A 144,179-nucleotide genomic window follows, 5' to 3' on the forward strand; every position below is an offset into this window, starting at 1 on the left:
TGTAGCATCATGGAAACCTTGTCTCGTGGCAATAGATAGAATGCTAATTAATTATTTCTCGCTTCAAATGGCACCATAAAAATGTTTTCACGCTCCATTAAACGGTTTGACTATTAACATAATCTGAGTCACTGCACGCATATTCATGACAACCACGAAATATCACATATTTATACCTATTTAATTTCTCTACGCACAAAAGAGTTCCAACGTAAAAAATGCAATTTAACTTTATTTTGTTTAACTGAGGTAGGAGAAAAAGCATCTACCATAGCCGGTAAACCTCGTTTCCACAAAACACCCTACGCTCGGGTAAGGATGAACATATCTTACACTCTCGGCCATGAAAGATACTTATAATCTTACATCATTCTTGAAAAGCTACAAAGTGACCTGAAAGAGTGAGTAAGTGAGTGAGTGAGTGAGTGAGTGAGTGAGTGAGTGAGTGAGTGAGTGTGTGAGTGAGTGAGTGAGTGAGTGAGTGAGTGAGTGAGTGAGTGAGTGAGTGAGTGAGTGAGTGAGTGAGTGAGTGAGTGAGTGAGTGAGTGAGTGAGTGAGTGAGTGAGTGAGTGAGTGAGTGAGTGAGTGAGTGAGTGAGTGAGTGAGTGAGCGAGTGAGAATGAATGAATGAATGAATGAATGAATGAATGAATGAATGAATGAATGAATGAATGAATGAATGAATGAATGAATGAATGAATGAATGAATGAATGAATGAATGAATGAATGAATGAATGAATCTGCGGACTGAAAAAGTAACTGTAGTAAATTCTGGAAAATCACGGCTAGATAGGAATATCTGGGTCAAAAACAAAAACTATACCTTATATATATATATATAACAATCTATATATATAGATTGTTGGTTTAGCCTTATTTATTTTCAGCGCAATTGTGAAGACAGCTTAGAGCTTATATGAATAGCTTTCGAGTCCGTTTTCTGTGCAAAAATCAAGTACGGTGTCCTTTAAGAAAAACCGTGAGAAGGTACCCCTGTTGTGGATCGAACTCACAACCTCTTGGGTAAGAGACGGACACCTTAACCATTAGACCCCCGGTATAGAGATTGTTTCAAAAGCATTGTGCATTGTAATAAGAACTATCCTTGGAACCCACACATGTAAAACATTAAAGGTTTGTTTGGCAAGAATGGTATAGATTTATAACTGAAAATAGAGTTAATTTTTAAACCATTCAATTGTTGCTATAATAAGAAAAAAATGGTAATGTTAGAAATTACAATATATCAAAGTCAAGAAATTTAAATGAATTGGCGGCTGTGTATTGTATCGAACTCATATGATAATAAGATATTTGAGCATTTTTGAACATTTTTTGTCCTACTGGAGTTGGCAGAAACAAACTGGATCACGTATGTAATATAAAATAGTATTCATAATAAATTCATCCGAAACGTTAATCTGCTACAAAGTAACACAGGTTCTCGTTGCAGTCAACTTTATATGCAATCATTTATTCCTCTTCCCTATCGTCATAACATGGATGGCAGAATCATACAGGAGTGTTTATATTTAAAGATGCTGCAAACTCATCCGATACAGAGTCACTTGCTTTAAGTTTGATGCTTGTTGATTCAGCCATACTAGTATCATAATATTTAATTTTCTCATTAAATATATGTATAATATCACCTGTTTTCGTGATGTACGAATACAAGGTTAAGAGTACAAATGTAAAATGGTACCAAATGCCATCCTGGGACAAGGAGTTTACTGGTGATTTCAACTTGATATGATTTGACGTACAAAGTGGTTTAATCGTGAAAATGAAATTTTGAATAAAACTTTAACATATGCTGAGTGCTTTACGTACGATGTAATTTAATTTTATTTGAACACCTTATGTTCGATCATAATCTTCAAATCATGTCTTCCTTCATTAACTGAATAACTGTAAATTGACTTAAAAAGCTCACTTTCTTAATTAATGCGGGCGACTAGCGAGTTCTTGGTAGCAAAAATTAAAGATTGATAACAACTAATGACTGAAGAACTCTTCAGTTTTCTTCAGAGTTTTCCAATTAATTACAGATATCTTTTATTATTAGAACTTATGTAGATTTCATATTTCAAAAACAAAAAGAAAACGTTTAAATATATATATTTTTTTTTATTTTGACATGTTTGAAACGTAAATAATGGTGCATTACAAATATGAAAAACAATTAAGTTTTTGTTGTATTACTGACATGTTGTAAACATGTCTTCCACGCCTTTAGGAGATTTCAGGAGATTTGAACTGTCACAGGCTGGAGAACACCTGTTTAATCCATGGTCGTTCCCTGTTTTCTGACTGTATATAAATATATGGCTAGAGCTGCTGTATATATCTGAGCATACATATCCTATCACTCTAATTCTATGGACTTAAACAAAAGAGTTGTTATGTTGAAAAAGGTAATACTCGATAGATATGGCCAAAATTGAATTTACTGCAATATTTTGTATGTCTATGCTTTGCATAATTGTTTATGATTATTGCCACTAAAGAATATACATTTCAGTTGTGTTCCTATTCTCTGTATGGATGAATCAACAAAGGAAAGATGTACTCTTACTCCCAAATAAGATTTACTTCAATTATTAACATTGTTTTAATGTTCCAAAAAGGATGAAGAAATGTTGAAAACAATGGTTCTTATGAAGGATACCGAGTTTAATTTGAAAGAAATGAGCACAAAACACTGCATTTCTACATCATGAGACTATAGTAGACCATGCACATTAAATATTTTAGCATTCACTAGTCATTTAATACTTTTTGCGCTTTCTGCTATTAAATACACGGTAACAATTATGTTATCAGTAATTAATATTTTCCATAAATGCATTATTTAGTATAGTTAATGGTTTATCAGTCTTAATGGGGGTTTGTTTTAAATGGGTATGTATTGATTTTGAATAAGAGTGTCACTTTAATGAACTACTTTAAAGAAATAAAACGACGGAAATCAATTCGATTGTGGACCTTTACCCTTTAATATGGGCTTGAAGTCCAGGCCAGCTGGACATTTAGTTCGCCTACGGTGTATGCTTGAAAGGGGATACTTCCTTTCCTTGCCGGAGATATAGCCGAGGTACATGTCAATTTTTAGATCGTCACATTCCATAAATAGATAGTTGTGAAACGGTCCGCTGTAGGCGGATGTGCGTTCATAATATTCCGTATAAAACGGAAGTACGTTCGTAGTACGGTATGCTAACTTGGTAATATGCAAATTAGCAAAGCCCGGGATCTGTAAGAATAGAGAAGTTAGTGTATATAAAAAACAGTGGACCCCTTCACGGTCGAGCATGCTTTTCCCTGAAGGGATCTGTTGGTGTTAGTTTCCTTTCGCCTGAAAGCTCTGCATTCTGGTGTTTGTTGGTTTCACGGTCGCACGTTACAGTTGGACTGTGCATTAAACATAGCTCAACACTTGATCGGTTAATAATAAACGAAATATCGACTTCATATGTTCGTATGGAATTAATAGCTGTAAATATGTATAATTAATCATTTAATATTGTTTTTGTGTTGCCGATGCCATATAGCTGAATATTCTGAACGATCCGCATTATGACCCATAACACACAAAAATAGTACACAACTTAAGAGTAAACTGTCTTAATCTTTGAGTCACAGTGCTGAATTGTACTATTTCATTTATTGAATGATTGAGTGAAAGAAAATTGAAAAAAAGAACTCGCCTTTTTAATGGATTAGACACCACAATGTATAATTGCTAAAAAAAGAAAATTGACGAAAAAACTACATAAAATTTCTATTTTTGTGTACAACGCAATTGATATTTCTTAAGATGCTTTACATCGCTTTCGACACATGCATCTTTCGCAGTTTTTGCTAATTTTTCCAATTCGAAATTTACTGAGTTCGTCTACCATGTACTTACCAGTAAGTTTTAAAAATAGCGTAGGTATATTTATATGCACTCATCAATTGACTTTCACAGGCTATATGTACACATGGGCCAGGGGAAGAACGGACATTGCAAGGAAACGGAATAATGTTGCGAAACAACATAGACACAGAGCCCAACAGATCAACATCGATAATAAAATTGATCAATGGACACTTTTGAAAGAGGTAAACTCTGCTGAAAATTAATGCGAGTTTCTAAAATGCGTATTGACTATTTAGTGTGTAAAACGATCACATGACTTGCAAGGTGTTCGAGTAAAAAAAACATTCAATGACCCATTCAATGCCTTTTTAAACTGAAAAAAAAATGATGAACAACCTGCCCAGCATTTATTGGTGTGTGACATCATGCGGTAATATTTTAGTAATTCACTATCGTGTTATGGAAATGTATCCAAACTGCAGCATTGTGTGAGAATGTTTGATTTTTAAATTAATCTATCCTATTTGTTTCATTCATAAACGATTTTTTTCATGCTGTTAGTGGCCGCGGCTTTGAGATAATATCATTTTTATCTAATATCTATCATTCAAATCTAAAATTATGGTTTTTAGAAATGGTGTGCCTTTAAGGCAGTATGAACATTGGACATACAATAGGTGATAGAATAGAAGTGGTCTCCTTTTACAAATACCTTGGGGCATATTTTACACCGAAGTTATCATGGTCGATGACGAAGGACACATTGGCGAAGCAGGCAACAAAAGCTTTAATGAGCATCATTTCATGTCAGAAGCACTTCGGATTTTTATACCAAAACAGGCATTTAAGCTCTTTGATAGCATGATATTGCCAATTTTGTGTTATTCTGCAGAAATTTGGGGGTTCCAATACGCAGAGAATATCGAACGTGTTCATTTTAAGTTTTGTAAACATGTGTGTGGACTTTATAAAAAGGTGTCAAACTTCTTTGCACTGAGCGAAAGTGGACGATTACTCATTTCAATTACTTATAACCTTAGATGCATATCGTATTGGGAAAATCTTGTTCAAATGCCTCCAAACAGATATCCAAGACAGATGTACCTTCTGTTACGATCTCAAGACTCGAACGGCAGAACAAATTGGGCCTCCCACGTAAAAAGACTGTTGTTTGAAAATGGGTTTGGATATGCATGGCTGGCAAATAACATTGTGGATACGAAATCGTTCTTACAAACATTCAAAACCCGGATTAAAGACTGTGCGTTACAAAAACTTAACACACAAATAGACAATTCGCCGAAGGCATTTTACTACCGTGAATTCAAAACGCTTTTAAATGTCGAACGTTATTTGTTTGTTGATATGCCAAGTATGTATAAACGATGTTTCTCCAATTTTCGCTGTTTCTGGGCATCAACTTATGATTGAAAAAGGGCGTCATATGGATATCAGCTGTGAATATAGATATTACATTAAACATTCGTATTCGAATTCGTAAAAATAAATATTCTTGTTTTTAATTTTCTTCTGTGCGCAATTATTATTTTTATGTGATAGATGTGTCACAGGGTGAGAAAAGTGTGCAGCCAGACCGGGGCTCAAACCCGGGAGCCCTCGCTATCAGGGCGAGTGCTCTACCGACTGAGCTACCGGACCGCTTACACACCTCACCACATGTATAGGTATCGGTACCGTGACATACTTCCCCGCAAACTGGAAATTCGTCCTCGAATTTGAGGAACACCAGTGCTAAGGAATGCACATAATTAACACTGAGAGCGCATTATGCTGCCAAACAGTGCTGCCACGGCCCCACGTTGGGCGCCAAATGTCACAGGGTGAGAAATGTGTGCAGCCAGACCGGGGCTCGAACCCGGGACCCCTCGCTATCAGGGCGAGTGCTCTACCGACTGAGCTACCGGACCGCTTACACACCTCACCACATGTGTAGGTATCGGTACCGTGACAGATGTTTTTAATTTTCTGTTTGTTATTTATTCTAATTATGCATTCTTTTACTTTTTCAAATGCAAAGTATTTAAGTTGAAATGAGTAGCACAACTCGATTTTTGATCATGCATTTGATACTTTTCAATATATGTTCACTTACCTGGTGCAAATATGGTGTGTATCTCTTTTTACTGATTGCATTATTATTCTTGAGATCTATATGTATATACTATAATTATATGAGGCATCACCAAATAGTATAATGTATAATTGTTAATATTTGGGTATACATGTATATTAAATAAACTGTCAACTGCAGCAGAACTGCTTGTTTTATAAAACAAAAAATGAGGTGAAATACTTCCAAATTGTATTTAAATTACGACAAACGTTTCCCTTTCACTACTAGTATGTTTCAATTAGTAATGAAGTAAACTTAATATATAACGCGTCCGGCAATGATACTTCGAGCCGTTGAGACAGCGTCTCAGTTCATATCAGCGTTCGTTAGGGGAGATCACTTCGTCATGATGAGATTGATTAAACTAAAGAAATAAGATTTAGTGGCGTGTAACCGTATGCTCATTGGTATAGGTTTCTGTAACTCATGTAAACAATATGGCGGAAAGAGATTGATTTCACATTCCATTCGGAAAATCTTTGAATACTGAAGTTTCCCTTGAAATAACCCTTTTAAAATCAATCATTTTCATCTCATCTTGAATAGTTTGTTTTGTTATATCGCGTAAGTCATTTGTTTTGTTATGTTTAGTTCCATTTATGAAAAACAACAGGAGAGCCAGAATGTTTGTCACTGACAGTGTCTGCACAATAATTCTAAAAAAGAAATAAATATATGTAGTATTAAAATGTGAACCTGATACCGGTAGCTTCAAGATCTTCCCAATAAAACAACAATTATGAACTTGTTTTGCATACATGTATACATGCAATGGGTCTAGAAACATTTTGCTTTGAAAACTAGGGGATTTCAAGCTTCAACAGGGGATTTTCATTGATTGCTATTATTCGCTTTAACGTATACATTTTTGTATGTGTTTTCTACTTTTAATTGTATCTTACAGATTTTGAAATCCACCACAATGCCAGCAGACCAAAAGCTTTACGGCCTTCCAGGGCCTCAGAACAGTGCTGTCCTCATGGACATTATCTCGAAACTAAAGCAGGACCTCCACCAAAGTCGTTTGGAAAACAGCAAGCTTGTGGATCAGCTCAACTGCCTCATAGCTCTTGTGAAAAGGTATGCTTATTGTCTGTTTCAGTATGTGGTACTTCCTTTAAATAAACATGTATTGTTCTTTCATATAATTCATTTGTGTTTACACATCTCTAGTAGGCTCTACAGACAAAAATATATTGATTAAGCTGTTGTTGTTTCTGAAATTGTAAAGATAAGGTCTGGTGCATAGACATATTTTCAATATATAAGGCATGATATGCTACAGTAAATGTGTACATAGTTTATATAATTAGATAAATCTTCATGTTAATTAAAGCCTGCTTTTCGAAGAAACGTCGTTAAGGTTGTAATTATACAGTATGGTATACTGTATGCTGTATCATATTTTTATATTGATCTTCAAATCTCTGAGCCCCCACAATGGCTCTGCCCTTGAACACCCGGCGGAAAAGTGGCGACAACTTTTCAGAACCCAGAGGGAACCCTGTCATTCTCATTGAAATCATATGCAGTATAGTGTCATGAAGCCATTATTGTGAATCTGATTTTATTGAGATTGATTTGTGTTTTCCTGGGCTGATGTTTCTCAATACCTTTTTTTTATAAATGCATTATTACATGAGATTTGGTATGTTTTTTACAGAGCCTGGGGTGGTGAACAGTCAGCAATTATTCACCTGGCCAACATTGTTGGTGAGTCACCAAATATTTGTTAGATTATACTACTTTCTTTTAGCTCGATTGTGAAGAAAGCTGATAGCTTAAAGAATCACTCTTGAGTCCATTTCCAGGGTGTAAATTTTGAGTGGCCTTGAGGAAGTACCCCTGGCAGGGATTGAACCCACAACCTCTTGGGAGAGAGGTGGACACCTATACCACTAGACCACTCTCGGCCCCTGTATATTTCGTGCAAACCATAACAAAAAATATTCAGAAAAGACTTGTTGAAATTTTATTTCACATTTCAAAGTAAAGCTTAACTATTAATGTAATTACAGTTTTGTGCCTTCATTAATAATTATTTCAAATATGCATGTTCATTTTTTTTCAGGAATGGAAGCGCCAAACTTCAGTGTTTCTGACTTTAACAGAAACACACCAATACCAGATAAGGTAACACATGTTACTCTTACATGTCAGTCTAATGTATTGTTTGAAAAGTATTATGATAATGAAATTAATAAGGTCATTTCCATGTTTACCAAATATATCTGAAGTGATTATTTTTAGCTCTGGTTTTCGAAGAAGACATTTAGGGCTATTCGATTTAAACATATAACCCATGGGGGGGAAGGCACTTTTAAATTATGCTACCCCCCTACAGAAGCAAATTTACCCTTGTTGGGTCCAAATTATTGGAAAGACACCCACCTCTATACTATTTAAATAATTGCCTTCCCCCCGGGGGGTATAATTGTTTTACTGGAATAGCCCTGAGGAATAGTCAAAGCCTTAGTGTTGGCATTGGTGTCAGCATCAGTATGCATAATCTTTAAAAATGCACTCTTACTCCCAACTTAGATTTACCACAATTAATACAATTGTTTTGATATACCAAAAAGGATGAATAAATGTAGAAAATGATGTTTCTTATGAAGGAAACAGAGTTTAATTTAAAAGAAAAGTGCCGAAAACATAATATATCTACCTTATGAAACTATAGTAGATCACAGTTAAATCTTCTAGCATTCACCAATCATTAAATATTTTTGTGTTTTCAGGTATTTAAAACACGGTTACATTCTTGTTATCAGTAATTAGTATTTTCAATAAATGTATTCTTTAGGAAGTAGTTAAAGATGCATCACTGAAAATTTATTAAAATAAGTCTGCTTTCAAATTTTTACAATGGCATGTTTTTGATTGCCAGACTCGTGCAGTCCAGAACTGGGAACGATTTGCCGTGAGGTTATTGGAACGAGATTACCAAGCAATACGACATGAAATTGCTGAACGACAGAAATTTCATATACAGGTCGGTACCTTGATTGTATAGTGATAAGATTTCTACTTAGGCATTTTAACTAATAAACCTGTTTGTTCCGGTTTCCCAGCCAACCCTATAAAAAAAAATCACCGGACACTAGTTAAATTGCCATCAGAAGTTGTTGTTGTTTTTTTAAGCAAATTATTGTTTTTGGCTCAGATTATTTTAAATATATTTGTTTAAATTGACTGAATTCATGCACATATATTTGTTGTGTACCATTTTTTCCCCTTAATTACTGCAAAAGGTTAAGGTTATTTATAAGTATAATGTACATATAATTCAACAGTTATGAAAACACATTTACATTTAAATGAGTATGGAAACTAAATGATGTAGTTCATGGACACTATAAATGAAAATTAGAAACTCATGGAAACAATTTATGGAAATTAAAGAAAGTAATTTTAACTAATTTATGGAAACTTTAAATGGAACCTTGAGAATGTAATTTTATGGACACTATATTTGGAAACTTTGGAAACTTAGAAATGTAAATTCATGGAAATGATACATAGAAACTAAAGAATATAATTCATGGAAACTAATTTATTTTAAACTGAGGAATGTGATTCATAGAAGCTATAAATGAACACTAAAGAAAATAAAATTCATGGAAACAATAAATGGAAACTTAAGAATGTGATTAATGGAAGCTTTTGATTGAATTTTCCCCCATTTAAATATAGCAGGAACAGGCTCTATAGCAAGAATACATTTACCTGTTTAGTTAAATGGCACCAAAATTGATTTAACATCTATTACTTATTCCTCGATTAGTTTTTAGCATTTCTGTTCTTTTTGTTTGTGTGTGTTTTTTTTTTAAATAAGTACAGGTATTGTCATAGACTTGAGTCATAAATTGACCTCAATATTGCCTATTACACTTTTACATTGGCCACAAGGCACAGTTCAAAAAACTGTTAAAGACATTTACAGAAAATTTGGTTAACATTATGTTGCAAGAGAAAATAGGCATATGTGATACCCTATCCGAAAACCAAAACTGTGATTGTGTAGTTATGCTGGTTTTACTGAAAAACTATATGTGCATTGGCATTCCCTCTGCGGCACTCTTGTACTCTATCAGTCTAGACTTTAAGCTAAAGAGTTGTGGAAGGGTGCTGCACCCTGTTTTTTTGGGGGAAGACCTCTTCTGCCCTCATAGAGATCAACATGTGCACCCATCTACCCTCATATCATTCAATACTGAAGACTGTCAAATATTTCTGTTAATTGATTAAATCTTATAATATAGTTATAAATACTTAAAAAACTTTACATATATATGGCAGTTGACACCAAATATTACTTCATTTCAATATTGTTCTTAACATTTTTGGTAAAACTCAAAATGTTCCAGTTTTTCACAGCCCAGATAAATGTGCCCATTTCTCCCTTACCACCCTGCCCCTCTTCTGCAGCAATCGGGTCCTTTTTAAAACCTTGCTAAAACCCCTAATTATCCATTGTCACTATTCAGCGACGAGAGATGTACATAGCAGATGTTCTTGAAGATCACAAGCATGAGATGGGGAAATTCCAGCTCCACAAGAAAAGCACCCCACAGCTGGAGGATGTTGACAAGCAGTTTATTCGTTGCTACAGCGCCAAGGTATGGAAAAGAGACATAGTTTTATCAATCTCCTACGCAGTGATCTCCCCTGACAAGCAGAATAGATCTCTGCCAACATGACCCATTCTCATTCACCAGAGGTTTGATGATATAGCAGCATCACTCTGGTGTACAAGAATGCAATAAGCGAGTAAAGCTGGATTTCATCTAGTATATTAACCTACTTTTTTAAATGTTTTTTCTTCTCTTTTTTTGGTAGTTTTTATCAAATTGAAATTTATTCAAGGTGCATGGAGGTAAAAAAAATAATTAAAATTAAAGATAATTTTATTTACAATCTTTAATGATATGCATACTCATGTGCATATAATATTTTAAGTATCTGTGGTCATGTGATTTGCATGGTGGCTGTGATAACTGTACTGTAAGGGAAGTTGCACTTTGTAGAGTTCGTAATAGGCCTGTGTGTTTTCAGAAAAAGAGTTATATTTCTAGTCCTGGTGTTGGCAACACAACTGTTGTTGTTGTCTATGTCCTGGTTCAATAACTTTAAACATTTTTTTTTTAAGATATTCATAAAATGTTGGTTTGACAGTCATGTTTACAAAATGATGTACATTCTATTCCACTTTAAGTGGTAATCTTGTTATAAATAGTTCTTCTGTACTTTCAACATTACTTTGATTCAATTTACAGTAAATCATAAATATTGTTACACCATTTGTCGTATCCTATAGAAGGAAAAGGGAAGTCAGTCACATTCATATATGTTAAGGCATAGATTAAGATGGTGCTCAATAGTTTCTTCCCTTTATTATTTACATAGAAATTCTAATACTTTGTTTTTGTTTATTATAATATATATCAATACTTTATTTTTGAGCTTGATATATTTTCGAAGATCTGTGAATTATAGTTTATTTTCGACTCTGATATAGTTTTTTAATGCTTCTTAACTCTCAGGCTTAAAGGGTTTTAGTGTATAATGACTGAGATAAATAACTTATTTACACCTTTACAAAGACCTTAAAATCATTGTTTCGGATTTTCAGACACAGGGGGACAGGCGTGTAAAGTCTGCAGGGCACAGGAGGGGTGGACAGAGGGGTCAGCTGTACAGAGCTGCAGATATGATAGAGCGGGCAGGGGTCACTGTGGATGACCTTCTGGGTCAAACACAGGGACCGACAGACACTGACCAGGTGACATACTAGTAGTTCAAATTAGTATATACTAATTTATTTGAGCTAGATTGTGAGGAAAGCTGATAACTTATAGAATCACTCTCCAGGTGGTTTCCTGGGCAGAAACCAGTACTCGTGTCCATTTTGAGAGGCTGTGAGAAAGTACCCCTAGTGGGGATCGAACCCACAATCACTTGGGTGAGAGACGGACTCGTATACCAAGGTCAAATTGAGGTACCAGCACAAGGTTTACATAACACTATATGAATTTTTATTTTTATTTTCGTTCCAGGTATTTAATGGCCTACACAAGATGGGTGACAATGAAAGATTGCTGTACCGACCCAGGGAACACTTTGATGACCCAAACAGATACAAACAGGTAATGAGGCTGACCTTAAAAATGTATTTGTTTGCAGTGACCAGACAAATTTATAATAAATGATCAAACATTCTTACAAAAAATACTGATTGAGTATTGAAATAATTATTCAAGGCATTTGGATCTTATGTTGGATCATAAGTCATAACACAGTCATAAAAAAATTCTCAAGCTAAAACCGAATGATTGGAAACAAACAGGTACAAATTGGTAATGAGGTCATCATTAAAGATGTATTTGTTTTCAGTGACCAGACACCAAATATGACCAAACTCAATTTTTTTTTAACCCCTTTAGTTGTCAAATATTTATTCATAACATTTCCATTTTATGTTGGATCTAAAGTAATAACAGTCATAAAACTATTTTCAACCTACAAACCAAATAGAAACGTGATTTAACTTCATCCCACCAAAATTCACAAAATTTCAGGGCAACCTTTTTGACCCCAATGTGATCTTCAGTCCTGAGATGATGGGGAACAAGAAGCGACCCTCAAGCGCTTCTGAGTCCAGTATTGGAGGGGGTTATGGGGTCAGGACAGGGAGCAGGGCACGATCAGGTTCTGCAGGTAGGGTTTATGGACTGCTTTTTATTCAAAATTATATAAGGCATCTGTGTTATATGAGCAATAATCTTTATATCATATTTAAAATCCAGTTCATAAAAAAAAAAATTGTGTATTTCAAATATATATTTAGAGAAAGATTTTTAATTCATTGAAAAAGAATGTTTGTTATATTCGGTTTTGATTGACCACTCCTGTAATATCTATCACATGTATATATAATAAGACAAAAGAAAGGATTCATACCATAGCAAAATTGTCAGCTAGGATGAAGAATTGAAGTCATTACATTGGGTAAATAATAATTAATTTTTATTCATATGGAAAGATACACGATACAAGAATCTTTATTCAAAGTCGGGTATATGATAACAAGGAACATAAGCTGAATGAGCTATTTTCGCACATGAATAACAAACATGCATAACATAATAAGAAATAATAATGAGCAAGTGTGGGCAGATCTTCAAATAACAGTTCTCTGTGCATTGTATGTATGTCTGAAGAAATGAGGCTATGTTACAAACAGTCTCAAGTCTGAGCTCACCCTCCAGTGGCAAAACTGCAAATCTTCATTTCACTGCAACCGTATTTCTGCTTGAGTTTTGGTGATAAAATTTGCTGACTTCTATCACTATTCAAAATTTTACAATTATTTAAAAAAATAATTGTAAAATGAATGGAATAAATTATTCTTTGTTCTTTAATTAAATTGCTTTTCTGTGACTGAGTCTATATTTGGACCTGAGACTGTTCATAATCATCGCCCAAGGTGCTCCCACTGTGTTGAATTCATTATGAGACTTACATACATGTATATAACATGTCCTGAATGTTTGACAGTTAAGCAGGCCCAACTAAGTAAGTCAGATGAAACAAGTGCATGACAATCTCTAGCTCTTAATGATTGCACATACATTAAGCCTAATTAAATGTATTGTCATGGCTATTGATAATGCTTTGACTTAATTAGTAGTATTCATGATATTTTAATATATTGATATATTTTAAAGCATGCATTACACTGTTAAAGCTGCACTCTCACAGATTGACTGTTTTGACAACTTTTTTATTTTTGTCTTGGAATAAACCAATCTTTGTGTAAATATCCAGCACGCAGTAAAATAAGACTGGTAAAAAAATATCAGATTGCAGTCTTAAATATTTACATTCAAAAATAGAAGAAAAGTTTTGTGGCTAAAAGTTCTACAAATGCATAAAGAAAAAGGAGTTTTGAGGCATAGAACATCAATTTTCAAACCAAAGTATGTAAAAATTGAGATCTGATTCTTTGTCAACAGTCTTATATCACTGGTTCTCAGATGTTTATGCAAAAAGTGGCTCATTCTTAGACAATTTTTTTTTTAAAAGGTTGTCAAAGAAGTCCATCTGTAAGAGTGCAGCTTTAATGTTATTAATAAAAACTAGACTTACTTGAATATCAAAATTAACACTTAAGAACAAAAACTACTCATTTTATACAAAATCAATAGTAAAAGCTGTGGATAAGAGCTATGTTTTAAATTACATGTTTTAACAAGATAAACGTATAATTTGACAGCAGATGTTTCGAGATCTTACTTCAGTCTATCCAAGTCAGATATTTTTAACAGTGCAACATAATTTATTGTTGAAATCATCTTAATAAGAAAAACATATTACTAAAATTTGGAGCATAATATTTCTATGATTTGTTTGATTTCATAATCTTGATAAGTGTACATTTGCTACATGGTGTTTAATAGTACTATTAAGTTACTTTCCAACAATTTACAAGACTTGTAACCTTTTCAGTGTTTCTGACAGAGGAAAAACCCAACAGACCGTTAAAGTACGAAACCACAAGGCCCATCTCAGGGAAACGTCGCCCATTAAGCGGTAACCCTGCAACAAGGGGAAGAATAAAGTCTGCACCAGCCCGTCGAGCCGTTCCTCCAACAGTAGTCCGCAAGGACCTTCATAGCAAATCTGCACATGACTTTGGAGATGATGGATCTACGGAACAGAATGATGAGTTGCAAGATATTGGTCGTAGAAATTCTACTGAGTATAATATAAGTGAAAATGACTTTGATTTAAGATCTGATGGCGTAGAATCGCAGTCTGAAGTGGTCGAAGATAAGCCACCAATGGCTGTTAGGGTTAAGAAGGGCCACCCTATGGACAAGTTTGTTGAAGATCTAAGAATGGTGTCTGAAATGGAAGAAACATTTAAGAAAACTGCTCTCCAGTTGCAGAAGAAACTTGGTCTAGAAACAAGTGGATTTGTGTAGTTATGTTTCATGTTACATATTTAACATTTTGTTATAGAATATTATGTCCAATACTTATAGTAAAAATCATACCAGTAATATTAGGCCGATTGTTCAGAACTTATTTAAATTTACTTTCAAATTTTTACTGATATGGAAGTTAAATGGATACACTTCTGATATACTGTATTTCTAAGTTTTGAAACAACTGTTTCAGCTGTACTTGATTATATTTGAATATGTGAGCACATTATTAAATATTTTACATTTAAAAGTTAATAATGATGTCCCTAATCACGTTGATAACTTTAACATAGTTCTGAACAATCCAGCCATTATTCGACTTGTGTTGGAAAGTGTTGAACAAAAGCCAAATCAAATTATAGAATTGTACACAAAAATGGAAAATAAGGCCTAGTAGCGAATGGATTCGCCTACAAAGGTGAAAGTGCTAAAAGACTTTTCATAAAATTATCATAAACTCATACTCATTTTCTGAATTTTGAAAGTGCCAAAACAAGTTTTTAAGCTGAATCATAAAAAATTAGCTAGTTAATCTTTACATGCAAGATGCAATTAAATACTTGTGGTCTAAACGAGTGGTTGGATCTACAAAGAATCTTGTTTTCAAAAAAAATGAATATTACGAAAAGGTATTGTAATTACATCCATGTTGTTGATGTCAGCATTGTACGAGAACGTCCACTTAAGCTGTAACGCAAAAACTATGGAAGGATTTCATACAAAACTCATTTGTTAACAGGGACAAAATGCATGTATGAAGACCATGTTATGATAAAACTGGCTTTGAAACTGGTTGAGTTATGCCTTTTGATCGACTTTGAGAGACAGAAGAGCTTTGACTGCATTTTACCTCATGAATGACAGATAGAAAACGAAAGAGCATTGATGGAAGTTATGCCCCTTGTTCAACCGATAAAAACGGAAGAGCATGGCTGAGTTATGTCCCTCTATTGCCTGAGAAAAACTAAAGAGCATTGACTGAGTTACGCCCCTTGTTAAACTAAGAGAAACAGAAGAGCATTGGCGGAGTTATGCCCCTTGTTCAATCGAAAGAAACGGACAAGAATTGGCGAAGTTTTGCCCCTTTTTCAACTGAGAGAAACGGAAGAGCATTAGCGAAGTTACGCCCCTTGTTTAATTAAGAGAAAAAGAGCATTGGCTGAGTTATGCCCATTGTTCAACTGAGAGAAACGGACAGGCATTGGCGGAGTTATGCCCCTTGTCCAACTGAGAGGAACAGAAGACCATTGGCTGAGTTATTCCCCTTGTTCAACTGAGAGGAACGGAAGAGCATTGGCGGAGTTATGCCCTTGTTCAACTGAGATGAACGGAAGACCATTGGCTGAGTTATGCCCCTTGTTCAACTGAGAGAATCAGAAGAGCATTGGCGGAGTTACGCCCCTTCTTTAACTGCGAGAAACGGAAAGACATTGGAGTATACGTGTGATGCTCTTTTACATCTACCAAAAGACCTTCTTATATCGGTCTGTCTGGAATTCAGAGGCGTTCGATATCGTGATTACAAGTCATAAAAATACATTGATGATGATGCAGAATATACAGGTATATTGATTGATCAGTATCAGGCTGGTACATCTATTTACAGTATAAATTATGAATGGGGAAATACTTTGTAATGGTTTTAATCCTTTATTAGGAATTTATTTAAAGGCCTAGTTTAAGCCTTCTATAAGTGCCCCCCCCCCCCCAAAAAAAAGGGTACAGTACACAACCTCTGTTTATTGATTTTAATCTACTTGCCTTGATCCCTCTTAATGTTAGATCTCCGATCTGATTATCCTGCGGTGCAGTTTTTTCATAGAATTTGCCCCTTAATGGCCCTGAGCCAATAAACGAATACATAGGAAATTGGCCCCTACTGTGACACCAGTACAATTAGCAGGAGATGCACAGCAGGGGATTATCATGCCAAACATTCTTTAAACTAGGCCTTTAAGGAGCAGTTGCTTTATCTGTTTAACACTTTAGCTTTTGTTATTATTAAATCTTATCTCTGTCAAACGTACAATATTTTGAAGTTTGTCCTTGTCATGTTTTATCTACATTGTCATGTCTTATCTCTGTAAATTGCTTGAAATTGGCGAACCATTGAAATGCATTTATTGTATTGAAAGATACTTAGATTAAATATGCTTATTTTTGTACTTAGTTTTTGATGCTATCTTTAGTTATAAATTACCATACTGACATGTAACTGCTCATTGGTGTAAACGCTTTTGCGATTATGATTTTACAAACAGGATATCCAGGGGCGTAGCCAGGCTTTACTGAATGTTACACACACGAAAGGGGGAGGGTGGGTGGAAGAGGGAACTTCCCTGTAGCCGGTGGGGGGCTCGGGGCCTCACCAGGGGAAAAATGGAAACTGGAATTAACATCGATATTTGGAGGGATTTATAGGTTTGAGGCCGCCGACTTTGTAGTTAATAAGTGATTGATTTAGGCTCAGTAAGCTATCTAGCACAGAGAAACAATGCTTACTTTAGCTGATCTTCCTTTTATTCTGATATCAATTTTTAGCTTAGCCCTCAACTTTGCCGCCATATTTGGCCATATTTTTTTTATTTAAAATTGATGTTACGTACATGTGTAAGTGCGTAACGCTGGCTACGCCCCTGATATCACATTCAAGGCGGTTAAGTACGAGCTTTATTTACCTTGTTTACTGAATATGATATAGACCGGCTTTAGAAAATTAGTTAAATAGATTTTGTATTGAATGTAATATCATGTTATCTTCTCTTTTTATGCGGGATGGAGATATTAAAGATACGATAGAGTTATATGTGACGTCATCAGCCACGTGTTTGTCCTGATAGTGGAGATAATAGCTAAAAAATCATTTTTACCTAAAGCGTTTTATTTTAATAGTTGGAAATCGTTTGTTTGTTCAAAGCTTTTTAAAACGATCTACACATTGTGATCTTACAGTTGTTATTTAATTCAGATCTTTTGCAAGGATCGAACTCAATAGTTTTCGATAGCATTACTGCCTTCAAAGGACTCATTTTTTGCTGATATTGTTGCATTCATAAACTACTTTAAAGCAGCACTCTCACAGATTGAAAGTTTTGATAACTTTTTTAAATTTTTGTTTGGAACTAGCCAATTTTTGCGAAAATCCATGGAAACCAGTTATAAAAGACTGCTGACAAAATAATGGATCGCAGATTTTTATATTTAAGTTCGAAAATTGATGTTTTATGCATTTTTCTAAAACCGTTAGTAAGGGTTAAAGCCATAAATCACTAATTTTCGACGGAAATATGAAAATCTGCGATCTGATCTTTTGTCAGCAATCTTTTATCATTGGTTTACAGATATTTACGCAAAAAAAATGCCCTTTCCAAGACAAAAAAAATAAGTTTATATCTGTACACGCATCATAGAACCCATCTTTTTCTGATGACGGCACAGTTATTAAAAAAACTTTAAGTCATCATACAGAAAGCTAGTCAAAAACATGACTGTGACTTTATGATTATAAAATTGAAAACAACAATGACTTTTGAATTCTCATAATTCGTCTGCAGTTTTTAGGAGACCAAATTATGCACTGCTGCTAAATGCTTATTTTATTGATTTTTTTAACATAAAAAGTGTCTTAAATTCATGTTTAGGATAACATCAATGAAATCGGCTTATTTTAATGTCAGTCTCTGCCGAAAGCGTTGAATGAATCATTTATCAGGATATGTCGTATTATGCAAAGATGAAGAAATTTTAACTTGTAGTAATACTATTTCCATTAGACTAGACTATGTTCTAAAGCGGTTTTAAATTGTATGTGCGAATTTCAATGCATTAGGCAAATTAACTTGAAGATGAAATTGAAATTATTGACAAGAGTTTGACAGAAGTGTTATGTCCTTTTATGGATGTAAATTTGCAGTTTTTTTCTTCCGACCAATTAAAGATTTAAATTTATAAAATTGATATTTGATGTAAAATGTTTTCACGGACAATTTAAGTTGTTCAACAGCAAGTAGGACGGCTTTGAAAAAGAAATCTTATATTTACATTTTGGCGCATTTTATATTACATCATTTGAATAGATAGCTGTTGCTAGGAAACATGCATTGAACGCTAATTTTAATCAAATTGATATATACTATTTGGTTGATACTTATTTGTCTATAGATTGCATTGTATAAGCTTATTTTACTCCATGCGGGTGATTTATAGAAATTTAGCAATTTAATAAAAATGATATTTTCACTATTTTGAAAATAAAGCCCTTCTGCTTTCCAATCAAACATCAGCGCCCATAGAACTGTGACACATTATCCATGACGTCATTTCCGAAATGACGTTACTTCCGCAGACAGTTAGGTGCGTTTTTCTGATTGAATGTTGTTAAATGTCTTATAATACCACTTTTGTGCATATGATAAAAAATAACAATTGTTTATTTCAGTGTATGATCGCAAAATATTTCCCCTCGTGAACACGATAAGCGCCACTCGTGAAATATAGGTTTTGGTGTACACTGGTTAAAATTAATTATGATCTTACACTGAAGGAAACAATTGTCCTCTGTATACATGTTATACATGTTCTGGATTATATTAGTAGAATGTTGAAATAGTTTGCTCTATATTTATACTAGTCAGTAACATTAGTAGATTATTGATATATTTCAATTTAGTTTATGTGAACGTCGTAAATATCTTTTATATTATTAGAGTTTAAGATATCTTTTATTAGAGTTTAAGATATCTTTTATTGGAGTTTAAGATATTGTTTATTTGAATTTTAGTGTACATTGTAGAATTTAAATATTCATTCAGAATAAATTGAAAATGAATTTATGTTTATAGTTACTTAGATTTTAACTTTGGAAAAAAGAACACTTTTACATGTGAACAAAATATAAATGACAAAAAAACATACCTTAAAACTGAGAAGTCACGTGCATGTTTATTATAATACGATTTTAAAACTTGGGTTTAAAAGTAAACCAAACATGACTATCCTTACTGCTCAAACATTAAACATTTTTAAGTTTTCACCATGTCCTGAGATATTTTAAAGTTCGTACATAAAAGGGGATTTCATTCCTGGACCAGAGAAATTACAGGCAAAACCTGTCTTCAATCAAACTCGCAGAACTTTTTAAGTGTAAATTATAAAACTGAATGGTTTATTCAGGAAATCAAGCATATATGCGCTTGCTAATTAAATGTATTAGCTACAAATCAGAATCCGTCTTTAGATCCCAGTGGCGGAATCATGAGCGTAAACACTAATAGTCCAGGTTTACAGTCCGTTTTATATTAACATAACAATTACCCATGATATTTTGATACAATGATGAACATTTTATAGACTATAGGTTTAAAGCTGCGCTCTCACAGATTGACCGTTTTTACAACCTTTTTTTATTTTTTTGTGTCTTGGAAAGATTTTTGCGTAAATATCTGCAAACCAGTGATAAAAGACTGCTGACTAAAGATCAGATCGCAGATGTTCATATTTCCATTCCAAAATTAATGTTTTATGATGTGTGTGAAGTTGGCTCAGCCATCGGCAATCGACAATCGACATTGGATATTATATAGCAAATCTTCAATGTCGAGCTGCAATGTCGAGCTGGACAGAATTCTAGCTCGACATTTGATATTATATAGGAAATATTCAATGTCGACCTGCAACGTCGAGCTGGACGGAATTCTAGCTCGACATTCGATATTATATTGGAAATGTTCAATGTCGTGATGAATTGTCGAGCTGGACGGAATTCTAGCTCGACATTCGATATTATAGAGCAAATCTTCAATGTCGAGCTGCGATGTCGAGCTGGACGGAATTCTAGCTCGACATTCGATATTATAGAGCAAATCTTCAATGTCGAGCTGCGATGTCGAGCTGGACGGAATTCTAGCTCGACATTCGATATTATATAGCAAATCTTCTATGTCGAGCTGCAATGTCGAGCTGGACGGAATTCTAGCTCGACATTCGATATTATATAGCAAATCTTCAATGTCGAGCTGCAATGTCGAGCTGGACAAAATTTTAACTCGACATTCGATATAATATAGCAGAGGTTCAATGGCGACCTAGAACGTCGAGCTGGACGGAATTCTAGCTCGACATTCGATATTATATTGGAAATATTCAATGTCGTGATGAATGGTCGAGCTGGACGGAATTCTAGCTCGACATTCGATATTATATGTAGCAAATATTCAATATCGCGCTGGACGGAATTCTAGCTCGACATTCGATGTCATATAGGGAATATTAAATGTCGAACTGGAATGACGAGCTGGACGCAATTCTATCTCGACATTCGATAAAATATAGAGAATTTTCAATGTCGAGCTGGAATTGCGAGCTGGACGGAATTTCCACATGACATATGATATAAAGGTGGTCGAGTTGCAGTTAAGGTTTCCACCTTCCACCCAAGAGGTTGTGGGTTCGAGCCCCACCAGGATGATATCGGTCTGGTGGTAAATGTACGCCTTCCACCCAAGAGGTTGTTGGTACAAGCCCCACCAGAATGATAGTGGTCTGATGGTTAAGATGTACGCCTTCCACCCAAGAGGTTGTGAGTACGAGCCCCACCAGGATGATTGCGGTCTGGTGGTTAAGGTGTACGCCTTCCACCCAAGAGGTTGTGAGTACGAGCCCCAACAGGATTATTGCGGTCTGGTGGTTAAGATGTACGCCTTCCACCAAAGAGGTTGTGGGTACGAGCCCCACCAGGATGATTGTGGTCTGGTGGTTAAGGTGTACGCCTTCCACTCAAGAGGTTGTGGGTACGAGCCCCACCAGGATGATAGTGGTCTGGTGGTTGAGATGTACGCCTTCCACCCAAGAGGTTGTGGGTACGAGCCCCACCAGGATGATTGCGGTCTGGTGGTTAAGGTGTACACCTTCCACTCAAGAGGTTGTGGGTACGAGCCCCACCAGGATGATAGTGGTCTGGTGGTTGAGATGTACGCCTTCCACCCAAGAGGTTGTGGGTACGAGCCCAACCAGGATGATAGTGGTCTGGTGGTTAAGGTGTACGCCTTCCACTCAAGAGGTTGTGGGTACGAGCCCCACCAGGATGATTGCGGTCTTGTGGTTAAGATGTACGCCTTCCACCCAATAGGTTGTGGGTACGAGTCCCACCAGGATGATAGTGGTCTGGTGGTTGAGATGTACGCCTTCCACCCAAGAGGTTGTGGGTTCGAGCCCCACCAGGATGATAGTGGTCTGGTGGTTGAGATGTACGCCTTCCACCCAAGAGAATGTGGGTACGAGCCCCACCAGGATGATAGTGGTCTGGTGGTTGAGATGTACGCCTTCCACCCAAGAGAATGTGGGTACGAGCCCCACCAGGATGATAGTGGTCTGGTGGTTGAGATGTACGCCTTCCACCCAAGAGGTTGTGGGTTCGAGCCCCACCAGGATGATAGTGTTCTGGTGGTTGAGATGTACGCCTTCCACCCAAGAGATTGTGGGTTCGAGCCCCACCAGGATGATTGCGGTCTGGTGGTTAAGATGTACGCCTTCCACCCAAGAGATTGTGGGTACGAGCCCAACCAGGATGATAGTGTTCTGGTGGTTGAGATGTACACCTTCCACCCAAGAGATTGTGGGTACGAGCCCCACCAGGATGATAGTGTTCTGGTGGTTGAGATGTACGCCTTCCACCCAAGAGATTGTGGGTACGAGCCCAACCAGGATGATAGTGTTCTGGTGGTTGAGATGTACGCCTTCCACCCAAGAGAATGTGGGTTCGAGCCCCACCAGGATGATAGTGGTCTGGTGGTTGAGATGTACGCCTTCCACCCAAGAGAATGTGGGTACGAGCCCCACCAGGATGATAGTGGTCTGGTGGTTGAGATGTACGCCTTCCACCCAAGAGGTTGTGGGTTCGAGCCCCACCAGGATGATAGTGGTCTGGTGGTTGAGATGTACGCCTTCCACCCAAGAGATTGTGGGTTCGAGCCCCACCAGGATGATTGCGGTCTGGTGGTTGAGATGTACGCCTTCCACACAAGAGATTGTGGGTACGAGCCCAACCAGGATGATAGTGTTCTGTTGGTTGAGATGTACGCCTTCCACCCAAGAGTTTGTGGGTACGAGCCCAACCAGGATGATAGTGTTCTTGTGGTTGAGATGTACGCCTTCCACCCAAGAGATTGTGGGTACGAGCCCAACCAGGATGATAGTGGTCTGGTGGTTGAGATGTGAAAATGTCGCACGAAAACTCGCTCATGTGTGAAAAATGCGTTGAAGTGAAGAACTAGATTTATCACAGCTTGCTTCATTTGGCATGAAACGAACTGGTTAATATATGCCTGAATATTTATTTATTCAGTGCTTAAAGTCTTTAGTTAAATGCGAGGCATTGAAACGAAATATACCTGTAATCTATTTCAACAAACACATTTTTAAAAGTACTATTTTAGAACAAGACTTTGAAATGCATTTTTGACATACATAAATGTATATAAACACAATATGATTAATAAACTTATAAGGCATCTCACGTCGTGTGAGAATGAGTTTAATTCTAAACATGTACCCAATGTTTAGGGCTTGGAATTGGATACATAAATAGCTCAGACATTCTCTTCAATATTGAAAAGATTGAAATTGATACCTTACCTTTAAAGCTGCACTTTCACAGATTGACCGTTTTGACAACTTTTATTTTGTGTCTTGGAATGAGCCAATGTTTGCGTAAATGCCTGGAAACCAGTGAAACAAGATTGCTGACAAAAGATCAGATCTCAGTTTTTTATATGTACGTATGAGAGTTGATGTGTTATGGCTAAAAGAATTTCTTACGCTTTAAGAAACGAAAATGAATTTCGGCAGTTTCCCAAACAATTGAGATATCTCCTATTGTGAGTTATTTTACATGAATGAGTTGAAGGCACTGATACCAAAATCAGCTGATTCTGAGACAAAAAGCTTAAAAAAGCAAAGCTGTCAACATAGGAGAGTGCAGCCTTAAATCAAAACTTAGCAGATATCTTGTCTTTTTTTCACTTTTTGTTGACGCGATGCGTCGCCTGAACTGCGCGGGTCCATCTGTAACGGGTCCTTTGCATAAGCTCCAGAGGAAAGCGATCTGACACACATATTGCTAACGAAAGGTTAATCAGATCAGAAGGCCCATGTTTAACAAACTCGATCGATCTAGTCCCTTTATTTGCAAATGCCACAAGTTAAGGTCCATCTCAAAAGGGTTATTCTTCATTAAAAGTGTCGGGTGGTTGGCTTACAATGTCGCTGTTCAAAATTGATCATGTCCTCCAAAGGTCATCCTTTTGAAGAATAACAACTGCAAATATATTCGACACGCTAATGTGAAAATGTCCACGGTTCACTAAAATTGAGGATACACAACAATCTTTGGAGCGAGCAATCACATTCGCTACCCATTCGATTCAATCGTGACTGCAAGCGAAGTCATTTGAACTGAAATTGGATATATAAACCCTCTTTAAACTTGAGTATATAATTATTTAACTGCGTATGTGAATATATAACACTGATGAGACGCAGAACTGTGAGGTGTTAGAAACTTGCAACGTGCAATTTTCGGATAACTTTACTGGTAAGTGAATTCTGAAACTGGTTATTTTAACGGCTTAAGCCATTTTGTTTCTTAGCATTTTTAGATAGATGATAATCATATGATATCCAGTTTGCAAATGTTATATTTTAGCGAACTACGTCGTTAAGAAAAATGGCATCCGTATATATTACGAAATACCTTCTATGTATGCAGATGTGCTCCTAATTAGCTTAAAAGATAAATGTATACATGTATGTACGCTAAACGAAGCAAGGTAAACAAACATTTTAAATTGAAAAAATAACGATGACAAAGATTAGACAAAGATACATGTATATTATTAATATATCATCTTCGTAGATTGCTTTATGTTTTGCACAGTAAAATGTATAAAATACTGGATTTCGAGAGTTGTTTTGAACAGTAAAATGTATAAATCACTGGATTTCAAAATGTTTCACACAGTAAAACATATAAAATACTAGATGCTAGATGTTTTGCACAGCAATATGTATGGCGTACTGAATCATATGTTAACTTTTTTATATTTCATAACTGTTCTATATATACCTTAAGGGCCCAATTGTTTTCCTCGTTTTCAAAAGAACCGGTTCAGGGTGAAATCGATACGGCATTTAATGTAGAACAAACTAGTGCAGTCATTGATCAATACGTTTAAAGCTGCACTCTCACAGATATACCGTTTTTAAAACTTTTTTATTTATTGTTTTGGAAAGAGCAACTGTTTTGAATAAATATCTTCAAACCAATGATAAAAGGTTGCTGACAAAAGATCAGATCGCAGATTTTCATATTTCCGTTCGAGAATTAATGTTTTATGGCTTAAACAGTTACTAACGATTTAAGAAAAAATGTATAAAACATCAATTTTTAAACTTCAATATAAGAATCTGCGATCTGATATTTGTTAGCAGTTTTAAATAACTCGTTTCCAAGCATTTTCGCAGAAATAGGCTCGTTCGAAGACAAAAAAAAAAATATAAAAAAAATGTCAAAACGTTCAATCTGTGAGAGTGCAGCTTTAAACTGTATACGAATACGTGTGATGAATCAATGTTTGGACAAAAAGATTATAAGTATATACCATGGCCGAGAGTGTAAGATAGGTTCATTCTCCCACCTCAGATAAGTAGATCCAAAAATTTAACCATGCTAGATATTCTTATCTTGCCCAGCAAAAAATACATTTTTACTTAATTTTGTTTAACTGAGGTGGGAGAAAAAGCATCTACCATAGCCGCTCGTAAGTAAAAATGCATTTTTTTGCTGGAACTCTTTTGTGCTTAGTGAAAATAATTGCGTATGGATATGCGATAGCACGCGGTTGTCATGGATATGCGCGCAGTGATCCAGTTAATGTTAATAGTCAAATCGGTCTTTTTAAATAAGAGAGAATGAAGCATTATTTCTTGAATGGTGCGTGAAAACTGTTTTATGTTGACATTTGAAGCGAGAAATAGTTAATTAGCGTTCTAAATATTACCATAAGACAAGATTTCGTTGATGCTACTGACGACAGTCTTCAACAAGGGAGGTTATTTACAATGCGGTGACCATAAAAAAAGAGTTCCATACGGGCATTTTATATTCGCCCGTTGGCAAGATAAGAATATCTAGCATGGTTAAATTATTGGATCTACTTATCTGAGGTGGGAGAAAATGTGGTATTGCATACCGGACGTGTGTTTCCGGTCATGTGACTAGTGCTGGAAAAACCCATCTTACATACCCCTTGTAAGATGAGTCACGCGCATCAACGCGCCACTTCTAATTTCATTATTGTGTGGTTTTTGAGAAATATATTATGCCATTTCAAGACAGCGCAATCAAATATATATGTTTGCAAGACTTAATTAAAACTGAAAATTCGCTCACAGACAAGAAATTGTTTGACAGCAAATAAGACTGTGTAGATTGTTTAAAAAAGTTCGTCATGGCTGCGACCATATTGAAAACGTTTCGCCATAAAGCGACTATTAAAATTGAACACAATTGTGTGTGACTACGCTCCCCCCCCCCCCCCCCTCCCGGGAATAACGGGGATTTTGACTTTCGGTCCAGCCAATCGCAGGTAAATTCCTCGCTCTGCGGGGACAAACTGCTGGTAAAATCCACACCAAATGCTTCCGCAACCCGGGGACATCCTCAGGTAAGGCCTATTATAATATACATAATTAAAGCATACGTTTTGTGTCTGTGTTTTTTTATATCATGCGAGAACACTCCGCGAAAAATTTGGCAAAAGGGCGCACGCGTGCGTGCATTCACACGTGAAAAGAACAACATTTCATAGATTCATATTTGGTTAAATGCGAGGTATATATGTGAAATGAGATCTCTTCCAACAAAACAAGTTTCAAAAGTTCAAGCATTTAAGAACCATATTTTGACATACATTTGTGGCATATATAAATACACTGTCTGAATATGATTATTAAACCATTGTGGCCGGTGTTCTCAAACCGAGTGAATATGAACATAATTCTACAGATATATTCAATGGCTTTAAATTTGATACATTTATACTTTATATCTAAGACAGTCTCTTCGATAGTGAATACATTCAAATTGTGACTTTACTTTTAAAGGTGTTGACGCAAATGCATTTTGTTTTCGATTTGTATGCATTATTTATTATTTTTAACTCATTGACTTTAAGGATCGAAGCAAAAAAGCGTATGATTTTTGTACAGATAAAAATATTAGTCTACAAAAAATATGTGTTTTTTTAATTAATACATTGGCGTAGCCAAAAATCCCCAAGTTAAAAAGCGCCAAAATATCGTTACATTAGTTTTTATTTTGATTATTTAAGCTAAACGAGTTAACATAAAAATGTGTTTTACCTATGAAAATATATATTTGGTGTCAACTTATTTTGTATCCTTTTAAATAATAGCTGAGCATATAATTATCTAGTCCCTTGTCAATTTTGAAGGACGCGACTTGTCGCCTAAATTGCACGGTTCCATCTGTAATGGATCCCTTTAACAAGCTTCCTTGGACCGCGATTTAACAAACTCGATCAATCTAGTCCCCTTATTTGCAAATGCCGCAAAGGTCCATCTCAAAAAGGGGTCATTGTTCATCAATAGTGTCGGATGGCTTGCTTACAAAGTCGCTGACTTTGGTCGTGTCGTTAACAGGTCATCCTTTTGAAAAAAAATCAACTGCAAATATATTCGTCACGCTCGTGTGAAAAGATACAAGGTTCAATGAAATCTAGGATAAACAAGGTTCTTTGGAGCGAGCAATCATGACCTGTCGGTGTCATTCGCTACCCACCATTAAGGCATTCATTCGATTCGATCGTGACTGCAAACGAAGTCATTGTAACTGAAATGTGATATTTATATATACCCTCTTTTTAAGGCTGTGTATATATATTAAACTGTTTATGTAAATAGAACACAATAGTGAGACTCATATCGTGAGGTGTTAGTAACTTGCAACGTGCAATTTTCGGATAACTTTACTGGTAAGTGAATTCTGAAACTGGTTATTATAACAGCTGAAGCCATTTCGTTTTTAGCCTTTTTCGTTGGATGGTAGTTATGTGATATCTTGTTAACAAGTCTTATATTTAAACTAACTACGTCGTTAATGAAAATGGCATTCTTGATATTACGACATAAGTTTTCGATAAATGCAGGTGTGCTCTTGCTTAGCTTATATGATAAATTTATGCAGTAACAATGTGATATAGCAAATATTTAATGATGAATATAATAACGATGTCAATGGATTATCAAAGATACATGTGTAAACTGAATGCATTATTCTTGTTGATTGCTATATGTTTTACACAGCAATAAGTATAAAACACTGACATTTGGGAGATACTTTGCATAGAAAAAATGTTTTGCATAGAAAAATGTATAAAATACTCGATTTCGAGAAATACTTTGCACAGCAAAATGTATAAAAATACTCGATTTCGAGAAATACTTTGCACAGCAAAATGTATTAAATACTCGATTTCGAGAAATACTTTGCACAGCAAAATGTATAAAAATACTCGATTTCGAGAGAAGTTTTGGATGTCAAAACGTATTAATTACTGAATTGTTAGATGTTTTACAAAGCAAAATGCATGACCTACTGGATCAAATGTTTACTTTTCAATATTTGTATACCTGAAGGGCTATATCGTTACATGTTTTCTTTATTTTCAAAAGAACCGGCCTAACTATTTTTATAGTGGACCAAATCGATACGGCATTAAAAGTAGAACAAACAAGTTCAATTATTGATACGTCTCATCTGTATAACAATGCGTTGTTGAAACAATGTTTGTACAAAACATTAGTGTGGTAATGTTATACCACTGACATACAGACATCTTCATTATATTCAAGGATACGTAATAAACATTTGCATAAAATCCCTGAAACTGACGCCATCTTATACTCTTTGACAGAAGTCAATATCGGCTGTTTATAGATATGTTCTATAATACATGGAATCAAGATCGATACAGATTATTCACCTGAAGCGCATTCAGTCTCCTAATACTCATTATTGACAACAGTTTCCTGATACAATGTGATAAATTCAATATTTCTGACTTCCGCCTGAATAGCGCTCATATGCGAGGCGGATAAATTTCACTTCGCTAAATGTGACTTCATTTTCCGGTTTTTATAACTAGATCTTTTTGTTTACATATTAAGCAACTCTAAGAACACAAACTACGGCAAAACAATATCGATAATGTAAAAGTAGATCAGATCATAGGCGGCAGTATCTGAAAGTGATGTTAAATTTGCATTCGGAACTCCTCGGCCATTTTATATCGAAAACAACCTCGGATGTATATGGACGGTTTACATTGTCCGAAATCTTCATACTTTAACTATGCTGCAAGTAGATTGCGTAGTAATTTCAATTTAGCAGTTACATATGATGACTTAACTCTTGGGCGTCTTGGTGTTTGCAGCGCTAGACTTCACTGGCAATCAATTCATACTTAGAAATACAAATACACGTTAAAACACTACACTTAATACATACTATGATTCACAAATTTACGAACTACTTATACTGATGTACCTGCATACATCCGGGTTGTTTTTGATAGAAAATGGCCGAGGAGTTTTCAACATATCGAACTGATACTGCCACCTTTGGACCCGAGTAGTTTGTCTTTTTTCTGTAGTTATATTTTATTACAATTGTGTTTGACCAATCCAACTGCACTGGATATTCAACCATTTATGTACAGATTCTAGAAGAGGTCTTAGACACATTTTTGAATGGATCGATTGATCTTCCATCTGGTTGATTTGTAGAATTTGTTTATGAGAGTGTGAGATTGTTTCTGCACTTTTAATTTATTCACTACAAATGTGTTTGGCATTATTGTGTCTGACATTACAAATGTGTCTGACATTATAACACTCGTGCCTGACATTACATCTGTGTCTGACATTACAACACTCGTATCTGACATTACATCTGTGTCTGAAATTACAACAATTGTGCCTGACATTACAGCTGTGTCTGACATAACAACACTTGTATCTGACATTACATCTGTGTATGACATTACAACAATGGTGCCTGACATAACATCTGTGTCTGACATAACAACAATAGTGTCTGACATTTCAACCATTGTACCACTCATTACAAATGTGTCTGACATAACAACCATTGTGTCTGACATAATCATTGCGTCTGACGTGTTCAATAGTCCTGTTTCCATCATAAAACATGTATATTGTATCGAAAACCTCTTTCATGTTGTTGATTACACTAGCGCGGTAAGAAAGGGCGCGCCTTTAACCGCACTTGCTTGTTCACATACGATTTCCAGTTTTGTATAGAACTATACCTAGCACAGACTATCGCTCGACACCATAATTCATGATCACGGACATCTTTTTTTGTTGCACGAGCGTCATTTGAATAATTGATATATTCGGTATCCCGTGAACATAGAGAACCGCAATTGCGTGTTTGCAATTATTTTTTTTATGTTTCTCACGTAAGCTGTTAAAGACAGATGGATAAGTTCAAAATTAAGCTCCGATTTTTTGGGGCATTAATCAGACATTCTAAGTGCAATACACTAAGGTTCTAAGGGTATGTCCTTTCTCCTTTCTACCTGTTTCCCAAAATGAGTACATCTCCCTATTTGTTAAACAAACTACAAACGATTTTGATTTTTAATTTTCATGATATCTTTTCGTTCTCTACCGTATAAGAGCAATATTTGAAAACATTGAAATGTGCTTTACTGTCTTTAAGAAAAATAATATGTTTACGGAAAATATATGAATAAGGAATATATATATATATATTATTTTTTTTATAATATATAACATTCCGACGGTGCACTTTTTTGTTATAGTTGTTTTTACCTGATGAAGACTTCTGAAGGACGAAAACGCGTTATGGAAGTGGGCGGGGGGGGGGAACTTCCTTTCGGACATTTATCAGGGGGTGGATCGAAAGTTTGGTGTTAGGGGGGGGGGGGGGGGCGGGGTAACATCTTGATTTGCGCATATTTATTTGAATTAAAGTGTTGGCAAGAGGGTCGGGGGGGGGAACTCGGCGGGGACTCCTCCAAGAGATTCTTAACAATTTCTAGTGCAAATTGATGCATTTTTAGCGTATTTTGTTACCTTTGTCCGCCTATATTGAAATAAAATATAAACTTGGTCGATTTAAGGATGGGCTTGCGCAGGGTGCCCCCCCCCCAATACTCCTGGATTCTCTAGTGTTAATATACTAGTACGTATATTTGGTAATTCTATGGGCTTTCGGGTTTATAAATGTAATATGTCTATGGCATTTTTATCCAGTTCAGTTTTCTGCATGTAGAGTATTCGCCTAGTACATTAACTTCTTATCGACTTGTAAATTGATTAGTCAAGTGCCTTTTTAGTCGAATGTCAAAGATGAAAAGTCATTTTGCTATGTTTTAAAGAACATCATCAAGCGACTGTAAGGTAACAAACAGCATGTATTAATGCACCGGTCAATTGTAACCACGTCCCCCTCCAGGTCCGGGGAATAGCGGGGACATTGACTTTCGGTCTAGCCAACCCCGGGTAAAATCCCCGCCCTGTGGGGGCGAACTGATGGTAAAATCTCCGCCAAATGCCCCGCACCCCAGGGACCCATAGGTAAGGCCCATTCCCAGCTATTTTCAGCGCGAAGACGAAACCACCGCAATCACCCGGCACTCCGGGCCACCTGGAAGATAAAAACACGGCCCATTTCCCCGGCTAACCCCGGTAAACTCCTGGACCTTGGGGGCGTGGTTACAATTGACTGGTGCATAAGAGCTTGTCATCCAAAATAAAGATGTTGTCATCGCCAACCAGGAACTTAAATCCTGAAAAAAGCTTTGTTAAAATACATTGTGCAGTTTAAAGAGGAAATGATTACATTGCAGCTTTAGAATTGCATAAAAAATCACATGTTGAGAATTGGACAAGACGTTTGTAAAAACCTTACAAATCCAATAATAACTTCCGTCTCGAGTTCATGTTGACAAATATTTTTTTCCGTGTTTTGTTAAATGATCTACATGTATACCGGTAGTTGTAGAATCGGGAATTTCCGCGTCGTTTTTCATCAGATTAAGAAAATACAATTTTTAGAATTCCTGATTGGGAATCTGAATTTAAACACACTCTATGACATTTGGGACATATCTGAAAAACAAAACATTCGCCGAAATTAAAACACCTAGGTTAGAAGTGCACATACAAAGCGGATTGTCTTTTTAATCTTAAAGCTGCACTCTCACAGATTGACCGTTTTGACTCTTGGTTTTTATTGTTGTCTTGAAACGAGCCAATTTTTGCGTTAATGTTTGGAAACTGCAGTGATACAAGACTGCTGACTAAATATCATATCGCATTGTTACATATTATGTTCGAAAATTAATGTTTTATGGCTAAAAGCGTCGTTAACGCTTTAAGAATAATGAAATGTTCGTTGTGACTTATCTTATATGACTGAATTGAAGATTGATGTCCAAAACAGCTGATTCTGAGACAAAAAATAAAAAAAAGGGAAAAAACTGTCAATCTGTGAGAGAGCAGCTTTAAGAAAAAAACACGATAGTTTAATGCATTTGCTTTAGCATATGATCAAACGCCCAAATTATATGTGTGTCATTTAAATACAAACATCTCAAATGATGGTTCCATTTACCTCGTACCATATGACGCTATTGTTCGTTTTACATCATTTATAAATTTATGAAATTAATCTGCTGAAAACTTCATGCGCCTATTTATCAAATAAATAACAGGGTAAAAAAGGGTCATCATACTAACATCTTATTTCACAAAGTATAAAAGGAGCCTCCGACCAAATTGTAACAGTTTTATATACAAGTAAATATTATAAGTTACGGGGTTAGTAGAAGCTCGAACCCGACTATGGTTTCCTGCGCCTAGTATATCCCATATCGGATCACCTACTAGCCCCGTAACGTATTTTTCACGTCACCAACCTGTTAACATGTTTAAATGTTTCATTTATTCATGGGAATCGAAAGATAGACGACATTTTGGTACGATAAAAAAAAATGGTGACCCAATGTGGAATAATATGGGGTCACCACGTGACCAGTCCTAGACCAATGGCATTGCGTCATTTATGTTGGTGGCGTGATATACTTTCTATCGAAAAACAACAAACAGAAGCTGGCTATTCAATTGAACAACATTTATGGTTAGCGTCCGCGGACGGATAGGTTTTGGGCTTCTCGATCGATTTTTTTTATTATAAGAACAGAATAGAACAGATAATTTATTAAGACTTGTACAAAGTACATCATCTTCTTAACCATATACATATAATAATTGAACATGGTGAGAACACAGGTAATACAATAATGAGTAAATTAGAATACAGATGTATGGACATATTCAAATTAGGTGAGGATGAACAAAAATATAACAAAAGACGGTCTTGCCGAATATTTTTATATTTCCTTCGACCGAAATTCCGACTACAGAACACATGATGCTTCATACGTTGTACTAGTATTCTTGGCATTTGATATCAGAAAAAGATGCATTCTGTGTGATGACCATGATCAACACACTTAAATACAAGAATCATTTGAACTCATTTTGCAGTGGAAATCTATATAATGGCCTAGAATGAACTAAGAAGCTCTGGTGTCTATATACGGACAAGACAGAAATATTATTTGATGTACAATTATTGTAAAAATAACTATTTTGAAAAAAGAATCTATTTCCCTGCTATGTCATGTTCTGTTGCTTGTAAAGGATAATTTATATCTAAGAAAGCTTTTACAATGACACCAGTTCTATTAAGTAATTCTTACTGATTCCATAACCCGAGGTTTTGAAAACATACACTCAAGCTTATGTATACGTTCTATCTCGATGATAGTGGATGATGTTACGTTTTTGTACCGTGTTGGCAATGACAACGTTCAATAACGAGCGTGTGATAAAAGTGAACAGCGTTGTAATTTATCCGCACTCAAATTATTGAACGGCTAGGCTTTGCCTTCTTTAAACCCATCCGATATTGGAGTTAATATATGAACGAAAACAAAGGAAGCACTCTCAACCATGCTACAATATTGCTTAATAATAAAAAACGACTTTGATTGTTGAAATCCATCATTGATTTCTTCAGAATAAACGAACGAACATTTTAGAAAAAGAATATACATGTAGTAATGATGACTTCGAGATTCGTATGAAAACACATTAAGTTTGAATTGAGACTATTAATATGTATGTCTCTAAATATGTCGTTAAAAACGCAGATATATTTAGACAAAAAGGGGAATATATTTCATGGATGGTTTGTCATAATGGAGCTGTACTTTATTTTCAAACTTGTATTTACATGCTTTATTTGATATAATGGCTGGATGTAAGAGCATAACAATGATTAATATTTGATATTTGGTAAATTTTAAATCATTCAACTTTCAAAGGATTATCGTGCCTCAATAAAATACAAAAAAATACGACACATGGATGATATAAAACATATTGCGGATCTTCAACGAATCATAAATGTGCATATTTAAAAAGATTCTGTATACCATGCTAGGCCTCACCAATTCATGGTTATTTTCCCTTCAAAGTGTGCGTGACTAACAGGAAATACTCAAAGAAGCATTTATTTTATATAACTTTTTAAGTCTTCCGGAACTTGTCGGGGGAATATGATAGCAAGTGTTTACAAGTATGCGTGCGTTTAATACTTAGTGATTCATTGCTCAAATACAGGAGCGGGTGCATATGTTTAAAAACAAATTATTTTCTGAAAGAAAAGTGCGGTAAATCCCACGAACGAAGACAGTCAATAAGACGGGATGACGGAAAAAAAACACTAAAACTAATAGACAGACAATAAGACGGACAGACGGGCACAATGACTAAAACTAAAAGACAGACATTAAGATGGACAGACGGACATATTGACTAAAACTAAAATACAGACAATAAGACGGACACACGCACACAATTATCTAACCTAAAAGACAGACAATAAGACGGACGAGACAGACATATTTTTTTCTTAAATTAAACATAATTTTCAACATATTTAACGCATTTTAAATGCTAACGAAATGCAGAAACGCTATTAGTTATACAATACAATAAAGTTAAATTATATTTTAATGCATGTAATTATAATGCAAAAGAACCCGGAGAAAACTGATCAGGCGAAACTAAGTTGGTAAAGAATCAAAGCCAGCAAGTGACCTGTTTATGAAAACATGGTAAAAAGAATATGACTTGTATAGATTACACCAAAGTACACTTCTATTCATATTATTAATAGATATGCTGAAACGAAAACTTCTAGGCCGGAAATCCGCATGTGGGTTTTTCCAATATTTACGTCACGTGACACCGGTACAAACAAAGTTAATCGATAGCGCCAAATTTAAACGCTGTTTTAATCAAAACAATCGTAATTTAAGAGTAAATAAACAAAAAAAATGGTTACTAAACGCTGCAGTTGGTGAACTTGCAAAAGCGGCAGTCGGTATAAAGACAAGCCACACCTGAAAGACGTTTTATTTAGGTAATTTCCTAAACCAACAAAGAGCCACGACCGTTGTAAACAGTGGATAAAAACTTGTGGCGGTTGTATTTGTACCCGGCATCACGTGACAAAATTATTGGAAAAAAAACCAAGTGAGTCATTTCCGGGTCACGACTAGTTGACTTTGTTTGTACCGGTGTCACGTGACGTGAATATTGGAAAAACCCACATGCGGATTTCCGGGCTTGAAGTAAAGAAACCGCTGCAAAAGTATTGCAAAATGAAAACGAGGCTTGGATTGCAAATGGTTACATACGACCATTACAGTGTGGCCAATATAGGTTAAATGGGAACAATATAGGTTCACGTTATATATTCTATTAATGTGGTCACAAACTTCCACGTTAAAAAGACGGCAAAATATCGCCAATATGTTTTAGTTTGTACACAAATCATGTTATTTTGTTGGTTTTGATCATTTAAAGTAAAGTTAATGCATTCAATTAAAAAAAATGGCATCAACTTATATTTATTTATTTTTGTCTTGGAATGAGCCAATTTTGGCGCATATGTCTGAAAATCAGTTATGTTAATCTTCCGACAAAATATCAGATCGCATTTTATGATATTTACGTTTAAAAAAACCAGGTTGCATGGCTTAAAGCGTAATATAAACGCTTTAGAAAGTAGAAATATTTGGCAGATTTATAAATAAATTGAGATCTGTTATATTGTGATACATCTTGAAGGTTTTGACGTCATAATGAGCTGATTCAGAGACAGTTGTTTTAAAAAATGTCAAACAGGTCCATCTTTGAGAATGCAGCTTTAAGGTTCCACTCGTAGCATACATATTTTTCAACCCATTTAGAGCGAGTTCATACACTTGCATTAACAATACATGTACTAAATTCAAGATCATTGAACCAAGAGGTTCAACGCCAGAAAGGTAATTTAACAACGTTTTGATCAAATTGAAGATACAATTTGAAAGGTCATTTTTAATGGTTCGCTACATAAACAATGGGACGCTATAACAGGTAATATAAGCTTGGCTGTTAGATGTTTATCTTTTATAGAAGTAAGAAAACAGCAAATGAAAATTAACTAAGTTTACTAAAGAAATTATATAATGTATTGTCAGTTAATTTAAATTTACACAGAGCTTAAAGCAGCACTCTCACAGAAATACTATTTTTACAACTGTTTTTATTTTTTGTCTTGGAATGAGCAAATTTTAGCATAAATATCTGCAAACCAATGATATATGATTGCTGACAATAAATCAGATCGTAGAATTTTTCCGTTTGAAAATTAATGTTTTATGGCTTAAACCGTTACTAACGGTTAAAGAAAAATGCATAAAACATCAATTTTTGAACTTAAATATAAAAATCTGCGATCTGATTTTTTGTCAGCAGTCTTATATAACTGGATTCCATGGATTTTCGCAAAAATTGCCTCGTTCCAAGACAAAAATATAAAAAAGTTGTCAAAACGTTCAATCTGTGAGAGTGCAGCTTTATTAGCCATGCCATAACATGCCATGCTCTTGACTACGTTCGATTAGAAAAACTGGATATTAACAGTTTAAATTCTATACCGTTTCAGATTTAATGTAAATTTTACGACATCTTATTAAAGCACTTCTTTCATTACCCATCATAATGTAGAGTATTTAGCTGCTCTCGTACATAAAAAGCGGATGACCACCTTGCCTTATATAACACCAAGGGGTTGAAATCCGATAGGTCGATATGTACTTTCGACAAAAAATAAGCAAGTCTGAGTTTTCAAGCAAACGGCGATGTTTACCTACATTGTCACTTAAGCCACACTAATGCATCTTTAGGGAATTTTGTTTAACATTTGAATATTCACATTCGGAGCTCCTCGGCCATTTTCTTCAAAAACAACCTCGGTTGTAGTGGACGGCTTACATACTCAAAACGTGGTACGTTTAAGTCCGCTGCAAATAGGTCGCGTAGTAATCTTATTTAGCAGTTAAACTTTATGACTTAACTCTTGGGAATCTTAATTATTTTTGCAATAAAACACTTCACTGGCAATCAATTTAAACTGAGATCAATAAATACAACTTTTAAACACTACATTTAATTAAAGATATTCTTCAAAAATTTACGAACTACTTCAACTGATGTACCGGCATACACCCGAGGTTGTTTTCGATAAAATGACCGAGGAGTTCCGAATGGAATATTCATTGTGTTCACTTAACGCCACAAGTCGACTGATTCATACCAATGTAAAATATATTCTTCATCTGTAACTCCACAAAACTTAACACTTCATAAGAAAAAAAACACAAAAGTGACACATTATTTAATTTATCCAATACCTTTCTCTTATTACACTTAAAGTGTTTCATGAAATACTTATTCAGATCGATCTGTCAACAAAGTTTCGCCATTTTAGCACTATCTAGCAGGTGCCCGTTAACTTTCCGCTCAATATACTTAGCGCTGGAATCTGTCATTCTTGGCTAGGAAAACAACAAGTGGACGCGCCGAGTCGCCAAATCAAAAATCATCACTCTGAAACGGCTGTTTATATGGACTACGTTGCCACATGTGTAAACATTTGAACTTGTTAAATGTAATATTTTAATATGTTTCACGAGTTGACTTTTAAGTAATTGCAAGATTTTCATACTCGCCCCCCCTCTCTCCCCCCCCCCCCTTATTTAATTGACTTAAAAAAATGTTGAACTGGTGTCTGTATTTGCGAAACGTTCGGTACTGTCCGGAAACGGCGTTTATTAATATCAGCCGGCGTTGATGAAAACATTCGCATGTAAAAAAGGTTAACTGTTGCTATGATGTTTGTGGTTTGTCTAGAAACACATGCATATGGTCCATTATGCATAAGAAAGATGGCCGAGGTGTTCCGAATGAAGTTACCCAATGAATGCCAACGATTAAAACACCTCGAAATAATCGGCTGTTCTGTTCTTTTCTGTTATATATATTCTGATGTGTGCATTCAGTTTGGTTGTGAGAATTGCAAAGCAGAGCAAGAATCAATGATACAATAATACAAGTTAAGGTCATTGAAGCATTATATATACCGTCCATCATTGCCTTCAGCAATACGCATAGACTGATTGAGATCAATTGGAAAAAGAGTTCAAAAATTAGGCTCACATAACAACATTAGTTCGTTCAAACTTCAATTTAAGTTACGCAAATGTACCCTGGATGGTATCGCTTTGATGCATATAATTAAAGTCATCAGACCGAACGTTTATCATCTAAAACGGTGTTTCTTAAATTTCTTAACCAAACTGAAAATCTAATTTAAATGACCACTGTGAAGGATGCGGTTAAGTCAACAATGGTGTTACAGATTGATGTCTGAACCGAAATCAAAATAGATTTATATAGAAGATTATTTGATTCAATTTAAATTTATCTGAAATTGACGCCTACTATTTCCTAAATAAGAGCTTGTATACGTAAATGTCAATCTTTAAACATGTTGTTTATTTCTTCGTCAAGAAGGTAGCAAAGTAAATGAAATGCTTAAAGATACACGTTTACTCCCAAATAAAATTTACCACAATTAATACAATTGTTTTAATATACCAAAAAGGATAAAAAAAATGTCGACGACATAATAAACATGTGACGACTATAATCTGTCCTTTAACGGTAAAATAGTGTTTATACTTTCATGTATGTACATATGAATAAGGGTTTTTATTGTTAATTACGGTATGTTTATATCTATATTCTGAAGCATGGCAGTTCCGTGATAAGTACCTTTTCATGTATTAATGCTTCCAGGTATATAACGGTATCTCTAGTTTTACTTCACCACACTATAAGAAAGTAAGTTTGTTGTATTAAAAAAAAATACCAAAAAAACAACACTATTTCATAACAAGAGTATCAAGAGTTTATTGGCGAATCGGCATGTTTGCCTTTGGTCATTTACAAACTAACTACTTGTGGCCATGACACAAAAGAATATTGATTTATAAAGCAATTATGTGATAAGATTACATATATATTTACAAAAGCAATATCCTAATGATATATACGAAAATATAACCAATAGAAGCAGCTAAACTTCTAGCTTTTCTTGTCTTAATTTCATAGCACTTAGTTTTGTTAAAATAAATCCCTCTTTACTGACATCAAATATTTAAATTTAGCCATATTTGGCCAATTAAATTTAATATGATATTTTTTCTAAGATCTGAATAGGCTGTACAACGAAGTAGAAAATGGTGTTCAGACTCCACAGTGTCATGTGAACAGAGTTTACATTTTATGTTTTCTCTGTTAATATTTGTATACCAGTCTCTATTTCCAGTAAATGAGATGACAGTCTAAATCTTGATAATTCTTTTCGGTGTTTATCATTTTTGACACACGTTAAATATTCTTCAAATATTTTTTTTTAAATCTACAATAGTATTCCATTTTTGGTTGGGATGTTAAATTACCATACCACGTTTGAACAAATTGATCCCGTACTCTTTGGGTTAACAAAGGAAAATAATTGTAATCTGTATTAAAATCAACTAACAAGTAACCATTACCCATTCTGTTTAACAAATCAGACATAGCTGAGTGCCATATTTTTTACAACCAGGACGTATGTTATTATTATGATAAATGTTGGATTGTTTTGTTAACACATGGTGCATTAATGAATTCGGTTTCATATTAATTTTTATTCAATATTTTAATGCCCTTTCATTACATATAACTGACAATGGAAACCGTCCTAGTTCACCTAAAAAACAAAGTTTGTATGTTTAACCAATTGGATGTCGAACTGATATAAATGCAATCAGCCTCAAATACCCGCGGGGAACCATTTAAGACCGAATTTCAACAAATGAAACAAATGAAATTCGATGTACCGTTGAAATGATTTTTACTTTTTACGAGCGATATCGGCATCTTAAGTGCAATGTAATTATGTTATCCGATCTAAAAAAATCAATTGATGTCAGGGTAACAATGCTCTTTCATTGTTCATGTAAACCATGTAAACAGCCGAGTTGCTGTGTGGAAAATGCTTATGCACCAGTCAATTGTAACCACGCTCCACCCCCACCCCCAGATCCGGGGGTATACCGAGGATAGCGGGGGAAATGGGCCGTGTTTGCACCTGCCAGGTGGCCCCGCAGTGCTGAGTGAATGCGATGGTTTTGTCTTCGCGCCAAAAATAACGGGGAATGTGCCTTACCTAGGGTCTCTTGGGTGCGGGGGGCATTTGGCGGTGATTTTACCAGCAGTTTACCCGAGCTTGGCTGGCCCGGAAGTCAAAGTCCTTGCTATTTCCCGGTCCCGGGGACCGTCGTTACAATTGACTGGTGCATTAGATACACCTACCAAATGTACACAATTACTGTTAAAAAGGTTCACAAACAATATTGATGTTTAATATTAATGCTTAAACATGTGAACTTTAAATGTACCTTTCAGAGCAAGTCCTTTTCAACTGCCTGGTACTGATCATTACGCTTTTTGTGTGATTTCAAATACCTTTCTTGTAATATGACGACCTTAACGTAATTTGAGCTTATATAAAAATGTTCAAAAATTAGAGCAGACACGTTTTATACTTCATAATATTTAAAAATAAACACCACGATGTGACTTTTTGTGGATTACAATTTATAACGTTTATCGTCATTAAAGTCGATGACATTATAAAGTATTTTATGGCGTTGAAGTTTAATATGCAATCCTATTCAAAACTGTTCGTTATTAACAGAACAGAACAGAGCAGATATTTTATACACTGTCTACGGATTCATATATTTTTTATACATACATTACTTTTTTAGATGCATACATTGCTTTTATAAAATGGTATTTTAGTCACCTGTAATACATGTGTATGCATAGGGTATCATAAAGAAAAAACATCACATACTTTAAACATACCTAGGTATAATTCATAACATCATTTCAGCATGGCTAATCTGGATTCAAAGATCTTGTTCATGCCTTTCAGAACCATGTCTTATCCTGAATAAAATCGCATGGACATGTTTAAACATAGCTTTTAATATTATGTTTTGCTTGTCAAAAATGCAGCAACGTAACTGGAATGCTCAAAGTGACACACTTATTCAAAATCAATACATACATACGTGTATAACAAACATCAATTTTGAGTGATACACCTTAAACTACTTACTAAAAAATAATGCATTTATAGAAAATATTGATTACTGATAACAAGATCGTAAACGTGTATTTAATAGCAGAAAGCTCAAAAATATTAAATAATTGGTAAATGCTAAAATATTTACTGTGGTCTACCATAGTCTCATAAAGTAGAAATACCGTGTTTTATACTTATTTCTTTTGCCAGGGTTTCAATGAATGCTCTTAAAGTATATGTTTTAAATATACGTTTCTCTAGAACAACACAAAAATGAATTTCTTGACGTTATTAATAAATGAACACTGAAAGAAATCTCTGAAAGGAACCAGTTTCAATATATTGGTAGTTTCGAAAATACGGTACTGGTGAATATAGGATTTGTGATATGGATGACATGCAGCAATGCAGTCTTACTCAAAACTGTTCGATATTAACTGAACAGAACATAACAGAACAGAACAGCACAGACATTTTATACATCGTCTACATATACATTTTTTTCATTTATGTATCATGGTAACGTGTATATACAACATGTAATGGTAAATGGTTAATATATATTTGCTGAGCCTGTTATAATATGTCATACGGAAGTTTCACATTTTAAAATAACATACTCGTTGCAACAAAAATTCGAGGCTGAACTTAAAATTTATCTTTAAACATTTATTTCTTATAACAAGAGCTGATATATTATTGAATATTTTGCAACTAAAGGTAAATCTAGAATGCATTTTTGTCGCTAACAATTTGCTGGATCGAAATTAGATACAAGGGTGACATATTAATTTACCATGAAGTATTGCAGGTTGGACTTTCGTGATAAGTGATTTTTGTGTGATAAAACGTCAAGGATGAGCTTCGGGAAAAATAACATCATGACTTTATCATTAGATTTACCTCATCACTCTGTCATATAGGATTTCTTTACAAAAAAATGTGTTTTTAGCAAATGACAATTCAATTGACATCGATGTAATCAGCCTCAAATACCCGTGGGGAACCATCAAAGGCCAAATTTCAGCGAATGTTTCAACTTAAATACGATGTGAACGTGAAATAATTTATACTAAAGTACAATATATCTCGATATCTTAAGTGCAATGAATAATCTCAGTCGTTCTTTTTTATTATGTTTTTATCAGGGTAATTTAAATGAATCTTACTCAGCACAATTGGCTTACACAAATACAGTCGAACCCCGTAAGCTCGAACTCCTAGGGACTGGCAAAAATACCTCGAGCCTCCGAAAATTCGAGCTCAGCGGGAATGCTAACCTTCAGAATAAAGCAATCGGTTTTTTACTTCCAGTTCGAGCCAACGAGAGATTCGAGCCAAGCGAGTTCGAGCGAACGGGGTAAGACTATATAAGCTCTTACGATTGCAAATGGTGCAAGAGTTGGTTCAGACTCTAGATATCAAAAGTATTGTAAGAGTGAATCATTTTTGCAGCAACCAATTAAACCTATCACATATTTCAATCATTTTACAATTAACATTTAATTTACTATTTTTATCCAGTGATATGTGTTTTACCATTTGTATCAGTCGGGATATATAAGAAAAGGTTGGGGGGGGGGTATTGGTTCGAGCCCTACACTCGGTATATACTTTGTGTTCAATTAATTAGCAACTATAGGAAACCCATTTGGTAGTTTCACGAGTGGCTACAATAATTGGTATGGAAAGGGAGTGGGGGGGGGGGGGCAAAACCACGAATAGACTGCCATACACCCGTTTACAAATCCAACGGACGTGAAAATAAATGGTCTTTGTATGTGAATTGCACATTATCAAGGCAAGTCTGTCAAATCTTAATCTCCCCACATAAAAAAAACTTCGCTGTCTCAACAAATGGCAGAACTATTCATACACAATTTTCGATAACAGCAAAGCAATAACTCCTTTACCTGTTTATTTGATTATCAACGCATGGTGAACAACAGAAAAGTTTCGAGAAATATGTAAAAACGCACACTGAAAACATGATCTAGAATGTCTTACATGTAAAAGCCTTTAGTTTTGTAATAACTATTAGGCCCCATTTTTTTATTTATTCTGGAAAAGATATATGATATTTTACTTGTTGTTGTTTTTACCCAAAAATGTGAACATCTTGAAAATTATGCTAGCATTTTCATTTTTGAATTCTTCCAAAATATCTTTTAGGTTAAGAAGCCTTAAAATCAAGTTTTTTACTTGTATCATCAAAAATGAAACAACAACTGGCAGAAAACTTATTTGAACAATATCTAGTAAATCTAAGCCTGAAGTCGATCAATTTATAAGAGCGTTGCCCAACGCTTTACGGTGAAACAGAGCTTTATCTCCCGTACTGTTATATTGTTTAAATAATATAATGAAAACTACAGCGACAAGCCAGGTAGTTGAAAATTCAAATATAAACCCTGTTTAGGAACACAAAGCAATGAAATACGTGTTAACAATATAGAACATAGAACATTATTTTAATATATATATATTTATCATTTTAACAAGCATCTTGTTTACATTATACATTATTTAACCAAATGTTTGTTTTTTGATATCTGACCCTATAAAACGTGAGCGGGTCCCTTTAATACTGCTTTCATGAACATCAAGGTTTCAAAAACTCTTCTTCAATAAAATATCTGAGTTACCTATACGCGGTATATTAAATGGTTCACAAAATAGAATGATACCTTAAATTGATGTTAAAGATATGCCTAATTTAAAGCAGTACTTTTTAGTGCAAATCTTGTATCATGGTTTATCGAACAGGCTTGTATAACCCTCCCGGGCTTTTGTGATTTCCAATATCTAACCCTTGCGTAATTTTAACTTACATAAATCTGTTCCCAATAATGCGCCCATAAAATGCATTGGACATACTATAATCAAAATACATGTTTAGAAATAACCTTTGTTAAAGCGATAATAAAACACGCAAGCAAAAATGCGACAAATCCTTAAATGTTAGCATGATGGAACATTCACTTAAAGTTAAACATATCATAGATTAAAACATGTTATACAATTAACATTAATGTTTTTTTTTTCAGTTATATGATTCTTCAGGATATTTGTTTAACGAGCGTAATATCTGAATGTTCCTTACCTTTGTTAAGATAAATAGTAAGAGAGTGAATTTAAGTGATACTCGTATTTATAATCAATATAACAAACAACTTTTGAGTTGTAAAACTACTAAATAATGCATTTATGGAATAATAGTTCAATGCATGTAATTATAATGCAGAGGAACCCGAAGGGAACAGACCAGGCGGAACTAATTTGGTAAAGAAACAAAGCCAGCAAGTGCCCTTTTTATGAAAATATGGTAAAAAGAATATGCATTGAATACACCAAAGTACACTTCTATTCATATTATTAATACATATGCTGAAATGATTATAAACCGCTTCAAAAATATTGCAAAATGAAAACGAGGCTTAGAATGGTTACATACTACCATAATGTTGTGGCCGAGTCGAGTTTGCAAATATAGATTACTTGATATGGTGCAAACATACATGTATACACATTTGAATTTTAATCTGAAAGCTTGATGTGCCCACAAAATAAGTCCCTTCTAAGAAGCTTCAATGAAAGGGGTACAATATAGGTTCATGTATTATATTCTATTGAAGTGGCCACTAATTTCCACACGTTAAAAGGCGCCCAAGTATTGCAAATATTTTTTAATCAGTGAACACAGATTATATTATTGTTTTTGTCTTGATTATTTACAGTGAATGAACTAAATATAATAAGGCAATCAAATTTTAAAAAATGGCATCAACTTATATTGTGCACCTTTAAAGCTGCATTCTCACATATCAACCTTTTTGACAACTTATTTATTTTTTGTCTGTGAATGAGCATTTTATCGCGCATGTGTCGGGAAAACAATGATATAAAACTGCTGACAAAATATCAGATCGCATTTTATGATATTTACGTTGAAAAAACAGGTTGCATGGCTTAAAGCGTAATATAAACGCTTTAGAAAGTAGAAATATTTGGCAGATTTATAAATAAATTGAGATCTATTATATTGTGATACATCTTGAAGGTTTTGACGTCATAATGAGCTGATTCAGAGACAGTTGTTTTAAAAAATGCCAAACAGGTCAATCTTTGAGAATGCAGCTTTAAGGTCCGACTCGTAGAATACATATTGTTCAACCCACTTAGTGTAGGGTCGTGCACTTGCGTTAACAATACATGAACTCAATATCAAGATCATTAAACCAAAAAAGTTCAACGACAGAAAGGTCATTTAACATTGTATTGATCAAATTGAAGATACAATTTGAAAGGTCATTGTTAATGGTTCGCTACATAAACAATGGTACGCTATAACAGGTAATATAAGCTTGGTTGTTAAATGTTCATCTTTTATAGAAGAAAAAAAAAGCAAATGAAAATTAATTAAGTTTACTAAAGAAATTAGATAACGTCTTGTCAGTTAATTTAAATTTACACAGAGCTTAATAGCTTAAATTGTTGCCATGCTCTTGAGTACGTTCGCTAAGAAAAAAAAACACTGGATATTAACAGTTTAAATTCTATACCATTTCAGATTTTATGTTCATTTTACGACATCTTAAGCATTTCTTTCATTACCCGCCATAATAAAGATCATTTGGCTGCTCTCGTACATAAAAAGCGCCTGATCTTGCCTTATATAACACAAGGGGTTGAAATCCAATATGTCGATATGTACTTTCGGTAAAAATCTGAGTTCTGAAGCAAAGGGCAATGTCTACATACGCTGTCACATTTGCAAACATTTGAAACTAACAACTTTTTAAAAGTTATATTTTAATATGTTACATTTTGTGACAACTAATCAATTGCTAGATTATATATACATCCAAGGTTGTTTTCGAAGAAATATGGCCGAGGTGTTTCGAATGACTTTACCCAATGAATGCCAACTATTAAAGTGACACCCTTATTCAAAATCAATACCAACACATTTAAAACAAACATACATTTTGAGTGATAAGCCTTGAACTACTTACTGAATAATGCATTTATGAAAAATATTAAAGACTACTAACAAAATTGTAACCGTGTATTCAATAGCTGAAAACGCAAAAATATTAAATGATTGGTGAGTGCTAAAACATTTTACTGTTATCTTCTATCGTCTCATTAGGTAGAAATACCGCATTTTCTGCACCTTTCTTTCAAAATAGACACATTATCCTTCATAAAAAACATGATTTTCGACATTTATTCGTTGTTTTGTTTTATTAAAACAATTTTATTAATTGAGGAAAATGTTGTTTGGGAATAAGAGTGCATCTTTAAAACACCTTGAAATAATCGGCTGTTCGGTTCTTTTCTGTTATATATACATGTGTATTCTGGTATGTGTGATCAATTTTGTTGTGATAATTGCAAAGCAGAGCAAGAATCAATGATATAGTAATAGAATTTAAAGTCATTGGAGCAATGTAGATATGGTACATTATTGCTTTAAGCAATAAGCATAGACTGATTGAGATCAATTGGAAAAAGAGTTCGAAAATTAGGCTCACATAACAACATTAGTTCGTTCAAACTTCAATTTAAGTAATGCAAATGTACCCTGGATGGTATGGCTTTGATGTATATAATTAAAGTCATCGGACCGAACGTTTATCATCTAAAACGGGGTTTCTTAAATTTCTTAACCAAACTGAAAATCTAATTTAGATGACCATTGTGAAGGGTTCGGTCAAACGGGTAAGTGAGCAATGGTGTTACAGATTGATGTCTAACACCGAAATCAAAATAAATGTATATGGAACGTTATTTTATTCAATTAAAATTTATCTGAAATTGACGCCTTCTATTTCCTAATTGAAAACGTGTACACGGAAACGTCAAGTTTTAAACATGTTGTTTTTCTTCGTCATGAGGGTAGCAAAGTAAATGAAATGCTTAAAGATGCACTCTTACTCTCAAATGAGATTTTCCACAATTAATAAAGTTGTCTTAATATACCCAAAAGGATGAATAAATGTCGAAAATAATGGTTCTCTACAATGAAAACATACACATGTATAACAGACATATTTTTTTTATGGACAAACCTTTAAATTTTTACTTAATAATGCATTTAATAGCTGAAAACGCACACATCTTAACTGGCTGGTGAGTACTTAAAATATCCTTCACATTAAAGAATCATTGTTTGTATTACAGACATTTATTCATCATTTCCAGTAAATTAAATTAATTGTACTAGTTGTGGTTCATCTTATTTGGGAGTCAGCGTGCAACATTAAAATGGTCCCTGAAAACAGTTGCTAATAGAAACTGGACTGAATCTGTCGGTGATTCCGAAAACACGGTATAGATACGGATGACATTATAGTGATGCAATCCTGTTAAAGACTGTTCGATATTAAACATGTGACGAATATAATCTTCCTTTAACGGTAAAGAAAACTGTTTATACTTGTTCGTATGTACATATGAATAAGGGTTTCTAGTGTAAATTGCGGTATGTTTGTAACTATATTCTAAAGCATATACTATACACTATAAGAAAGTAAGTTGTTTTTTAAAAACAAGAAAACAAAACACACACGCACGCACGCACGCACGCACGCACGCACACACACACACACACACACACACACAACTTTCGTTTGTGAACCATTAAAGATCGAATTGATGGTAATGCTTTCCACCTTAAATACCCGCGGGGAACCATTAAAGAACGAATCTCAACAAATGAAACAAACAAAATTCGATGTTCCGTTGAAATGACTTTTTTTATTTACAAGCGATATCGACATCTTAAGTGCAATGTTATTTATTATCTTATCCGAAATAAAAAAAATGAATTGATGTCAGGGTTTATTATGTTTTTTATTATAGTTATTTAAATGAATCTTACTCAGCACAATTGGCTTACACAAATACGGTCGAACCCCGTAAGCTCGAACTCCTAGGGACACCGGCAAAAATACCTCGAGCCTCCGAACATTCAAGCTAAGCGGGAATGTTAACCTTCAGAATAAAGAAATCGGTCCTTTATTTCCAGTTCGAGCCAAGGAGAGGTTCGAGCCAAGCGAGTTCGAGCCAACGGGGTTTTACTATATAAGCTCTTACGGTTGCAAATGTTAGAGACGTTAGTTCAGACTTTAGATCTCGAAAGTAGATCCATGAATGAACTTATTACGAGTGAAACAATTGTTGCAGCATCCAATTAAACCTGTCACATATTTCAATCAATTTACAATTAACATTACTATTTTTATCCAGCGATATGTGTTTTACCATGTGTATCAGTCGGAATGTGCAAAAGAAGGTGTGGGGTATTGGTTCGAGCCCTACACTCGGTATATACTTTGTGTTCAAAAAAATTAGTAACTATAGGAAACCCATTTGGTAGTTTCATGAGTGGCTACAATAATTGGTATGGATAGGGATTGGGGGCAAATCCATAACTAGGCTGCCATACACCCGTTTACAAATCCAATGGACGCGAAAACAAATGCATGTTTTTCGATATCTGACCCTATAAAACGTGAGCGCGTCCCTTTAATACTGCTTTCATGAACATCAAGGTTTCAACAACTCTTCTTCAACAAATTATCTAAGTTACGAGGCACATTAAATGGCTCTCAAAATAAAATGACTTTAAATTGATGTTAAAGATATGTCATAAAGAGTACCTTTTAAGTGCAAATCGAGTATCATGGTTTATTGAACAAGCTTGTATAACCCTCCCAGGCTTTTGTGATTTCCAGTATTAAACACTTGCGTAATTTTAACTTACATAAATCCGTTCCCAAAAATGAAATTGATGAAATGTTAGTTGGTTTCATACTATTTGAAAACAAGAACATGTGCATTTTTCAGAACATGTGCATTTTTAAGGATTAAGATAAGTAAATGAACCAATAAAATGCATTAGGCATAATATAAACAAAATACATGGTTAGAAATTGATAGGGCTATGTTTAAATTGCATGTATGTTACATCTTTCTACGAGGCAAATTCTAGGTTAGTAGATCTTGCTTTTGCTTTTCAGCACTATGACTTTGTCCTCATGAAATACTTGTGCGTGCCTATTGCGACCATAAAACAAAAACCGCAAGCATAAGCAATGAACTCTTACTCCCAAATAAGATTTACCACAATAAATACACATATTTTAACATACCAAAAAGGATGAGTAAATAATGATGAAAATGGTTCTTATGAAGGATATATTTTTTAATTTGAAAGAAAGGTGCAGCAAACACGGTCATTTCTACCTTATCAGACGATAGTAGATCACAGTAAATATTTTAGCACTCACCAATCATTTAATATTTTTGTGATTTGTGCAATTAAATACACAGTTACAATTTCGTTATCAGTAATTATTATATTTTCCACAAATGCATTATTTAGTAAGTAGTTAAAGGTTTATCAGTTAAATTTATGCTTGTTATTCATGAGGAACATTCACTTCAAGGTAAACATATCATAGATTAGAATATGTTATAACAATAACGCTGTTGTTTTTTCAGTTATATGTTTCATTCGAAATATTAGTGTAACAAGCGTAATGTCTGAATGTTCCTTACATTGGTTAAAAAACAGTAAGAGAGTGAATTAAAGTGATACTCGTATTTATAATCAATAAAACAAACCTATATTTTAAGTTATAACTCTTTTACTTCTTACTAAATAATGCATTTTTGGAAAATATTATTAACTGATAAAAAGATTGTTAACGTTTATTAAATAGCTGGAAACGCACAAATATTAAATGCATGGGGTCCTAAAAGAATTACAGTGGTCAACAAAGTTTCACAAGGCAAAAATACCGTGTTTTTCCAATTAAAAACGGTATCCTTTATAGGAACCATTGTTTTCAACAATTATCCATACTTTTCGGTAAATTAAAACAATTGTATTAATTGTGGAACTTCTTATTTTGGAGTTAGAGTGCATCTGTAAGCAAAACAATACTCGATGTCGCTTTTTTATTTAAGATTGTGCACCAACAAACGCTTCTCCATTCGGAACTCCTCGGCATTTGCTTCGAAAAATAACTCGGATGCATATGAACGGTTTACAATGATAGAAATCGGGTCTTTTTATGTCCGCTGCAAGTAGATCGCGTAGTAATTTAATTTAGCAGTTAAACTTAATGACTTAACTCTTGGAATCTTAATTGAGTTTGCAATAATACACTTCACTGGCAATCAATTTAAACTTAGATCAACAAATACAAGCTAAAACACTACATTTGATTAATTGATATTATCAGAAATTTAACGAACTACTTTTACTGATGTACCGGCAAACGCCTGAGGTGGTTTTCGATCAAAATGACCGAGGAGTTCCGAATGACGCTTCTTCTACAAGGTTGTCCCCCTTTATGCTCTTCTGCGCAAACGGCGTTCATTTCAACAAGTAGATAAAACCCTGAAGCAAAAGTGCAATGTCACCGAGATCCCTAAACGCCAATCTGACATGCACGATTCAACCCATTTTCTTAAGGAATCTTAAATGGGTCGCAAAGAGTGATATTTTATACCAATAATCCTCACGTACAGGTTTGTACTGGGTTTCAAATTTCTATACAAGGGTCTTGTGATAAAGAATACCTTATGGTACGGTACTGGCGCTTACGTAATTTAAGCTTACTTAACTGTTTCCAAATAAAAACAGAAATGTAACATTAAGTGATGCTGATTTATTAATAGAAAATTGTACATCGGTTTCAGCAATCGTGTGCGAAATGGCTTTTCATACTAACTTCTTTGCAACACGTGATACCAACAACCGATAAAAAACAATATTTCATAGGTCAAATACTAGTTTACTGCAGATTCAACACTTATGTTATTTAAAAATGTCTGGACGATGAGTCTCGTTTTTTAGCCGAAATACCCATAAAAATATAAACAATTAGTGTTTAAGGTAAATAGAACATCAACAGTAATAAAAACGCAACATTAACTACCCGATTTGTGAAATTGCAATGTGTTGTTGAAAGATATGTGTGTGCTGTTATGCTATCAAGCCGATAAGAAAGCTCAATTAGTAGGGCTTCTAACTCATAGCCCGGGGGTCAGTGGTTCGAGTCAGCCACTCCGTATATATTTTGTGTCAACAGGTAAAATGTAATTATATAAACCGAAGGTCAGTGGTTCGAGCCAGACACTCCGCATATATTTTGTGTCAACAGGTAAAATGTAATTATATAAACCGAAGGTCAGTGGTTCGAGCCAGACACTCCGCATATATTTTGTGTCAACAGGTAAAATGTAATTATATAAACCGAAGGTCAGTGGTTCGAGCCAGACACTCCGCATATATTTTGTGTCAACAGGTAAAATGTAATTATATAAACCGAAGGTCAGTGGTTCGAGCCAGACACTCCGCATATATTTTGTGTCAACAGGTAAAATGTAATTATATAAACCGAAGGTCAGTGGTTCGAGCCAGACACTCCGCATATATTTTGTGTCAACAGGTAAAATGTAATTATATAAACCGAAGGTCAGTGGTTCGAGCCAGACACTCCGCATATATTTTGTGTCAACAGGTAAAATGTAATTATATAAACCGAAGGTCAGTGGTTCGAGCCAGACACTCCGCATATATTTTGTGTCAACAGGTAAAATGTAATTATATAAACCGGGGGTCAGTGGTTCGAGCCAGACACTCCGCATATATTTTGTGTCAACAGGTAAAATGTAATTATATAAACCGAGGGTCAGTGGTTCGAGTCAGCCACTCCGTATATATTTTGTGTCAACAGGTAAAATGTAATTATATAAACCGAAGGTCAGTGGTTCGAGTCAGCCACTCCGTATATATTTTGTGTCAACAGGTAAAATGTAATTATATAAACCGAAGGTCAGTGGTTCGAGCCAGACACTCCGCATATATTTTGTGTCAACAGGTAAAATGTAATTATATAAACCGAAGGTCAGTGGTTCGAGCCAGACACTCCGCATATATTTTGTGTCAACAGGTAAAATGTAATTATATAAACCGAAGGTCAGTGGTTCGAGCCAGACACTCCGCATATATTTTGTGTCAACAGGTAAAATGTAATTATATAAACCGAAGGTCAGTGGTTCGAGCCAGACACTCCGCATATATTTTGTGTCAACAGGTAAAATGTAATTATATAAACCGAAGGTCAGTGGTTCGAGCCAGACACTCCGCATATATTTTGTGTCAACAGGTAAAATGTAATTATATAAACCGAAGGTCAGTGGTTCGAGCCAGACACTCCGCATATATTTTGTGTCAACAGGTAAAATGTAATTATATAAACCGAAGGTCAGTGGTTCGAGCCAGACACTCCGCATATATTTTGTGTCAACAGGTAAAATGTAATTATATAAACCGGGGGTCAGTGGTTCGAGCCAGACACTCCGCATATATTTTGTGTCAACAGGTAAAATGTAATTATATAAACCGAGGGTCAGTGGTTCGAGCCAGACACTCCGCATATATTTTGTGTCAACAGGTAAAATGTAATTATATAAACCGGGGGTCAGTGGTTCGAGCCAGACACTCCGCATATATTTTGTGTCAACAGGTAAAATGTAATTATATGAACCGAAGGTCAGTGGTTCGAGCCAAACACTCCGCATATACTTTGTGTCAACAGGTAAAATGTAATTATATGAACCGAGGGTCAGAGGTTCGAGCCAAACACTCCGCATATACTTTGTGTCAACAGGTAAAATGTAATTATATGAACCGAGGGTCAGTGGTTCGAGCCAAACATTCCGCATATACTTTGTGTCAACAGGTAAAATGTAATTATATGAACCGAAGGTCAGTGGTTCGAGCCAAACACTCCGCATATATTTTGTGTCAACAGGTAAAATGTAATTATATGAACCGAGGGTCAGTGGTTCGAGCCAAACACTCCGCATATATTTTGTGTCAACAGGTAAAATGTAATTATATGAACCGAGGGTCAGTGGTTCGAGCCAAACACTCCGCATATACTTTGAGTCAACAGGTAAAATGTAATTATATGAACCGAGGGTCAGTGGTTCGAGCCAAACACTCCGCATATATTTTGTGTCAACAGGTAAAATGTAATTATATGAACCGAGGGTCAGTGGTTCGAGCCAAACGCTCCGCATATACTTTGTGTCAACTGGCCCCAATTTCTCGAAAATTCTTAAGTCCCTTATAACAGGATTAAGCTAATCTCACTATTTTTGTTGTTCTATAAAATGTGTTAAATTTATTTCTTCAATTTAAAAAAAAAATTATGTAGGCATTATCTGTATGATTATCAGAATAAACCATTTTTCATTGATCAAAATCCATTTTCAGTATGTATTTTGGCTAATTGAATTAAGCGACTTAAGCCTGTTAAGCTTAAGAACTTTTGAGAAATTGGGGCCAGGTAAAATGTAATTATATGAACCGAGGGTCAGTGGTTCGAGCCAAACACTCCGCATATATTTTGTGTCAACAGGTAAAATGTAATTATATGAACCGAGGGTCAGTGGTTCGAGCCAAACACTCCGCATATACTTTGTGTCAACGGGAAAATGTAATTATATGAACCGAGGGTCAGTGGTTCGAGCCAAACACTCCGCATATATTTTGTGTCAACATAAATCTGTGCCCAAATATAGTTTAAGGAGAACCGCTATTGATTTCATAATATTTGAAAACAGAAAATGTGGATTAAATAGTATTTAAATGCCCCAATAAAAAGCATAGGGCGTAATATTGAACAAACAGAAGATATTTAAAAAAAAAAAGCTTTGCACATAAGGCTGTGTTTAAAATCTTACATTTGTTTAAAGATGCACTCTTACTCTCAAATAAGATTTGTCACAATTAATACAATTATTTAAATATACCAAAACGGATGAATAAATATCGAAAGCAATTGTTTCTTTAAGGATACCGTGTTTAATTTAAGGGAAAGGTGCAGAAAACACGATAATTCTACCTTATGAGACGAAAGTAGATCAGAGTTAATATTTTAGCATTCACCAATCATTAAATATTTTTGCATTTTCAGCTATTAAATACAAAGTTACAATCTTGTTATCAGTAGTTGATAATTTCCACAAATGCATTATTTAGTAAGTAGTTAAAGGTTTATCACTCAAATTTATGTTTGTTATACATGTGTTTGAATTGATTTTGAATAAGAGGGTCACTTTTATACTTCCATAGAATCTCAAAAAGAATGCTACTGTATAGGGCGCTGTAATATATGTTTAAACAAGGAACTTCGGAAACTAAAGAAATACGCCAAAAAACCCCAGTTTTATAGTTTATTCACGTCTCATATGTACACAACATGACAATTCATAAAATACAAATATCTAAGAATTCAGTGCACATCCATTCATAAAATTGAAATACAGGATACTAAAAACTCATATCTCGGCATTGTTGATAAAAGATAAAAACAATTGTCTATCCTAAAAACTTAATCTTATTAACATGACTCATTTAACCTAAGAAACTATTATACATTTCAAAGGAGTATCACTTAACTACTTGTACAAAGTATTGGAACGGATAGCGGTTAATTTAACAAGTTCTGTATTTGAGAGTAAAAAAATACACTTATGTACATCATCCATGTTAAAGATGCGCTATTACTCAATTTACCAATTAATACAATTGTTTAAATATCGAAAACTACGGTTCTTATGAAGGATTTAAGGTTTAATTTGAAAGTAATGTGCAGAAAATACGGTATTTCTACCTTATGAGACTATAGCAAATTACTGTAAATCTTTTAGCACTCACCAATCATTTAAAAAAATCGATTTTCAGTTATTAAATACACTGTTACAATCTTGTTATCAGCAATTTATATTTTCCATAAATGCATTATTTAGTAAGAAGTTAATGATTTAACACTCAAATTTATGTTTGTTATACATGTATATGTATTGATTTTGAATAAGAGTGTCACTTTAACGACCCCAACAACACGTATATCATGCATGATGAAATTGAGGTAAAAGGCCGAATATCAACTCGACCAGACCCTGTATATATATCTTGCAGCAAGTAGTACTATTCACGAAAATGTATAGGTGTTTTCAGTTTAATTTGGTAAAGTGTCTAATTCAGCGCAGAAACGTGTTTAATTTCATTATGTTTGCATTCATAACACATCACGAAGTTTGTCTGTGAAACGGTATTCACGAAGTTTGTCTGTGAAACGGTATTCACGAAGTTTGTCTGTGAAACGGTATTCATACATGACGAACAAACACCGTTTTTAATTACAATATTTTATCTAACAATTTAACAAAGTTGGGAGCAAGCCAGCGGCTTATTTTGAAATGCTCTACTTCTTTGCACGACTCTTTTCAGAAAGAAAAACATAAAGTCGAACTTCGCTATATCGAACTCATTTATCTCGATGTACTTGATGTGTCAAACATTCTGAAAATATGTTTGGTTGAGTTATACACTTTTTATATTACGGTTATATCGAATGTCCATTATCTCGAAGTATTTCCCGAGGGTCCCAACGACTTCGAGATAGCGAGTTTTGACTGTATACGTTTAACAATTTGATAGATTGCTGAGGAAGCCGACGGCTTTTATTAAAATGCTCTCCATCTTTGCACGAGTCTTATCAAATAAACATATCTATTGTCAACATTTTGTTAGACTTTGTGATTTTCATTCGGCATTGCTTACATTGTTTGCCTCACGTAAACTGTTATGGTTTATGCGCATCGTTTAACATGTCATAAATTAAACATGCATTATCACGTTTCTATGTAATACTATATGTACAGTCATATACAGCCTTACATTAAGATTCGCCTTGACATTGCTCTGTTGACGCGCATTCGGACATACCCAGCACATGAACGTGATTTGCATGTAATATACATGTTTGTTAGTTTAAACATTACAGTCGAACCTCGTTGGCTCGAACTCGCTTGGCTCGAATTGCTCGTTGGCTCGAACTTGATGTAAAACACAGATTTCTTTAAACTGAATGTAAGCATTCTCTCGCTTGGCTCGATATTTTTGAGGCTCGAGGTATGTTCGCTGGTCGCTGGGAGTTCGAGCCAACGAGGTTCGACTGTATATATTTTACGATTGGGAAGAAAGTTATGATAACTTATACTAAGTCACTTTCGTTGGCACGATATTGCGCGATGGTGTGGTCTTGTGTTGTGGGGAAAACCTGGGTACGGGGAGCAAAACCAATTATCGGTCTTGGTGACCACAAACCAAACTCACCAGTGTGTGTATACCACGTGCTAAATTACGTCATATATGCTACGTTAGAAGGGCAAAATTTTGTTAAAATAAAGACTTAAATTAAAGATAACTTTTCTTTTACTACACCATTTTAAATGAAACAAAGGGCAGTCTATGCCGCTTAAAGAGCCCCGCCTTCGTTTTATTACCGGAGTTCGATAAAATGATTAGTTCCATCAAACACTTCGACAAACCTGTTTCAAAAAAAATGTTTTGACAGTGCTCCGTCAGACGGCCGTATTGTGAAAAGGTTTGTCGAAGTGTTTTAAGAAACTAAACTCTCAATCCAACTCAGGTAAAAGTCCGAATGCGGGGCTCTGTAAGTGACTTCGACTGCGCTATGTTCCATTTAAAATGGTGAACAAATAGGAAAGTTATCTTTGTTTAAAGTCTTCATTCGAAGCAAAATATTGCCTTCCGACGTAGCATTTACGACGCAATTTATCACGTGGTATACACACTGCTCACATGTTGTTCAGTTTTAAAATTTGCAAAGTGTGAGTGCCCGGATGTTTACATTTGATAGAATGAAAAAATAAATATGTGAAACATTTCAGTATATATTCGTTCTATAGACAAGTATCTATTTAAGAAAAACAAAAAAACAAACATCGAGAGCTGAATATGAGGATCTCCTAAATTTAAATGCATCACCAATAATGTTTTGTATTCATTTCCGATATAAACAGTTAAACGTTTACCAGAGTTTGATAGAGTTTAGTTTCTTAAAACAATTCGACAAACCTTTTCACAATTCAGCCGTCTGACGGAGCACTGCCAAAACATTATTTTGGAAACAAGCTTGTCGATTTATTTATGAAACTAACCTTCTTTCCAAACTCAGGTAATAAAACGAAGGCGGGGCTCTTAAAGCGGCATAGACTGCCCTTTGTTCCATTTAAAATGGTGTAGTAAAAAAGTTATCTTTGATGTAAGTCTTCATTTAAAGAAAAAAGGTTGCCTTCCGAAATAGCATATAATTATGACGTATTTTATCACGTGGTATACACACACTGATGCTATACTACCCCGTAACGTACAGGTTCTTATTTTTTTCCAGAAATCCGTAGGTTCACTGGTGCATGGTTAGATTGCTTCCCAAAGAACCAACAACTGAACCCTACATCAGCAAAGAACATGATCAACGACTGCTCATTGGTACTCGCAACGTAGACGACCCGAGAAGTAGAACATTTCTTAAATGAGGCTACAGTTACAGTGACAATTGCTTTTAAATCACGCTATTAAAGTTCCTGGAACCGCAACGGCAGTGCCCGGAAACAAAAGAAAGAAAACGGAAAAGGACACGTCAATACGACCACTAATAGAGTAAACATTTTTACAGAAGATTTTTTCGCCGTATAATATCAGTCCCCATAGTGACAATAATTTAAATCCTTAAGGTGTGTGTTTTATGAGACCGAAGACAATGCAAGTTCCTGCTAGGAAATGTTTGACAGCTGTCTTGCTGGTCAGTTGCTGGACACTGACCGCTGGTCAAGTAACTTCCACTACGAAGGCGCCAACAGTGACCACAACGGCCGCAGGTGACCCGAATGCCACCGTATACCCGAAGGGTGAGTGGATTGGTGTTATTTGTTTTGTAGATATGTGCATATAAAACTTGAATGACCTGTCGATCAACTTTCCTGGGCCCCGGTATATTTTAATGGATTACATCCATTGTATTTTTACTTTTAACAATTATTATATCAACTAAGATTTGATTAAAAACGGTGAGCAGCAGGCCAAAAATAACATTAGTAAGCCATTTGTTAATGCTTTTATGTTTGCATATCTTTAACGCAGCACTCTCACAGATTCACCATTTTGACATTTTTTTTTGTCTTGGAATGAGACAATGTTTGTGTAAATATCTGCAAACAAGAAATAAAAGACTGCTGACAGAGACTCAGATCGCAGATATTCATATTTCCGTCCAAACATTAATATTTTAGGAAAAAAGCGTTACTAACGGATTAAGAAAAGTGCATGAAACATCAATTTTTGAAGTTAAATATAAAAATCTGCCATCTATTTTTTTGTCAGAAGTCTTATATGTCTGGTTTCCATGCATGTTCGCACAAATTGGCTCGTTTAAAGAAAGAAATAAAACAGCTGTCATAACGTTTAATCTGTGAGAGTGCAGCTTTAAAGGGACTATCTCATAAGTGCATTGACTGGAGTGGCGGGGGTTCGCATTCCACTTAAACAAGTATATTTCTCAATACTTTAAGTGTATTTTCTTTTGCAATTTTAGTAACAAAGAGAAAAAAAAGTTATAATATTTTTTTGGATGCATTGCCGGACAAAATGATGCCAAAACCACAGGCGGCAGTTGCGTTGAAATAACCCACCCTATGGCCACACCCCGCTTTAAAACCACAGTCATTTTTTCAATACCAAAATTAATTGAAACATGATCATCTATCAAAAAACCTTAAATATCAACCAAAAATTCCAAGAAAAAACCCCACCCAAAATACTTAAATTCTATTCAAAGGTTGACAAGATCCTCGTACGCACGATGGTGTTTTCGTAATGCTCGTTACTAACTTAGTTTTTAACTTTCTTCTCAACATATAATAAAGTTTCAGAAAAAATACAACGTTAATACACTTCCATCAACAAAATTGATATATTAGGCACAAAGTCCAAAAACTCCTATGAAGGCAATTCATAATCACAATCGGATTCTGTTCCAACAGAATTTTGTTCGTTTCGTCAATTAAAACAAATGACAGGGCGTGAAAACTGCCACAGGCAACACAGCACAAGGTAAGAACCTACGCAGCTTTAAGAGCCCCGCCTTTATTTCATTTCTGGAGTTTGATAAGGTGATTAGTTTCCCCGAACACCTCGATAAACCTGTTTCCAAAGTAATGTTTTGACAGTGCTCCATCAGGCGGCAGTTTTGTGAAAAGGTGTGTCGAAGTGTTTTAAGAAACTAAACTCTCAATCAAACTCTGGTAAAAGACCGAAGGCGGGGTTATTTAAGCGGCATTAACTGCCCTCTGTTTCATTTAAAATGGAGAAAAATAGTAAAGTTATCTTTGTTTAAAGTTTTCATTTAAAGCCAAATGTTGCCTTCCGACGTAGGATTTTTGACGTAATTTAGCACGTGGTATACACATACTGAATGCAGCAGTGCGTATAAGTGTATCGGGATGTCTCTGACGATGCAACAGGAACTGCCATTTCAAACAGCGTCACCGGCAACATAATTAATACTCGTACATTTGCCATTAGAATAACAACCACTGATCCCAAACTTCTATTTGATTAGCCATCACCTCTTCAACAACAAACGCACATTAACAACAACATCTATTACGAAAACAACATAATAATGCAGCATTAAAATGCTAGTAAAATATTCATAGAACGGATGTTTTTAGATGAAGATAAAACTGATATATGCTTCAACATATTGACGTAATGAAAGAAAACAACAACAAAAATACTTTTTAACCTGAACACTTTTTTTACTAATTTTTACAGAGCGGGGATTGATTTTCACAACCTACGACGACTACAGCTCTGATTTCGCCCATCTACGCCACCTCCCCATGATGCCGGGTTACCAGAACTGGAGTGGTGGGGTTCCAGGCGTGGCCTTTACCAACATCTACATCAAGTTTTTAAGTATTGATGTCGACTTCCATGAAAAGATGGTCTATATGTATGATGAACATTACAAGTAAGTGGCTCAGTGTTTTTGTACTTGCGTATGTACTTTTATATAAGCAGCAGCATTTTAATATTTATGCAAAAAGCTGCAGAAACAAGCTCAGTAGCAAAAAGTTATAGAAGAACAGCACAAAACTAGCTGCACTTTTCACAGAATGACTGTTTTTACTTTTTTGTCTTGGAATAGACTGCTGACAAAAGCGCAGATCGCAGTTTTCATATTTACGTTCGAAATTTAATGTTTTATGGCTAAAATGAGGCTATGAGGTTTTCGGTTTAAAGCTGCACTCTCACAGATTGAACGTTTTGACAACTTTTATTATTTTTTGTCTTGAAACGAGCCATTTTTTGCGAAAATCTATGGAAACCAGTTATTTAAGACTGCTGACAAAAAAATAGATCGCAGATTTTTATATTTAAGTTCAAAAATTGATGTTTTACGCATTTTTCTTAAACCGTTAGCAACGGTTTAAGCCATAAAACATTAATTTATGAACTGAAATATGAAAATCTACGTTATGATTTTTATCAGCAATCATATATCATTGGTTTGCAGATATTTACACAAAAAATTGCTCTTTCCAAGACAAAAAACAAAACAAAAAAAGTTGTAAAAACGGTATATCTGTGAGAGTGCAGCTTTAAAACATCACTTTTTGAACGTTAATATGAAAACCTGCCATCTGGTCATTTGTCAGCAGTCTTATAACACTGGAAACCAGTGGAATCTTACATAAAAATGGCTGATTCCAAGACAAAAGAATAAAAAATTTGGTCAAACGGTCAATCTGTGAGAATGCAGTTAAGGAATGTAATAATGTGTACTATGAATAACTGACATATTCTACCAGCCGTTGTGAACGTTTGAAACAGACATAAGATATGTTTTGAGTTATTACTGCTGGAGATTGTCCAAGCTTCTTAGCTTGGTAGACATATTCAGTGCCTAACTTAACAGTCTCATGGCTGAAATTATCAATGCTTTTATAATAAAAATTATTGGAAAGTATCCCGTGTTACACATCCATGTTAAACCAATACCTTGTTAAATAAAATGATAGGTTGTGTAAATATTGAAAAAAACATTTACCTTAAAACCTTAAAGCTGCACTCTCACAGATTGAACGTTTTGACAACTTTTTTTTGTCTTGGAACGAGCCGATTTTTGCGAAAATGCATGGAAACCAGTTATATAAGACTGCTGACAAAAATTAGATCGCAGATTTTTATATCCAAGTGCAAAAATTGATGTTTTAAGCATTTTTCTTAATCGAACGGAAATATGAAAATCTGCGATCTGATCTTTTGTCAGCAATCTTTTATCACTGGTTTGCAGATATTTACACAAAAATTTGCTCTTTCCAAGACAGAAAATAAAAATTGCTAAAACGGTAAATCTGTGAGAGTGTAGCTTTAAAGCGTAAGTAACGCTTTTAGCCATAACACATCAACTTTGGAACGTATGAAAACTGCGATCTGATCTTTTGTTGGCAGTCTTGTATCACTGGTTTCAATACATTTACGGAAAAAATGACTCATTCCAAGACAAAAAAAAATGTCAAAACGGTCAATCTGTGAGATTGCAGCTTTTAATTGTTTTAAGGAGTATAATATACAGCTTTGTGCTCCAAACCAGGGTTTTTGCGTTAATGGTTGACTCTGGATCTTTGTCTGTGTTTTCAATGTATTATTATACTTTAACTTCAGGGACGTATATTACAAAAACGCGATTTACTTTTTGAGCTTACAAAACACACGCACATGTCTAACACAGATATAGAACTATAACCATGACACGGATAATACTAGTTGTTTTGTGAACCGTTTAAAAACACCCAGATAGTGTCTTCGTAAAGGTTAGAGTCTATTAAGTAATTTCTTCGTGAATAAGTTACCTAAGGAAGCGGAGCGACCGCGGTTTCTTATTCACGAAGAAATAACTTAATAAATTCTAACCGACTAAGTGTTAGCCCCTCCCAAATTGCATCAGTTTTAAAACTAATCCATGCGCCTGTCAAAAAGTCCTGTCAATCACTGCATGGCGGGTCAATGCGATAGCGAAATGGCAGATCTCGCTGACAATGTAGAGCAAACACTAAGCTTGTTTGGGCTTAATATTCAGGGCATGTTCTAAAATAAATGAGAAATAAGATGCTGGCCTCACAAGAGAGGCGCTTAGTCGTATCTGTCAAAATTTAGAAAACCCAATTTATTTATTTTACTGAGAACAAAGGCTATATTATATGAACAAGTTTTCCAATCTGAACATGCATCTTGTTTAATTAATCTTTTGATAACAGGTAATCTTACAATTTATAAAGTACTACGGAAATTTGTAATATGCATTGATACTTTAAACCTTAGCAAAGCCAATGATGAGATCATAATACTATCATCGTAGGGCATTTGATAAATTACTATATATTGTACATAACATTGATAACTGGAACTTTTGTAATACGGTTTGTTTGGTCATATTCAAATCATACGCATCAATAGAGGAGTAGTGAGGGTAAATCTAGTTGTGTAGATATCCGCTACTTATCCAGGAGGTCGTGGGTACGGGCCTCATCTGAGTCATATGTTATATTGGCCTCACTTAAAGATCCTCTGTATTGATTGGTCACAGTAGTTTGAAGGGAATGAACTCCTGCTTTGGTGGCATATGACCTTTAAAGAAATTAGTGACATTTAATCCAAAAATATAAACAAAAATTCTCCAGTTTAACCAAGAGGTCAAAGGGGTTATTGCATGCTAGATAGTCGGTTGGAGTGACCCCTTTGATAAATCTGAAGAATTTAGGCCTAAAAAAATGTCTGTTTCGGGTAACCCGACCCAGCTTTAAAAATGTGCCGACCCTAACAATTTTTTTCCGTTTCTGAGCAAAAAAAATCGTTATTGAATAGAGAGTTACGAGGGGCGGATAAATGCAGATTTTAATCAGAATTATTGTTTATATGATAAAACAAAGTCAGGCAATGACAGTAATGTAGGAAAGACTGCCATGTGCAAGAAAACACTCTGAACTTACGACAGATTTTGATTTTTTTTTAAAAATAGAAAAAAATCCCTACCTACCCTATCTAGAAATTTTGGGAAGGTTACCCTAAACATTTTTTCTTTCTTGGTCTTATTAGGTTTCATTTCACTCAATTTTGTACAGGTCATATGGCACGATCAAACAACTGTGGTATTGGTTTGTGCACAAGAAACGGACTCAAAATGAACCATATTAACGTATAGATGACCCAGTCGAGCTAACGTGAGAAATAATATTAAACTGAATGAAGGACTGTTGTTTGAAATGACAGGTTAATTGATATTATTTTAGGTCACTAGTATATGGCACCAACTTTAACGCCGAACTTGAACTGGATAACATGACATTCGATTTCGCCCACATTGGTGTCTCCAAAGGACAAGTACAGGTATGTCCTGACGGTGTGTGGGGCATAACAGCTCAGTATGTGGGGCATACCAGCTCCGACAACAGGGCATAACAGCTCAGTATGTGGCGCATACCAGCTCCGGCAACAGGGCATAACAGCTTTGTATGTGGGGCATAACAGCTCCGGCAACAGGGCATAACAGCTCCGTATGTGGGGCATACCAGCTCCGACAACAGGGCATAACAGCTCAGTATGTGGGGCATACCAGCTCCGACAACAGGGCATAACAGCTCAGTATGTGGGGCATAACAGCTCCGGCAACAGGGCATAACAGCTTTGTATGTGGGGCATACCCGCTCCAGCAACAGGGCATAACAGCTCAGTATGTGGGGCATAACAGCTCCGGCAACAGGGCATAACAGCTTTGTATGTGGGGCATACCCGCTCCAGCAACGGGGCATGCTGGCTTCATATTCACTAACATTCTTCGTCTCAATTTGAAACTCAAGCTCTTAACTGCAAAAAATAATTGTATCATAAATTTTGCATTAGAAAGTTAATAATGGAGAAAAAAATCGTCACAGTTTTTCTTACAAATAGTTTGTTTTACAATTATTTACACAGATAATTTCAAGCCAAATACTATTTTTACAGTTTATAACATTTCAGAAATCTCTTTTCTGAGACTTAGTCTCAAGCTGAGACTTAAACTTATTAGTGAATATTGACCCTGGTCCCAGAATTGGTGCCAAAAGCCCGTGGGTGAGAACGATTCTCCGATTACCCTTGAGCTAAGACGTACCGGCCAAATGTATCAAGGCCATCCTCATATGACTTGAACGTGGTTGTATCGATGACAAAGCTTTTATTTCAGCACGATTTCAGTTTTGAATTACATAATGTACTTTTCAAGGTATACACATTCTGTTTAATTCATGCAGAAAATATCAAATATCCTAATCTGAACAAAGCTGTTATAATAGCTGAAAGAAACAGCCACGTTCAAATCATAGCTTTTTATACTGTTTTTTTCACATACTTGTTTTTATGTAAGTATCACCCATATGATATTTTAGGGCAATTATTTATGGCCAAGATTTCAACGCGGAGCTTAACCAGTCTGAAATGACGTTTGATATGTTCCATATCGGTGTCTCTAAAGGGCAGGTCCAGGTATACAATATATCCCTTAGCTGGCACCATTTACTTAGCATGCACTCCATAGAATAGTTCACCTTATTATAGTTGTATAGATATTGTTCAAATGATTTTGCTTTGCCAAGGACCGTATGCTTTTTCATCTCAAAAAGGTAAATATCACGTGCTCTAGTATAAATATATTCAATGAATGTGCAGTCTTGAAAACGGATCTAACCAAAGTTTCACGTGATCACGTGATCTACTTTATAAACGTACAGTTTCAAAAAGATTTCCGACCATAATATCACATGTCCGACGTGTCACGTGATATGCTATAGACATATTCAATGGATATACAGTCTCAAAAAGGTGTCCGACCATAGTATCACGCGATCTATAGATATATTCAAAGCATGTCCAATTTCAAAAAGATGTCCGACCAAAGCATCACATGATCTATAGATATATTCAAAGCATGTCCAATTTCAAAAAGATGTCCGACCAAAGCATCACATGATCTATAGATATATTCAAAGCATGTCCAATTTCAAAAAGATGTCCGACCAAAGCATCACATGATCTATAGATATATTCAATGAATGTACATTCTTATAAAGGTGTCCGACCAAAGTATCACGTGATATGCTATAGATATATTAAATGAATGTACAGTCTCAAAATGGTGCCCGACCATAGTATCACGTGATCTATAGATATATCATAAGCATGTACAGTTTCAAAAAGATGTCCGACCATAGATTCACGTGATCTGCTATAGATATATTCAAATAATGTGCCGTCTCAAAATGGTGCCCGACCAAAGTATCACGTGATCTACTATAGGTATATTCAAATAATGTACAGTCTCAAAATGGTGTCCGACCAAAGTATCACGTGATCTACTATAGATATATTCAAATAATGTACAGTCTCAAAATGGTGTCCGACCAAAGTATCACGTGATCTACTATAGGTATATTCAAATAATGTACAGTCTCAAAATGGTGTCCGACCAAAGCATCACGTGATCTACTATAGGTATATTCAAATAATGTACAGTCTCAAAATGGTGTCCGACCAAAGTATCACGTGATCTACTATAGGTATATTCAAATAATGTACAGTCTCAAAATGGTGTCCGACCAAAGTATCACGTGATCTACTATAGTTATATTCAAATAATGTACAGTCTCAAAATGGTGTCCGACCAAAGTATCACGTGATCTACTATAGATATATTCAAATAATGTTCAGTCTCAAAATGGTGTCCGACCAAAGTATCACGTGATCTACTATAGATATATTCAAATAATGTACAGTCTCAAAATGGTGCCCGACCAAAGTATCACGTGATCTACTATAGGTATATTCAAATAATGTAAAGTCTCAAAATGGTGCCCGACCAAAGTATCACGTGATCTACTATAGGTATATTCAAATAATGTACAGTCTCAAAATGGTGTCCGACCAAAGTATCACGTGATCTACTATAGGTATATTCAAATAATGTACAGTCTCAAAATGGTGCCCGACCAAAGTATCACGTGATCTACTATAGATATATTCATCCGACCAAATTATCAAGTGATCTTCAATAGATATATACAATGAATTACTCTATGCTCACTCCACTCATTCTTATTTATTAAAGTATAACTTCATGCCATCTAGCTATTACTTGGACAGTGTCCTTTAAAAAGATGCAGTTTGGGGTTGGTATGTTGGAAATATATGGAGCGGTCCTTGGCAAACATCCACATTCGTATGTTTCGTATATATTAGTTCACAGTGATACTGATGATTAGTTATTGATTGCGACAATAATCTCGTCGTTCAGAAATGAACATATTTTCTCTTTAGGCGAGGGTAGTTCAGTATGATAAGAAACTGAAGTGTTACTTATTTTGCTGTAAAATGTTTGAAATGTTTTTATGGTCTGATAAAGGTACATTTTATTGACAAATAGGAAAAACGAATTTGATAGACTCAACATTAAATAAAATATGACAGGGATTTATTTCCACCTAGGGCAAGACCATTTGAAAACTTGATTTTATACTAAAAGTACCCTTTTCGTGTTTTTTCTTTCTTCACAAGATGTCACAAGAGTAATTAAGTTAGTTCGAACATTTCTTTTATTTTTAAGAGATTTTTAAACACGTTTTTACTTTATTTAGATTTGAGAGTTTCTGTGCTTAGATTTACATTCTCATTAGTTAAAAGCAAAGACAAATAAGTCGATGACTAAACACTATTTCGTATACCCGATCTCTGACACGATTTTTTTTACATTTTGGTATTTTTTTTACAGTATGATATCAAAGAGTAATCTATTTTATTAAATGATTGTCCTGAGATTCGTTACAGAAAAAAAAACTTCTTTTGGTGCCATCTGATGTACAGTCCTTTTAAAATGTGATTAGAATTTTACTAGAACACTTACCAAGATACCCGAAATATTCCAGAAAATCGATACTTGACCAAGTTCTGTGCGTTGAAAATCAACGCATAAACGAAAAAAAACAACACATTTATGCGGCGATGTCGCTATGCGGCGTTACATAGCACATAGAACAGATGCGAGACTCTCTTTACCATTATATGCATTGTTTCAACAATTTAATGGACCCCTTGTCCGTAAAAACATTAATATTTGGTAAAATGCAAAAACTCAAATATTCTTTTTTTACGCCACTATGGATCTTCGTCACGTGACATTTGAATATATTACCCAGATATGAATCTAGTCTACCTAAATGGCCGTCAACAAGTCTTTGGACGATTTTTTTTAACTGTGGCAGACTCGTGACGTACAGGGATACATAAGAAATGTCAAAATAAAAAATAAAAAAGTATCCTTGATCGCTCATTATTGTAGCTAATATGAATCATACACCACGTGCTTCAGTTGCAACTATCTACTGAACGTCCCTCGTTTGAACTCGTCTCATTTGGAGCATCTCGGCCATTTTCCATCGAAACAACCTCATGTGTATGCCGGTACATCAGTAGAATTAGTTCGTAACTTTTTAAATAATAGCATTAATTAATAGTACTGTTTAACGTGTATTTTATATATGCAAGTTTGAAAAGGTTGCCATTTAATTGTATTATTGCACAAGTAATTAGGATTCCCAGAGTAAAGTCATAAGTCTAAGTCTATTTGCAATGTAGTTAAAGGTAAAGATTTCTGACATGGTAAACCGTCTATATCAGTTCGAGGTTGTTTTCGATTGAAATGGGCGAAGCGTTTCGAATGGACCTTGTCTAAAATAAGCATGGGTTTAAGAACTCTTTAGCTGCTGTATGAACTAGATTTCCACCGACACGATTATGTTATCCCATCCCTTTTAGAAGTAAACATTTTTAGGCATGTGCATGTTTGAGAGTTAAATGGAATTTCTATCATATTTACCGTGTCCTTTTTGTTCGCAATTCTGTATTATCTTCGGTTATTGTTATGCACCAGTCAATTGTAACCACGCTCCCCTCCAAAGTCCGTGGGTATCCCCGGGATAACGGGGGAAATGGGCCATGTTTTTTACCATCCAGGTGGTCCCGCAGTGTCGCGTGCATGCGGTTTTGTTTTTCGCTCCGAAAATAGCAAGGAATTTGCCTTACCAAGGTATCCCAGGGTGCGGGGGCATTAAGCGGGGATTTTACCAGCACCTTGTCCCCACAGGACGGAGTTTTTTACCCGGGATCGGCTTGACCGAAAGTCGAATTCCCCTCTATTCTCCGGACCTGGGGGCGTGGCTACAATTGACTGGTGCATTAAGCATCTCTTTTTATCATGTCTTAATATGTCTCATTGGGCAGATTGTTCACAATTTCGTTAAAGTTAACAACCAAGTAAATCGCATCGTTGTTAACTTTCAAATCTCTATTACTCTAACTGTTTTTAAATACACTTGTTATCAGCTGTATTTTAAATAAAATTTGGCACATCTGTTTCAGCTGCACTTGCTTGAATTAAACATATAAACCTATACAACACATTTCACGTTTAAAGTTTAACAACGATGAAGTTCACAACGTGATTGTTAACTTTAAGAAAGTTTTCAACAATCGGCCCATTTATATTTATTTCATCTGATTGTATGCTCATGCTTGTTGTATTATAATGAGAAATACAATATCGCTAAACCAAACATACTTAAAACAATCTATCTGAGTGGTCATTGAACTTGTTTATACATTTTGTTAAAGCTGCTCTCTCACAGATTTACCGTTTTGACAAAAAAAAATGAATAACTTTTGTCTTGGAATGAGCCAATGTTTGCGTAAATATCTGCAAACCATGCAGTGATATAAGACTGCTGACAAAAGATCAGACCGCAGATGTTCATATTTCTGTTCGAAAATTAATGTTTAATGGCTAAAAGCGTTACTAACGGTTTAAGAATAAGACATAAAACATCAATAATTGAACTTAAATATGAAAATTTGCGATCTGATTTTTTTTGTCAGCAGTCTTATATCACTGGTGTTCGTGCATTTTTGCATAAATTGGCTCGTTCCAAGACAAAAAATAAAAAAAGTTGTAAAACGTTCAATCTGTGAGAGTGTAGCTTAAAGGTTGTATGCCAAATAATATTTCACATTCGATAATGCCGCAGACTTGAGCATTGGGTGTAACAGTCGAAATGTTACGAACCCGGATGTTCAGGTATACGTTAAGTATATTCATAAATGATCCGGTATTATACAAATATCTTTTCATTTCCAGACTTAAGTATAATTTATCTTATTCAAGTGTCTCAAAGTCATTTTCGTAATTTAAGTATCTCACTGTGCAAATGATATAACAACATGATTAATATTCATCTTATTACTGTATGTCATTCACTTTATTTCTATTTGGTTAAAATACTTATGCATTTATTTTAATTTGACAACGAACATTTCACAACATTGACTTAAGTGAGAAAATTACTTAAGATGTTTTTATAAATACCAACGTTATTACACTTCTAACAGCATACGTGCTTTAAGCAACCGCTAGTCTTAGTCAATAGCCGATTCAGTCTGGCCATTGCAGCTTGCGTTTAGCTTAAAAGGATTCGCTCATGTTTATGGACCAAAAAATAGTTTTCCCGGTTATGCATCTAAAACACTTATTTTATTTTTGTTTAACTCTGTGATAGCAAACTGCAGAAAAAAAACAACAATACAAGTATTAAAACAATATTTTATATTTAATGGGGTGCTTTCCAAAACCGGTTAAGTCAAGAAAACAAGAAAACCACTAGGCCAAAAGAACGTATACGAAAGTAATAGATATTATAACATTTTAACAAAACATTGATAACATCGCGTGATAATGTCAATCAACCAATCACGCAACAGCAAACTCGCTGAAAGTCGTTAATAACGCATTTTGAAAATTGTGGTCTTCAAAGATGACTTTTGAGCAATATGAACATTTGCTGTCAGTAACAGAGTTTAAACACTCCTTATGATTTGCCACACTTTATTTCATAATAAAAAGTGCATTTTATAAAACCATGAGCGAGTCCCTTTAATGAATAAGTAATAAAGCCTATGTCGTGATAGTCCAGTCATAGATCACGTTTTGACCGCCAGGTGTAGGAACGTTTAGAAACGCGATAAAACGTGGCTTCAACGAGAACAAATGTGGAATGACCAATTGAATGTAGATAAAGCGTGTTTAAACGTAAACAAATCATTTCAAAAGTTTAGTTTTGGACATATTAAAAATTTGGCTACGTTTCCCCACAACGCACTACACCGTTGTAAGAACTTGGTCGATCGTAGAACAACGTCACATGGAGGAAAAGATGCTAGAGCGTGGCTTTAGCCTTCGATCATGTCACAGCAGGACTACAAAGTGGCGAAAGCGTGGCTAGCACGTTGCGACAACGTTGCACCTGGCTAAAGTTTTCAAAATGTTGAGGTCAAAAACGGGACACAACGGTGCGGTCGAAATTTGACACTATGACTGGGGCATATGTTTATGTTTCATGTTTTGTTCTTTGGATTTATATTTTTACATTATATTTCTAAAAATGACTTTTAGCAATTAATCATTAACTTTTGGCTTAATCGTAAACAATGTATTACATTCAAAACAATTAATACTTTCCTACCTCAGTCATCCTGGATTGCCGTTGATTGGCTGTCTTACACAGTCTACTGAACCGACTCCAAATCTAACCAATCATATCTGTCTCAATCATCCAAGATCGCCGTTGATTGGCTGTCTTAGACAGTCTGCTGATTTTATTCAAAATCCAACCAATCATATTTTGTCTCTATGACCTTAGATCGCCGTTGATTGGCTGTCTCACACCGTTTATTGGACTGACTCCATCTACCGGTGGATATGCGCAGCAGCGGGGCAGATGGAAAAGATCAACGACGACATCTACACAATACTTGTGGACCAGGGTCTTGAAGCACCAGCAGGCATAGCTCTACACCCAATGGAAGGGTATGAGAAAAGTGTATTACTATATAACTAAACTTGTAATTTTACTTGAATGACACTTTTACAGATTTTTTAAAAATTATTTTCAAGGACATTTTAACTTAAACACTGGCTTTGGTTTTAATACTGTGATGGAAAAGGCAATCAACGAAGGCGTTTTCGCCAAGTATTGGAATCTCAAGTTCTTATGGAGTTTAATTGTATCAACTGATCCTGATTCACAGACTTAATGCTACCCCCTCCCCCAGCAATTCAATGAGTGCAAACCTTATTTGAAGTGAAACCAGAAGATTTTCCCCTAGTTGAATGATAATTTATACATTTTCCTTTCGCATGAGAGCATAATTTCAGCCCACTGAAAATGTGCTTTTCCATCCTGACCGATGTAGTTCGCAAAATATAGTAAACGCCATGTAAACGTATTTACAAACATATTCTTTAAGTTAAAACATAATTCTTTGCAGGATAATGTTCTGGAGTGATTCAGGCAAGCATCCAAAGATTGAAAGAGGGGATATGACTGGGAAAAACCGCCACACAATTGTCTCCAACAACCTGCTGGCGCCTAAGACGCTGGAGGTGGACACGGTTGCGCGGCGTCTCTTCTGGATTGACCGGGACAAGAGCACGATCGAGTCCGTCACGTTTGACGGGACGGACAGACAAACGCTTAGGCGTATACCGTACGGGCTGCTGTGGGATCTTGCTATATATAAGGTAGGATGAATTATACTTTAGAATGTGGCGGGTCCTTCTTCTATTGATAACACATTTGACTGTCAATCCAGGGGTCGCAGGATTCCCCGCCACACCACTTAAAGTTACATGTACTAATCGTCTTGTGATGGGATAGTTAAATGGAGCAACTGTATGACCCTTCTATACACTGTGTGCGTTAAAGTGCCAGGGTACATGTAACTCTAACCATGTCTGTGTTCCAAAACATAAAATGACTAACAATTAATGCAGCACTCGCCGAAAGGGCCTTACCCATTACTGTGCTTGTGAGCTTTCCACCTCCCACTTTTCACAACATTCATCAACACAAATCTTATCACTAGCGGATTTAGAGGGGGGCGTACCCGGCGCGGGCCCCTTCTAAAATCGTCAAAGTTTACATTTTATTTCAATATGCCGGGAGAAAAAATAACTATCATACGCTATTAATGCACCATTTCCGACTACAAATAGTTTAAATTATCTCGAAGTAGTAACATCAAACCCCCATTCAATAATTTATGCCATATACTTTCGGTTCTGAGGTAGGGGCATATAACAAAAGGTTGCGTCCCTAAGTTATGCCCTCTCTAACGTCAATTGCTGGACCCGCCCGTACCTATTACAGTCGGAACCTATGATGTCGAATTCGTCGGGTCCGCGTGACATTTTCAGTATTAACGAACACTTGATACATCCGAAATACAAAAGAGGGGGCCAAAACTCATCACAATGGAGTCCGATTACGTTTTTCTATGCTATTTAAATCTGTCATTGAGTCGGTGTTTGTAATATGTTCCCATCGTGAAAACAGCAAACTTATAATTGAAAATAAAAACTTGAATTTCTTTGTGTCGACTTTAAAGGGACTGTACACCAGATTGGCACCAAACCAAGTTTTTTTTCTGTACCGAATCTCAGGACAATTATTTAATAAAATGGTTTACTCTTTGATATCATAATTGTTAAAAAATACCAAAATGTAAAAAAAAATCGAGTCGGAGATCGGGTTCAAACCGGTGTCGCCAAAATTGCAATCCAGTGTCGTATCCACTATGCCACGGGGACTTATTCTTTACGGATTTAATATTTAAGCTATATACCTAACTTGTAATATCACGTGATAACATCGACTAGCCAATCACGCATAGGGAATGAATTCTACTAGGTAGACATACCTAGTAATCTTTTTTAATGGAAAAATACGAAAAACTGCGAAAAATAATTTAAATTGAAAACTATGTGGTACTTCAGTTAGTAAGTTTCAATGCATTGTACACATCGATACCAAGTTTATGTCAGTTTTTGACAATGTTCGTGTTTTTTTCGCTATCTCATCGTACGCAGTCCAGCCCCTTTAAATCAACGTGTCTTGACAGGGGCGTAGGTCGCCCTCTATTCACGATGATTCATAATTTGCTAGGGTGTACGGGGGCATGTCCCCTCGGAAATATTTTAAAATACATGGCGTAATGTGATGCATTCTGGGCGTTCTGATTAGTTTTGATCATGTAGTCAAGTACGCGTACTGCAACTTGAGCTGATGTCAGAATCATGTGGATTCAGCCGCGTACTCGCGTATAGGCAGCTACGCGCCTGAAATTTGATACGCTCACACACATATAAATCATGATTTGTTTCAGGACATCGTGGTAGTTACAGACGTATCATATGGTGATACGATGTTCTATAACACCACCATTGGAGTCCATTACGGTAAAGAAGAGGCTACGTCCATCTCGATCTACCCGGAATATATTTACGCAGTGGCGGCTTATTTCGAGGAAGATCAACCACTAAAACAAGTCGGTAGGTGTTTTTTTTTTAATTTGCTCTGTCATACAAAAACGAATTGCATGAAATCGTATTATGAAGCATTTGGAAGTTTTACTTTTTATCAATTATAAAAGACATCAATGCAAAAAGAGTCTTATTGTATACAAAAAATCATCGTCGGCAACCACGGTACTTCTCCGGAACACTTCAAACGTACACAACGAAGTATAGCGTAGTGTGTATCGGCGGTTTCCGACGATGACAAACAATAAGCGAAAACGTACCTTTCGCCGTTCTTTTCTTTTAGGTTTTCGTCTGCCAAAGAGGTCAAATAAAAATCTAGAAGGGAAAGTGCAGATGTATGTAGAGTGAGTTACTCATACAGACATAAATTGGTTACACATATTTTATGGATGTATACCCTGTTTATAGACAAAAAGTTCAAACAAAGCTTTTTTTTCTTCAATGGTTATTCTGTTGCAAAACACGAAGTTCAAGGACACAAATGTAAAAGTAACACGATTTACGATTTACAGGTAGAAAGTTCAAAGAGACATATATGTAATGGTTACCCTGCTTATAGACACAAGCTTCAAAGACACACATGTAATAGTAACCCGGTTTACAGCAGAAAGTTCACAGATACATAATATGTAATGGTTATTCTGCCGAAAGACACAAGGTTCAAGGACACAATGTGACATGTGTAATAGTAACCCGATTTACAGGCAGAAAGTTCACAGAAACATATGTAATGGTTACCCTGCTTAAAGACAAAAAGACGCATATGTAATAGTAAGCCGGTTTACAGACAGATAGTTCAAAGAGACATAAGTAATGGTCACCACGTCCATTCTTAGTTGGCATATTTAAATATAATATATAATCAATTATACTTTGCGACATTTTATTTCGCTTTGTTTCTTCTGGTTTAGAATTTTACGTTCACTTGGATCATCCGTTTTTTGCAGTAAATTTAATCATAGATTTTCATTGGTTGAGATTTTTATTGGCTGTTCTTTCCCGCCAATGGATCATCCGTTTTTTGTAGTAAATTTAATCATAGATTTTCATTGGTTGAGATTTTTATTGGCTGTTCTTTCCCGCCAATGGATCATCCGTTTTTTGCTGTAAATTTAATCATAGATTTTCATTGGTTGAGATTTTTATTGGCTGTTCTTTCCCGCCAATGGATCATTCGTTTTGTTTTTTTGCAGTAAATTTAATCATAGATTTTTATTGGTTGAGATTTGTTTGTCGTGAAAGTCAGTTGACATTTGAATAATTTCAACTTCATTTAATCCAACTATAACATGATATTGTCTTATTTGATTCTTAATAAATCAGTTCTTATCCCTTTCGAATTAAATGTTACAGATCATTGTGCCATCTTGGACTGTGAGCACCTTTGTTTGACCAATCAGATGTCCGCTGTCTGCACATGCGCAGAGGGATTCGAAGTTGATCCAGCCAGTTCAAACAAGTGTAAAGGTACGTTTGTCTTAGCATACGGGTTGTTTACTGTTATCTGCTATGCACCGGTTAATTGTAGTCCCCCCCCCCCCGATCAGAGTGTACACCGGGAACAGCGGGGGAAATAGGCCGTGTTTTACCTTCCATGCGGCGATTGATTGCGATGATTTTGGTTTTGCGCCGAAAATAGCAGGGAATGGGCCTTACCTAGGACATCCACGGGGTGCGGGGTTTTAGCGGGGATTTTACCAGCAGTTTGTCTCCGCAGGGCGGGAAATTTATCCAGGATTGGCTGGACCGAAAGTCAAAGTCCCCGCTATTCCCCGGACCCGGTGGGGTGGGGGTGGGGGTTACAATTGACTGGTGCCCTTGTATTAAGTGAACAATAAAGTAATACATAGATTGTGTCATAGAAAGAAAGCTTAATTTTATACCATTATACTTTCAGAGAACAAGGGCCTTTTTCACAGGGCGATGGTTCTGGTCAGCCACACCCACATCTGTCTCGCAGACATACGCGTGTCGGCAAACGCCTACTATGACAGCCCATGCGTTTTCACTGTGATTCGATCGATCCCGTCTAACCAGGTAGGGCGTATTAAAAAATATGTTGTACCGATCGACCATATTTTGATTGCATCCGATCCTTTGTTTTTAAGATTTACTTAGGGGGTTCAACCCCCCCCCCCCCCCCCCCCAAAAAAAAAAATAAAAAATAAAAAATAAAATAAAAAAACCCAAGGCCTAAAAAAAAATTGTTTGGTTAGGGTTACATCCTTTTCAAAAATAGGTAGGGTAGGTAGGCTTTTTATTTTTTTTTATTTTTTTTTTATTAGGCTTTATATAAGAATGTCATTTTCATCATTGGAGAATGGTGTTAAAGTTATCTTCTGTATAAGCATTTAAGGTTTTAAACTACATATTGAAAAGCAAAAAAAAAAAGAATTTTTTTTTTTTTTTTTTTTTTTTTTTAGTTTTTCATTTTTTTTTTCAAACTGACTATAAAAACGTTAGGGTCGGCGCCTATTCCGTAGGTAGGGTCGATTTTTTAGGCCCAACCTGCCAAAAGTTTAAACCATTTAAATTTCGGTTCCTGGGGTGCAGGTGGGGATCGGGCCGAATATCAAAAGGTTGTGCCCCTCATTTACGCCATGCACCATCCAACGTTCTGGATCCTGCCCTGTAATTGTATTTATAATAAAACTGTCCATTCTGGCATTTACAAAGTCATTCTATTATTATACTTTTATACCTATACTAGAAATAAGATTAAATCGGATGTTCTGATCTGTGTACGGATCAATATAAAAGGACCATGTTTTTTTTTAAGACAACAACGCCGAGTTCTCGTCGACGGCGGCAGGTTACCGATGGTACAAACGTAACATCACCAGCACCGACGCAGAAGACTTCCCCTCCAACAGTCAACACAACAACGCAGGCACCACCAACAACAACTACTCCGGCACCAACAGGTATGTTATAAACGTTACTGTGAGATCATTTGGTTCAAGATGTCATATATCCTTATTGGTTGTTCACTTTGTTTGTTTAATATCAGTAAAGAGCTTTTTATTCGAAAACTTGTCATTACGACAAGTAATTCCTTAAATATTAGCTTTTTGGGGGCGGTCTGGGTGGTGGGGGTTGGGGAGAGAGGATTTGATTTATGAAACTACGCCCAAATAATTAAACACGAATTAATGTTGCCGGGTTATGCAATTTTATTCTGATATTTATGATACCTGATTTCTGCTGTTTTGGTTGACGAATTCTGAGGGTGACAAAGTGAGATGCAGAACGCAAGAACGCGATCAATTGATGATGAAAATTGCGTTAAATAAAAGGCGAAAAAGATCGCGTAGAAATTTTAATTAACAGTTTAGTTTGAGGATTTTACTCTTAGAACTCTTAGAAAAGTATTTAGGCAGTAATTCACTTCACTAGGATTTTTTTAAGTTAGTAATACAAATTGCACGTAAAGCACTATAATAAGTTAATAATAGTTTTACAAGAAATTTTACTAAAGCACCGACATACATCCGCTTTTGTTTTCGATGGAAAATGCCTAGGTGTTCCGATTGGCCAAGCGAGATAGCGAAAACGATAGTTACACCACCTGCGCCTATTTGATACGAAAACCTAACGTCATGACGTCAAAGAATAAGCAAAAAACATATGTCATAATTTTATAAAATACTTACCTACGTATGAAAAATGTAAACATTCACTTTTTTATGCAATTTCTATTTGTACAGCTGCACCTGGCGACTTTATTCAACATGTAGAAGTGGACAGTATTGGACGAGCATTCTATTATTCGGACGCAAGTAACAGGATATATAAACGACCGGTAGACCTGAACATAAACGATACAGCAAAGGAACTTGTCACATACGCAGTTGGTGAAGTCACAGGTAAACAGTTTGTATTTTATTTTCAAAATCTGCACTAGAATATAACGAGATATAGTAAGGATTCCCTACGACTGATATTCAATCCATCCATCCATCCGTTCCGTTCCGTTCCGTTCCGTTCCGTCCCGTCCCGTCCCGTCCCGTCCCGTCCACGCATCCATCCATCAATGCACCCATCCCGTCCCGTTACATCCATGCATCTATGCATCTATCCATCCATCAGTAATGTCAACTCCTATTCCAAGTGTTATTCGAAACAGAGTGTGGCTTTGTGTGTGTGTTTGTACCACGTGATCAATAGTTTCATAAATGCTTCGTTGGAAAGCAATATTTTGCTTCAGATATCCTAAACTGTCAGGGTAATACTAGTGGTACAATCAATATTTATTTTTTTGCATTGTTCAGGCCTTGCCTTTGACTGGTTTGATAACAACCTTTACTGGTCCGAGTCACGTGGTCAAATCTGGTTAGTCAACACAGAAGATGGCGGAACAGAGACAGTCAGAGAAACAAACGACATGCCCGCCAACCTGATGGTTCTGCCTCACGAAAGGTATAGTTTGATAGCTTTTTCATTGTTGTTTAATGAAAAATAAACAAATTTTATTTTCGAAGAAATCAACTATATTTCATAAATATTCCTCCCATCCCAGATAAGTTAATCCAAAATTTTTGCTATGCTTGAAGATAAAATGCCCGTATGGAACTCCTTTTTAATGTAATTACCTCCCTTGTTGAAGACTCTCGTCTGTAGCATCGTGGAAACCTTGGCTTGTGGCAATATTTAGAACGCTTATTATATATTTTTCGCTTCAAATGTCACCATAAAACAGTTTTCACGAAGCTTTCAAGAAATAATGCTTCACTCTCCTTAGAACTATTTAAAGACCGATTTGACTATTTATCTGAATCACTGCGCGCATATCCATGACAAGCACGAATTACTTTCACAGCGCACGAAATAGTTCTAGCGAAAAAAATACATTTTCACTTTATTTTGATTCACCTTTGAATAATTATCCATGACCTTGACTATTGCTGACCTTTAATTTATGATTGATTTGCAGAGCTCTTGTTTGGACCAGTGGAAGTTCCATAAAGAAAATGGCAATGGACGGCACAGGCACCATTATGACCCTTAATAGTGAAGCAGCCAATCCTAAAGCCCTCAGCGTTGACTATGACAAGAAACTGTAGGTTATTTTGCTTAAGTGCCTTTATTTATTGTGAAACAAATCTTTAAGGTGAACTATATATGCCAATTTGAATACATGTACATTATTATGTCTAACTCATTTTACTATATTGATTAAAATAATAACACATCATTTTGTGTACAGATCAAATATTTTAGCTTTTATAATTCTTACGTGTGCCATATTAGCCTTTACTTAATTGCTATGTGGCAACAAAATCCCCAGTCATGAAAGCGCCAATATATCACTATTATTTTTTATCTGTTCATTAAAATATATAGCGCGCTTCATGGAATTTGCTCGCATGCCCTACTGCGTACATACAGCATAAAGGCAAAAAAAAATACTGCGATCAATCCTTAATGCGATTCGATTATGTTCGATGTAGTTATATCTAGTTCGATAATAATAATAGTTTGCTTGGTCAGTTTAGATAATAAAAGGCAGAACGAGGCTCCATCTTGTATGGCGTTGATGTACAATTAACAGAAAATCCTGATCGTATGTTGATTAGAAGACCTTACAGTGACTCTCATAATTATATATGTGTTTTGTGCTCCATTGTTTTTAGTGCCAGAACTTATTTGGTAAATGAAGACGATGTATTGCTGTATTGTTATTATGGTCAGAATCTATTGGCTACTACATTAATATTATGGTCAGAATATATTGGGTACTACATTGTTATTATGGTCAGAATCTATTGGGTACTACATTAATATTATGGTCAGAATATATTGGGTACTACATTGTTATTATGGTCAGAATATATTGGGTACTACATTGTTATTATGGTCAGAATCTATTGGGTACTACATTGTTATTATGGTCAGAATCTATTGGGTACTACATTGTTATTATGGTCAGAATCTATTCGGTACTCCATTGTTATTATGGTCAGAATCTATTGGGTACTACATTGTTATTATGGTCAGAATCTATTGGGTACTACATTGTTATTATGGTCAGAATCTATTGGGTACTACATTATTATTATGGTCAGAATCTATTGGGTACAACATTATTATTATGGGCAGAATCTATTGGGTACTACATCATTACTATGGTCAGAATCTATTGGGTACTACATTATTATTATGGGCAGAATCTATTGGGTACTACATTATTATTATGGTCAGAATCTATTGGGTACTACATTATTATTATGGGCAGAATCTATTGGGTACTACATCATTATTATGGTCAGAATCTATTGGGTACAACATTATTATTATGGGCAGAATCTATTGGGTACTACATCATTACTATGGTCAGAATCTATTGGGTACTACATTATTATTATGGGCAGAATCTATTGGGTACTACATTATTATTATGGTCAGAATCTATTGGGTACTACATTATTATTATGGGCAGAATCTATTGGGTACTACATCATTACTATGGTCAGAATCTATTGGGTACTACATTGTTATAATGGGCAGAATCTATTGGGTTCTACATTGTTATTATGGTCAGAATCTATTGGGTACTACATTGTTATTATGGTCAGAATCTATTGGGTACTACATTATTATTATGGTCAGAATCTATTGGGTACACCATTATTATTATGGTCAGAATCTATTGGGTACTTCATTGTTATAATGGGCAGAATCTATTGGGTACTACATTGTTATTATGGTCAGAATCTATTGGGTACTACATTGTTATTATGGTCAGAATCTATTGGGTACTACATTATTATTATTATGGTCAGAATATATTGGGTTCTACATTATTATTATGGTCAGAATCTATTGGGTACTACATTGTTATTATGGTCAGAATCTATTGGGTACTACATTGTTATAATGGTCAGAATTTATTCCGTTAATGAAGACGATGTGCCTTTACATTGTTATTATTGCCAGAATCTATTGGGTTAATGAAGACGATGTGCCTTTACATTGTTATTATTGCCAGAATATATTGGGTTAATGAAGACGATGTGCTCCTATATTGTTTATATAACCAGAATGTATTGAGTTAATGAAGACGATGGCTCCGATATGTTATTATTGCCAGAATATATTGGGTTAATGAAGACGATGTGTCCCTCTTTGTTATAATTGCCAGAATATATTGGGATAATGAAAACGATGTGCTCCTTTATGTTATTATTGCCAGAATATATTGGGTTAATGAAAACGATGTGCTTCTATATGTTATTATTGCCAGAATATACTGGGTTAATGAAAACGATGTGCTCCTATATGTTATTATTGCCAGAATATATTGGGTTAATGAAGACGATGTGCTCTTACATTGTCATTATTGCCAGATTTTTTTGGGATGTGCTCCTCTTTGTTATTACTGCCAGAATCTATTGGGTTAATAATTACGATGTGCACCTCTTTGCTATTATTACCAGAAGCTATTGGGTAAATGAAGACGATGTGCTCCTACATTGTTATTATTGCTAGAATCTATTTGGTGAATGAAGACGATGTGCTCCTAAACTGTTATTATTGCTAGAATCTATTTGGTGAATGAAGACGATGTGCTCATACATTGTTATTATTGCTAGAATCTATTTTGTGAATGAAGACGATGTGCTCCTAAATTGTTATTATTGCTAGAATCTATTTGGTGAATGAAGACGATGTGCTCCTAAATTGTTATTATTGCCAGACTTTATTGGGTAATTGAAAAGGATGTGCTCCTTCATTGTTATTATTGCCTGCATTTATTGGGTTAGTTAAGACGGTGTGCTCCTACATTGTTATGTTGGCCATAATCAATTGGGTACTACATTGTTATTATTGCTAGAATCGATTAGGTACTACACTGTTATTATTGATAGAATCGATTGGGTACTCCATTGTTATTATTGGTAGAATCGATTGGGTATTACATTGTTATTTTTGCTGGAATCGATTGGGTATAACATTGTTATTATTGATAAAATCGATTGGGTATTACATTGTTCTTATTGCTAGAATCGATATGGTATTAAATTGTTATTATTGATAGAATCGATTGGGTATTACATTGTTATTATTGATAGAATCGGTTTGGTATTTCATTGTTATTATTGCTAGAATCGATTGGGTACTTCATTATTATTATTGCTAGAATCGATTGGGTACTACATTGTTATTATTGCTAGAATCGATTGGGTACTACATTGTTATTATTGCTAGAATCGATTGGGTACTACATTGTTTTTTTTTCTAGAATCTATTGGGTTAATGAAGACGATGAACTCTACGAAATGAAGACAGACGGTAGTCTTGCACATAGGGTTAAGCAACTAAGCACAAACACCTTTGCCATAGCTGTGCACAAGGTTAGTCAACACTGTGTTTATAAAATAAATCTTGACGTGGTACGAATAAATTTGATTAAAGTTATTTTCGCAGCAATTAGTACATTTGGTAAACAACCAACAAGAGCAGAGAGTCATTGTATCAGCTCATACCCTTCTCAATCCTGTCTGAAATACCTGATGCACCATTATGCATTTTTCCTATGTTTATTTTGATTGCATGTTTCTTCTCTCTATTTACTTGTTTGCGCATATTTTGTTTTCTCACTTGTACGATTTATATAAATAAATGCAGTTTACACTAAACAACAGCTTTAAGTGGACAATGGAATTTGTTTCAATTTTGGTTATACGGCAGTTAATATATATAAAAATATTTATTATTCAGAAGAGCAACCATTATTTTCTATAATTGACAATGAACAATGTCTATCTATCTGTCCGTTCGTCCGTCCGTCCGGTCTGGTCCGGTCGGTCCGCCCGCCCGCCCGCCTGTCTATCTGTCTGTCTGCCTGTCTTTCTGTCTCTCTGTCCTTTGTACTTGTTACTGTTATTAACAATTTCAATGTCAATAACTCTTCAATTATAGTGGTTATTCACGGTTCATCTGGCTTCTTAAGTTCCCACACTGAACTATTTTGTCCCATACAGAGTTACATCAAATGGATTCACGAGTTTGCAGATCAACCTGAGAAGATACTCTATACGGCCGTTCCAGTTACAACTCTTAGAGGCGATAACGAGGAAGGCTACTTTAATGTACCAGCTATTGATATAAAAATATTAGATGCCACTCTACAAGTCAGGGAAACAGGTAATTGACCATCTGGTTGTCATAACCATATTAAAGCTGCACTCACACAGAATGAACGTTTTCATATAAACAAGCCAATTTTTGCGGAAATGCATGGAAACTAATTATATAAGACTGCTGAGCAAATGTTAGATCGCAGGTTCTTATATTCCAGTTCAAAAATTGATGTTTCATGCATTTTTCTTAAACCGTTAGTAACGGTTTTAGCCATAAAACATTATTTTTCGAACGGAAATATGATTTTTTGCGATCTGCTCTTTTGTCAGCAATAATTTATCATTGGTTTGCAGATATTTACGCAAAGTTTTGCTCTTTCCAAGACAAAAATAGAAAAGTTGTCAAAACGTTCAATCTGTGAAAGTGCAGCTTTAAAAAAAATCAAACACAGTAGGGCCATCCGGAGTGACTAATAATGGCCCGGTCTCGCCATTATTTGATCTTTAAAGCTGTACTCTCACAGATATACCATTTTTACAACTTTTTTTAATTTTTTTGTCTTGGAACGAGCCAATTTTTGCAAAAGTCCATGTAAACCAGTTGTAAGAGACTGCTGACAAAAAATAAAAACCGCAGATTTTTACATTGAAGTTCAAAAATTGATGTTTTATGCATTTTTCTTTAACCGTTAGTAACGGTTAAAGCCATTAAACATTATTTTAAATATAACAAAAACTACAATCTAATTTTTGTCAGCAATCTTATATTATTGGTTTACGCAAAAAAATTGCTCTGTCCAAGACAAAAAAGTTGTAAAAACGGTAAATCTGTGAGAGTGCAGCTTTAAATGACGTCTTGAATTGTACATATTCTATTAACTTTTTCTTATCCCAGATCTAAGCACACACTTATATGACGTCTTGAATTGTACCCATTGTGTTTAACTTATTCTCATCCCCGTCCAATGCGCACACTGAAATGACGTCTCGAAATGCCTCATCCAAGATTTAAGCGCACACTTAAATGACGTCTTGAATTGTACCCATTGTGTTTTACTTATTCTCATCCCAGACCAATGCGTACACTTAAATGACGTCTCGAAATGTCTCATCCCAGATTCAAGCGCACACTTAAATGAAGTCTCGAAATGTCTCATCCAAGATCTAAGCGCACACTTAAATGACGTCTGGAATTGTACCAATTGTGTTTTACTTATTCTCATCCCAGACCTATGCGCACACTTAAATGACGTCTCGAATTGTCCCCCATTGTGTTTTACTTATTCTCATACCAGACCTATGCGTACACTTAAATGACGTCTCGAATCGTACCTATTGTGTTTTACTTATTCTCATACCAGACCTATGCGTACACTTAAATGACGTCTCGAATTGTACCTATTGTGTTTTACTTATTCTCATACCAGACCTATGCGAACACTTAAATGACGTCTCGAATTGTACCTATTGTATTTTACTTATTCTCATCCCAGCTCGATGAGCACACTTAAATGACGTCTTGATCTTTAACCATTGTGTTTTACTTATTTTCATCCCAGATCTATGCGCACACTTAAATGACGTCTCGAATTGTTCCTATTGTGTTTTACTTATTCTCATCCCAGATCTATGCGCACACTTAAATGACCTCTCGAATTGTCCCCCATTGTGTTTTACTTATTCTCATACCAGACCTATGCGCACACTTAAATGACGTCTCGAATTGTTCCTATTGTTTTTTACTTATTCTCATCCCAGATCTAAGCGCACACTTAAATGACGTCTCGAATTGTTCCTATTGTGTTTTACTAATTCTCATCCCAGATCTATGCGCACACTTAAATGACCTCTCGAATTGTCCCCCATTGTGTTTTACTTATTCTCATACCAGACCTATGCGCACACTTAAATGACGTCTCGAATTGTTCCTATTGTATTTTACTTATTCTCATCCCAGATCTATGTGCACACTTAAATGACTTCTCGAACTGGCCCACATTGTATTTTACTTATTCTCATACCAGTTCTATGCGTTCACTTAAATGACGTCACGAATTGTACCTATTGTATTTTACTTATTCTCATCCCAGATCTAAGCGCACACTTAAATGACGTCTCGAATTATACCTATTGTGTTTTACTTATTCTCATCCCAGATATATGCGCACACTTAAATGACGTCTCGAATCGTACCTATTGTATTTTACTTATTCTCATACCAGATTTATGCGCACACTTAAATGACGTCTCGAATTGTCCCCATTGTGTTTTACTTATTCTCATACCAGATCTATGCGCACACTAAAATGACTTCTCGAATTGTCCCCCATTGTGTTTTACTTATTCTCATCCCAGATCTAAGCGCACACTTAAATGACGTCTCGAATTGTCCCCCATTGTGTTTTACTTATTCTCATACCAGACCTATGCGCACACTTAAATGACGTCTCGAATTGTCCCCCATTGTGTTTTACTTATTCTCATACCAGACCTATGCGCACACTTAAATGACGTCTCGAATTGTTCCTATTGTATATAAGATCTATGCGCACACTTAAATGACGTCTTGAACTTTAACCATTGTGTTTTACGTATTTTCATCCCAGATCTATGCGCACACTTAAATGACGTCTCGATTTTTTCCTGTTGTGTTTTACTTATTCTCATCCCAGATCTATGCGGTCACTTAAATGACGTCTGGAATTGTACCTGTTGTATTTTACTTATTCTCATACCAGATCTATGCGCACACTTAAATGACGTCTCGAATCGTACCTATTGTATTTTACTTATTCTCATACCAGATTTACGTGCACACTTAAATGACGTCTCGAATTGTCCCCCATTGTGTTTTACTTATTCTCATACCAGATTTATGCGCAAACTTAAATGACGTCTCGAATTGTACCTTTTGTATTTTACTTATTCTCATCCCAGATCTAAGCGCACACTCAAATGACGTCTCAAATTGTACCCATTTTGTTTTACTTATTCTCATACCAGACCTATTCGCACACTTAAATGACGTCTCGAATGGTACCTATTGTATTTTACTTATTCTCATACCAGATCTAAGCGCACACTTAAATGACTTCTCGAATTGGCCCACATTGTGTTTTACTTATTCTCATACCAGATCTAAGCGCACACTTAAATGACTTCTCGAATTGGCCCACATTTTGTTTTACTTATTCTCATACCAGACCTATTCGCACACTTAAATGACGTCTCGAATCGTACCTATTGTATTTTACTTATTCTCATACCAGATTTATGCGCACACTTAAATGACGTCTCGAATTGTCCCCATTGTGTTTTACTTATTCTCATACCAGATTTATGCGCACACTTAAATGACGTCTCGAATTGTTCCTATTGTGTTTTATTTATTCTCATACCAGACCTATTCGCACACTTAAATGACGTCTCGAATGGTACATATTATATTTTACTTATTCTCATACCAGATTTATGTGCACAGTTAAATGACGTCTCGAATTGTCCCCCATTGTGTTTTACTTATTCTCATACCATATTTATGCGCACACTTAAATGACGTCTCGAATTGTACCTATTGTATTTTACTTATTCTCATCCCAGATCTAAGCGCACACTTAAATGACGTCTCAAATTGTACCCATTTTGTTTTACTTATTCTCATACCAGACCTATTCGTACACTTAAATGACGTCTCGAATGGTACCTATTGTATTTTACTTATTCTCATACCAGATCTAAACGCACACTTAAATGACGTCTCGAATTGTGCCCCATTGTGTTTTACTTATTCTCATACCAGATCTATGCGCACACTTAAATGACGCCTCGAATTGTCCCCCATTGTGTTTTACTTATTTTCATCCCAGATCTAAGCGCACACTTAAATGACGTCTCGAATTGTCCCACATTGTATTTTACTTATTCTCATACCAGACCTATGCGCACACTTAAATGACGTCTCGAATTGTCCCCCATTATGTTTTACTTTTTATCATACCAGATTTATGCGCACACTTAAATGACGTCTCGAATTGTTCCTATTGTATTTTACTTATTCTCATACCAGATTTATGTGCATACTTAAATGACGTCTCGAATTGTTCCCCATTGTGTTTTACTTATTCTCATACCAGATTTATGCGCACCCGAAAATGACGTCTCGAATTGTACCTATTGTATTTTACTTATTCTCATCCCAGATCTAAGCGCACACTTAAATGACGTCTCAAATTGTACCCATTTTGTTTTACTTATTCTCATACCAGACCTATTCGCACACTTAAATGACGCCTCGAATTGTCCCCATTGTGTTTTACTTATTCTCATCCCAGATCTAAGCGCACACTTAAATGACGTCTCGAATTGTCCCCCATTGTGTTTTACTTATTCTCATACCAGACCTATGCGCACACTTAAATGACGTCTCGAATTGTCCCCCATTGTGTTTTACTTATTCTCATACCAGATCTATGCGCACACTAAAATGACTTCTCGAATTGTCCCCCATTGTGTTTTACTTATTCTCATCCCAGATCTAAGCGCACACTTAAATGACGTCTCGAATTGTCCCCCATTGTGTTTTACTTATTCTCATAACAGATCTATGCGCACACTTAAATGGCGGCTGCGAACAGATCTGCTTGACCCATTTCACGAACGACAAGTTTACAAAGAAATGTGCATGTACAACCGGCTTCAGATTGACGGCAGACGGAACAGGGTGCACATCCGGTAAATGTTTTACGACATCAGTTTGAATAGAATAAAGCTAGTAGTTCAAGCAGTATAATTATTTTGAATCAAGTGAGCTTATTAAATGGGATTTCAAGGATTGTGTCACAGCAACAAGAACAATTTCTTTCAAAGTTCATTTATTATTATGATGAAATTTGCGCGTTGACATATGTTAAAATAATAAATGTTATTGTACATACATTTCGCACCTATTATTTTCAAACAGGTCTGCTACGTTCACACCGTCCATTTTTAATCATTTAGGTTTTACTTCATGTCATTTAACTTCCACATAAAATGAGCCTGTAAACATTATCGGAGACAATTACCCTTTCTATTTTTAGACACATTGACATCTAACTTCGCCCTAGTATCTGACAGAACGTTCCACGCTATCCATCAGATCGACTTGAACACAGGGAATGTCAACTCTATTCCTTTTGAGGACCTTGGAGATCCACTAGGTGTCATGTATGATCATAAGCGGAAAAAGATCATTTATTCCAAATACCAACAGGAGATTATTTTCATGGCGAATTTGAATGGAACTGGTGAAGAAGAGATTGCTGAAACAGGTATTGTTCCGAATTTGACGTTCTTTCAAAAGCTTTTTTTTTCAAATCATTTTCTTCAAGTATTTAATTCATTAAATGTAAACTACTATCTGTGTTTTAATTATTATCAGAAAACATTAAAATATATAATATAACATTGTATAATTTCATATATAATATCAGTTTGCAATACTGGGAAACAAGGACTAGACACCAGATAATACAAATGCATGAGAAACAGACACTTGTCAAAAACTTACATACAATTTATATCCCTGTGCACAACGCATTAAATCTTGCTGATGTATCACATCGCTTACGACACACGTGTCTTTGACTGTTTTTGTGTAGTTTTCCTACTCGAAATATACTGGGGTTGTCTGCCACCTAAATCCAAGTTAGTTTAAAATTAGCGTCGGTATATGTTTCTGTACTAATCACGTGACTTTCACGTGCTAAATATACACACAATTAACTGGAAAACCATTGTGCGCTAATTTTAAACGGGTTAACTTAGCTGAGACAGTGACAAATAACATTTTACTAATGTAAACTTATTTTTATCGGCCTCATACTAGCTCGTATTGACATTTTTAGGCTTGTCTTGTGAAAATAATTTTCGGACTATCTGGTGTCTAGTCCCACAGATTTACCATTTTTTACAAGTTTTTAATTTTTGTCTTAGAACGAACCAATTTTTGCGAAAATTCATGGAAACCAGTTATATAAGACTCATGACAAAAATAAGATCACATATTTTTATATCTAAGTTCAAAAAATGATGTTTTATGCATTTTTCTTAACCCGTTAGTAACGGTTTAAGCGATAAAACATTAATTTTCGAACGGATATATAAAATCTAATATCTGAGTTTTTGACAGCAATCTTATATCATTGGTTTGTAGTTATTTGCGCAATTTTTACAACTTTTTTATTTGTTGCCCTTTCCAAGACAAAAAATAAAAAAAGTTGTAAAAATGGTAAATCTGTGAGAGTGCAGCTTTAAGTTGTGTTCATAGAAAACAGCCAATCGCATTTTTATTTTAACCTTTATACAGAATGGGCAGAAGCTGTGAGGTTTGACCTATGTGAAACTACAGGAAATATATACTACACATCCACCTACTGGCAACAAATTGGCATGGTTTCACCTTCCGGTCACCATTTTGTTCTTGATGATGATTTCTACTTTGAAGAACTAGGTTCTATAGCAGTTGCTCCTAGCAAAGGGTATGATTCTTCATGTACAGTCGAACCCCGTTACCTCGAACTCCCAGGGACCGGCGAAATAACCTCGAGCCTCGGAAAATTCGAGCCAAGCGGCATTGTTTAACATCAATATAATGAAATCGGTCTTTTACATCTTGTTCGAGCCAACGAGGAAATCGAGCCAAACGAGTTCGAGCCAACGGCGTTCGACTGTACCATCCTACAGATGTAGCATTAAAGTGCACCAGTCAGTTGTAATCACGCCAAGGTCCGCGGGTATAGCTGGGGAAATGGGCCGTGTTTAAACCTTCCAGTTGGCACCGCAAGGGCGAGTGAATACGGTGGTTCTGTTTTCACTCCAAAAATAGCGGGGAATAGGCCTTACCTAGGTATCCCAGGTTGCGCGGGCATTTGGCGGGGATTTTACCAGCAGTTTGTGTCCGCAGGGCAGGGATTTGAACCGGGAATGGCTGGACCGAAAGTCCTTAGGAGGGGCCGGGGCTTGGTTACTATCGATTGGGCATAGCTTGTGTATTAATTTGGCGAGGTCCCTTTTCAATTTTTCTATTTTGGCGAATTTCGCTAGGTTAAAATTCGCGATGCCTTTATTTTACCATTTGCTGCCATTGGCAACCACTTGTAAATTAATATTACTCTTGGTATTTTATCGCGAACAATAACGAGAATTTAACCCTCACAAAGTTAAACCTATCTAATTTTGAAATGTTCTTATTTGTTATTTGCCAGCACAAAAAAGATATCAAATATGTTTAATGTACCCCTTTAACTGGGTGGGGGGGGGATGTCATGTGCTCGATCATATCAGAGGAACGTTCTCTTGGCATCGAAAAACAGCCTCAGTTCTTTTATTCATAAGACAGGACTACATTGTAACAGTGTGTGTATACTACGTGATAAATAATAAATAACGTCACAAATGCTACGTCGGAAGGCAACATTTTGCTTCAAATGAAGACTTACAACAAAGATAACTTTTCGTCTTCTTCACCATTTTAAATGATACAAAGGGCATTCAATGCCGCCTTCGTTTCATTACCTGAGTTTGATAAGGTGATTTATATAAGTTTCCTCAAACCCTTAGACAAACCTTCTTCCAAAATATTGTTTTGACAATGCTTAAGGTTTGTCGGTGTTTCAAGAAACTTAACTCTTAATCAAACTCTAGTAAAAGCCCGAAGGCAGGGTTATGTAAGCGGTGTAGACTGCGCCATGTTTCATTTAATATGATAAATAAATAAATAGTGAAGTTATCTTTGTTTAAAGTCTTAACTATTCAAAATACTATCGAGTGGTAAATTTTCGTATGTATCCATCAGGTCCTGAATTGTATGTCATTTATTAAATAATGTCGTTGTAATGCACCAGTCAATTGTAACCACGGCCCCCCAGGTCCGGGGGTATACCGGGTATAGCCGGGGAAATGGGCCGTGTTTTTACCTTTCAGGTGGCCCTGCAGTGTCGGGTGTATGCGGTGGTTTTGGCTTTGCGAAAAATATAGCGGGGAATGGGCCTTACATAGAGTCCCTGGGGGTGCGGGGGCATTTGGCGGGAATTTTACCATCTGTTCGTCCCCGAAAAACGGGGATTTTAGCCGGGGTTCGCTGGACCGAAAGTCAAAGTCCCCGCTATTCCCCGGACCTGGGGGGGGGGGGCGTGTTTACAATTGACTGGTGCATAAGCTTTAAACCTATATACCAAATTATTCTTGAATAATCAATGCAGTCCCTCACCAGGGGGTCCAACGTGTTTTGTGTTTTCCGAATTTTAAGTGAGGGAAATTTGTGATGCGGAATGAAATGGCGGTATTCGAAGGGATTTAAATGTTTTGGGGGTATATTTTCACCTTATTTTGCGAGAAAAGTGATATAACTTACTTACCAGGTAAAATATCCTTCCAAAACACCAAAATGCCTTGGAACACCGCCATTTTATTCCGCATCATTTCCCTCACTTAAAATTCGGAAAACACAAACACATTGGACCCCCTGCTCACTGTCAAATCATGTTAAGTCATAGATTGGCGGGGAATACAATCATGATGACATGGACTCGTACTCGATTACTCGTAGGCTATTCGTGTATTATCAGTGGATAATAGATCGCTGGAAGCCAAGATTATAGGCATATTCCATTGGAATAAATGTGAGATCGGTTAAATCTAACCCGAGCGTTATTTTTTGTGGAAGCGGGGTTTACCGAGTTTCCGCAAAAGACCCTGCGCAAAGGTTGGTTTGAACATATCTTACACGAGCGGACATGGTTGATACTTTTCTCACTGCTCAGTAAAACAAAATATAGTAAAGTACATGCTGTCGCTGGAACTCTTTTGTGCGTAGTGAAAAAAGTAGATCCACACGTGTACTTTTTTTATCTATTCCCGTGTGCAAGATAAGGATTACCAGCATGGCCTGTTATTTGGATTTACTTATTTAGAAGGCGCGTAGCTATTGCCAATTTGGGATTACGCAAATCGATGACGGACAGCATAAAAAACCCTCCCCCCTTTCGGTTTTTATTCCAAATTCGGGTGTTTTGGTATGACAAAAACTTCGGCCTGCCAAATTTCATTACGCAACTGCTTATTTGCGTACAGTTAGCTACGCGCCTGTAAAATTGGGATAGAATAAATTGTATTAAAAAACTATTCATTGAACCGTTTTGATTTGGCAACACATTGATTTTTTTTATTTCCTTAACGCTGTGTTCATTTTCATTGCTGGTTTAATTTCAATTCTATTCACTCATATTTGTAGCAGAAGTATGGATCTTTGACACAAACTTTTTTTTCAATTTATGATTATAATGAATACTCCACAAGACGAGAGACTTTGTACATATTGTCCGAATCAAAATTTGACAGTTATTGATTGTGAATATCATGCATTCTTTCAATGTCCTAAATTCATTTTAATTGGTATTCATTTGGTAATAATTTAAATGATTTCTACTCTTTAATTAAAGCTGCACTCTCACAGATTCAACGTTTTGACAACTTTTTAATTTTTTGTCTTGGAACGAGCCAATTTTGGCGAAAATCCATGGAAACCAGTTATATAAGACTGCTGACAAAAAATAAGATCACAGATTTTTATATTTAAGTTCCAAAATTGATGTATTATGCATTTTTCTTAAACCATTAGTTACGGTTTAAGCCATAAAACATTAATTTTCGAATTGAAATATCAAAATCTGCGATCTGATTTTTTGTCAGCAATCTTATATTATTGGTTTACGCAAAAATTTGCTCTTTCCAAGACAAACAATAAAAAAGTTGTAAAAATGGCAAATCTGTGAGAGTGCAGCTTTAATGTTTACTAAAAATGATACTACAAGTTTGAAGTTAACAATCTATGTATACCATCAGTTAGACATGATAAATATGTAAATTTTATGTTGCAACTACAATACAACGTGTTTTGTACATTTGGTGTATTTTGGGGCCTTTGTTTACTTGAATAAAATGAATCGAATTGAATTAAATGAATAAGATCTTTACTGAAACAAGAGTCTCCAAAATAGATTGTTTTTAATAATTGGTTCCGACGATGTAGAAAATAAGCAATAATAATTATATTTGACAGGTGGCTCTTCTTCACGGCGGACGATTACTACTTTGGAGAATCATACATTGGACGGTCAAATATGGACGGGACACAGTATAAAGCTCTGATAACGACGGAGAATGGCGAACACGTTGTAGCACCGGATGGACTCTGCATTGACTATATACGTAAGTGACGTCGCCGCACGATATGATAGACAAGCGTGGCGCTCACGAACTTTCAAGAAACATATTTTAACGCGTAAATAATGGCGGCTTTGCATTGATTTGATCATGACCAAACAGGAGCATACATTTCGAATTCACATCATTTTAATCGTTCACATGTTACACACTTATTTGAACGTATGAATTGTATAAAATAAATAAAACTGAATTTAAACTTAGATTAAGTATCACCTTTTAATAAATGCTCTAAATATGATTCAAATATCAGGGTTAAAACTTGTATGAGTAAGAAAGACCGATTTAAGAAAATGAGTACAACACCATAATTTTAATTATTATTATTATTATTATTATTATTATTATTATTATTAGTATTATTATTATTATATTATAATTATTATCATTATTATTATATTATTAGTAGTAGTAGCAGTCGCAGTAGCAGCAGTAGCAGCAGCAGCAGCAGCAGCAGCAGCAGCAGCAGCAGCAGTAGCAGAAGCAGCAGTAGCAGTAGTTTATTTATTTTTGTTACATTTAAAGGTCAAACGATGTGTAAAAACTAAATGTTTATATTATTGATTTTAGATGAGCAGTTTTTCTGGAGTGATCGAGTAACAAACATCATCCAGTCTTGCAATTTCGAAGGCACAGTCTGTGAGACAAAAGTTAATTTGACGGGCCAGCACGCAGAAATACGTGACATAGCGACAGACGGAACATTCCTCTACTATATCGATACAACTAAAGAGTAATCAAATATTTTCTTTAATTTGAAGTCTTTCGTAAAGTATATTTGACTATTGTATACCCATCATAAATCCATCCGAAACACATTTTGCAAACTGCAGTAGTCATTATCCACTCTGCTGACGTCACCAAAGTATCATTGCGCCATGTCATGCAGATGTGTATCTTTCGCATTTTTTGCGTATTTTACTTTACTTTACTGTGTTTGTCTACCACGTAATTCCAAGTAAATTTAAAAATACCGTCGGTATATGTATATGTACTAATCACGTGACATTCACATGCTAAATTTAAACACTATAACTTGGAAACCGTTATGAGCTATTTTTAAACGCGAAAACTCAGCTGAGACAGCGACAAAATATTCCTTTAACCATGTAATGGTTATGTATTATCGGCCTCATACCAGCTCGTTTTGACAATTTTAGGCTTGCTTTGAGGAAATAATATACTTGCTTCTTTTAGGACCACCTGGTGTCTAGTCCCTTAAATTGATCTCGTTTCTTTCCAGGCATGTGGTTGTCTTCAATCTGGATACCAATACTATAGAGAAAGAGCTGGGGAAGTCGTTAGGCCGGCTGGAGAGTTTAGACGTGTTTAAGTCTAATAACATGAACACACAAGGAAGTAAGTTACAACTTTTGCTATATCAGTGCCGTGGAAATACAGATTGCTATAGACTATTTATATATTAAAGTGACACTCTTATTTAAAATCATTATATACATATGTATTACATACACAAATATTGACTGATGAACTTTTAACTTCTTACTAAATAATGCATTTATGGAAAATATTAATCACTGATAATAGGAGTGTCACCGTGTATTTAATAGCTGAAAACGCAAAAATATTAAATGATTGGTGAGTGCTTAAATATTTACTGTGATAAACTATGGTCCCATTAAGTAGAAAATTAATGGCGTGTTTTATGCAGATTTCTTTCAAACTAAACTCGCTATCTTTCACAAGAATTATTGTTTTCTTCATTTTTATTCATCCTTTTTGGTATTTTAAAACAATTGTATTAACTGTGGTAAATCTGATTTGGTAGTAAGAGTGCATCTTTAACCATTTACGTTGTAAAAAGCCCAACCTCTTGTCACGGGGTTAAGTAGCATTAATATAAGGTTAATACACCTTTTTGAGGTCGTTACCATCTGCAAAGGCCCGCAAATGGTTTACAGCCAAGTGCGTAAGTTATATATGGTTTATCTCATGGTTTGATATTTGTGTGCAGCTATTTATGCTTAAATACGTTTTTGTGCAAAAGTTTGCATCGTTGACCCACTTTCGGTCAAAAACCAGGTCGCTCAGCCTCCATATTTATGATGCGGGCCCTGATAGCGCTTATTTAAAACAAAAAAGCCGGGCATTAACGGCACGTAAATTTACTAAATAATGCACGTTTTCTACCGATAACGCCCGGGTTTTTGCGTTTAAACACACCACGATAACGGACCGAAAACACACATTTTATTTTATTTATTTCTTTTTTATTTCTTTATTTTTATTTATTTATTTATTTATTTATTTTTTTTTTTTTTTTGGGGGGGGGGGGAGAATATAGCAAGTACAGAAACTGCAATAACGTTCTTGTTGTCTTTGGTCATTTGTTTTACAAAGTCATATTCAGTCAAACCCCGTTGGCTCGATCTCGCTTGGCTCGAATTTCTCTTTGGCTCGAACTATTTGTAAAGGACCGATTTTCTTATCCTGAAATGCAAGCATACCCGCTTGGCTCGAAATTTCCACGGCTCGTGGAATTTTCGCTGGTCCCTAGGAGTTCGAGCCTACAGTGTTCGAATGTATAAGTGGTCAACCTTTCAAATGATACTATAATGATATTGTCCACCCGGTTAGCTCAATCGGTAGAACGTTGGACTATGAATCGGACAAACCGGGTTCGATTCCCTTGTGGACCAGGTCACTTCTGTTGTGATTGGTTATGAAATCCTTTCTAAGACCATTCGCACTGTACCACTGCCCCTGGCATGTACAGAGTTTGTCAGTTCCTTTCAGAGGGGAAGGCACATAGTACTGGTTCTGCCCAGGGAAGGTGTGCGGTGGTTGAACTGTCCCTCTGGGACCCTTCAATGTGCTCACGATGGGACCCGGAGTATAAACTACTAACACCACCACCTATTATGATATGGGGTCATCATGGACCAAACATTTAACAATACAGTTAATGGCGCTTTCAGAGCAATGTTTGTCTCTAGTTTCTTTGCGGATCGTATCCATAATGTAATGAAAAAAGACTAAGGTGTAGACTTTTAAAGCTGCACTCTCACAAATATACCGTTTTTACAACTTTTATTTTATTTTTTGTCTTGAAAGAGCATTTGTTTTGCGTACATATCTGCAAACTAATGATAAAAGATTGCTGACAAAAGATCAGATTACAGATTTTCATAATTTCGTTCACAAATTAATGTTTTATGGCTTAAACCGTTACTTACCGTTGAAGAAAAATGCATAAAACATAAATTTTTGAACTTAAATATAAACATATGCGATCCAATTTTTGTCAGCAGTCTTATGTAACTGGTTTCCATGCATTTTCGCAAAACTGGCTGGTTCCAAGACAAAATATAAAAAAAGTTGTCAAAACGCTTAATCTGTGAGAGTGCAGCTTTAAAGGAACTTTGCAACTGTAGCGGAGTTTGTGTTCGTATTTCTGAAAACGTCTGGGACTATGTATTTATTAAAGGTATGACAGCCGCATACATCTTGAAGTACATAAGGAATGAGTATTTTTATTTTAGCGAGCGCTGGATGTAAAGCACGTAACGGTCTTGGTGACTGTAGCACTATCTGTGTGCCGACTTCCGGAACGAAGGGGAGAGTGTGCATGTGCGAGGAGGGGGAGTACCTCAATGACGACGAACGCACTTGCAGTAACGGTAGGATTTTCTAGATGTATATGCATATTTAACGACAAACGAAGTTATACTTGACACTAGTTTCATAGTAATGCAATTTAATGCTTCAAAACTGTAGTTATCCTGATACGCGACTTGAGTGAACTCGTGTTCAATTAAACTCGTTTTCATTGATCGTTCCGAAGCAGTACTCCAATGAATAATTGATAAGAAAGCTTGCACGGTGTATCTACGGTGTCCGGTTAGGGTCTTAGTGTATTTATCCCTAACAGAACACCGTAGTGTTGTGTGGGTCGTTTTCCGTTCAAGTGTCATTTCGCCCTAGCCCTGAGCCTTAAAACATCGCTTAATCAGTGTGTGTGTATACCACGTGATAAATTGCGTCATCAGTGTGTGTATACCACGTGATAAATAACGTCATCAGTGTGTATACCACGTGATAAATAACGTCATCAGTGTGTATACCACGTGATAAATTGCGTCATCAGTGTGTATACCACGTGATAAATTGCGTCATAAATGCTACATCGGAAGGCAATATTTTGATTTGAAAAAGGACTTTAAACAGAGATAACTTAACAATTTCTTCACCATTTTAAATGAAACATAGCGCAGTTTACGCCGCTTATGGAGGCCCGCGTTCGGTCTTTTACCAGAATTTGATTGCGAGTTTAGTTTCTTAAAACACTTCGACAAACCTTTTCACAATACGGCCGTCTGACGGAGCACTGTCAAAACATTATTTTGGAAACAGGTTTGTTGAAGTGTTTGATGAAACTAATGATTAACCTCATCAAATTTCGGAATTAAAACAAATGCGGGGCTCTTTCAGAGGCAAAGAATGCCCTTTGTCTCATTTAAAATGGTGTTGTAAATGAAAAGTTATCTTTGATTTAAGTCTTCATTTTAAACAAATGTTTGCCTTCCGACGTAGCATATATGACGTAATTTATCACGTGGTATACACACACTGTTAATGTTGACGGGTTGATTACCGGGCTTATCCCTGTAAGTTCTTTTTATTTAATTATTGAGTCTGTCAAGCCCACACCTTGCTGTTATTCGTTATTCTTATGACCATTTGTCTTGTCCACGTCTATTTTTTCTCAATGGTTTAAATGGTAGTCTATTAAATGTAATTTAAAATGGCGTCTTTCAGTTTACCAGTGTAACGAATTTATAATGCAAGACGATGGTGTGGAGGTCACCTTCGACTATGACACATGCCTACGTCACTTCGGCGACGAGTGTGACATTATATGCCCCATAAACTACGTTCCCACTAGCACTGCTATCTCAAAACAGAAGTGTCTTAACTCTGGCTGGGCAAACGAGACCGCTGTTTTGTGTGAAGGTGAGTTTATATTTTCATATTTCGTCTGTTAGTGCTTTGAACTAATCACCTAAGCAGAGGTCTCCCTTGACGTGCAGACATTGTGCACACAATGCCAAAAAAGTTGCTGCATTTCAGGCATATATTTTTGTTATAAACGTATTTAAGCATTAATAATATTATTTTCGAGTTAAAAATATCATAAAATGTTTCAAATGAAATGAGAAATAACGTTTTGAATGACGTCATGTAAATTTTAATCAACATCACATGGTTTGCTTGACGGCAGTGACAACTTTACTTCAAGGGAAGTAACCGCTGTGTGGATTTTGACTATTTTTACGTCAATTATTTCAATTTGAGACTATTTCATATCATCAAAGCGCTGGAAGTGCTGAAAGACTGCAGTGACATGTACATTTGTCAAAAAGTGTTTGAAATACCAAATTAGTTTACAATCAACTGCTATTACCAAAAGAGCACAACATTCAGTGCATACCTTGCTTTGCCTGTTTGTGATTTTAACTGGCGTTGATGTCTCAGACACTTAATTAATCTAGTATGTTATGTAAGTATTTTTGTACTATGCGTTAGCGGAGCATACAAATTATATAAATGTATATATGTAAAATGCTTAATTTAATTGGAGCATATGTAGACATTCTATAAATATCTATGTTTTATTTCTTAGTGGAACATACACATTCTATAAATAACTATGTTTAATGCTCAAACGGAGCATACACATTTTATAAAGTGATATTTTTAGGAACATACTTGAAGAAGCAAGTATTTTTTCTAAATATTTGAACAACATGCAAACCAGACATAATTACATACCAACTGTAAAGTTTTATCGATATAGCCTATATTGATATAATGACAACACAAGCAATTGAAATTGTTTGTTGATAAAACCATCAATATGTTATAATGTTCTGATATTATGCTTCTAGTGGATGCTACCAGTAAGTTGTTCTTGTTCAGCATGGTTGTCTTTCTTGCTTAAAGTAGAGTAAAACAACTGACGATGGAATGATGGTTTAATCCAATATTTTAATTAAGCTTGATTATATTCTGATAATCTCACCATTCTCGCAATTAAGCCTTGGAAAGAAACAAAAAACAATGCCATCAATCTATGGTTCACGTAATTTAACAAACATCTAGCGCAATATTCGTTTCATGTTCATGTTTCACTCATGGCTACGATAGCTTTTGACCGCCACTCGGTGAAATATATTGCTATCTTACACTGAAACAAAAAAAACCTCTATGTAACTTTATTGTTTCTTTAGTGATTGTAGAATTTAAAAAAATCTAGTTTGTACTTACAATTAAAGTAAATCGTCCATTTAGTAAACTGTCCGCTGGAAATCGTCTAAGAAAAAAGCAATACCTTGATATCTTTTTGCGAAAATCTTTAGCTATCCTATGTGCTATTTTTGTTCAACTCTTTGTGGAAAGTGCTGTAAAGTTGTTGTTGCTTAGCTAGTATGTTTTTGTTTGCAATTTAATGCATGGTTTAAATATTATCTTGAGTTTTTGAATGAACAATAATTGTTTGAATGTATATACCCCCAGACAGATGTATCTATTTTGTGGCTATATAGAAGTTGCGTTCGTCGCGTCGCGTCCCGTCAAGTCCCGTCACAATATTGTGTCGATTGTAGCTTCAAAAATATCGTCCTTGGACACGTGAAACTTCATATGTATATAATAATTAGGTTGGTACGTGTGCACCGCCTTTTTCAGTAACATCCCATTTGATCTAACAAGAGTTATGGACAAAATCGCAAAGATAGTCTATGTTTGAAAAAAAATGTGCATACATTCATGAAACTGTATAAGGCATTTCGTCGGCATAGCATGTTGTGCTCCCCAGATTATTGAAACATTTCACGCAGTCTAACAATAGCTGTACATACACACATGACACCTTTTTTTAGTTTTGGTCAGCATAGTACGTTCTCTTCCATTGCAGTTACATTCCATTTAGTCGAACAATATCATTACCATTGACTTAAGTTAGAACGAAATGTTTCCACAGCTCAAAAATCTAACTTGTACAGCAGGACTGGTATTGATACAACATCTTCAGTCATTTTCTCACTTATCATATCATATAACTACTTCATAATACCTGAAATACTCAATTGTCATTGATTTGATTCGTGATACATTCTTTTATGTAAAAATCACTTTTTTTCTTTTTTTTTAAAATTTGACTCTGAAAAAAAAAGGAAATTGACTTAAGTGAAGAAATGTCTTAAGATATTTTATGAATAACACCCCAGTATAGCAAAGTTGAATTTCAAATGTGAGTTATTCCTTAAAACACGATCTTCATTTTTTTTCATTATTAAGGGCCCTTTTTAATTTGAAAACTATGTATTAAAACGTTTTGCTTCTATATGCATATAAGATGTATCATTTTTCGTTTTTTTTTCTTTTATTTTATTGACAGTGTTACTCATTTTCTGGTATTTATGCGCAGTTTCATTCAATCCAAAAATGTTATTATGTCATCGTCTGCAAAAAAAATGAGTCCTGCGGAGGCATTCATATTGTCATCAAAAACAGTTGGATAATTGGATTGGCGATTGGATAATGAAATAAGATGTTCAACAATATATTTCTGTTTGAATAAGAGTTTATAATCCTTTTCTATCGATATAGCACAGATTGACCGCTAACAATGTGTGTATACCACGTGATAAATTAAGTCATATATGCTAAATCGGAAGGCAACATTTTGCATAAAATGAAGAATTAAAACAAAGATTCATTTACAACACCATATTAAATGAAACAAAAGGCAGTCTATGCCGCTTAAAGAGCCCCGCATTTGTTTTATTACCAAAATTTGATGAGGTCATTAGTTTCATCAAACACTTCAACAAACCTGTTTCCAAATAATGTTTTGACAGTGCTCCGTCAGACGGCCGTATTGTGAAAAGGTTTGTCGAAGTGTTTTAAGAAACTAAACTCTTAATCAAACATTGGTAAAATACCGAACGTTGGGTTCCATAAACGGCGAAGACAGCGCTATGTTTCATTTAAAATGGTGAAGAAATAGTGAAGTACTCTTTGTTTAAAGTATTTTTTTTCAAATCAAAATATTGCATTCCGACGTAGCACTTATGACGCAATTTATCACATGGTAAACACACACTGGCTTATGGGACACGTTTTCTTTTGAAAAAAAAAATATCATAGCAGTTTTTCCTTTGTAGGACTCATTGTCGCAGGCGACGTCACGTATCATGCATGATTTTTTACTTCATACTCACTTGATTATTGCAATGCCTTTTGGCTTTTAATTGTTGCTTTTTATTTGTTTATTTTCATTTTGTACTGTTTACATCCGGTAAAAACAAGTATGATTTCTAAAAATGAAGAACATATTTCTTATTAGATTTCCACGAATTATCAATGATAACGTTTTGGTGGGTCTGTTCATTCATGAACGCAATTGGGCTGGTCAAAGTACGCGTAGAGTTCTTCGGACTCCGCACAATTCGACCAGCCCAGTTGCGTTCATACCCCGATAATGACATCAACCCCCCAGTTCATTCCTTAAATGAACATCAATATAGTCTGGGTATTAGTCATGATCATTTATTATGCCTTTAATATGATTAAAAATAAAACAAGGGCGTTGACAATTTGTACATTTTACTGCTATCCATAAACTGTTTAACTTAACCAAAACTGCGTTTACATGCTCTATATGTAGAATTTAAAATCCAGGGATCTGCCCTCCAAAACGTATCATATTTTGTATATCTTTGAAATTACATGATTCCCTTTATTTTTTGCAGAAATCCGTTGTCCAGCAGTCGTTCCGAATGCCCAATTAAACACGTGCAATCGTTACCCTGGCAACCGATGTGAATACACATGTACAAATGGCTACAAAGCTGCGTTTGACCATGCTGTTTGTCTAAATACAGGAAAATGGAATATTGATGTCAACAATTTCTGTAAACGTGAGTTAATAATATCATTCTAGGAAAAAACTAGACGAGGAAAATGATGCATGATACTGTAAATTGGCCTTGTTATGATATAGAAACATTCGCTATTTAGGCGCTGTTCATCCCAAGCATAGCATTACATATCAAGGATATAATAACCAGTGTATGTAAACCACGTGATAAATTAAATCATAAATGCTACGTCAGAAGGCAACATTTTGCTTCGAATGATAGCTTAAAACAAAGATAACTTTTCTTTTTCTTCACCAGTTTAAATGAAACAAAGGGCAGTCTTTGCCGCTTTGAGAGCCCCGCCTTCGTTTCATTACGGAGTTTGATTAGGTGATACGTTTGCTCAAAACTCAAAAACTTGGACAAACCTGTTTCCAAATAATGTTTTGACAGCGCTCCATCAGACGGCCGTATTGTGAAAAGGTTTGTCGAAGTGTTTTAAGAAACTAAACTCTCAATCAAACTCTAGAACAAGACCGAAGGCGAGGCGTTGTAAGCGGCGTAGACTGCATTTGTTTCATTTAAAATGGTGAACAAGTAGTCAAGTTATCTTTGTTTAAAGACTTCATTTGAAGCTAAATATTGCCTTCCGACGTTACATTTATGACGTAATTTATCACGTGGTATACACACACTGATAACGCATAATGTTACTCCTTGGCGTGGCATGCGGAAATTTGCAGAACAATCTTATCCATAACAAGTGCCATTTGTCTACAAGTAATTTCTTCCATTTTTAATGTAGTGCCACAATGTCCGATGACGCTTATGAATGGATTAGCGCAAATAGCCGCTAACTGTGACGTCAGCGCCGGAAAATTGTGCAAGTACACATGCGCGGACGGGTACACCCTCAACAGTAAACTACCGTCACTCACGTGTGGAGTGAACGGACAGTGGGTAGTTAAAAGTGACCAGCCTTGCATATGTAAGTATTTTACCCTCTATCGACCCATTCCTTTATTTTTTATTCGACGCTGATGAATGCAATGTAAATGAATATATCATTCGCTGATCGTCGTCGGCGACCAAAGTACCCAGCAAACAATTGACGTTAGATAGACGTTGTAACATCGTCAGAAATTGACGTTGGTTAAACGTCGTTTCTTTCATGCTTTACGATGAAATATGGGGTTTAACAGTGAAATAACAACAGTGAAAATATCAATTTGATATTTTCACTGCAAAATAAGGAGTGAAAATATCAATTTTCAGAACTACTTTTAAATCCTTTGTTGTTACATGTACTTGCCTTGGTCAAAACAGAACACTGGACTTCAGTAAATTATGTCAAAAAAATGTTTTAAAAAATAAAGAAATATTTTATAAATTTAAATAAATATATAATTGGAAATTAACAACTTACCGTTTATTACCGTTTATTACCGGTTATCCCGTTTATCAAACATTTTACTGATCTTTGAAGCTGAATGTTCGAACATTTGCTTTCATTCCAAACAAATTACAGACAAAAACCACTGTTCGAACATAAATAAAATTTTATAGCATCGTTCAAATTTATTTTGAACTGTTAACCGTCGTGGTACGTAAAATGAGCTTCCTGGAGAATTCACACAACAATTTACAGATAGATCCGATATTTTTTACCCCACCCACATCTCAAAATGTGTCAACAAACTAGCGTGGCATTTACTCTTCCGGAAAACAAACATTTTAAAGCGAAACAGACTGGTCTCTGACAGTAAGATGACTGAATATTAACTTACTTTAAAAACACGCGTATATGCAGTCTTAAACTAAGAAGAATGGTTAAAATCCAATGAGTATCCACATTTGTTTTGCTAACACATTTGACCTTCCAAATTTTCATTCTATAAATAGCGGCGTAGTAATTTGGTTAAAATAAAAAGTGTTTTCATTATTTTTTGGAACATTAGTGCACTAATAATACTTCATGTTTACTATTCATAAAGCTTTGCAATAAAAAACGAGCGAATATTAAGCAATAAGAATGAATAGCAGAGAACTATTTCTCAGCAAACCGAAAGTAGAAAAGTTGACAGCTATAATTATGCATGAGGGGCGCCCCACGGGTAGCGGCGTAAAGCCCACCCTTTTCAAAAAAGGGGGTAATTCAGAAATAAATAAAAAAAACAAATAAAACTCCGAAAATAAGCATAAAAGAAACAGAAAATTTGTTTATTTCAGTGTAAGATCGTATTTAATTTCACTCGTGATCATAAAAAAACTACATTTTCACTCGTGGCTTCGCCACTCGTGAAAATATGTTTTTCTATGACACTCGTGAAATAAAATACGATCTTACACTGAAATAAACAAATATCCTCTATATATTATTTGAAAATGAAAGTTTTTTTAGACGTCAGACTCCGACTTTGGAACAACGTCGGAATGCTAACGTTGGAACAACGTCGGAGTTACGTATACTTTCTTCCGTTACACTTCATACACAACGAAGCATGGCGCAGAAGTGTATTTGGGGGTAAACGATGATGTTTGTTCGTGTGAAATAATGTTCTTCAAATAAAGTATCCTGACTTGAAATGTCCCTTTTCAGTATAGTAAATTTGTTGAAACGCCTTTAAACGGAGGACTGTGATAAATCATTGATATATTGCAAGATAGTACCAACGGTCAATGTTTGTTAGTATGTTTTTACAGAAATATATGGTTTGATGCGACATAGTTGCATAACCATTTGTTTTGTGTAAATACATACTAACAACCTTTAACTGTTTAGTGTTCCACATTTTATTGTGTGAACTACCCACTAACCGGGCCGATGATATATTTCGCCTAACCTGATTTTTATCTATAATTTATCAGTATGAATCAACTGGTTTGGTGATTTACTTAAATGAGTGCATTGGAACACTTGTGAAATACAATGCCTTCTCATTGGACAAAAGAAAATGTTGACCATTAATAAAGCTACTTTCGTTACGAATATATCTGGATTTGACAGAATATTCCACAACCCTTTAAGAATTATCTGAATAAATGGACCTGAAATATTGATAAATGAACTGAATGGAATAAAATAAATGAGGATATGGTTAAGAATTGTATTAAATACTCTGGTCCCGACTGGGCCTAAAAATACATTTGGTTTGGATTACCCGACCCTAACTACGAAACAGGCGCTGACCACGCCGTTTTAATAGTCAGTTGTTAAAAAATAAAAAAAATGTTCTTCTTTTATGTGTGTGTTTTAATATGTTGTTTAAAACCTTTAAAGCCATAATATTACTTTAACATAATTATCCAATGATGACAAATGTTCTTTTATAAAGCCTAATAAAAAATAAATGCAAAAAATAAAAAGCCTACCTTCACTACCCGTTTTTGAAAAGGATGTAACCCTAACCAAACCATTTTTTTTTTGGCCCTGCATGTATTTGTCAATCCTTTAACAATCATTGGTGTAAATTTCAGTGAAAACGTGCCCAGAAAATGCACTACGATACGGAAACACCACTAATTGTAACACCCGCTCGGTCGGGACGCCTTGCAAATACACCTGTAACAGCGGATACAAGGCATTACCCAACTTAGATGAGGTGATCTGTAGAAAAGACCTTACATGGCACCCACAGAATGCTTGTCAAGGTAAAACTAATCGTGACCTTTGATAAAGTTTGAATGTTTTTATAATAACAATGTGACTTTACACATTTTTCAGTGTTTTTTCTATCACTTTACTAGTTATATAATAATTTACATATTGGGCCGATTAATCAGCACTTTGTTTAAGTTAACTGTTTTATCAACTGAATCATTATTGCTCTTAATAAAAACATGGACATACATGTGATCTTTGGACAACTTATTCAGCTTTGTTTGTTTTTATATGATCTCGCCATAAAATAGTTAACCTTCAAAAGTTAACGTCGATGCCGTTAACAACGATGTTAACTTTAACAAATATCAGAAAAATCGGCCCAAGGTTAGAAAAGTTATTAACAATTGGACTTGTTTTCCATTTTAAAATGTTACAAACATGACACACAGAAGATGGAATTAAATGTTAAAAACATTGAACAGTAATGTCGACCAAATTTTATAAATCATTTTGCATTTTAAAGAGTAAATATCCCTTTTTACTGCAATGGGAAAACTAATATTCATTTTTGCGGGTTTTTACATTTCAGAAGCTAAATGCGACATGTCATTTGGATCCGTTACCATTCAAAAGGACTGTGACCTCAAGATCAACAGCAAATGCGGATACTCGTGCAGCAGTTCCTTTGAAAAACACTCAAACGTTACCATGTTAACTTGCCGCGCAGATGGCACGTGGAACCAAACAAACGTCTGCTTAGGTGAGTGGCACGAGAAATTTATTGTAACACGTGTCCATCTTAGGTATTCAGCAACCAATTGTATAAAACCGGTTGGTTTAAACATATTTTATTGAGCAAAATTTATCAACATTTCAATACAAATACATAATCAAATTTCAGGATGGAACGGTAGAAATAAACTAATAGAGTTCCTTTCCCTGGTATGATAAATTACAATTAGCATTTGAGGCAGATATTAGTGATGAAGTTATATTTATATTAATACACAAGCTCATATTAAATAAAGTTTAAAATTTAGGTAACTGAATAAGAGACTTTAAATGCAACAACCTTTACTTAAGAAAAAAAACTTTATTCTAAATTAATTAACTGTATTGAAGTAGAAAAAAATAATATAGTATGAGAAAAACGAAGAAGAAATGAAAGAGAGGCAAAGTAAAAGATGTGTGATTGTGCACAACCAGTTAACTCTTTGGTTTGGTTAAAGTTAGTCTATTGTTTATTGATCGGTCAATAATTATCCAATGATGTCTGTTGACCGTTTAAATTACTTAAATGTGCACACTAACGAAAAAATAACCTGCGGATAAGTTGTCAATGGTTGGTGTTCAATATGCAACTTATGGTCAAACTTGATTGACTCCATTCACTGTATATGTCCGTTATTTATGGCACGCAATCCGATTAGCTACATCGTTCTTAGATCCAATTAAGACCAATATTGAATACCAGCCCAGTTTTATACCATACGATAACCTGGGGATACGTTATCCATGGTTGGTATTCAATATGCAACTTATGGTCATACATGATTGACTCCATTCACTGTATAGGTCCGTCATTTATATCACGCAATCCGATTAGCTACATCGTTCTTAGATCCAATTAAGACCAATATTGAATACCAGCCCAGTTTTAAACCATACGATAACCTGGGGATACGTTATCCAGCGTTGGTATTCAATATGCAACTACAGTCAATCTTATGGTCATACATGATTGAATCCATTCACTGTATAGGTCCGTTATTTATGGCACGCAATCCGATTAGCTACATCGTTTTTGGATCCGATTAAGACCAATATTGAATACCAGCCCAGTTTCATACCATTGGTCCCCCGTGTAAATAAGCTTGATATTTCATCTCGTCATCCGTAGTTATGTCAAATGGGTATGCCTAGTGACCCCATATGATGTCGGTACCATATGCAAGGGCATAGCTTGTTGATTATTTATACGCTCGAGTATAAAATAAATTACCTTGAAGGCTTGGGGTCATTTTATGAACTGGCGTACGACTAACGGGTTGTATTAATATTTTTAGTTAAATATCATGTCTGGGTTACCAATTTAATTGAATCTTTTAATCATAAAATCAAATAAATGTTAAAAAAATGCTCAAATAAGCTCCTACTGGTTGGAGAGTAGTAGCCGGCAGTTTTTGCATGTTTTTGAAGATTTTCTCGGTAGATCGAAATGTAACGGAAATAATACTTACATTTTATTAAACTAGGGGTCAAGGTCTACTAACTTTACAATATTAAAATTTGTGTCGTCGCGAAGCGCGTGCCTAATTGGGGCCTCAAAGGGGGTAATCAGTTAGTGCCAATTTACGGATTATGAGAAGCAGTACCCGGCAGTTTTATTTCAGTATCGCTCCTTGACTATAAAACCGATATTTATCGGCTTATTAAGTATAATTTCCCCAGGACGCGCCTCTATTGAACAGGGAAGTAATACTGGTAACCAAGCGCTGAGTAGTCTCGCTTTAACAACCCGTCTAAAACCACACCATGGATACATAAAATTTTGAATATGTCTCAATATTGTTTGAAAGCGATTGACGGGCAATATGAAAATATCATTTCAACAGGCTTTTTAAAAAAATACATTTTGCTGTGATTCATCGACGAATAATCGTTCATAACCAACACTTGACTGTCGCTAAATGCTAGTGCTATAATTAGATATGCAAATTTATTCAATTGCGCATGCGCAGTAACATTCACGTTCTCTCCCCCACGAGAAAGTTGGCGAACTTTTTGACATTTCCAATACTTTTTGTAAATAAAATGTTTAAACGTACGCTTTGTGTTGGATTTGATGCAAATGGTGTTGCTTGGATACGATTCTTTTTTACCATTGTAAGAAGATTTAAAAAAAAAACACGAATAAAAAGCGATTGCCGGCTACTGCTTTCCGCCGGCTTCTGCTCTCCAACCAGTAGTTTCGAAAAAGTATGACTAGTCAGGAATACTCCTCCAAAAAGCGGTAGTACGATACGAGCGTAGATTAGATGGACCCATTATCCGTAAAATGAATATTATGCTAATATTTTTGGTTCTACCTTAATTCGGACGTATATATTGTAATCTCCCAAGCCCAAACAAAGCTGGTGTCCAGTGTTGTTTTCGGTATTTTTTCTCCTAATAAAACCCTTTTAAAATTATTCAAAAACTTGGGGTTACCATACCTTCCAAGTTACGATATCGTAAAAGTTGTGGTTATACTTCTTTATGAAACGGCTCCCAGGTATCCAAAATTCACATAAAGTCAAATGTTACTCTGTCGAAGGCGTTGGGACCACGGTCATTGACGATTGTTTGTACAAAGTTTCAATAACATCAGCCTACATTCATGATTTGTTTTGTGGAACCTGGTTGTGTTTCCTTAAGTCGTAATATCAATGCCGTATTTGCTAACCTGCAAACAGTATGAAACGTGGTGTCACTGAAAACGTATATATTTTCAAATAATTTGAAAACATGTTTCATCGAATAATTTTACTAAATAACACTTCAAACCAGTGTTAGAATCTTTCAATATGTATGATTTCAAGTAATTCCGATCCTGCAGTTCAAATAAAAAAATGTACATGTTTAAAGAAAAAAACATTACTATACAGGAAGGAGTATTTTGTAACATGATTTTGAAACTGAAATAAATACATTTTACAACGTAATCTTACATGCAACAAAACTGACGACGAAATTAGCATAAAGTATGTACAGGCAGAACGTTAGTTGTATATATTTGAATTTTTTCTTACAGAGGCATCTAACGTGGCGGTTACGGATGCCCAGACCGGAAGTGGCGGAGCAATTTCCCAGGCCGGGGCAACAGCGGGGATTGTGATCCTTGTCGTCATAATTGTGGCACTAGTGTTGGTTATAGCCTTTGTCTTCTTTCGAAAGTAAGTACACGTAGCATATAGTTCACACTTTGTTTATCACGGGTAAAAAAATGTAACGAAAACGTTTGTAGAGTTTTCTATATATTTATACCTAGCGTGTTTTCAACTGTGTAAAGTATTTTTAAAAGGGTTATACACCAGTCAATTGTAACCACGGCCCCTCCAGGTCTGGGGAATAGCCGGGACTTTGACTCTCGGTCCAGCCAAGCCCGGGTAAAACCCACGCCCTGCGGGAACGAACTAATGGTAAAATAACCGCCAAATGCCCCCGCACCCCAGGGACCCTAAGTAAGGCACATAAAACCATCGCATTCACCCGGCACTGCGGGCCATTGGGAAGGTAAAAACACGGCCCATTTCCCCGGCTATCCCCGGTATACCCCCGGACCTTGGGGGGCCGTGGTTACTATTGACTGGTGCTTTAGAGTTAGCTTATCCTTTAGTCAAACGTAAACTACAGTCGAACTCGCTATGTCGAACTCTGTTATGGTTATGTCGAATTTTCTTAAAAAATGTGTTGCGTTTAGTTAGATATGTTTTGTATTTCGGTTATATCGAATGTTCGTTATCTCGAAATATTTCCCGAGGTCTCAACGACTTCGACATAGCGATTTTTGACTGTATATGTGGATTGAGCATGCCTTTGCGCCACATCTTGTCATCGTCTTAGACGTTTGCGGCACTACAAGGCACATGTAATAAACGCTAGGTGATTCCATATTTGAAAACTTATTCGGAACTCCTCGGCCATTTTTTATCGAAATCAACCTCGGATGTATGCCTGTACATTAGTAGAAGGGGTTCGTTTACTTTTAAATAAAAGTATAGATTAATTTAAGCATTTTAACGTTTAAAAGTTTTAATTAATTGACCAATAACATGTATTTTTGCTGATTTTGCCATTAAAGTGAAACTCTTGATTGCCAGTGATGTGAATTATTGCATGAATGATTCAGATTTCCAAGAGTCAAGTTATTAATTTTAACTGCCTAATTGAAATTACTACGCGATCTTCTTGCAGCGTAGTTAAATATTAAGATTTCTGACATGATTGTAAACCGCCCACATACATCCGAGGATATTTTCGATGGAAAATGGCCGAGGTATTCCGAATGTCGAGAATTCTGTCAGTTTCATCGAAGAAACGATCATTCCGTTAAATTTTACCCTTGTAGCTGGTCCTATGCTTTGGGTTTTTTCCGAACGTATGGCATTGTACAAGAAATAAAATTTTGTTGGACGATACTTTTAATCTAATAATAAAAAAACGAAACATTTCTACAAATCATTAATGTTTTAAAGTTTGTTAGAAATTGTGACTTTACATTTAGACTGATAACCCATTCATCCCAAGTCATCGTTTGGTTAAAGATGCACTCTTACTCCCAAATAAGATTTACCACAATTAATAATATTGTTTAAATATTCCTAAAAGGATGAATAAATGTTGAAAACAATGGTTCTTATGAAGGATACCGAGTCTAAAAAATGAGCATAAAACACGGTATTTCTACCTTATGAGACTACAGTAGACCACAGTAAATCTTTTAGCATTCACCAATCATTTAATATTTTTGCGTTTTCTGTTATTGAATACACGGTTACAATCTTGTTATCAGAAATTAATATTTTTCATAAATGCATTATTAGGAAGTAGTTAAATATATATCAGTTAAAATTGATGTTCGTTATACATGTGTATGTATTGATTTTGAATAAGAGTGTCACTTTAACTGACTATTTGGAAGCTCTTTGTATTAATAAGGATAGTGTGAATGTATGTGCAGTCGGCCTTCGTTGGTTTTGTCACGCTGGGCGTCTCTCGTCTCTCATTTAGAGTCTGTGAGGCAATACACGTGTGCCAAGAACACGTCAAGTATTTGTCCTAGATATCTCCATGATTTCATAGCAATCACTTTATCTGAACGAAAGAGGCGTTTGTTCAATCCAGCACGTTGTTTTCATTTAATTTTACTACATTGTAAATATATGGTATTTGTAATAGATACAGTACGAGATTTTCTGTAAAAGAGTAACTGTATTTGATTTATGCGACGATAAATGTATTGCATATATAAGTGAGCAAATAAATGCATTAATAAATAAATAAATAAATAAATAAATAAATAAATAAATAAATAAATAAATAAATAAATAAATAAATAAATAAATAAATAAATATAGATTTAACAATAGATAAATAGAAATATTTTTCCGAAAGATAAACATTAGATTATTATCATGGCCTTTCTAAATACAATGTATCGGCTAGTGGGATTACTCAAAATTCTCGTGCACGGTCCGTGTACAACCGTAAGAAGGCACTCTTTCAAAAGCTCTGCTTGGGGTCTAGTCGTATAACCATAAGATATGATTATCGATAAGTTGAAATGCAAGATTTTTAAAAAAAAGTTCATAGCCGAAAACCAATTTCTATGACTTTTTAGTGTCTAAAACTCATGGTCCATAGCTGAATCAAAAAGTCCCCTTTTGTATTTTTTTCTGATCCCTAATCCTGTTTGCTTTAGGAGGAAGTCTTCGGAAGTCCCATACTCCACGGCATCATTCCATAACAAAGGTGACGTGGCCATAGAGAATCCGGGTTACCAGGCAACACCAAGCGCCACGCCCACCCCCGATCGGCGAGGTTATGGCGTAGACGACCACACATACTCAACCGTGGATGCTAGCCAGATGCAGCCTGTCAAGTATGTTTTTCCATTCCTGCATTTTCAGCAAACGTTTTAAAATACAGTCAAAATGTGCTATGTCGAAGTCGTTAGGACCACGGAAACGACTTCGAGATATCGAACATTCGATATAAGCGAAACACCAAACATATCTAACTAAACCCAGCCCATTCTTAAAAAAGTTCGATATAATAAGAACATCGAGATATCAGGATTCGACATAACAAGATTCAACTATATGAACGGAATACGGCTCATATATCAATTCACTAACCGAAACTTTGAACATGGAACTAGGTGCATACGAATTACAATATTGAAATATTTTAATTTCATTGTTTCGAGCCAATTGACCAGTCGCCAAAGCAAATACTTTAACTTTTTGAGACCACTTTTGGATGGTTTTCAGTTAACCCATTGGAGAATGCAATTCTTTTGCTTTTATTTATTTATAAAATATCATCCTGTTATTTGTGTACTGATTTTTTTAATTGACAATCGGCGACTGGTCAGGTAAACTGATTGTTTGGTTGACAATTGGCGACTGGTCAGGTAAACTGATTGCTTGATTGACAATCCGCGACTGGTCAGGTCAACTAATTGTTTGGTTGACAATCGGCGACTGGTCAGGTCAACTAATTGTTTGGTTGACAATTGGCGACTGGTCAGGTCAACTAATTGTTTGGTTGGAAGATGAATTTCATTTCATTTGTGTTTGTAGGTGCTATTCGCAAATACGTAAACTTTTTATAAAACCACTGTATTATGTAAATCCATCTGTTTTTAAGTTTCATAAATTACTGACTTCGTATGACAAGACTGAAATTATGAATGTCTGTAAATATATGAAACAAGCATTTGTTATACGCAACTCAATAATTAATAACATGACATAAGTACACTACTAAAGATAATTGTCCTCACTGCCAATGTTATCAAGTAATACATACTATAAGGTTAGTTACTTAGAAATCAATTCTTGACTTTTGCTTGACAACATGCCTTAAATTTGTTAAAAAATCCTCTTAGTTTGTTTAGAGAAATGACATGAACTTATGTATAACTATATGTATTAAGACGATGTACAATTGTATAAGTCTAATAAAATATCTGTTCTGTTCTGTTCTGTTCTGTTGACAATCGGCGACTGGTCAGGTCAACTAATTGTTTGGTTGACAATTGGCGACTGGTCAGGTAAACTGATTGCTTGATTGACAAGTGGCGTCTGGTCAGGTAAACTGATTGCTTGATTGACAATCGGCGACTGGTCAATTATAAGTACGGAAGTCATCGCGAAATGACCAAACATCACAAGGAAGAAGGGTTTCGTTAACATATTACTTTTTATTACTGTTCAATTAGAGTTATTTTACTTACTTTTATTAACAACCACCAGCTGGCAAAAAGGCAATTAAACATAGTTCTGTAAATATAAGCCTCAAACCATTCAAATTTCAATTGCGTTTTTAACGCTTTTCGGAGAAATAGAGCATACTTTGTTACAATTTTCAATGATGATTTACAAAAAAAAATCATATTGAACTTTGATAATGTTTATCATTAAACAAACATTTTTTTAGCATTTCACACGAAATTATTTCTTGTTTCTCGCATGTGAGTTTGTTTCGTGGTCACCAAGCCGGACAAGTGTGTTTTTTTCGGGTACTCCGGTTTCCCCCACAACACAAGACCACCGTCTCGCGTAAAATTGTGTCAAAGAGAGTGATAAATATAATGGTGTTGTAACTTGTTTCGCAATCGTTGTTAAAGCTGCACTCTCACAGATAGAACGTTTTGACAACTTTTTAATATTTTGTCTTGGAACGAGCCAATTTTTGCGAAAATCCATGGAAACCAGTTATATAAAATTGCTGACAAAAAATGAGATCGCATATTTTTATATTTAAATTCAAAAATTGATGTTTTTGCAGTTTTCTTAAACCGTTAGGTTTAAGCCATAAAACATTAATTTTCGAACGGAAATATGAAAATCTGCGATCTCATCTTTAATCAGCAATCTTTTACTATTGGTTTGCAGATATTTACGCAAAAAATTGCTCATTCCAAGACAAAACATTTAAAAGTTGTCAAAAGGGTAAATCTGTGAGAGTGCAGCTTTAAATAAATAACTCTAAACTAAACAAAACTTAACTAAATTATTTCTTTCGATAGCTGACCCTAAAACACATGGTCCTGTCCCTCTAATAACGTGATAAGATTATTGTTAATTACATATACTTTTCAGATTTGATCGCCTCCCCAATTCGCCTGGCAGTGGTGGTGCCAAAGACGATGGGTTCGTTAACCCGATGTACCATAATAACCAACCAGGAAGCGAACAACTGGCGGAAACAGCGCAGATCGATATCACCATGGATGGTGACGACGGCGTTCTTACCAAAGACTCTTGGCTCAAGGAACAGCAGAAGTCGTATTAGCTGACTTGACAACAGTTACCAGATTTCTCCACGTTTTATGTGTTTTGTTATTAACAGTGTACGCATACAGTCGAATCCGGTTCGCTCGAAGTTCAATGGACCGGCGAATTGCTTCGAGTCTCGGGAAATTCGAGCCGGGCGCGGGAGTGATTTCATTCGGTAAATTTGTTTTCTCGATCCTTAACATCCAGTTCGAGCCAACGGGGAAATCGAGCAAAGCGAATTCGAGCCAATGGGGTTCGATTGTACTTGATTGAATGTTATACATATCATTGACCTATTATGTTAATATAAACTTGATGATGTTGTTATATGTTTTCATTTGACGTTTGTGTAAGTGAAGTGAGAGATTGTTGGCATTAAAAGCGACGGAGCCAATCTTCACACATGTTTTAATTCCATTCATTAACGCGAAGACGTTGCCATGATTCTTAGACATGATTAGTTGGGAGCATAATGTATAAAAGTATATATATACCGGTACCGATATTTGGTATCATTGTATTGACAGTTGCGTCGAAATGTTACGAAGTGATACAAAACTGTGTATAAAGCAGTTGAGTGATGTTAGTAGACTTATTATTGGTATGTTTTACTGTGTTTATTTTCGCAATTATTAATTGCAATTATACTTAAGCAGAATAATCATATAGTCCCTATGCAATATGAAATCCTCTGATATGTTAATGAATATGTGATTTAGTGTGTTTGTGTAACGAGTGATCTTTTAAAAGATTTTTAAATATTTTTAAATGTCTATATCAGATAAAAATGTTATATTTTCTATCGTTATTATATTAATAAAGGATCTTCTTACTGAACTTCTTACTCGACTTTGTTTTTTTCGGACTCAAATTAAGAATCACCGGGCCTAAAACTCGCGAAAAATCTTAAGCATGCCACGATTTATTATCTTCCCTCTGTTACCAAAAACATGTTTTTATAAAAAAATGTCCCTTTAGTATTCCCAATCCCTTTAAAGCTGCACCCTCACAGATTTAACATTTTGACCATTTTTTTATTTATTGTCTTGGAACGAGCCAATTTTTGCGAAAATCCATGGAAACCAGTTATATAAGACTGCTGACAAAAAATCGAATCGCAGATTTTCACATTTAAGTAGAAAAATCATGTTATTAGCATTTTTCTTAAACCGTTAGTAACGGTCTAAGCCACAAAACATCAGTTTTCGAACGGAAATATGAAAATCTACGATCTGTTTTGTTTTGTTAGCAATCTTACACCATTGGTTTGCAGATATTTACCCCAAAAATTGCTCTTTTTGCTCTTTCCAAGACAAAAAAACAACGTTGTATAAAGGGTATATCTGTGAGAGTGCACCTTTAATATTCCCAATCCCTTTAAAAGGACTAAATCACCTCGACGTATACCAACACCAAGATAATGAGGTTAGCTTGTTTCTGTTTTAAGGGACTTCAGACTGTTCGACCAGGCGTACTGACAAACGAGATAAAAATGAATATGCATACCGACGAATGAGATATTAACACGTGCATACTGAAATCCGAGATATCGAACATTCTTATTGACACACGAGATATAAGTACAACCATACTGACATACGAGATATATGTTCAAGCATACTGACATACGAGATACATGTTCAAGGATACTGACATACGAGATATATGTTCAAGCATACTGACATACGAGATACATGTTCAAGCATACTGACATACGAGATATAAGTACAAGCATAATGACACACGAGATATAAGTACAACCATACTGACATATGAGATATATGTTCAAGCATACTGACATACGAGATACATGTTCAAGCATACTGACATACGATATATATGTTCAAGCATACTGACATACGAGCTATAAGTACAAACATACTGACATACGAGATATATGTTCAAGCATACTGACATACTTGATACATGTTCAAGCATACTGACATACGAGATATATGTTCATGCCCACTTATATTGGAATGATATGAAATTACATAAAGGCATAGAAAATATAAGTACACGCATACTGAAAAAAGAGATATGCGTACTTGCATACAGGCAAACGAGATATGCGTACTTGCATACAGGCAAACGAGATATGCGTACTTGCATACAGGCAAACGATATATGCATACGTGCATACAGGCAAACGAGACATTGGTACTTGTATACAGGCAAACGAGGTTTGTGTACTTGCACACAGCCAAACGAGATATGCGTACTTGCATACTTTATGCGTACTTGCATACCGGCAAAGGAGATATGCGAACTTGCATACGGGGAAACGAGATATGTGTTCTTGACTGTACAGGCAAACGAGATATGTGTATATGCATACAGGCATACGAGATATGTGTACATGCATACAGGCAAACGAGATATGTGTGCTTGCATACAGGAAAACGAGATATGTGTACTTGCATGCAGGAATACGAGATATGCGTATTTGAATACATCCAGACGAGATATGCGTACCTGCATACATATAAACAATATATCTGTTCATGCATACTGATAAACGAGATAGTCGTACATGTTTACTGGCATATTATAAGTGTATTCATGCAACTGATGTACGATGTGTGTACATGGATATTGACATACGAGATATACGAAAATGCATACAGAGATATGAAATATCTGAATATGCATACTGTTATACGAAAAATGTGTACAAAACTGTACATTAATGCTGATGTTCGAAAACAGTATAAATGTACACTGATGTACGAGGAATGTTAACATTTACGTTAATGTACAAGTATGTATACATACACACTGATGATCGAGGAATGTGTACATTCACACCGATGTACGAGGAATGTGAACATGCGAACTGATGTTCGAGTAATGTGTACATACATACTGTTTTGCGAGGAATGTGTACATACCTACTGATGTACGAGGAATGTGTACATAACAACTGATGTACGAGAAATGTGTATATACATACTGATGTACGAGGAATGTGCACAAACACACTGATGTACGAGGAATGTGTAAATACAAACTAATGTACGAGGAATGTGCACATACCTACTGATGAACGAGGAATGTGTACATAACAACTGATGTAGGAGGAATGTGTACATATATACTGATGTACGAGGAATTTGTACATTCACACTGATATACGAGGAATGTGTACATTCAAACTGATGTACCAGGAATGTGTACATAGACACTGATAATCGAGGAATGTGTACATGCGCACTGATGTACGAGAAATGCGTACATAACAACTGATGTATGAGGAATGTGTACATTCACACTGATGTACTAGGAATGTGTACATACACACTGATATTCGAGGAATGTGTACATTCACACTGATGTACGAGGAATGTGTATATACATACTGATGTACGAGGAATGTGTACATAACAACTGATATACATGTAATGTGTACATACATACTGATGTACGAGGAATGTATACATACCAACTGATGTACGAGGAATGTGCACATACACACTAATGTACGAGGAATGTGCACATACACTCTAATGTACGAGGAAAGTTAACATAAACTCTGATGGACGAAGAATGTGTAAATACACACTGATGTACGAAGAATGTGTAAATACAAAATGATGTACGAGGAATGTGTACATACAGACTGATGTACGAGGAATGTGTACATAACAACTGATGTTCGAGAAATGTGTACATAACAACTGATGTACGAGGAATGTGTACATTCACACTGATGTACTAGGAATGTGTACATACACACTGATGATCGAGGAATGTGTACATTCACACTGATGTACGAAGAATGTGTATATACATACTGATGAACGAGGAATGTGTACATACACACTGATGTACGAGGAATGTGTATATACATACTGATGTACGAGGAATGTGTATATACACACTGATGTACGAGCAATGTGCACATACTCACTGATATACGAGGAATGTGTACATACACACTGATGTACGAGGAATGTGTACATACACACTGATGTACGAGGAATGTGCACATATACACTGATGTACGAGGAATGTGCACATATACACTGATGAACGAGGAATGTGTACATACAAAATGATGTACGAGGAATATGTAAATACACACTGATGTACAAGGAATGTGTACATACACACTGATGTAAGAGGAATGTGTGTACATAAGAACTGAAGTAAGAGGAATGTGTAGATACACATTGATGTACGAGGAATGTGTATATACACCCCGATGTACGAGGAATGTGTACATACATACTGATGTGCGAGAAATGTATACATAACAACTAATGTACGAGGAATGTGCACATACACACTGATGTTCGAAGAATGTTCAAATACAAACTGATGTACTAGGAATTTGTACATAAACACTAATGTACGAGGAATGTGCACATACACACTTATGTACCAGGAAAGTTTACATACACTCTGATGAACGAGGAATTTGTAAATACACACTGATGTACGAGGAATGTGTAAATACACAATGATGTACGAGGAACTTGTATTGGAAACACACCTACACTTGTATTGGACACACACCTACACTTGTATTGGACACACACCTACACTTTTATTGGATACATACCTACACTTGTATTGGACACATACCTACACTTGTATTGGACACATACCTTCACTTGTATTGGACACATACCTACACTTGTATTGGATACATACCTACACTTGTATTGGACACATACCTACACTTGTATTGGACACATACCTACACTTGTATTGGACACATACCTACACTTGTATTGGACACATACCTACACTTGTATTGGACACATACCTACACTTGTATTGGACACATACCTACACTTGTATTGGACACATACCTACACTTTTATTGGAAACATACCTACACTTGTATTGGACACATACCTACACTTGTATTGGACACACACCTACACTTTTATTGGATACATACCTACACTTGTATTGGACACATACCAACACTTGTATTGGACACACACCTACACTTGTATTGGACACACACCTACACTTGTAATGGAAACATGCCAACACCATATTGGACACATACCAACACTGGTATTGGACACATACCAACACTTGTAATGGAAACATACCAACACTGGTATTGGGCATATACCAACACTTGTATTGGACACATACCAACACTGGTATTGGGCACATACCAACACTGGTATTGGATACATACCTACACTTGTATTGGACACATACCTACACTTTTATTGGATACACACCTACACTTGTATTGGACACATACCTACACTTGTATTGGAAACACACCTACACTTGTATTGGACACACACCTACACTTTTATTGGAAACACACCTACACTTGTATTGGATACATACCTACACTTGTATTGGACACACACCTACACTTTTATTGGATACATACCTACACTTGTATTGGACACATACCAACACTTGTATTGGACACACACCTACACTTGTATTGGACACACACCTACACTTGTAATGGAAACATACCAACACCATATTGGACACATACCAACACTTGTATTGGACACATACCAACACTTGTAATGGAAACATACCAACACTGGTATTGGGCATATACCAACACTTGTATTGGACACATACCAACACTGGTATTGGGCACATACCAACACTGGTATTGGACACATACCAACACTGGTATTGGACACATACCAACACTTGTAATGGAAACATACCAACCCGCAACAAACCGAATCCCCGCAACAAACCGAATCCATGAGTGTTGGACAAGGAAATGTTCATAAATGTTTATGAATTGTTCACACCGCAGATGGATTTGAACGATTCCAAGTCCAATGCTGGAAAGAAAAGAAAAGTGGAAAAACTGTGAGATGGATAACATTGTGAAAAAATAGACTTCAGCAATACCTCCCCCCAACAAATCGAATCGATGAGAGTTGATATGTTGGACAAGGACAATGAACCTATGGATCTTGTTTAAATCAAATGCTTTTCTAGTGGAAATAAATGATAATAAACCAATATGAATATTTGTTGTATTTATTGATTTCAATTCAGTATCAGGCATATTATTGTTTATCCTTATTAAAAAAAAACTGAAGGCGAGTTGTCAAAAAAGTTCGTCACCCTAAAATATATGTACATCGTCACTTGTTGTGCTTAATTTTGTGATTCAGTTTAATCGTTCTAAAATCAATAAAGAATATACTACAAGGGGGTACTAAATGTGAAAAAACTACATCGCTTAAACGCAAATGCGCTTAGGTAGATACATAGCTAAAACGCGAATGCACTATAGTGAAAATCCAAAGTCAAAACTTTGGAATTTTTGAAAAGTTGTTTAAACGAACCATGATTTTAAGCACTTTATTAATGTAGGGCTCTATCATTTGTAAATCAAAACTAAAAGAATGCTTAATCTGTTTTGAAATTAGGCATTTATCATTTTCATTTTATGTGATGGTAATGTGTACTAGTATGTGCGTCGGTAAAAATTGCTTGTGGACGCGGTACAGTCTTCAGTTTTGATTGTATCTCGATGAAACTTGTACAGTATTTAGATATCTATTAGTGCTCGTGTTTTTTTGAAAACCAGCCAGATCCGCCCATGCATGTCTAGATTATGGGCCTTGAAAGTATAAAAAAAATCAGTGCGTCAGTAAACAATTGCTTGTGAACGCGATACAGTCTTAATTTCTGATTTTATCTCGATGAAACTTGTACAGTATTTAGATATTCATTAAAACTCGGTTCCTATTGAAAACTAGCCAGATCCGCCCATGCATGCCTAGATTATGGGTCTTAAAAGTATAAAAAATGCTATTTTTAGCAAAGTCTATTTTTAGCCAAGTCTACATGAGCGAAGTCTATTTTTCGCTAATTTTAAATGTCAAGTCACAATTGCTTGTGAATGTTTGTTCAAATTATTCCCCTGGGGTCATTACTGGCCACGCCCCTGGGTTCACAGGTTTGGTATATTTAAATTGGGAAATGTTAAAAACCTTTTTGGCTGAACAGCTATGCAGATCCTTGCTATTTTGAACAAGGCTTAATTTAGAAGTCCACTACCATGGTTGTTCAAATAATGTCCCTTGGGTCAAAATTGGCACTGCCCTGGGGGTCACAAGTTTCCTAGAGACTTATGTAAAAATATTTTCAAAATATTCTTGTTTCAAACCACGAGGCCCATACCTTTGAGATTTGTTGTGGAGTATCATATGATGACCGTCTAGGAAAACCTTTTAACTTACTTTTTAATTATTAAAGCTACAGCAATTAAATTTTGACCATGTGTACAGTTTTGCAAACAAGCATCAATGTTGTCCTCGGATGTCCTTGACTTTGACCTTTTGACCAACTTTTTTTATTTTTAAAGCTACAGAAATGAAATTTTGACCATGAGTACAGTTTTGAAAGCATATTTGTATACCCTCAGATTACCTTAACTTGGCCCATATTAAAATAGTTCATGCAACTAATCTGCTTACAACACTTCTGTCCTCAGATGTTGAACGGACAGCGTTTTCAGCTAACCCAAACACAAAAAGTGAACTATATATTTGTTGCCCATTACTCATACGAACATGCTCTGGACTGAAAATGACCACGAGAGCCATGCCAGTAGAGCATAGTCCCTCTTGGGCCTCTTGTTGTATAAATCCATTGTCATTATTGAAACCAAAATTTACCAGATTAAAAAGAGGATATTTGTTTAATTTAGTGCATTTTATTTCACAAGTGTAATAGAAATACATATTTTAACGAGTGGCAAAGCCACAAGTGAAAAAATAGGTTTTCTTTGATCACGAGTGAAATAAAATACGTAGTTGTCAATTTTCTATTTCCGGTATATTGAGAAAAAGTTCTCTTATATTCTTTTTTATAGTTAATTATTCGCTCGTTTTTAGTGCTAAGGTTTTATGAACAGTAATCAATGAAGTTTTACGAGTGCACATATGTTCCAAAATGTTTAATGAAAACACCTTTATTTTAAGCGGAGCATGAATACATAACCAAATTACTACTCCGCCATTTATTGAATGAAAATTTAAAAGGTTGAATGTGTTAGCAAAAGAATTGCGGATAATCATTGGATATCAAACATTTTTCTTAGTGTTAGAGTGTGTTTCATTACACATGGATTTTCAGTCATCTTTCTGTCAGAGACCAGTCTGTTTTGCTTGAAGACAGCTCGATTTCCAGGTAATGATGAGGACCACGCTTGTTTGTTGACAAATTTTGAGGCGTGGGTGGGGTAAAAAATAATCAGTAAATTGTTAGGTGAATTTTCCGGGAAGCTCGTATTAAGTATTACAACAACAAACAGTTCTAAATACATAAGAACGATGATATAAAAAATCTATTTATGCTCGAACAGTTGTTTTCCTCTGTTATTTGTTTGGTATGAAAGCATTCAGCTTCGCCTTAGTTCATAATCATGAAAACGTTTAAAAAATGGGATAACCGGTTATAAACGGTAAGTTGTTAACTTCCAAATATATATTTATTTAAACATTTCCCCCAATTGATATTTTCACTGTTGTTAATTCACTAATAAAACCCCATTTTTCATCGAAAAGCATAAAAGAAAAACTGTTCATGTTCATTTTTTTATTTTCAAACATGTTCAAACTGACACTCATAAGCCATATGTACAAAAATAATTGCACTCTGAATTGCAATTTCATGGTCTGAACAAAAATTTGTATCGAAAATTTTGAAAATCTATAAGTTTTCTAGAAGGGATCTCAAGATTTCATAAACGAACCATAGGCTTCATCCCTGAAAAAATCTAGGCTTCATGAAACTCAAACACTCAGATTGCAAAACCTTCAACAGTTGTACTCTGAAACTAGCGTTCACACCAGTTTTCATGAAAAAAAATCAAATCTTAAAATTCATAATGTTCAACTGAGAATGTCAACAATGTTTTTCAAAGGATTGGAACGTAGAGCCTTGTGAGCGTCTTGAGCTCAGGGATATCTTCACGGGGTATGGGTACTGCAGATATTGTATGTGCGTGAAGTTAGCACCGTAGCACCGTATCACCATATCACCGCGTATATATATTCAAAATCAATACAATAAGAGGACATGCAATATTCTCGTGGAAACATGTAAGACTCGTTCTCGCAGAAACGAGCAAGGGGACCATAGGGACCTATGTCACTGTGTAACCGAGACCTGGCCCTAGGTGATGGCACATGTTAATACCCTTGGATTTTAGGCAGGCTATGCGGGATAGGGACATGAACTCGATCCCCAATGCCAATTTGGCCCATATTCAGACACTGTTATGGTGCGGATGCCTTAAAAACGAGCAACGGGACCAATGTCACTGTATCCAAGGGAAACTGTTAATACTACGAGGATTTTAGTCTGGCCCCGTCCTTAGCCCAACATTGTGCGTATATGGGCAATATAAGCCCTACTGACCCCTACCATACATGTAAGACTCGTTCACGCAGAAACGAGCAAGGGGACCATAGGGACCTATGTCACTGTGTAGCCGAGACCTGGCCCTAGGTGATGGCACATGTGAATACCATAGGATTTTAGGCAGGCTATGCGGGAAAGGGACAAACTGACCCAAAAATTTTACCTAACACCATAACAGTGTCTGAATATGGACATAACGATAAGTGTACTAGGATGAACTAGGCCACGAGCCTTACTTTATGATGCATTTATATCGCTGGAGCTGTTGTACTGAGTAGCCGAAAATAGAGCTCGAAAATCGACACTTTGGGGACGGACTGACCCGATTATTCGACTAAGGGGTCCCTAATAGAAAGTGTAGTGATAAACTAGGTTCAGGGCCTATAATGTGAACTATAGATAATAATAATACGCTTTCATGGCTCATGTTCTAGGCATTGACACGTTTGCTTAAAATTATCATGGCTATTGCCACTATGCTAAGGTGGTCGGCATTTGGAATCTCTTCAATCTCGAATATACCATTGTATTCGGAAAAGTCTGGTTTGAGTACATTAACACGTGAGCATTGCCTTATGCCTCAATATGCTGTGATGGCTCATGTTCGAGGCATTCACGAGTTTATGTTCAATTACCATGAATATTGCAAGAGTGGTAGGAATTTGCATTCCAGGCATATGCAGTGACCTATTCTGCTTGTTAATGGAGAACACTGCGTTGGAGATTGATTAACAACGGGTTGCAGACATCAGGTTTAAAGCTGCACTCTCACAGAATTACCGTTTTCCGTTTGTTTTATTTTTGCCTTGGAATTGGAAAATATTGCGTGAATATCTGCTAACCAGTGATTAAAGACTGCTTACAAAAAGTCAGATCGCAGATCTTCATAGTTCCATTCCAAATTTAATGTTTTATGGCTTAAACCGTTACTTACGGTTAAAGAAAAATGCATAAAACATCAATTTTGGGACGGAAATATATAAAGCTGCGATCTGATCTTTTGTCAGCAGTCTTTTATCATTGGTTTGCACATACTTACTCAAAAGAAATCTCGTAATCAAGACAAAAAATAAAAAAAAGTTGTCAAAGCGTTCAATCTGTGAGAGTGCAGCTTTAAAGCCTAGCTTAAGATTTGAAATTGAGGGTGTTTCTAGCACAGTTTCGAATTTAAATAAGTTCTATATAAGAAACAGTCGTTACATAGTACCTGTTTAACAAAAACAATAGCTTTATATTTTTTAGGGACAGATTTTGCCGAAATTTACCTTCAATGCCTTATAGATAGAAATTTGGGATCCCCGATTCGCATCTTACGATAAACAATCGAATGATGACCAAACGATTGACTGCTACCGAACATCCTTATCAACGGAGGGTACACAGGGGTAACATTTTGGATGGTATAAGAGGTGCAGGAGAGAAAACAGTGATTACTTAACAGGGAAAAGAGGGCTTTTCGTTAAGCAGTGTTGTCGAGTATCCAATATGTTTACTTTAAGATCAAGATAAGTAGCATTATCTTTATGTTAAGGTCTATAAACGTATGCTACATATATACAATATATGTCTTGAAGAAATTATATTTAAAAATATGGTAACATTTTGTAAAGTTATGAATGTGTTAGTATCCTTTCCTGAATGTGGCCATTTGAAGCGGTAATTTATCAAAGCCTGTCATTAATAAGCATACATCAAGTATATAAATATGCATTTATCACAAATCAGCATTGCTCTCTGGGATACGACATTATGTAACGGCAAACATCTTCACCGTATTCCGGGATAGTTTCCAAGGCTCTGTCGTGTGTATGTATTACAAAATGCACAGTTTTAGAATTATTTTAACCGCGCATTTGTTTAGGTGTTAACATATTTTAGGCTAACATGGAAGACGTCCCATTCCCAATGTGACGCCATAAAATTAACGTTTCATGTCCATATAAATAAGTAAATATTACACCAAAGTGCACAATTCAAGACTAAATTTAGACAAAATATTATAGCGTAAGAACCCTCAAATCTACTTATTCATTTATGCAGCATATTCTATGCTTCAAGGGGAAGACCGTTCAAGACTAAGTTGTGATCTCTAGGAAATATCAAATCGTGGACCGCCCATGACTAAAATAGCACATCTTATTGGGGTACCCTAGGCCTCAACCTCAACATACTTTGGGATTCCATGGAAGACGATGCACACCCAAAGGTGTTATGTCAAAGTTATTATTGACATGACAGTGTATTAATGTTAATTATACAGCATAGTCCACAGTTTAGGGCTTCACACACTTTGACCAGCCCAGTTGCGTTCATACCCCGATAATGACATCAACCCCGCAATTCATTCCTTAAACGAACATCAATATAGTCTGGGTATTAGTCATGATCATTTATTATGCCTTTAATATGATTAAAAATAAAACAAGGGCGTTGACAATTTGTACATTTTACTGCTATCCATAAACTGTTTAACTTAACCAAAACTGCGTTTACATGCTCTATATGTAGAATTTAAAATCCAGGGATCTGCCCTCCAAAACGTATCATATTTTGTATATCTTTGAAATTACATGATTCCCTTTATTTTTTGCAGAAATCCGTTGTCTAGCAGTCGTTCCGAATGCCCAATTCAACACGTGCAACCGTTACCCTGGCAACCGATGTGAATACACATGTACAAATGGCTACAAAGCTGCGTTTGACCATGCTGTTTGTCTAAATACAGGAAAATGGAATATTGATGTCAACAATATCTGTAAACGTGAGTTAATAATATCATTCTAGGAAAAAACTAGACGAGGAAAATGATGCATGATACTGTAAATTTGCCTAGTTATGATATAGAAACATTCGCTATTTATGCGCTGTTCATCCCAAGCATAACATTACATATCAAGGATATAATAACCAGTGTATGTAAACCACGTGATAAATTACATCATAAATGCTACGTCAGAAGGCAACATTTTGCTTCGAATGATAGCTTAAAACAAAGATAACTTTTCTTTTTCTTCACCAGTTTAAATGAAACAAAGGGCAGTCTCTGCCGAGAGCCCAGCCTTCGTTTCATTACCGGAGTTTGATTAGGTGATACGTTTGCTCAAAACTCAAAAACATGGACAAACCTGTTTCCAAAATAATGTTTTGACAGCGCTCCATCAGACGGCCGTATTGTGAAAAGGTTTGTCGAAGTGTTTTAGGAAACTAAACTCTCAATCAAACACTAGTACAAGACCGAAGGCGAGGCGTTGTAAGCGGCGTAGACTGCATTTGTTTAATTTAAAATGGTGAATAAGTAGTCAAGTTATCTTTGTTTAAAGACTTCATTTGAAGCTAAATATTGCCTTCCGACGTTACATTTATGACGTAATTTATCACGTGGTATACACACACTGATAACGCATAATGTTACTCCTTGGCGTGGCATGCGGAAATTTGCAGAACAATCTTATCCATAACAAGTGCCATTTGTCTACAAGTGATTTCTTCCATTTTTAATGTAGTGCCACAATGTCCGATGACGCTTATGAATGGATTAGCGCAAATAGCCGCTAACTGTGACGTCAGCGCCGGAAAATTGTGCAAGTACACATGCGCGGACGGGTACACCCTCAACAGTAAACTACCATCACTCACCTGTGGAGTGAACGGACAGTGGGTAGTTAAAAGTGACCAGCCTTGCATTTGTAAGTATTTTACCCTCTATCGACCCCTTCCTTTATTTTTTTATTCGACGCTGATGAATGCAATGTAAATGAATATATCATTCGCTGATCGTCGTCGGCAACCAAAGTACCCAGCAAACAATTGACGTTAGATAGACGTTGTAACATCGTCAGAAATTGACGTTGGTTAATCGTTGTATATTATTTGAAAATGAAAGTTTTTTAGACGTCAGACTCCGACTTTGAAACAACGTCGGAATGCTAACGTTGGAACAACGTCGGAGTTACGTATACTTTCTTCCGTTACACTTCATACACAACGAAGCATGGCGCAGAAGTGTATTCGGGGGTATACGATGATGTTTGTTCGTGTGAAATAATGTTCTTCAAATAAAGTATCCTAACTTGAAATGTCCCTTTTCAGTATAGTAAACGGAGGACTGTGATAAATCATTGATATATTGCAAGATAGTACCAACGGTTAATGTATGTTAGTATGTTTTGACAGAAATATATGGTTTGATGCGACATAGTTGCATAACCATTTGTTTTGTGTAAATACATACTAACAACCTTTAACTGTTTAGTGTTCCACATTTTATTGTGTTAACTACCCACTAACCGGGCCGATGATATATTTCGCCTAACCTGATTTTTATCTATAATTTATCAGTATGAATCAATTGGTTTGGTGATTTACTTAAATGAGTGCATTGGAACACTTGTGAAATACTGTCTTCTCATTGGACAAAAGAAAATGTTGACCACTAATAAAGCTACTTTCGTTACGAATATATCTGGATTTGACAGAATATTCCCAAACCCTTTAAGAATTATCTGAATAAATGGACCTGGAATATTGATAAATGAACTGAATGGAATAAATTAAATGAGGATATGGTTAAGAATTGTATTAAATACTCTGGTCCCGACTGGGCCTAAAAATACATTTGGTTTGGATTACCCGACCCTAACTACGAAACAGGCGCTGACCACGCCGTTTTAATAGTCAGTTGTTAAAAAAAAAAAAAAATGTTGTTCTTTTATGTGTGTGTTTTAATATGTTGTTTAAAACCTTTAAAGCCATAATATTACTTTAACATAATTCTCCAATGATGACAAATGTTCTTTTATAAAGCCTAATAAAAAATAAATGCAAAAAATAAAAAGCCTACCTTCACTACCCGTTTTTGAAAAGGATGTAACCCTAACCAAACAATTTTTTTTTTGCCCTGCATGTATTTGTCAATCCTTTAACAATCATTGGTGTAAATTTCAGTGAAAACGTGCCCAGAAAATGCACTACGATACGGAAACACCACTAATTGTAACACCCGCTCGGTCGGGACGCCTTGCAAATACACCTGTAACAGCGGATACAAGGCATTACCCAACTTAGATGAGGTGATCTGTAGAAAAGACCTTACATGGCACCCACAGAATGCTTGTCAAGGTAAAACTAAACGTGACCTTTGATAAAGTTTGAATGTTTTTATAATAACAATGTGACTTTACACATTTTTCAGTGTTTTTTCTATCACTTTACTAGTTATATAATAATTTACATATTGGGCCGATTAATCAGCACTTTGTTTAAGTTAACTGTTTTATCAACTGAATCATTATTGCTCTTAATAAAAACATGGACATACATGTGATCTTTGGACAACTTATTCAGCTTTGTTTGTTTTTATATGATCTCACCATAAAATAGTTAACCTTCAAAAGTTAACGTCGATGCCGTTAACAACGATGTTAACTTTAACAAATATCAGAAAAATCGGCCCAAGGTTAGAAAAGTTATTAACAATTGGACTTGTTTTCCATTTTAAAATGTTACAAACATGACACACAGAAGATGGAATTAAATGTTAAAAACATTGAACAGTAATGTCGACCATATTTTATAAATCATTTTGCATTTTAAAGAGTAAATATCCCTTTTTACTGCAATGGGAAAACTAATATTCATTTTTTGCGGGTTTTTACATTTCAGAAGTTAAATGCGACATGTCATTTGGATCCGTTACCATTCAAAAGGACTGTGACTTCAAGATCAACAGCAAATGCGGATACTCGTGCAGCAGTTCCTTTGAAAAACACTCAAACGTTACCATGTTAACTTGCCGCGCAGATGGCACGTGGAACCAAACAAACGTCTGCTTAGGTGAGTGGCACGAGAAATTTATTGTAACACGTGTCCATCTTAGAGATTCAGCAACCAATTGTATAAAACCGGTTGGTTTAAACATATTTTATTGAGCAAAATTTATCAACATTTCAATACAAATACATTATCAAATTTCAGGATGGAACGGTAGAAATAAACTAATAGAGTTCTTTTCCCTGGTATGATAAATTACAATTAGCATTTGAGGCAGATATTAGTGATGAAGTTTATATTAAATAATGTTTAAAATTTAGGTAATTGAATGAGAGACTTTAAATGCAACAACCTTTACTAAAGAAAAAAAAACTTTATTCTAAATTAAATAAGTGTATTGAAGTAGAAACAAATAATATAGTATGTGAAAGAACGAAGAAGAAATGAAAGAGAGGCAAAGTAAAAGATGTGTGATTGTGCACAACCAGTTAACTCTTTGGTTTGGATAAAGTTAGTCTATTGTTTATTGATCGGTCAATAATAATCCAATGATGTCTGTTGACCGTTTAAATTACTTAAATGTGCACACTAACGAAAAAATAACTTGCGGATAAGTTGTCAATGGTTGGTATTCAATATGCAACTTATGGTCAAACTTGATTGACTCCATTCACTGTATAGGTCCGTTATTTATGGCACGCAATCCGATTAGCTACATCGTTTTTGGATCCAATTAAGACCAATATTGAATACCAGCCCAGTTTTATACCATACGATATCCTGGGGATACGTTATCCAGGGTTTGTATTCAATATGCAACTTATGGTCATACATGATTGACTCCATTCACTGTATAGGTCCGTCATTTATATCACGCAATCCGATTAGCTACATCGTTCTTAGATCCAATTAAGACCAATATTGAATACCAGCCCAGTTTTAAACCATACGATAACCTGGGGATACGTTATCCAGGGTTGGTATTCAATATGCAACTACAGTCAATCTTATGGTCATACATGAATGAATCCATTCACTGTATAGGTCCGTTATTTATGGCACGCAATCCGATTAGCTACATCGTTTTTGGATCCAATTAAGACCAATATTGAATACCAGCCCAGTTTTATACCATTGGTCCCCCGTGTAAATAAGCTTGATATTTCATCTCGTCATCCGTAGTTATGTCAAATGGGTATGCCTAGTGACCCCATATGATGTCGGTACCATATGCAAGGGCATAGCTTGTTGATTATTTATACGCTCGAGTATAAAATAAATTACCTTGAAGGCTTGAGGTCATCTTATGAACTGGCGTACGACTAACGGGTTGTATTAATATTTTTAGTTAAATATCATGTCTGGGTTACCAATTTAATTGAATCTTTTAATCATAAAATCAAATAAATGTTGAAAAAAATGCTCAAATAAGCTCCTACTGGTTGGAGAGTAGTAGCCGGCAGTTTTTGCATGTTTTTGAAGATTTTCTCGGTAGATCGAAATGTAACGGAAATAATACTTACATTTTATTAAACTAGGGGTCAAGGTCTACTAACTTTACAATATTAATATTTGTGTCGTCACGAAGCGCGTGCCTAATTTGGGCCACAAAGGGGGTAATCAATTAGTGCCAATTTACGGATTATAAGAAGCAGTACCCGGCAGTTTTATTTCAGTACCGCTCCTTGACTATAAAACCGATATTTATCGGCTTATTAAGTATAATTTCCCCAGGACGCGCCTCTATTGAACAGGGAAGTAATACTGGTAACCAAGCGCTGGAGTAGTCTCGCTTTAACAACGCGTCTAAAACCACACCATGGATACATAAAATTTTGAATATGTCTCAATATTGTTTGAAAGCGATTGACAGGCAATATGCAAATATCATTTCAATGGGCTTTTTAAAAAATACATTTTGCTGTGATTCATCGACGAATAATCGTTTATAACCAACACTTGACTGTCGCTAAATGCTAGTGCTATAATTAGATATGCAAATTTATTCAATTGCGCATGCGCAGTAACATTCACGTTCTCTCCCCCACGAGAAAGTTGGCGAACCTTTTGACATTTCCAATACTTTTTGTAAATAAAATGTTTAAACGTACGTTTTGTGTTGGATTCGATGCAAATGGTGTTGCTTGGATACGATTCTTTTTTACCATTGTAAGAAGATTTAAAAAAAAACACGAATAAAAAGCGATTGCCGGCTACTGCTTTCCGCCGGCTTCTGCTCTCCAACCAGTAGTTTCGAAAAAGTATGACTAGTCAGGAATACTCCTCCAAAAAGCGGTAGTACGATACGAGCGTAGATTAGATGGACCCATTATCCGTAAAATGAATATTATGCTAATATTTTTGGTTCTACCTTAATTCGGACGTATATATTGTAATCTCCCAAGCCCAAACAAAGCTGGTGTCCAGTGTTGTTTTCGGTATTTTTTCTCCTAATAAAACCCTTTTAAAATTATTCAAAAACTTGGGGTTACCATACCTTCCAAGTTACGATATCGTAAAAGTTGTGGTTATACTTCTTTATGAAACGGCTCCCAGGTATCCAAAATTCACATAAAGTCAAATGTTACTCTGTCGAAGGCGTTGGGACCACGGTCATTGACGATTGTTTGTACAAAGTTTCAATAACATCAGCCTACATTCATGATTTGTTTTGTGGAACCTGGTTGTGTTTCCTTAAGTCGTAATATCAATGCCGTATTTGCTAACCTGCAAACAGTATGAAACGTGGTGTCACTGAAAACGTATATATTTTCAAATAATTTGAAAACATGTTTCATCGAATAATTTTACTAAATAACACTTCAAACCAGTGTTAGAATCTTTCAATATGTATGATTTCAAGTAATTCCGATCCTGCAGTTCAAATAAAAAAATGTACATGTTTAAAGAAAAAAAACATTACTATACAGGAAGGAGTATTTTGTAACATGATTTTGAAACTGAAATAAATACATTTTACAACGTAATCTTACATGCAACAAAACTGACGACGAAATTAGCATAAAGTATGTACAGGCAGAACGTTAGTTGTATATATTTGAATTTTTTCTTACAGAGGCATCTAACGTGGCGGTTACGGATGCCCAGACCGGAAGTGGCGGAGCAATTTCCCAGGCCGGGGCAACAGCGGGGATTGTGATCCTTGTCGTCATAATTGTGGCACTAGTGTTGGTTATAGCCTTTGTCTTCTTTCGAAAGTAAGTACACGTAGCATATAGTTCACACTTTGTTTATCACGGGTAAAAAAATGTAACGAAAACGTTTGTAGAGTTTTCTATATATTTATACCTAGCGTGTTTTCAACTGTGTAAAGTATTTTTAAAAGGGTTATACACCAGTCAATTGTAACCACGGCCCCTCCAGGTCTGGGGAATAGCCGGGACTTTGACTCTCGGTCCAGCCAAGCCCGGGTAAAACCCACGCCCTGCGGGAACGAACTAATGGTAAAATAACCGCCAAATGCCCCCGCACCCCAGGGACCCTAAGTAAGGCACATAAAACCATCGCATTCACCCGGCACTGCGGGCCATTGGGAAGGTAAAAACACGGCCCATTTCCCCGGCTATCCCCGGTATACCCCCGGACCTTGGGGGGCCGTGGTTACTATTGACTGGTGCTTTAGAGTTAGCTTATCCTTTAGTCAAACGTAAACTACAGTCGAACTCGCTATGTCGAACTCTGTTATGGTTATGTCGAATTTTCTTAAAAAATGTGTTGCGTTTAGTTAGATATGTTTTGTATTTCGGTTATATCGAATGTTCGTTATCTCGAAATATTTCCCGAGGTCTCAACGACTTCGACATAGCGATTTTTGACTGTATATGTGGATTGAGCATGCCTTTGCGCCACATCTTGTCATCGTCTTAGACGTTTGCGGCACTACAAGGCACATGTAATAAACGCTAGGTGATTCCATATTTGAAAACTTATTCGGAACTCCTCGGCCATTTTTTATCGAAATCAACCTCGGATGTATGCCTGTACATTAGTAGAAGGGGTTCGTTTACTTTTAAATAAAAGTATAGATTAATTTAAGCATTTTAACGTTTAAAAGTTTTAATTAATTGACCAATAACATGTATTTTTGCTGATTTTGCCATTAAAGTGAAACTCTTGATTGCCAGTGATGTGAATTATTGCATGAATGATTCAGATTTCCAAGAGTCAAGTTATTAATTTTAACTGCCTAATTGAAATTACTACGCGATCTTCTTGCAGCGTAGTTAAATATTAAGATTTCTGACATGATTGTAAACCGCCCACATACATCCGAGGATATTTTCGATGGAAAATGGCCGAGGTATTCCGAATGTCGAGAATTCTGTCAGTTTCATCGAAGAAACGATCATTCCGTTAAATTTTACCCTTGTAGCTGGTCCTATGCTTTGGGTTTTTTCCGAACGTATGGCATTGTACAAGAAATAAAATTTTGTTGGACGATACTTTTAATCTAATAATAAAAAAACGAAACATTTCTACAAATCATTAATGTTTTAAAGTTTGTTAGAAATTGTGACTTTACATTTAGACTGATAACCCATTCATCCCAAGTCATCGTTTGGTTAAAGATGCACTCTTACTCCCAAATAAGATTTACCACAATTAATAATATTGTTTAAATATTCCTAAAAGGATGAATAAATGTTGAAAACAATGGTTCTTATGAAGGATACCGAGTCTAAAAAATGAGCATAAAACACGGTATTTCTACCTTATGAGACTACAGTAGACCACAGTAAATCTTTTAGCATTCACCAATCATTTAATATTTTTGCGTTTTCTGTTATTGAATACACGGTTACAATCTTGTTATCAGAAATTAATATTTTTCATAAATGCATTATTAGGAAGTAGTTAAATATATATCAGTTAAAATTGATGTTCGTTATACATGTGTATGTATTGATTTTGAATAAGAGTGTCACTTTAACTGACTATTTGGAAGCTCTTTGTATTAATAAGGATAGTGTGAATGTATGTGCAGTCGGCCTTCGTTGGTTTTGTCACGCTGGGCGTCTCTCGTCTCTCATTTAGAGTCTGTGAGGCAATACACGTGTGCCAAGAACACGTCAAGTATTTGTCCTAGATATCTCCATGATTTCATAGCAATCACTTTATCTGAACGAAAGAGGCGTTTGTTCAATCCAGCACGTTGTTTTCATTTAATTTTACTACATTGTAAATATATGGTATTTGTAATAGATACAGTACGAGATTTTCTGTAAAAGAGTAACTGTATTTGATTTATGCGACGATAAATGTATTGCATATATAAGTGAGCAAATAAATGCATTAATAAATAAATAAATAAATAAATAAATAAATAAATAAATAAATAAATAAATAAATAAATATAGATTTAACAATAGATAAATAGAAATATTTTTCCGAAAGATAAACATTAGATTATTATCATGGCCTTTCTAAATACAATGTATCGGCTAGTGGGATTACTCAAAATTCTCGTGCACGGTCCGTGTACAACCGTAAGAAGGCACTCTTTCAAAAGCTCTGCTTGGGGTCTAGTCGTATAACCATAAGATATGATTATCGATAAGTTGAAATGCAAGATTTTTAAAAAAAAGTTCATAGCCGAAAACCAATTTCTATGACTTTTTAGTGTCTAAAACTCATGGTCCATAGCTGAATCAAAAAGTCCCCTTTTGTATTTTTTTCTGATCCCTAATCCTGTTTGCTTTAGGAGGAAGTCTTCGGAAGTCCCATACTCCACGGCATCATTCCATAACAAAGGTGACGTGGCCATAGAGAATCCGGGTTACCAGGCAACACCAAGCGCCACGCCCACCCCCGATCGGCGAGGTTATGGCGTAGACGACCACACATACTCAACCGTGGATGCTAGCCAGATGCAGCCTGTCAAGTATGTTTTTCCATTCCTGCATTTTCAGCAAACGTTTTAAAATACAGTCAAAATGTGCTATGTCGAAGTCGTTAGGACCACGGAAACGACTTCGAGATATCGAACATTCGATATAAGCGAAACACCAAACATATCTAACTAAACCCAGCCCATTCTTAAAAAAGTTCGATATAATAAGAACATCGAGATATCAGGATTCGACATAACAAGATTCAACTATATGAACGGAATACGGCTCATATATCAATTCACTAACCGAAACTTTGAACATGGAACTAGGTGCATACGAATTACAATATTGAAATATTTTAATTTCATTGTTTCGAGCCAATTGACCAGTCGCCAAAGCAAATACTTTAACTTTTTGAGACCACTTTTGGATGGTTTTCAGTTAACCCATTGGAGAATGCAATTCTTTTGCTTTTATTTATTTATAAAATATCATCCTGTTATTTGTGTACTGATTTTTTTAATTGACAATCGGCGACTGGTCAGGTAAACTGATTGTTTGGTTGACAATTGGCGACTGGTCAGGTAAACTGATTGCTTGATTGACAATCCGCGACTGGTCAGGTCAACTAATTGTTTGGTTGACAATCGGCGACTGGTCAGGTCAACTAATTGTTTGGTTGACAATTGGCGACTGGTCAGGTCAACTAATTGTTTGGTTGGAAGATGAATTTCATTTCATTTGTGTTTGTAGGTGCTATTCGCAAATACGTAAACTTTTTATAAAACCACTGTATTATGTAAATCCATCTGTTTTTAAGTTTCATAAATTACTGACTTCGTATGACAAGACTGAAATTATGAATGTCTGTAAATATATGAAACAAGCATTTGTTATACGCAACTCAATAATTAATAACATGACATAAGTACACTACTAAAGATAATTGTCCTCACTGCCAATGTTATCAAGTAATACATACTATAAGGTTAGTTACTTAGAAATCAATTCTTGACTTTTGCTTGACAACATGCCTTAAATTTGTTAAAAAATCCTCTTAGTTTGTTTAGAGAAATGACATGAACTTATGTATAACTATATGTATTAAGACGATGTACAATTGTATAAGTCTAATAAAATATCTGTTCTGTTCTGTTCTGTTCTGTTGACAATCGGCGACTGGTCAGGTCAACTAATTGTTTGGTTGACAATTGGCGACTGGTCAGGTAAACTGATTGCTTGATTGACAAGTGGCGTCTGGTCAGGTAAACTGATTGCTTGATTGACAATCGGCGACTGGTCAATTATAAGTACGGAAGTCATCGCGAAATGACCAAACATCACAAGGAAGAAGGGTTTCGTTAACATATTACTTTTTATTACTGTTCAATTAGAGTTATTTTACTTACTTTTATTAACAACCACCAGCTGGCAAAAAGGCAATTAAACATAGTTCTGTAAATATAAGCCTCAAACCATTCAAATTTCAATTGCGTTTTTAACGCTTTTCGGAGAAATAGAGCATACTTTGTTACAATTTTCAATGATGATTTACAAAAAAAAATCATATTGAACTTTGATAATGTTTATCATTAAACAAACATTTTTTTAGCATTTCACACGAAATTATTTCTTGTTTCTCGCATGTGAGTTTGTTTCGTGGTCACCAAGCCGGACAAGTGTGTTTTTTTTCGGGTACTCCGGTTTCCCCCACAACACAAGACCACCGTCTCGCGTAAAATTGTGTCAAAGAGAGTGATAAATATAATGGTGTTGTAACTTGTTTCGCAATCGTTGTTAAAGCTGCACTCTCACAGATAGAACGTTTTGACAACTTTTTAATATTTTGTCTTGGAACGAGCCAATTTTTGCGAAAATCCATGGAAACCAGTTATATAAAATTGCTGACAAAAAATGAGATCGCATATTTTTATATTTAAATTCAAAAATTGATGTTTTTGCAGTTTTCTTAAACCGTTAGGTTTAAGCCATAAAACATTAATTTTCGAACGGAAATATGAAAATCTGCGATCTCATCTTTAATCAGCAATCTTTTACTATTGGTTTGCAGATATTTACGCAAAAAATTGCTCATTCCAAGACAAAACATTTAAAAGTTGTCAAAAGGGTAAATCTGTGAGAGTGCAGCTTTAAATAAATAACTCTAAACTAAACAAAACTTAACTAAATTATTTCTTTCGATAGCTGACCCTAAAACACATGGTCCTGTCCCTCTAATAACGTGATAAGATTATTGTTAATTACATATACTTTTCAGATTTGATCGCCTCCCCAATTCGCCTGGCAGTGGTGGTGCCAAAGACGATGGGTTCGTTAACCCGATGTACCATAATAACCAACCAGGAAGCGAACAACTGGCGGAAACAGCGCAGATCGATATCACCATGGATGGTGACGACGGCGTTCTTACCAAAGACTCTTGGCTCAAGGAACAGCAGAAGTCGTATTAGCTGACTTGACAACAGTTACCAGATTTCTCCACGTTTTATGTGTTTTGTTATTAACAGTGTACGCATACAGTCGAATCCGGTTCGCTCGAAGTTCAATGGACCGGCGAATTGCTTCGAGTCTCGGGAAATTCGAGCCGGGCGCGGGAGTGATTTCATTCGGTAAATTTGTTTTCTCGATCCTTAACATCCAGTTCGAGCCAACGGGGAAATCGAGCAAAGCGAATTCGAGCCAATGGGGTTCGATTGTACTTGATTGAATGTTATACATATCATTGACCTATTATGTTAATATAAACTTGATGATGTTGTTATATGTTTTCATTTGACGTTTGTGTAAGTGAAGTGAGAGATTGTTGGCATTAAAAGCGACGGAGCCAATCTTCACACATGTTTTAATTCCATTCATTAACGCGAAGACGTTGCCATGATTCTTAGACATGATTAGTTGGGAGCATAATGTATAAAAGTATATATATACCGGTACCGATATTTGGTATCATTGTATTGACAGTTGCGTCGAAATGTTACGAAGTGATACAAAACTGTGTATAAAGCAGTTGAGTGATGTTAGTAGACTTATTATTGGTATGTTTTACTGTGTTTATTTTCGCAATTATTAATTGCAATTATACTTAAGCAGAATAATCATATAGTCCCTATGCAATATGAAATCCTCTGATATGTTAATGAATATGTGATTTAGTGTGTTTGTGTAACGAGTGATCTTTTAAAAGATTTTTAAATATTTTTAAATGTCTATATCAGATAAAAATGTTATATTTTCTATCGTTATTATATTAATAAAGGATCTTCTTACTGAACTTCTTACTCGACTTTGTTTTTTTCGGACTCAAATTAAGAATCACCGGGCCTAAAACTCGCGAAAAATCTTAAGCATGCCACGATTTATTATCTTCCCTCTGTTACCAAAAACATGTTTTTATAAAAAAATGTCCCTTTAGTATTCCCAATCCCTTTAAAGCTGCACCCTCACAGATTTAACATTTTGACCATTTTTTTATTTATTGTCTTGGAACGAGCCAATTTTTGCGAAAATCCATGGAAACCAGTTATATAAGACTGCTGACAAAAAATCGAATCGCAGATTTTCACATTTAAGTAGAAAAATCATGTTATTAGCATTTTTCTTAAACCGTTAGTAACGGTCTAAGCCACAAAACATCAGTTTTCGAACGGAAATATGAAAATCTACGATCTGTTTTGTTTTGTTAGCAATCTTACACCATTGGTTTGCAGATATTTACCCCAAAAATTGCTCTTTTTGCTCTTTCCAAGACAAAAAAACAACGTTGTATAAAGGGTATATCTGTGAGAGTGCACCTTTAATATTCCCAATCCCTTTAAAAGGACTAAATCACCTCGACGTATACCAACACCAAGATAATGAGGTTAGCTTGTTTCTGTTTTAAGGGACTTCAGACTGTTCGACCAGGCGTACTGACAAACGAGATAAAAATGAATATGCATACCGACGAATGAGATATTAACACGTGCATACTGAAATCCGAGATATCGAACATTCTTATTGACACACGAGATATAAGTACAACCATACTGACATACGAGATATATGTTCAAGCATACTGACATACGAGATACATGTTCAAGGATACTGACATACGAGATATATGTTCAAGCATACTGACATACGAGATACATGTTCAAGCATACTGACATACGAGATATAAGTACAAGCATAATGACACACGAGATATAAGTACAACCATACTGACATATGAGATATATGTTCAAGCATACTGACATACGAGATACATGTTCAAGCATACTGACATACGATATATATGTTCAAGCATACTGACATACGAGCTATAAGTACAAACATACTGACATACGAGATATATGTTCAAGCATACTGACATACTTGATACATGTTCAAGCATACTGACATACGAGATATATGTTCATGCCCACTTATATTGGAATGATATGAAATTACATAAAGGCATAGAAAATATAAGTACACGCATACTGAAAAAAGAGATATGCGTACTTGCATACAGGCAAACGAGATATGCGTACTTGCATACAGGCAAACGAGATATGCGTACTTGCATACAGGCAAACGATATATGCATACGTGCATACAGGCAAACGAGACATTGGTACTTGTATACAGGCAAACGAGGTTTGTGTACTTGCACACAGCCAAACGAGATATGCGTACTTGCATACTTTATGCGTACTTGCATACCGGCAAAGGAGATATGCGAACTTGCATACGGGGAAACGAGATATGTGTTCTTGACTGTACAGGCAAACGAGATATGTGTATATGCATACAGGCATACGAGATATGTGTACATGCATACAGGCAAACGAGATATGTGTGCTTGCATACAGGAAAACGAGATATGTGTACTTGCATGCAGGAATACGAGATATGCGTATTTGAATACATCCAGACGAGATATGCGTACCTGCATACATATAAACAATATATCTGTTCATGCATACTGATAAACGAGATAGTCGTACATGTTTACTGGCATATTATAAGTGTATTCATGCAACTGATGTACGATGTGTGTACATGGATATTGACATACGAGATATACGAAAATGCATACAGAGATATGAAATATCTGAATATGCATACTGTTATACGAAAAATGTGTACAAAACTGTACATTAATGCTGATGTTCGAAAACAGTATAAATGTACACTGATGTACGAGGAATGTTAACATTTACGTTAATGTACAAGTATGTATACATACACACTGATGATCGAGGAATGTGTACATTCACACCGATGTACGAGGAATGTGAACATGCGAACTGATGTTCGAGTAATGTGTACATACATACTGTTTTGCGAGGAATGTGTACATACCTACTGATGTACGAGGAATGTGTACATAACAACTGATGTACGAGAAATGTGTATATACATACTGATGTACGAGGAATGTGCACAAACACACTGATGTACGAGGAATGTGTAAATACAAACTAATGTACGAGGAATGTGCACATACCTACTGATGAACGAGGAATGTGTACATAACAACTGATGTAGGAGGAATGTGTACATATATACTGATGTACGAGGAATTTGTACATTCACACTGATATACGAGGAATGTGTACATTCAAACTGATGTACCAGGAATGTGTACATAGACACTGATAATCGAGGAATGTGTACATGCGCACTGATGTACGAGAAATGCGTACATAACAACTGATGTATGAGGAATGTGTACATTCACACTGATGTACTAGGAATGTGTACATACACACTGATATTCGAGGAATGTGTACATTCACACTGATGTACGAGGAATGTGTATATACATACTGATGTACGAGGAATGTGTACATAACAACTGATATACATGTAATGTGTACATACATACTGATGTACGAGGAATGTATACATACCAACTGATGTACGAGGAATGTGCACATACACACTAATGTACGAGGAATGTGCACATACACTCTAATGTACGAGGAAAGTTAACATAAACTCTGATGGACGAAGAATGTGTAAATACACACTGATGTACGAAGAATGTGTAAATACAAAATGATGTACGAGGAATGTGTACATACAGACTGATGTACGAGGAATGTGTACATAACAACTGATGTTCGAGAAATGTGTACATAACAACTGATGTACGAGGAATGTGTACATTCACACTGATGTACTAGGAATGTGTACATACACACTGATGATCGAGGAATGTGTACATTCACACTGATGTACGAAGAATGTGTATATACATACTGATGAACGAGGAATGTGTACATACACACTGATGTACGAGGAATGTGTATATACATACTGATGTACGAGGAATGTGTATATACACACTGATGTACGAGCAATGTGCACATACTCACTGATATACGAGGAATGTGTACATACACACTGATGTACGAGGAATGTGTACATACACACTGATGTACGAGGAATGTGCACATATACACTGATGTACGAGGAATGTGCACATATACACTGATGAACGAGGAATGTGTACATACAAAATGATGTACGAGGAATATGTAAATACACACTGATGTACAAGGAATGTGTACATACACACTGATGTAAGAGGAATGTGTGTACATAAGAACTGAAGTAAGAGGAATGTGTAGATACACATTGATGTACGAGGAATGTGTATATACACCCCGATGTACGAGGAATGTGTACATACATACTGATGTGCGAGAAATGTATACATAACAACTAATGTACGAGGAATGTGCACATACACACTGATGTTCGAAGAATGTTCAAATACAAACTGATGTACTAGGAATTTGTACATAAACACTAATGTACGAGGAATGTGCACATACACACTTATGTACCAGGAAAGTTTACATACACTCTGATGAACGAGGAATTTGTAAATACACACTGATGTACGAGGAATGTGTAAATACACAATGATGTACGAGGAACTTGTATTGGAAACACACCTACACTTGTATTGGACACACACCTACACTTGTATTGGACACACACCTACACTTTTATTGGATACATACCTACACTTGTATTGGACACATACCTACACTTGTATTGGACACATACCTTCACTTGTATTGGACACATACCTACACTTGTATTGGATACATACCTACACTTGTATTGGACACATACCTACACTTGTATTGGACACATACCTACACTTGTATTGGACACATACCTACACTTGTATTGGACACATACCTACACTTGTATTGGACACATACCTACACTTGTATTGGACACATACCTACACTTGTATTGGACACATACCTACACTTTTATTGGAAACATACCTACACTTGTATTGGACACATACCTACACTTGTATTGGACACACACCTACACTTTTATTGGATACATACCTACACTTGTATTGGACACATACCAACACTTGTATTGGACACACACCTACACTTGTATTGGACACACACCTACACTTGTAATGGAAACATGCCAACACCATATTGGACACATACCAACACTGGTATTGGACACATACCAACACTTGTAATGGAAACATACCAACACTGGTATTGGGCATATACCAACACTTGTATTGGACACATACCAACACTGGTATTGGGCACATACCAACACTGGTATTGGATACATACCTACACTTGTATTGGACACATACCTACACTTTTATTGGATACACACCTACACTTGTATTGGACACATACCTACACTTGTATTGGAAACACACCTACACTTGTATTGGACACACACCTACACTTTTATTGGAAACACACCTACACTTGTATTGGATACATACCTACACTTGTATTGGACACACACCTACACTTTTATTGGATACATACCTACACTTGTATTGGACACATACCAACACTTGTATTGGACACACACCTACACTTGTATTGGACACACACCTACACTTGTAATGGAAACATACCAACACCATATTGGACACATACCAACACTTGTATTGGACACATACCAACACTTGTAATGGAAACATACCAACACTGGTATTGGGCATATACCAACACTTGTATTGGACACATACCAACACTGGTATTGGGCACATACCAACACTGGTATTGGACACATACCAACACTGGTATTGGACACATACCAACACTTGTAATGGAAACATACCAACCCGCAACAAAC

General features: G+C 35.5%; 3 protein-coding genes and 1 non-coding gene across 8 annotated transcripts; 3 read left to right on the plus strand and 1 right to left on the minus strand.

The window, feature by feature from the left end:
• Nucleotides 1-5,721: 5,721 nt before the first annotated feature.
• Nucleotides 5,722-5,794, minus strand: Trnas-uga (transfer RNA serine (anticodon UGA)). The gene has a single exon. It is a non-coding gene; the product is annotated as a tRNA-Ser (tRNA).
• Nucleotides 5,795-6,441: 647 nt separating this feature from the next.
• On the plus strand, nt 6,442-17,158 carry LOC128243601 (uncharacterized). Of its 2 annotated transcripts, XM_052961468.1 has the most exons (11): nt 6,442-6,564; nt 6,905-7,080; nt 7,664-7,713; nt 8,072-8,133; nt 8,891-8,995; nt 10,491-10,622; nt 11,636-11,785; nt 12,060-12,149; nt 12,582-12,720; nt 13,561-13,578; nt 14,512-17,158. In XM_052961468.1, exons 2-11 carry the CDS (start codon nt 6,923-6,925, stop codon nt 14,988-14,990), a joined length of 1,383 nt encoding a protein of 460 aa, XP_052817428.1. In that variant the 5' UTR covers nt 6,442-6,564; nt 6,905-6,922; the 3' UTR covers nt 14,991-17,158. The 2 variants fall into 2 exon arrangements, with proteins under 2 accessions (XP_052817428.1, XP_052817429.1); XM_052961469.1 differs by lacking the exon at nt 13,561-13,578.
• A 7,270-nt stretch (nt 17,159-24,428) lies between these two features.
• On the plus strand, nt 24,429-115,876 carry LOC128244669 (low-density lipoprotein receptor-related protein 2-like). Of its 4 annotated transcripts, none has more exons than XM_052962691.1 (31): nt 24,450-24,582; nt 43,042-43,087; nt 58,023-58,539; nt 60,464-60,662; nt 63,985-64,081; nt 71,470-71,636; nt 72,098-72,350; nt 73,994-74,159; nt 75,504-75,617; nt 76,048-76,187; nt 76,930-77,074; nt 77,858-78,016; nt 78,422-78,569; nt 79,084-79,209; nt 82,393-82,504; nt 83,135-83,297; nt 87,833-87,964; nt 88,312-88,542; nt 89,580-89,751; nt 93,333-93,481; nt 94,067-94,229; nt 94,740-94,855; nt 97,000-97,137; nt 98,276-98,470; nt 102,274-102,441; nt 103,187-103,369; nt 105,859-106,032; nt 106,575-106,745; nt 109,779-109,920; nt 112,449-112,628; nt 114,856-115,876. In XM_052962691.1, exons 3-31 carry the CDS (start codon nt 58,377-58,379, stop codon nt 115,046-115,048), a joined length of 4,659 nt encoding a protein of 1,552 aa, XP_052818651.1. In that variant the 5' UTR covers nt 24,450-24,582; nt 43,042-43,087; nt 58,023-58,376; the 3' UTR covers nt 115,049-115,876. The 4 variants fall into 4 exon arrangements, with proteins under 4 accessions (XP_052818653.1, XP_052818651.1, XP_052818652.1 ...); XM_052962692.1 differs by lacking the exon at nt 24,450-24,582 and adding an exon at nt 27,892-28,042; XM_052962693.1 differs by lacking the exon at nt 43,042-43,087 and having other exon boundaries at nt 24,429-24,582.
• A 12,055-nt stretch (nt 115,877-127,931) lies between these two features.
• On the plus strand, nt 127,932-139,342 carry LOC128243686 (uncharacterized). The gene is made up of 6 exons (XM_052961589.1): nt 127,932-128,108; nt 129,367-129,540; nt 130,084-130,254; nt 133,268-133,409; nt 135,914-136,093; nt 138,322-139,342. Exons 1-6 carry the CDS (start codon nt 127,940-127,942, stop codon nt 138,512-138,514), a joined length of 1,029 nt encoding a protein of 342 aa, XP_052817549.1. The 5' UTR covers nt 127,932-127,939; the 3' UTR covers nt 138,515-139,342.
• The last annotated feature ends 4,837 nt before the right edge of the window (nt 139,343-144,179 follow it).

This window comes from Mya arenaria, chromosome 8 (genome assembly GCF_026914265.1).
Source record: "Mya arenaria isolate MELC-2E11 chromosome 8, ASM2691426v1".
Classification (NCBI taxonomy): Eukaryota; Metazoa; Mollusca; class Bivalvia; order Myida; family Myidae; genus Mya; species Mya arenaria.

Excerpts from the sequence above, each read along its gene's own strand:
- LOC128243686 (XM_052961589.1), top strand. The coding sequence starts at position 127,940 with ATGACGCTTATGAATGGATTAGCGCAAATAGCCGCTAACTGTGACGTC. Across the intron at positions 128,109-129,366 it reads AAGTGACCAGCCTTGCATTT|TGAAAACGTGCCCAGAAAAT; the intron begins GTAAGTATTTTA and ends TGTAAATTTCAG. Across the intron at positions 129,541-130,083 it reads CCCACAGAATGCTTGTCAAG|AAGTTAAATGCGACATGTCA; the intron begins GTAAAACTAAAC and ends TTTACATTTCAG.
- LOC128244669 (XM_052962693.1), top strand. The coding sequence starts at position 58,377 with ATGAGACCGAAGACAATGCAAGTTCCTGCTAGGAAATGTTTGACAGCT. Across the intron at positions 93,482-94,066 it reads ACTCTGCATTGACTATATAC|ATGAGCAGTTTTTCTGGAGT; the intron begins GTAAGTGACGTC and ends TATTGATTTTAG. Across the intron at positions 94,856-96,999 it reads TAACATGAACACACAAGGAA|CGAGCGCTGGATGTAAAGCA; the intron begins GTAAGTTACAAC and ends TTTTTATTTTAG.
- LOC128243601 (XM_052961468.1), top strand. The coding sequence starts at position 6,923 with ATGCCAGCAGACCAAAAGCTTTACGGCCTTCCAGGGCCTCAGAACAGT. Across the intron at positions 7,081-7,663 it reads CTCATAGCTCTTGTGAAAAG|AGCCTGGGGTGGTGAACAGT; the intron begins GTATGCTTATTG and ends TGTTTTTTACAG. Across the intron at positions 8,996-10,490 it reads GACAGAAATTTCATATACAG|CGACGAGAGATGTACATAGC; the intron begins GTCGGTACCTTG and ends GTCACTATTCAG.